We start from the raw sequence: 141,284 nt of genomic DNA, 5'->3' as shown, positions 1-141,284 counted from the left end.
TAACTAGGTATCTCGGTGCCAGATGCAGGGTCAGGTGCTGTGCTTTCTGTTCATGTCACATCCACATCCAGAAGCAACGGGCCTTGCAAGGAGGCACATGGGCATTGCTGTTGGGCACCCCTCACCATGCTGTGTCTGGTGCAGCTGTCCTACTTTCCCCGCTGACATTATTTCCTGGTCTACTTACCTTCCTACTCCCTGTGGATGCCTTCTCCATTACTGTTCATTCCAATGAGGTACTGGGCCACTGGGCATATGAATCGTTGAAGTAGCCAGCATTGGTTGGTTATGTACAAATATTTGTGTATTATTCATGTAGGCATTGGGGCTTTTATCTGGCCTCCTGGCTGCAAATGTGACGATCTTACCAGTTTTGGCCTTTCAGCTTTCACTTCATCTTTATAACCAATACACGACAGGCCCCTTGGCCATTAATGATGATATCTACTCTTCAGTCTGTTTTCAGATAGTTTATTTACATTTTTGTTCAATAAAATGTGAGTAATTTGGGTGTTTTGTTATTTTAGTATGAAGCCTTACTTGCAGATGATGCCTCCATATAAATCAATAAAAAATAACAATACATAATAATAAGTTCCCAATCACTTTTTATTGACAGGGTCAATGGTGCTTTGACAACAGGGATTAATAGTGTAATTGAACCCATTTTATCAGTTGTACTGCTTCTCCACTGACAGCGACCACAAACAGAAAGATAACATGTTTGTTGGAAGTTAATAGAATGGAATGCCAATGAAATGGAGTGAACAAGGATCAGCAACAGATACTGCAAGACGTCTTGGCACACTGGGAATAATAATAGTAATAATAACAGTAAATTAATAATAATAATTGAATAATAAATACTACTAATAGTAAATTGATTAAAATAATAATATAGTGCAATCTTAGTGAATTAAAAAAGAGAAAGTCTCATGGCGTTTACCCTACAGAATTCTCTGGTGTTGTGTAAGTACATTTATGTGGCTGTCAGGATTAATTCTACTTTAATATATTCTGCTATCAAGAATAAAAAAATGATGTGGTTTAACAAGTCTCTAAATCTGTAGGTATACTACACCCAGTGTTTGTGGGTAGGTGCTGTAGACTGTCACATTTGTGGCTTTTAGCAAATTAGCATAACTAAATTAATTTATTGCTGTGCTTTTGTTTTTCTATCAGTGTAATTGTTTTGAAGATGTAGTTAAACGTAATAGACTAAAAGAGGCAGAGGTGGTTCTAGGTTCTAATTTCAAAATGTATACCCCCTCCATTCTTTCCCTTCTCCAAGCTTGTACTGTTACAAAGACTGTCTAAACCAAAGAAGAACAATTAGTAGCTTAACAATAGGTAAGCAGTAGCTTGAAGGGAGGAATAATTGTGGATATCCTGAGAAGAGAAATTTGATATACAGTATATGACCAAAAGTATGTGGACACCCCTCTTAACTATTCAGTTGTGTAAAAAATATTGAGTATATAAAATGAAGTACATAGGCATGCCATTTCCATAGACAGTAGAGTTTTATATGGGGGCAACTCAATATTAATGGCCATGATTTTGAAATGGCATATCCAACATGGTGTGATGAACTGTTGTTCACACACTCTTGGATATGTAGTCTACCATTCCCCATGGTACTGTGTATATAATGCATAATATAAATACATATGCATTAGATATTTAAACAACATATCCTTACATTTTGTGTGTGTGTAGAACTGAAAAGCGTAGGAGCATGGAAAAGTAGAGTAGACTGCCACATTTAAAACATCTTAACGTACTGGGACAAAAACATTGTCATGAGTAGAAATACTTACCTCCCCATCAATACCACAAATTCATAAAGCACGCTGCAAAAGAAACAACGAATCATATATAGCAACTAAATGGCAATATTTAATATAACCCCTAGTGGTGAACACTTGCATACGGGTTTTAGTCATAACACTGCTTCCCTGAGAGAGGTAAGTTGTTGTAGCTTTGATCTTTGTGTCGAGTAATCACTATGACATCACTCGTCAAAAGTAAACAATCTGGTAGTTAATGTGCTTGGTGTTTTATTACTCTACAAAGGTACTTTTAGAATACTTTTTGAGTGACATATACTACTAAGAGAACAGTTGCATTAACTAAATCTATTATCGATTCATTTTATATATTGTTCGCTTTTATGAGCTTAGGAAAATAGACACTTCATTAAAACCATAGCTGAAACATGTAATCATTAAGTGGGTGAATTACTGTCAATCCCAGATTGGTTACTGGCCATGAAGGGTCTGTGCTGGCCCTGAATACTGTATAGTGAATGCAGATTTTCACTGTGTGAAGCATGCCTCATGCAGGGACAACTCTTGGAGGAGATGCTCGTTGAGTTTAGCCTTCAATAATGTATAATAAAGCAAGTGAGTTTAAACCACCTCTGTCCTGCAAACTCACCTGCAAGACCTCACTTTAGTGAATAGACCCGATCAGTGTAAACGTTTAACCAAAGACTGGCTCCTATTTTTAACATGATCTTGCTATGTATTCAGTTATACAGTGCTGGGCATAAACAAAACAACAGTGCACGGTTGCAAGAAGGTCCTGTACAATGACACACACAGCCAAAGTAGTGGTAGTGGATAAGTGGAAGGGACTTTCAGCAGAAGTGGTTAATACAGTGAGGGAATTCACACATGCATGGGAATGACCTAGGGATTTCCTGACAAAGGAGACAAAGCCAAAGACCACGGATATCGTGCACGTGCACACAATTCTCTATTTCTCTGCAAGTTTATTATACTTTATACTCGCGTATAGCTATCTTGCTGTGTGTGATGTACAAAAGAAAAAACAGGACACAAGAACGAAAAGACGTGTTAAGAATCCTTAGTGACGTTTTAATCATAAAAAGAAAATTAAAGCTAAAATACAAAGTACAAGTTGTTGCTATTTAAAACAGCATTATATTCTCCAAAGATCTAGAATCACTTACCAATATAACCGTGAAAAAATTACATATTCATAAAGAGGTCAGCAAGTTGAAACTGCAAGGTTCCTTTAGACCCCTGTTGTAGTGAATAACCCCCCTGAGAATATAGTCACCCTGCTAATAAGATGAAGAACTAGCCCACCATCATGTTGTGATTAACTGCACTCCATTATTCACAGCTCAGATAAATGCAAATATAACTAACCAAATCCCCCAAGGCTATCCATGCTGGAAGATGTGTAAACCCATCAGTTTGGACCACATCTGGCACCCTCTGTGAATAACAGAAAAAGCCATCCATGATATGAGAATTTCCAATATTAATCTTCTAGATTGAAAACTGGTTTAAGAAGTGCCCTCCTTACCTTATGCTTCAGTAAGTCCAAATGGTTATGTTCTGTTTACCCATTATACAGCGCATTGGAATATATTGGTGCTATATAACACAATAAAAAATATTTTGTTGTTTACATATCTCATCCTAGGTCAAGTCCAAACAATACAAAGCATATATACTGTTACATATATTTTTAAATATTGATTAAGAATGAATTCTTTAGTTGTTATATTGATTTTCTTTTGTGGAGAAACGTGCATCAGGACAATATAAATATTTATTACAGCCATATAAAGATTTACAAAACAAGTGATAAAGCCCAAATTGCTAAATCCTTTAATGACAAACCCCGTACATTTAATGACAAAGCCCATTTTCAATGGGTTTTGGCACCGCCCATTGTCCTTAAGGGGTTAAATAGCGTACATTTTGTAGATTGAAATTTTTATCAAATGAGCTAAAATGCTATATTTTATTTTTTTGTAAAAAAAAAATCCTGTAAGTAGTTGCCTTTTCAATCTATAACATTTTAGGATTAAATATTATGATTTATTTTAACTTTTGATCTTTGATACTTTTTTTCCTAAAAACAGACTCTGCTGGAAACAATGTGTTACACATTAGCCATATTTTAGGACCAGCAATACATCTAACACAGAGACTTACTGTTCATAGATCGAAAAGCAGAATCCATTGATCGACCAGTATATGTAGCTGAACATGCGCTTTCTGATCTCATAAAGCAGCTAATAACCCACTTGTGTGAAGTTCATCCTAGCAGGGAAAGTAAGCAGCTAAGTACAACTGGTCAACTAGCACAGTGAACTAAGAGAGCTTTACATTCTGGGATGAAGAATAATGATAAACCATTTGAATCAGATCCATGTACTTGAAACAGAGACCAACAATGAAACATTGTTCACTGTCTGCAGATATTGTGGTATGGTCCATTGCTATTATTCTTTTTTATATATACCAATACCCGTATTCTTTTAATTGATAATCTTTTGAATCGGGGTAAAGTTTATTTTAAAAATAGAGGTCTGTTCAATTTCCGTTTGCGACCCTATCCACCCTATATCTCTGCATCTTCCTCCCCCCACCCCTAACCGAACACTTCTTTTTTCTCCAGTCCTCATTACAGATTCCATATCTATCTTTCAACAGGTAGGGGTGTAGAAGGAAAAAAGCAGTGGTTCTGTGAGCTCCTGAAGAAAACATGGGTCTTTTGCTTTTGCTTAAAGACAGCCCTTCTGTGATTACAGTCAACGCCAACAGATGTCCAGTAATCATTATTCTTCACTCTGCATGTGCTGAAATGGTGTTATGAAGGGTGATCTCCCCACAGCATCAGCTCTATATGGCAATAATAGGTCATGCCCCCCCCCCCTCCCGGCAGTCAGAAATAGGCCACCTCAAATTACAAAGGAACCACTATCATTTGCTGATGAGAAAAGCAACAATAACCAGTGTTCACAAGGCACTGCTTCATTTTCATTATCCTTTCATAGATTGTCAGGGTTATAAGCAAGTCTCATTTTCATTAGTCATGTTGAACAGCTGGAAGGATGGGCAGACTCTCATGGATGAGACCTTGTAGGTGCTGCTTTCTACGTCTGAACTGAGGACAGTTGTTCTTGTCCTTAGAGAAATATCAGGCTTAACAAAAGCTTGTTCAGCTGTACACACAACATCTCTATGTGCCCCAGGGTGCCCTTTTCCCACTTGTAAAACCAGATCTCATCTAAGTAGGGATAGCAACGCACAAGGCAAATGCTTGACAGACAGGTCGCAGACACAACGGGTGCAAGGGTATCTGGCACCCTAGGCAAAGTTCTTTGTGATTATTTCCCAGTAGATGACAAAATTTCTAAATACGCATATACCCATTCATGCACGTGTTAAAATTTTAAAAGCCCATTTCAGTCCATGTTTTGACCTCTATAAACCACAGCCTGTATAAAATACAGTTTTATATTATTTACTATTAATTTGTTTCCTATGTATCAAAATCAAAAAATTACTTTAATATTTTGTTTTTATTATTTTTTACTTTACTCACGTACCTTGTTAATAAATTAACTTGATTAATAAATACTATTTTGTATATATATATCTAGTAACTAATTAGTAACAAAATAACTTCTGTGTAAAGGTTTTCCAAAAACGTTGTAATATTATTATGAATATTATACACATTTTTTAAAATCCGGCTAAGATTTTCTTATGGTATATATTGTTATCTTAGTTTGCCGTGTTGTTTAGTTTGCTTAATGGCTGTGCCAGGTCTGGTAGCTGTGTTTTAATCAGGCTAACACGCTATCCAGGACAGTGTTTGTTATTTCACTGAGCAGAGCAGGCTTATTGTTGGTCACCGCTTCTAGGAGGCACATTCGGGGAGAATTAGCACAGACAGCTGTGAATAGTCAGTAAGAGTTAAGCAGCGCTCACAGAAGGACACATACAGTTCCAAGCACTTTGCAGCCCCCACTTCTGCAGCGTTTCCTCTGTGTTTACAGTCGGACAACATATGCATCTCAGATGTGCAGCACATGTAAAATGAAGAGGCCTGGTGTTATATAGTATAGCGAGCAGGGCCGATCTGCAGCTACACCCTCATATTCAGCTGCTAGATATGAGCCAGATGAACTTAATCAAGACGCTCCCACTTCCAGCTTCAGCATCCCCAGTGAGCACCATCATAAATAAAGATCATATTAGCATTCTGTACACAAATGTTTGCATTGTAGACAATACGTAGGGGGGAAAAAATCTATAAAATAGTTGTTTCAAATCTTGTAATTAACTTTGAGGATTAATATAAATGGATCTCCTTAAATCTTACCTTTTACTAAGGCGATTTCTGCTTAAAAGTTGTACAGAAAGTCACTGATTGAATGCCGATACCCTGTCATTCTGGTGTTTATTTTTCCATGGCAAGGAAAGCCTGTTCAGTTATTAGAGTTAGTGCAGCAGGCCTTCAGTATGGCGACATATCACTAAAGGCTGATGACGGGTAGGGAACAAGTCTCAGCAAATACTAGTCAGTGTTTGTTTTTCTTAATTGAGCATCTGTTTTATTAAATGCAGGTGCACACCGATGTCACATTGTCTAGGGTAAGGCAATTATTTAGAAGTATGAATGTATATATATAAATATATATATATATATATATATATATATATATATATACACGCAGATCTAAATGATTGTCTTACCCTAGTTTACATACATACACACACACACACAGTCTTCTAAATGAACCTCATACAGCTCCAAATGTTTGATTACCACTCCTTTCATTGTTGGTTTTACCGATGGCTGATTGCTTTGTTTCAATTCATTTTAAAGTCCTCTAACCAATCTCTTTAAAACCACTCTGAGTAGTACTTATTCATATTTTTATGTAAACACTTTTGGATAACCCCTAAACCTTGTACCACTGGTGCTTCCCGATAAGTGGTTTACGAAGTGGTTTGAAAAAAAAATGACTCTTCTTATATCACAATTGTGCTGCAACCTGATAAATGGTAGAGTTGCACATATCACACCTGCCAGTCAGGATTAATTATGTATCTGGCACAGCAAGTGTTAACCAGAATTGGAAAGGAGATCACAAAGACACATGGAAATGCATATAGAGAAATGCATAAGTTTTCCTGTATGAAACAAGACAAATGTTTTCTTTATGAGAGTGTCACATTCTAACGGCAGGTGTTTTGCATATAATTTTAATATTGCTTGCCTTATGAATGACTAAAAGCAAGTTACTGCACTTCTCACTATGTATATTGTGATGATCTGCAAAGGTCTCCTGTAGCGAGCACGTTTGTTGTAAATAAATATGATCAAGGAATTATTTTAAGCATGGACACATCATAGTGACAACATAGTTCCCTTTATGGACTGCCTGGTAAGGACTGCAGTCCAATGACATGAGTGTTTACCCTAGCTAGAGGTAGATGTCACATCAATGAGCAAACAGCGCACCTAGTTCTACTCAATGGACAATGATGGCCAAACATAAGGAGACCTTTTTGTTTTGGATTTTCAGTCCTAACTGGCTAAAGAGCATACACTGCTTTTATCCCGTCAGTGCCCAGGGAGACCCAGCATTGTGCGTGGGACCGATAGATGTTTAATTTCCCTATAGAATTTCCCTTTACTCAGAATAACATCTTTTTTCCATCTTACATTCCATAACCCTTTTTAATGTACATGCTTTACAAACAATCTTTTGATGGTCCAACAAGTGAACTGGTTCACTTAAGATAAGTAGTAGATTGTTTTGCGTGATTTAAACACATTAATAGAATCTGTGTTAAAGCACAAAGTAGCAGTGCTTCTTTGACATGTTTGGAAATCTTGAAGCAGTGCGCTATCAGAAATATTCTCCTGTGCAGAATGTGCCTGGAGGAAGTTGGGTAAATTGTGCAATCACTAGCTCTTTTCAGTGCTGCCTTCCCTACCAAATGTAATCTTCAATGAACTGCTTACCAGCTGCTATTACAATTTAAGCAGTGCCAGTACAAATTAAAGTGTGAATAATACCCGTTTTTTTAAATTGATACACTAATATATCTTAGTGAACCCTTTTGGTAGAGAGGGCCAGAAGATCTGGCATAAAAAGCATTAATCCTTGCTCAGAGCAGGTTCCCAGACCCATGCTTCAGAATTGCACATGCGTGTTTGCACTAGCTGCATAACTTTAAATGACAAGGGGCAGCAGTTACACCAATTTTGCTGTAATTTCCTTAATTATCTGTCCCTGTAGCAAAGCATAAAGCAAACACTGTTGAACATTTTTTTTAAGGGACAGTTTAATATCACTGACACCTCATTAACATACCTGGGAGATCTGCGTTTAGCCTGGAGAACTCCGGGAGAAGCACTGCTTCTCCGGTTCAACACCAGAATCCTCAGGATCGTAGGAGTGAAGTCTTGACACAGCCCACTACCCGCCCAATTTCTTCTTTAATTGGGGGTGTTTTTCCACCATGTCATTAAAGTGAGGTAAGAAAACAGTCTACTGGTGTTTGCCTGTAAAGGGTACTGTTCAACCAACTTAGCTGAACTGTAACGTTTTACTTGCAAATTCTGCATTTGAAGCATCATTCTTTGTACTGTTGAATGCCAAAACCCTTCAAAGAAATTATTTTTGCCTTATTCGCCTTGTTTTGCCAGGGTTGCCTAATTATCATGAAACAAAATGACATTAATGATAGCTTGCTGCCACAGAAACTAGAAAATTGCCTTTGGATCAGTATGAATTGCAAATGTACCAAATGACACTCCCCACGAAATGGACAAAAACAAAATAATTTTTGTTCAAAATTTGTGGGCCTTACCTTCTCTGCCTTCCCCTTCTGCCAACCACTTCCTCATCTTCTTCATTTTCTATCTTTTACCCTCTCCCTTCTCTTCTGTCTTCAGTCTTCAATCTGCTATCTTCGTGTGCATCTCTGGAGACATAACCCGGTGGGAACTTCCACCTATATGGCGACACTTGTGGTGAAGTCTTTTCCCCTATCCTCCAATTGGGGGAGAGGATGTTACCGAAAGCGCTGACTCCTATCATTAAATAGCAAGTCAGACACAGATGGTGGTACAGCATGACTCCCAACATTATATAGTGAGCCAGGCACAGAAGGTGATACAGCTTGGTTCCTATCATTATATAGTTTTCCAGATACTCAGGATGGTACAGTATAACTCCTTTCATTGCGTGACATAACAACTAATATTCATATAGCACCTTTTTCCCAGTGGAACTCAAAGAGACAGAATTGGAAGCTAAATAATAGATGTTATTATTACCCAATCAAAGGTACTCTTTTATCGCCCATCAGAAGGATAAAGGGCTGATTCACCCTGTGATTGACATCATGTGGACAGCCTCTCACCTGACTGCAGGAAAAGGACGCGGAAGGCAGAGAAGGAAGGTAGACTCATTCTGGAACAGTACGTTGTCCTGGAATGAAGGTGCCCAGGACCTGGGACATTGCCTCAAAATGCGGGACTGTCCTGGGTGATTTCAGACATGTGGGCGCTCTACATGTGGTAACCCTATGCCTGGCACTCTCCCAGTAGATCTGCACTCTTGGCCGGCACCTAACTTGCCTGTATGTAGCACTGGCCTTAAATATGGGTTATTTGCTAACAGAGGGCTGTTTATTATGTGAATTAAAATAAAAACAAGTTTCACTTCCAAGGAGGGTTGAGTTGGTCCTGTATATTGTATAGTTATTGTGAAGGCGATAAAATTCTTCAGCAAATCGCTGTTATGTTAATAAGCCCCAGAATGTTGCATGACAATATCTATTTTTTCTAAATATGCATTTCATTCTGTCCAGTCTGTTAAATATGGGCCCTCCTGAATTGTTTTCCTTAGCCCTTATTACCCATTGACATACATGTGGCTTGTATAAAAAGACACAATTGGAGCCTGAAATTCACATTAGTGCTTTTCTATTTACAATTCCAATATATATATATACTTGCTAGAAAGGTAGGTTAACAGATTTTTTCTAAACCAGAAGAGCAAGGCACGATGTAATACATCTCTGTGATTGAATGCCCCTATCGTAATTACTTCACCTGTCTTTAAGATACTTTAGTTAAATTACATTTTACAGTGGCTTGGTAAAATGTCACAAAAATGAATGAATCAGTATTTCTCTCTTGCTTATAGCGCAGTTCAAATAATAATTCTTAATGAAATGTATCACTGAGAAAACCATTTGTTTTCAGTGTTTTGTAATAAACTCTTTTGGTAGTTTTACTACATTACCATTAGAGACACGAAAATAAAATTGGTAAACAATGAATGCACCACTACTTGGAGGAATATTTATGAATCCTAGAGTTTATTCATGGATTTAGCAGCTCCCTGACTTCATCATGGCTTATTACATCACCCTAACTTTAATATGCATTGGAAGGGACAGCCCCAATGGTTGTAAAAAGGACTGATCTGACCCTACATAATGCCTAGTTAATGTGGGGAGATTTAATCGCACTGATGTAACCATGCCTTATATGGCCCTCATACCATTTTAAATAAGAACCTTACTAGGGGGGCTTCATTATGCACAGTGAAGAAAGTGGGGGGGTACTACAGTCACATCCAGCAGAGGTTAAATATAGGCCCTGCATTATGCATTTTTTTTTGATCCCTAGTTAAAAGAGCCATCTGGTGGCTTTGTATAAAAAACAGTCGTATCCATATATGGACCATTACTTTTAAAACAAATATTATTATTACGTTGTACTTTTGATACATTTTTGGAAAACACTGAAACGTTAGTTGACTGTTGAGTGTTTTCGAAAGGTCCTAGGGTCTACTGAGTCTGCAGAGATCTCTTACTGTGACCTGTAAGGCTGTGTGTGTCGTTAACAATCTATACATATATCAGGTTACACTGTAGTTTAGTCTGCTGTACCGGTAATATGCATGCAGTACAATACAGAATATTGTTTTGTGAGCAATATGATCTATTAATACGTCCTTTGCTGAAGACCTCAGAAAACAATTAAAGTGAATGAGTTGAACAGAGGACATCAATGTAAGAGCTACATATGAAAGAAATTAACCTGCTGAGGCATTTAATACAGGCCACATGGAACTTTTTGTACTGTGGTGGTAATGCAGTAGACACCCATATAAATAGCTTCTCTGTTCTGAGCAAAAGATTTATAGCCACAGTCAGTAGATTTGAATTACATGTTTGGAAACTCTAATAGCTAAAACTGACACTTCCCAGACTAATGGGTTAAATCACAGAACATTATTTGCTTATTTATTTAAATTATCTCCTTGAATTAAACTAGAGCCAGGACAATCTCCGGTAGTCCAGCTGCTAGACACTACAACTGTCATCATGCTCTGATAACTAGCCAGATACAACAAGCTATTGTCGGCTACTGTGACAACCACTGTGTATGAGGGTTTGTGGGCCAAAATATTAATTTCAGGCCTAATTTAACCCTAATCATAAATGTTTTAGATCTCCTTAGGCGACCACTCGTTGATCAGTTAGAACCTACCATTTAGACTTCAGCATGGGATTAAGAAACACAGGGAACCTACGTAGTTGGGTACCTGAGGGCCACAAAATTGTGAAATTCTTGGCTACAATTGTAATACTGTAGGTATAGTGATATTTGCAGTTTTGCAATATTTTCCATGTGTAGTTTTAAAACAATTCCCATGTTCATTCTAGAATTATGGAGCTGAGGGCCTTCCAGGTTGGTGACAGGAAGGACAGCTTTCTCTGGGTACATATCATTAATCAGTGTCACACTGACAGAGCCACTGTGCTTTTTATAGGATACACAGAAAACGAGGCTTGCAAACAGTCAATTTTTTTGTATTGGGACACCTAGAAACTGTACATCTTAAAAAAAAGCGCATCTTAAAAAAAAAAAATAAAAAAAAAAAAAAGGGCAAAGATGTGGTATTGTTTGGTGAAAGCATACTGCGCTGTTATGTGGCAGGCACTCTATCTGTTCAAAAAATGATTATAAACTTAGAAACTTACCACCTTGGTTTCAAGAGATACAGTGAATACATTTATTGAAATAATGCAAAAACTATAACAAATAATATAAAATGGTGAGAAAGAAAATAAGTCCAGAATCGTTTTACATTCCAGTTAGCTCATCTGAATTCTTGCACAATATATATCATTCACAATCGGTTTGTGTAAGTGTGTTAATGATATCGAAACACAACTCATTCATTTAGTAACGTATTGCTTCAGTGTTCCAATTTTCACCTATTAGCACCAAAGAATGTGTTCAGTCAATATGTGTGAAAAGGTAACGCCAGTATAAAAGAATTATTCCGGAGTGCTCTTCACAGTAATGTTGCCAGAGCTTTCATGTTCAGATATGCAGTCATCATTTCAGTATTACAGGTACCCACATGCTTTGCCGTGCAGCAAACATCATTCTCTTTTACTGAGTTCAAGATCAAGGCTTTCTTGAAATTGGAGATTGTCTAGTTTTATAGGCAGTCTATTAAACCCCTACAGCACAAAGACATGTTTTATGTATGTGTTTTCTGTGTTGTAACCAAGCACTTTACATTTCCCCTGTTGCTACAGATATCACAAATAAAACTTGCTGTCAACTATAAATTGGTAAACATGCTGACTTTTATTTCATAAACTATTTTTTTTAAATAAATTAAAATGACAGGGCTGCTGAAAGAGTGTCCCTAGCCATCGAAAGAAGTTTAGATTTGTCTATAGACCATGCCAATATTTCAAAGGTTTATTTACAACACACCGAGAGAGCCCCATAATTAGACATCCTAAATGGGTTGCTATCTTCTATTAGAAGATATGATAGTCTGTTGCTGGCCCCTTGAGTATTACCGAACAGAAAGCTAATTGCATTCATTGCAACTCAGCAGTAGCAAATTCTAGTTACCAACACTGGAATAGCCAACAGGTGGAATGGGTTAATACTTTAGGGCCACTGGTCTGGTACAGGATTAGTGGGTGATGCCACCAATTTTCCTGAATTTCCAGCTACTTTTAACCCCTTTATGACCGATGTTGCCTAGTGACAGGAGTTTTTTTTTTTCCATTTTGGCATATTTTTGTATACCCAACACAAATAATGTTTTCTTTGTAGCATTAAAATATTTTAAAACGTGGTGAAAAGTAATGAAGTCCTCAGCTGGCCCATGATCCACATGATGCCTTTAAACGCGAGACAGTGCCTGAAAACTGAGACAGTTTTTGGAAACAATTTTTGGCAGATAGGGGACATCCCACCATATTGTTGTGTTTTCATGCATACCAATATTAGTGGATTTAATAGTTTTGTATTGTTTTCTGTTCCAAACTAATGTTAGTTTTATTTAAATGCAATGTTGTGACAGCTGTACATTTGCTTTTCTTAAGTGTGTTAGCTGTGGTAACTTTAATCCGCTTTGTTAATGATCAAGTTGTTGCAATCCTAAAGTTAGTGAGTCAGTTTTTCACGGAGTACAAAGTCATAACTTGACTTCAGACAACAGCTCGGCTCTCCTTAGTCAAACCACCTGACAGTCACAGACAAAGAAAACACAGACATTCATTAGCCGCTAAGATGCTTGTGTCTGAGTTCTACTGGAGATAAAAATGGGTTGGAAGTGCCCAAGGACGCCCTACACTAACACCTGACTCACAGACTGCAGAGGAACATGGAAATCAGCTGTTAAAGCATGCATATGCTGTATTTTAATAGCCAATTAAATTCACCACACATGTAAGTCTAGGCTAGGATCTGAAAGTAGTTGGCGACATTAGGATACATTAGACCTTTACTTACATTGATAGTTTAGCAAACACGATTTGGAGATCTTCACATACCCAGATCATTTCAGGTACTCAAGTAGGAACAGCACTGTTGGGAGTGTTTGGTTCAAGGTGGGGAGAGGAGGGCCAGAGGCGCATTCACCAGCCAGCCTTACCAAAAAAGCCACCTCCAGTTGCTCAGTGTTGCGAGGTGGCCAAATGGCAGCTGCCATGGAGATCTGTGGTGCAATAGCACTGATCTCCATTGATTTTACAGCTCCCTGTGCCGGGCCATGACCCATGATCCCCACTACCTGCAAAAGTAGGACAGTAGGGCAGCTATGTGAGACAGCAGGACAGTACCTGAAAATCAAGACTGTCACACAAAAACTGATTTATGTGTGTAAGTGTGTGAAAGCACTTCTGACATAATGCTGAAACATCAGTGGTAAGAAAGTTCAGTGTTTTATGTGAATAGCTTCAGCTTTTGTTATGATTCATATTTAAAAGTGACTTAATCTTAACCCTAAAGTAATTATCAATGCAAATAATTTTAGTAGAGGATATTTCCATGACCTGTAGTGCACTGAGAAGGAAAGGGGAAAGTGAGTTAGCATGCTTCACATACTTGCATCTGAACACAGATAAGCCACACTGTGACTTATTGAAATTTTCATTTTATGGCATAAAACACAATTCACCATTACCTTTTACTTCATGTACTTCTCCTCAGTATGTCTGGTTGTTTAAAGATAATTACGTAAGTGTTGTCGGCAACATCCCATTATGTAGCACAGAGTGGAAATTATTATATTCATTATTTAATGCAATAACCCAACAAGACCAAGGATTCGAGAATACTGTGGCATACAGGCTTCTTCTAGCTTGTGGGCCTCTACTTTAAAAGCAGTGATTTAGAGCAATGGTGCTCATCTTCAGTACTTAAGAACTTCTCAGAGTAGGATACCCTGAGCTTTCTCTCTTTTGGGTAGTGAAGGCATCTGGCTAGTCACAGGATAGGGTGGTGCTAGTGCCAGACAACCTTTAGTGAGTGGGAAGTGGGCATGACCACTCACCTGGTGAAGTGTGGAAGCAGGACAAAACCCAGAGATTTCCCAGGTATGTCCACTAGTTGGAAATGTACAATTGCTTCAGAAACTTAGTTAGATTGCAAAATACTATCAGTGTGATACAATGTATTTCTTTTGAATTGTGAAGCAGACTATAGGTCAGGGGCGTCCAACATGCGGCCCGCGGGCCAAATGCGGCCCGCGAGACCTCGAGGTGCGGCCCGCGTAAGATCGGCAGCCAGGGCAACCGATCTTACGCGAGCCGCACCTCAAGCCCTGCTACTTACTTGTGGGAGGGACTTCTGGACTGCACACAGAGGAAGCGGAGTTCACGTGACATCCTACTTCCTCTGTGCTTTAGCAGAGAAGGCAGAGGGAGGCCGCGCCCCCTGCTGAAGTCTGTAAGCGGCATCGAGGAGCTGCCTTGCAGGTAAGGAGGTGGGGAGGGTGTTTGAATGAGTGTGTGTGATTGAGGGAATGAATCTGTGAATGAATGATTATATGAATAAATGAGTGTGTGTGTGTGTGTGATAGCATGGATGTGTAAGTGCTGGAACCTAGGCATGATGGGACTGCTGTTAGCAATCACACTCCTATCATGCCAAGTCAGCCAGTACATGCTGAAACCTGGCCAGCTGCCCCCCTTGTGTATTGATGCTGCCAGCAGTATGGGGTCTGCACTTACAGCCACCCTGTACCAGCATGTACTGGCTGACTTGGCATGATAGGAGTGTGATTGCTAACAGCAATCACAGTTCCATAATGCCTAGGTTCCAGTATTTACTGGATGGATGTGTAAGTGCTGGAACCTAGGCATGATGGGACTGTGACTACTGTTAGCAATCACACTCCTATCATGCCAAGTCAGCCAGTACATGCTGAAACCTAGCTAGCTGCCCCCCTTGTGTAGTGATGCTGCCAGCAGTATGGGGTCTGCACATCACTTACAGCCACCCTGTACAAGCATGTACTGGCTGACTTGGCATGATAGGAGTGTGATTGCTAACAGCAATCACAGCGAGCACAGTCCCATCATGCCTAGGTACCAGCATTTACTGGTTGCCTGGGTTGCCAGCATTTACTGGTTGCCAAGTCATATTGCTAATTTTGTCCAATTGTGTGTTACCTACTTTTAATAAAAATGTGAGTTTTTATTATTATTTTTAAAGGTGGGGGTCATTTTCGGTTTTGGCTAAGTGAACCCTGAATGTTTTGGTCCAGAATTTTCATTTTAGTTCATCCCTAGAATAAATCTAGGGAATCCTGAATTTGTAGTCGCAAAACTTTCTAGGCCCAGAAATCAGTAAGAGGAAGAGTAAAGGTTTTGTGTTATTTACTTTATTTTAATCTGCATATTTTATTAAAGGCCATATTTTTTGTCACAGTGAAAAATGAGTGCGGCCCGCGCACGTATACAATTCTGATGAAGTGGCCCACTGCAGAAAAAACTTGGACACCCCTGCTATAGGTTGTACAAAAGCCCTTGGTGGCCCTATTTAACTAACTGTTACAAAACTAACTGTACAAAAACAAAATAAACAACTCAACACAGACAATGCTGAAGTAATCAATTTATGTAATGGAAGAGGTTGGTAGAAATTCTTTCTTTACAAACTGGGCCTCCTTATTAACAGTGATATAAATAGCAGTATAACCATAAACATTTTCACTGAGAACCTTTAGGAGTTGTATTAACATGAGTATCTCTATGATATGAGTAACAGTAAAATATCAGGTATATTACACACCCATGTATAACGTGCATGCTAAATTTAAGAGTAAACTTGCAGTAAAACGTTACATACAGCTGTATATTATTTGGTATACTTGTAAAAAAACACACCCGATGTCTACGTGTTCTAAAATATGAGAAATATGTGGTTTGTAAAGTCATACAACCTTCTAGTATTTAGAAATGGCAAAAAGAACCTTTTTTATTATTATTTTCCGTAGTTTAAAAAGACAAATATTTTGTGGGTTCACTCTCAGGCAAAACAAAAACATCTATTAATGTGATCCTTGCATCAAGAATACTTTAACCAGCTCCAAGAAAGTAAGGTTAGTGACATACAGGACTGGGGTTCTACAATGTTAATTTGAGGCCACTAGCAGAAATTTTATGTGCAGGGGTATAACTAGAAACAGCTTGTGAGTGCCACCTTTGCCCCAAGCAGCTTATTAGTGCCACCCTAACCTCCAGACAGCCTGTCTGTGCTATCTTTGCCCCCAGCTTGCCAGTGCCCCCAAACAGTTGTTCTGTGCCATCATTGCCCAAAACAACTTGTCTGTGCCTTCATTGTCCCTCTCCCATTCAACATACACTCTGGCACACATATGTAAACACACTTACACAAATTACAAACACTTATTCATTCACACACACGTGCACATTAATCCAAACGCATACATTCCCTCACACACCACTCATGCTAACACACACTTCATCTCATGCCACTCGCACATTTATGCTCATACACAAACACTTACACATCCATGTTCACATGCACACAATTACACATCCATGCTCACATACATACATACGGTATATACAAACAAATATACCACCCTCCACGACATCTGCCGCCCACCCCATTACTGACACACTCACTTACACACTTAAACTCTAACACTAACCTTGTCTGGAGTGTGTCTTCATGACAGCTTGCATACTGTGGGAGTTGCAAGGCTATTACTACTATTACTCCTATCTCCACAAACATGCTGACTCAAGATGGACTGGCCCTGTTTAAAAAATTTTACCCAGCCTTATAGGTAGAGATTGACATTGATATTTTCCTTGCGAAGGCATCACGGTTATGTTTCCAAAGAAAGAAAAAAGAGAATTTTAAAAAATGCTAAAATAATGAGTAAGTAATAAATATGAAGGGGTATGATGGGCAAAAGAAGGCATATGTTAAAGATGGGGAGCAAGGTTTCTTAGCATATATTATGGTTTATAGCATAAAAATGGCTTCAACTTACATATGCACATATTCGATATCTTGATGCAGTATATTTTTCCAGTTTACAAAAATTAAAACATGCTATGGACTATTTCCAATATCAATTAATATAACGTTGTTATACTATGTGTGTAAGGACACTGGAGTTCAAAAAAAGAGATCTATTATAAATAATAAGACAAGTGGTAGCGTAACAAAACTACGTGTTATTAACATAATGCAAAAATAATCTTTTCAGTAAGGAAAACAGTGGCAAATAGGAAAAATATTGGTACTATAATGATAAATATTGTTAAAATATTAAATTATGTAATTAAAAGAAATATTAAAATCCTGATCATCTTAGTGGTTCCTTGGAATTATAAATGGTGAAATATGGAATCTGATGGATGAATCTGGGTTTAATGGATGCCAGGAGAACACTACCTACCGGAATGCATAGCGCCTACTGTAAAGTTTGATAGAGAAGGTATACTGGTCTAGGGCTGTTTTTCTGGGTTTGGACTAGGCCCCTTACTTCCAGTGAAGAGTAGTGTTATAGTGGCCTGCACCAAGCCCCTACCTTAATCCCACTCAACATCTTTGGAATAAATTGGAATGCTGATTGCAAGACAGGCCTTCTTGTCTTGTGCCTGGCCTCACAAATGGTCTTTTGGCAGAATGGATGGTCCAGGCTTTCATAGAAGAGTTGAGGCTGCTATATCTGCAAAGAAGGGGCCAACTCGATAACAATACCCATGGTTTTGGAATGGGATGCCCAACAATCTCATATAAGTGTGAAGGTCAGGTTTCTACATACATTTGGTCATGTAGTTTACCTTACTAGAAACACAGTTGTCTGCTGACATACACAATAAACTGCAGACAATGAAAAAATCAATTAGAACAAAATAACACATTTTCAAAATAGCACTTGAATATAAAACATGCTAAATGAAATGGATAGTGGAGACATTTGGGATTTCAAAATGTATCATAACAGTAATGCTAGTTCCTCAAAGTCATCGGTTTGATCATAACAGGAAATGAGTTAACTAACTTAAAATGAGTTTCAATGAACTTGCACAGTGTTCAGAGTTACTTAATTTACACTTGTATAGAACTGCTGTATTTATGCATAGCTTGATTACACGGTTGATGTAGTCTTTTAATAAAATAGGCACTGACAGTTTCAAAGGCATTTGTATATGTCTCCCATCGAAACACCAAATGTACATTTATTAGATGCATGTGAAATTCACAGCAGGTAGAAATTCTACAAACCTGTTTTTAATTTGAACGAGGTTGAAAGAATTTCAGCAGCAGATGGTGACAAAAATAGCTGATCCTGGATTCCACAGATGTGGCCTGTAACCATATTTCAGAGTAAAAGAAACAATACAAAATAATCAAATTAACTTCATCAGAGATATGTCTGCTCGAGTGACCTATTTGGAATATTATTTGAGGCCCCCAAGGTGAGTATTACATCTTGATGTTTTCACACACAATTCTGTCGACTGAATCTCTAAATACTAGTCTGTATTTCTCATTAATGTTGTGAGCTGTTGTAAAGGAAGAACATTACTTTTCTATAAATACTAAAGTACAAATAATTGCCCATTCATTGATTGAACCATATGTCACAGTGCACTCCACTAATAACGGCACCCTTGGTAATTATAAGCAAAGAAGGCTTTATTGGAGAAGACCCAGAGATGTTATCTTGGCAAAGGAAGGTAGCACAAAATACTGACTAAACCTGTGGTGTGTTTGCCAGTTATTTGATTTCTATGAGAGAAGAGTATTTTTGTGTATTTTCTGAAAAAAAGATCAGAGGGTTAAACAATAAAGGCAATTTTCATCCTTCTTTGCTCATATTTACCAAGGTCGCCACTATTAGTGGAGGGCACTGTGTGTACAATAGATAGACAGACAGATATTAGAAAGTTATTACAACTAATATATATATATATTTATTTATTAATTTTTAAGAAGAAAATGGATGACGCATGAGCAAAATGGGTGAAATCACCATAAGCCATCTTGGAAAATCTCGCCCTTCCTGCAATAAGTAGAAGACAATGGAGCCAATGAAAAACTGATCTTTATCGGCCTATTTAAAGGGACACTCAAGGCATAATATACATTTTATGCATACAATAGCCTAATGGTCGCTCTAAATTTTCCTAGTCTTCCTTTTGCAAATGCATACGGGGATGCTACAGAATATGCATTTTCCTTTTCATGCCAAACACATCTCCAGGCACATGATATACTTACTTCCAGTCTGCTCCAAAGTCGGCTTGGGGAATGCTGCAGACAGGGTCTATTAAGACCTCCCTACTCGTGTGGCAAGAGTTCCAATTGATTACAAGGGCAAGAAATGTCTGACCACTGAGGAGGAGGGCAGCTGCTGCGACAGGACTGCAGCTTCTCTTTAAAGTCTTTTAACCCAGATGTTTCGAGTGTTAATTTGGAGAAGCAGCGCTTGTCTCTGAGTTCTCCAGACCAAACCCGGAGAGTTCCCAGGTATGATTATATGTGTGTTTATTAAAAAAATTACCCACATCCAAACATTTCATCTTGTGCAAAACAAAAATACTCCTACTCTCACAAGATGTTTCATCAAAAGGGTATTTATATAGTTTAAGAACAAAAAAAAACAATAGTTAAACATGTTAAGACATTACAGTTCAGCAAGATTTCAAAGAAAAACATTTCCTTGACAAAATCTGTTGGGGTGTAAAGGTGCCGGATGCGGAGCTGCTGCTGTTAGGAATAATGATTTCATATTTTGCATCATTCATCATCCCCTTGCTTTATCTTCTCTGCCCCAACACCTCCACTAACTCCTGCCTTCACTCTCACTCACCACATGTTGCCTCCTGCCCTAACACATTTTTCTTATCACACTCCTTTTGTTATTGCGTATAACTCTTCCTTTTATCCATTGCTCATTATCTTCAGTTTATTGTATCTCTTGTTTTATGGTTAAACTGTTTGAACATGATGAACATACTGAATCCCTTGCAACTTATAGGAACACTCCATCCATGACATGCACTAATGCATGTCATAACTGCGTGGTGTCCCTTTTGGAAATGTATGGGGAGATTCTTTAGAATACCTTTATATGCATTTGAGTCTTTTACCACCCCCAGATAATTTCAGGGCAGTAAATGTGTTTGGTTAACCATGGAGGAGAGGGCATTTGTAGCTGCAGGGCTGCAGTTTTAACCTCAGGTAAGGGCTCCCTCCTGTTTAGGAAGGATCTTTACCAACATACTCAAAGAGTACTTAAATAGTACTTTAATATGCATTTTCTATATATAGGTGGTGTTGGGGATTGTTAACAGTCCCTTTAATGGTGTTAACGTTTCAGAATCTTTAGGCTTTCTATCAATGCTAGTGCTGGGCCCTTCCACAATATTTCTAGGTCTTTCACATGTAGAATTTCTGCTTTAATCTTGCTGGGTCCATCCAATTTACAGTAGTTACAGGACTGAGACTGATATGTCTCTTGTTAATGAATAAAGTCTTATTCAAGAGTTATTGGCACTCTACACGCCACAAGAACCCACACAATGTATCTCAGTGGTTTGTAAAAACACTATTAAAATAGAAGCTGTTCCAGCTGAAGTGTTCCTGCCTAGTTGAGGAATGAGAACTGTTAGCCTTGGCAACCAGTATTTATCAGGGGTTACTACAGTAACCTCCTCACCTTTTTGTTTCTCTAAGGCCAAATTATTATGCGATACACTACTTGTTAAGTCCTGTGTACCCTTTGTACAGTACTACAGTCAACAATGAGCAGATCTATTCTATGGTTTTTTTTAACTAAAAAAAAAATTTCCTTAGAAAAACACTTTACTTTTAGGGTGCGGCCTATATTCGGGTGCGGCCTATAACCGAGCCAATACGGTATATTTAAGGGATATGACAAAACCAGAATTGATAGACTAAGACAAATTGATAAATTAGGTAAGGAGGGCCCTACTCACATATAAAAACATTTGTTGCTCACAGCCCAACAATAGTTAAAGTAATTAAACAAATGTGCCTAATAGAGCATTTTGGGCCTTCAAAATACGAATAAACCTATGCATGTGAGGAATTGCTGTTCTTCAGGGACGTCACTTAACATAAATTAGGTATTTGTTTAGTGGTGGAACCTATCCCATGAAAGAAATCCTAAACCAAATAAAGAAATATGTGTTTGAGTTTTCCGGTTTTCATCTATTTTTTTATATATTAGTACTATCAAATGTTGTTTTTCACATATGAATGTAGTTTTGCACAAAAGTCTGGATTCTCTTGAAGAATAGTGAGAGGAAATAGTGAGAGGGAAATCACAGTTGACAAATCTCTGTCAATGCCAAATCAATTAATCAAGCGTAAAGTGTCTTAACTGTACCCTAAATATCTGCATTTCTATAACGGCTCCTTTTCCTCCGGTATTTACAAATCTCATCAGGGCATTGCTCCAAATAGGTTACATCCAGTATGAGACAATATGCACAGATATTTGAACAGATGATTTTTTTATTGGAAAAGTTCTCTTTCCACATAAATATTTCATATTTTATATTATTTAATACAACCAAAACCATAAGCTATGAATTTTAGTTGTTATAAAACAGTTTTCCTCTATATGTTATAAGAAAGTGGGACAGGGAAGGGACATATACAGCATATACATGGTAAAAACTGGGAGCTAAAATGTTAGGCATTCTATCAAATTTCAGCTATTAATAATTATAATAATATAATAATTATACGATTAAATGTCTTTATTTTTGACTATTAAATAGGTTAAAAAGTTTGGGGGTCTCGCCAAAGCAACCGCTGATGAAGCTGATGAGGTTGAGTGGTGTTTGTAATAATGTGAATTTTCAGCATATAGGGCCAAGTTTCATTTTTTTTGTCTACAAATTTAACAAATGCCCTGTGTACCTTACTTAAATAAATAATATATGTGAATTTGGTGTTTTTTTTTTTTTTAAAAAAAGTCTGTATAATATTACTTTACATTTTATTAATAGACCACCGTCAGCTTTCTCTATCTAGATATTATTAAGCCGTTATCCCCTAGGGTGGAGCTAATGAATGTAACCCAGACACTGTTAATATATTTGAAAATATAATTAAGGGTATACAATGAAACTATGTGTTTGCACTTTTTGAGACATCTTGTCCCATATTTCCTAAGCCTACAAACTCTGTGTGAACTAACTTTTGAAGAACCATGAGAATTCAAAGTTGTCATGTAATTGTAAAGATGCTTCTAAAAGATTTTAGCAGCTGAACAGCAAAATACACTTTTTTTGTATAGTTAAGATCAACATTAACTAGTCAGTGTTTGTCTACATACATTTTCACATGTGCTACAATCTATTTGGATGGTCAGTTTTACTTCTATGACTGGCCAGATATCAGCTAGTTGGCAGTTCTGGATTTCAATGTCACTCCTCACCCCCCCACTGGGTGTTGAATAAAAGACTGATATATAATCCAAAAACATTTATAGTGTAGAAGAGAGCTAACCAAAAGGTTCTTTTTCCTGTAGGATCTTCTGTAGATATTGTGTTACTTTGTGTCTTTTCATACACAACTCCAATCTCTCCTAAGAATGAAGTGAACACACAATTGTGAAAAGGTTTCTCCGAAGCATCTGCTGAAACCTTGAACCTTTTATGTAAAGAAAAAACTTTTTGCTATAAGTCAGTGGTTCAGGGGCTTGTTGGTCATCATATAATTAATATCCCCTTGTCACAGAGGTTTTCCTGATAACTACCATCTGTTTGCACCCAACGACTTCCAACACAATATGTCATTTGAAGCCTTACATGGTAAGCGATGCTTGATGTAGGCACTAGGTAGGCATAATCGGGTAAGACTGTGGCCTGGATGTTGCCACACTCTACACTTTTAGACCATCTGCAAACAGTCTCCCTCATGTTTCTAGCAGACAGATACCTGCACGAGGTTTAATTCGCAACTGAGGTGATTGAGAGATGATATTGAGTGGTGGCAGACTGGGCCTGTGTGCCTGAAAACAAGTCTGGGCAACTGGCAGCAAAGATGTCATGAGCAAACCTTATGCTGGCTTGGGTTTCTTTTACAAGAAGCTGGTGGATTGAGGGAAAAAGAAATGGAGGGAGGTAACATAAAGCTGAGAGTAAAGAGAGAGAGTGGTAGAGTGTTTGATGGGTGATAAAGGGAAAGTGGAGGTCTGATTGTAAGCAAGAGAACAATGCAGGATGCACTGATCACTGATCTTTACTCTATCAGCTACTAGACCAAAGTAGGTCTTTTTCGTAACCTTTTGGGTAAGGGTAAGGGTGATGTGGCTATTTGTATTTGAGTTAGGGGAAGGGGGATTACCTTAATTAAACACAGGGTTTTTTTTGGAACAGAGGATGTATCCGTGTATATATATACCGTATTTCCCCATATATAAGATGCACCTTTTTTAGAAAAATGTGGGGTCTAAAAACTGGGTGTGTCTTGTACAGTGGTGGTAGAATTTTGTATTTTTTTACTGGAAAGGGGACCTGCAGCTTACCTCTGTGTTGTTCAGCAGTGTCTCTTGATCCGTTGCGGCGACACAGGAACAGGAACTGAGCGGAGTCATGTGATGTTATGTATAGTCACGTGACTCCGCTCAGTTCCTGTTCGAGCAAAGCAGAGGGAAACAGCGCCCCCCACGGAAGTCTGCGAGATGCAGCACAAGATCTGCAGTTCAGGTAAGCGTGGGGGAGTAAATGAATGAATATATATATATATATATATATGTGTTTGTGTGTGTGATGGCATGGATGCATGTGTAGGGGGCACATGGAGGCTGAAAGTGATATGCATGTACTGGCTGCCTGAGCATGATAGGAGTGTGATTGCTAACAATTGCTAGCAGCTAACATCAATCACACTCATATCATGCCGAGGCAGCCAGTACAATAACTTTATGTAATTTTTTTTTTCAAATTTCGGGCCCCAAAATTAAGGTGCGTCTTATACATGGGAGAGTCTTATACTTGGGGAAATACGGTATATACTGTATATATATATACACATCTTTTTTGTTTATTTTATTTATTGTTATTCCCTGTTGTCTACAATGGAGCCATACAGCACAACCAAAGAACTCTGAACTCTGTCTATTTGCTAATGTACAACTGAAACCCTTGTGTGTTTTATACCATGAACAACAAACAGTCTTTGTGGCTAATGTGAATTGTAGCAGATGTAGTGTTAAAAAGTAAGAAAAGTGGTTGTGACTTTTAAAATATAGCACTTTTAATACTTATTTTATTTGTTAAGCTTCAATTTGCTAAAACAGGAGCAGAACACTTAGTCTGCAAACACAAGGGATTCCTTAAAGACTAAAACAATTTCAGTGCAACGAGCCTTTGCTGTTCTTTCTTTTCATCCAAATTTTGTACTTTCCTTCTCCGTGAACATGTAATCATGTGTAAATAAACCACATAGCTCACAAAAGTATAATGTTACTTTTACAAGTTGAGATACATGAATGAAATCATTTAGTGTAGCTGCAGCTAAGTTTTTCCAGGACCAAAGGAAGTCTGATTTAACATATTGGATGCTTGGTGTGGGATTACACTTTTCTTCTTCTCTGAATTTAAGCAATTATTAATAAAGTCATAGTGTTTTTTGTTTTTTTTTAAAGCCCCAGTGAAAGAATATCAGACAAGTAATCAGCTTTAACTGTTTTCTATGAAGTATTGGGACATTAATATTTTATAATACAATGAACCTTGAAATTATAGCATAGTCAAGCAAATATTTTATGGCAGCGGGAAAACTCCACTTTCGAAAGAGGTTGATCCTTCTGGTATTAAATCCTGTGTCTCATGTTGAGTTGGGTTAAATTTTCTGGATCTATAAGTTATTGTAAGCTGGCGTAGTTGCAGGTCATCTGTCCTTGCTGATTTTATTGCATAGATTCCATATCAAATGAAAATACCGTGAGTTTCAACACTAAACTAGTAAGAACTTCATGAAAATTCCAGGTATTCAAATATTTGATGTGTAAATACAGGTTCTCAATGTAAGAGGTTAGTTGGGGTTTTCCTGACTTCTTTATGTTTTACTTGGCAGACCAAAGCCCCAAACAAGTACACTGATTGTATTGTTCCATGAGAATTTATTTTACATTGTGTGAAACAATTGCACATGTATTATTTTTGTGTGTTAACTTTGAGGCATTTGTGTTTAAAAATCTCAAGGGTCACAATACACTGTACACTATAGTAAAATAACTAAGAGATTAGTAAGTACTCATTTAGCAAGTGAATCTTTTATCATTCATCAAAATAGCTTTATATTATAACTCATCGTTTGTAAACCACAGTGGCAAAAAATATAGCCCAGTATTTTTGGTCACTCAGTAACTCAATACAAAGTACTGGCATATAACATATTGCATTCTTACTACAAAATACACATTCCTTATCTTCCCTTAAGGGGATTTGCTATGTACTTTACATTTACTCTATCCCAATTTACTTCATTTCTGGATGAAAGCACCCTTTTGTAGGAATAGCATTGCTGACATACAGTTACATACCCAGAAATGAATCAGACTCTGTATGTCTTTTAATAATTAATCTTGATGTCTTTAGATTCCAAAAACCTGTGTCTCAGATACACAGCAAGAAACAATAGTATTTATTGTGTGCTGTATATCAGGACTTGTTTAAGTATTTTATGACAGGAGAGTCTGATTGTAATCATTGAAAAGCATTGCTAATACAGTAGGTAACAGTGTGCAAAAGAAGGACGTATAGTGTCTGGTGATCCACACTATGAATCACACATTGCATTTGAATTTGAGAAACCATATATGTCTTGGATTTTAAGGAAAGACAGGAGGCTTCCTATTTTGCATATTTCCTTTACGCTCACCATCAGCAGCAAAGAAAGAGTTAACATAAACTGGTAACAACCAATGGAAAACAAGAACCAGAGACATATAAGCCCTCAGACATCCCCCTTCTTCCTCTTTCTTTTATGCTCACCATAGCTGCAAGTCAGATAATTTTCATTCTCTATATTTGATTGATTATTATATTGTTTTTTATATATATATTCATGTTTAGTTTTTGCAGCGCTCCTTTGCGTCGAGAGGAGGATCTAGAGGCAGAGGCTCTACCGGTTTTCCCTGGGGACGCTCTGGATTCGGTAAGTCCTCATGTTTCCAGTCTCTCTCCACAGGTTGTGGGCAGGATCTCACGTTTTTTCCACAACTGGGAGTGGATTACGTCAGACCCCTGGATCCTCCAGACGGTCCGGATAGATTTCGTCTCCACGCCTCACCAGATCCTCAGGTCATCCACCAACCAGAGGTTGATGGAGCTAGAGCTCCAGGCCCTTCGGGACAAAGCGGCAATTCAGCGGGCATGGGGGCCTGCTGTCTTCATCAGTTCTATTTTCTAGTCCGGAAACGTTCTGGAGAGTCTACCCGGTAATCAACCTGCGAGTCCTGAACTCATTTGTGGTCTATCGCCACTTCAAGATGGAAGGTATCCATATCCTCTGGGATCTGATGTCAGAGGGCGATTGGTTCACCGGGTTGGACCTTAAAGGCACTTACCTCGCTGTCCCTATCCATCCGGACCACAGGAAGTTTCTTCAATTCCGCTGGGGCAGGCAGGTTTGGCAGTTCAAATCTCTTTCTTTTGGCCTCAGTTCAGCCCCTTGGTGCTTCATGAAGCTCCTAAAGTTGGTGATGGCTTTCTTTCAGTGCCGGGGTATCAGATGCATCACTTAGCTCGACGATATCCTTCTTTTTTCCAGTTGTCAGGAGACCCTCCAAAACCAGACGGACTTTGTGGTTCGGACGCTCCATCAACTGGGTTTTGTCGTCACTATGCTCAAGTCCGAGTTATCCCAGACCCAGCGCATCCTCTTCTTGGTTTTCGAGATAGACTCCAGGGCAGCAATGCTGCATCTCCCGAGGACCAAGATCGTTGCCATTCGGAAGGAGATCCGCGCCCTCCTCTGCAAGAACTCTTGTTCTCTTCGCCTACTCGCACAGTGGGTCTCCTTGGGTCATTTATTCAGGCGATCTTCCCGGATCTGCTGCACTACCGTGCTCTTCAACGCCTTAAGGCTCATCACCTTCGTAAACTTCTGTCATACGATCAACCGGTTCAACTTACCCCAGAGGTGCGTCAGGAGCTCGGGTGGTGGCTTTGTCACATGGAGGCTTGGTACGGTCGCGCAATCTTCGGTTCTCAACCCGATTTTTGTCCTGGAGTACGAAGCCAGTTTGGGTTGGGGTGGAAACTGAATCCCAAACAAAACTGAGATGAGAAATTAGAGACAAAAAAAATAGTCAAACGTACCTTGCTAGTGCCGGGTTGGACCCCCTTTTGTCTTCAGAACTGCCTTCATTCTTCGTGACATACTTTCTACAAGGTGCTGGAAACATTCCTCAGAGATTTTGGCCGATATGGGCATGATGGCAGCATGCAATTGCTGCAGATTTGTCGGCTGCACATCCATGATGCGAATCTCCCGTTCCACCATATCCCAAAGCTGCTCTATTGGATTGAGATCTGGGGACTGTGGAGGCCAATTGAGTACAGTGAACTCATTGTCATGTTCAAGAAACGAGTTTGAGATGATTTGAGCTTTGTGATATGGTCCATTATCCTGCTGGAAGTAGCCATCGGAAGATGGGTACACTGTGATAATAAAGGGATGGACATGGTCAGCAACAATACTCAGGCAGGCTGTAACATTTAAACAATGCTCAATTGGTACTAAGGGGCCCAAAGTGTGTCAAGAAAATATCCCCCACACCATTACACCACCACCAGCATGAACCGCTGATACAAGGCAGAATAGATCCATGCTTTCATTTATTTATGACAAAGTCTGTCCATGCCATCTGAATGTTGCAGCTGAAATCAAGACTCATCAGAACAGGCAACATTCTTCCACTGACCAATTTTGGTGAGCCTGTGCGAATTGTAGCCTCAGTTTCCTGTTCTTAGCTGACAGGAATTGCACCCAGTGTGGTCTTCTGCTGCTGTAGCCCATCTGCTTCAAGGTTTGATGTGCGTTGTGCGTTCAGAGAGGGTATTCTGCATAGCTTGGTTTTAACGAGTAGTTATTTGAGTTACTTTTGCCTTTCTGTCATCTGCCCTTTCTTCTCTGACATCAACAAGGCATTTTCACCCACACAACTGCCGCTCAGTCGATATTTTCTCTTTTTCGGACCATTCTCTGTAAACCCTAGAGATGGCGTGAAAGTCCCAGTAGATCAGAAGTTTCTGAATTACTCAGACCAGCCCATCTGGCACCAACAGTCATGCCACATTCAAAGTCACTTAAAATCCCCTTTCTTCCTCGTTCTGATGCTCAGTTTGAACTTCAGCAAGTTGTCTTGACTAAATCTATATGCCTAAATGCATTGAGTTGCTGCCATGTGATTGGCTGATTAGATATTTGCGTTAACAAGCAATTGAAAAGGTGTACTTAATAAAGTGGCTAGTGAGTGTATATACAATATATATATAGTAACACACGCAACTGCACTCAACACAGGGGCATACTAAGCGGGTGTTAGAGTGACGGTGTGTGTTAGTGTATGGTATTAGAGAGTGTGAATGTTCATTGTGTTAGTATGCACATATGTGTATGTTAATGTATAGTGTTAGCAGGAGTGTGTGTGTCAGGGTATAGTGAGTGTCAGGGCTGAGCCTAGGATTGGTGCTGTGAGGGAGAGGAGGGAGAGAGCATGTGTAGGTGTTAGAGTGAGTGCGTTTTAAAGCAAAATTGAGCTTTAGTATGTGCATGTGTTTTAGTTATGGGCGGGCATTGAAGAAATACTGCACCAAGGTAATACTAACCATATGCTCACATATACAAATGTAGTGTGGCTAAAAAACGTGCAACAGTATTTTAGCCCTCTTAAGCATAAAAAGAGCCATACGTGCAGGGTATTTCTGTACTCAGAGGACATTGCCATAATTAGGAATCGTGTTTAGAAGAGCAGCCAATACTGTGGAAGAAATGTGAAACATCATTGCAAAAAATGGGCTCTCTTTATTCCTAATACATATTTATGAACCAAAGGCCACACTGTCCAGAATAAAATAATACATAATTTGTGTATGTAAACACAGTTGAATAGTAAAAGTGCTGAAAATGCTTTGGTTAAAAAAAAAATATATAAATCAGCCCTGGTCCTTAATGAGTTACACACATAAGCCTGAGATAATTTTTATATTATTAAGAATTGCTCGGTGAATACTATAGCTTTTCTATTGCTATAAATAAATGCTTTATTTACATCATACAATGTACCACGTGAAGACGTAATATAGAAATGGAAAATAAATCAATGGATGCACATTTCCAAGCAGATGTTTAGAATAGGTAATCAGTGTTACTTGTCAGCGAAACAAGTGACATTAAAGCTATGTGCCTCCCATACTATACATTGTGAGAGGCTTGCAGGTACTTACAGCTGGTAAAGACAAACACATCGTGTTTAGAATGCACTGCATTATGCAGAGACAATATGTATGTTAACATGACAACTCCATTCTCAGTTCCACTGCCTATAATATGTGTAAAGGAATCCTATTCTCCGTACACTATAATGTTATATTTACTCAGTTTGCTTTGAATCCAGGGCCAATCATACCTGGTGTTTCATTCAATAGGAACAGTAACATTAACAACCTTTAGCTGTGAAATACTCATAGATTGTATTGTTTGTTAAACAGTCTGATTATTTTAATTTATTTTATATATTTTTATATATATATATTTATATATTTAACATCCTCACAAAGGACTATATTGTCCTCAGGGGCATGTCCCAAACATCATAGGAAAAAAGTGTGAAGCATTTTTGCACCAGCTGGGCCATTTTCCTGGAGGTGCAAGTGATATTAGGCAAACATAAGACATCACTGTTAGCTTGCTCAAGTACCAGTTACTCTTCAATACCAGTAAAACTCCAAACTCTTGTTCAGGCACTCTGGAAAAAATAAAACAGTTCCCAGAGGGTCTATCCAATCAGCAATGAAGGACTTGAGGGTCATGCTTGCTGGTCACTCTGTTATCTGCTGCTGCAGGAAGCAGAAGAAAAAGAAAGAGTCCTCCCCTTAAAAAGGATTTAAAAAAAATAGAAAATACAATAAAAATGATTAATAAATAAGTCACCACTGGTTGCACCACTGAGGTCTATAAACACCCCAACTGTATTTGAAAACAAAACTATATATGACTATACATATAAAAACAGTACTTGTAGAGTGAGTTGCTCTTGTCCGTCATAATATAACTATCTATGGGGTATTTATGGGGTAAGACTTGAATGGGGAAATAAAGTGTTACTGTTTGCAGTTATCTGGACAGTTTAAAAAAACAAAAACCAATGAATTGTCAAGGTTTTTTTAAAATGAGAGAACCCTCCATACCAAAGAAAATGTGCACTGGTGCGTACATCTTTGAATCTGGATTATTTACTAAGGAAAGTGTACCAAGTACAACTGCTGCAGTTTTTTTTTAACATACCATTTCATTTATAGAGCACCAAAATATTTCATTGCAATAGGGAATGGGGAAAAAAATAATCATTAATATTAAAACTGAATATAAAATTAACAACAACATTAACACATGTTAAGACACACTAGTAACGACAAGGGCCTTCTTTTATGAGCTTACAATCTATTGGAAGGCTGATGGGGACAGAAGATGAAGGAGTTTAGATCAAATACTTTTCCAAGGCTATATAGTTGAGTACAATGAGGGTTTGTCCCTGATATTATCTGTAAGAATACATTTGGGGTATTGGTACAGTAAATTTATCAGATTGCACTATCCAGTTAATTGTGTGTCAATAGGACTGCAATGTTGTATTCTGTGATAAAGAGAAGTTTAATTATGCTCTGTTATGCTGTAGCTTCTACACACTTACTTGTGTTTCATGACCATATGCCCGTATGCCATATAAAAGGAGTGAAACCCTACCCTGATCTTTTTATCATCAGGACCAATAAGGAGTTTGGGCAATGAAAGAAGTACATCGTAGAAAAAGTAATGATTTGGGACAATTTGATTCCAAGTAATCTATATAGAATTTTCCAGGTTTATCAAAAACCTATAATATGTCCATAGTCATGAAAGTTGTCTAGGACCACTGGAGTGCACAGAGTGGAAAACAACAAACAAAACATCATCAGTCAGTTTTTATTCATTAGCCCCATTTTGAGAGATATTTAGTTAAAATGTACGGCAATTTCCTACCTAAACATCTCTACTAAGCTGAGGTCTGTAGCAAACGATGGCAACACTTGTGTACATTTCTTTGCCCTTTAAGGCAAACCAGCCTCCACCAATAAATAGAAATCATTTATTTGGAGCAAGTAATTGTGAACCTGAGGCACATAAGATTCTGTTCGCGTGGTATACACTTTCGTTACTCTGAAAAGAACATTACGTAGATTTATTTCGTTTTGGAACTGCAAAATGTATGATATGTAAAAAGTGACACATCCACTTTAAAACTAATTATGTGTAGTAGCTTTATGACACTGACAATAAAATAATGTCAGGCCTTGTTTAAAAATGCAGCGGCAAATTATTTTAAGGTAGTACACAACAGAAACATTTTGACACTGTTAAAAAATGCTTAAAGTAGCAAGTTGTGTGGCTTTCCGTTTCCAGTTGTGGAAAATACTCCAGCTCACAGTAAAAAAATAAGGGGATAGAAAAGGTCTACTTTACTTTGCAATTTTCATATGTGTATTCATTTATTGTCCAATAATACCGGAAAATACAATAGCACCGAAGAGCAATATGAGATACCACATATTTTGCATGCAATATATTTGGCACATTGATATCTAAATTCATCATAGTATATGATATACATTTCTAGGAACTTCCCAGGTTTCTCCCAAACCCCAGCTCTCGCTCTTCTGCTCTTTATAGGAGGAAGGAAGGGGATTGGTAAGGATTTGGAAGGATGTAGGACCACCATGAACAGGGGTGGGGCTGTGGTAGACCTAAGATATTCCCAAATTCCATTAACACATATAACACAGGGATCATAGACTTTTAGACACAAAAAGTTTGAACAGTACAATAATTTAATTGTTAACGAGACTAGTCCCAGACTGGCCCTTTAGCAAACTTGACAAATGCTTCATAATTACCAAATCTGCAACTCTGGCGGCAGTCCTGAAACAAACTGCAATTCAATCAAAACAGATTTAAACCTAGTAGTGTTGGTGAAAAATAGCGCAGGAAATAATTTCTGCGGCCACCTTTGACAGTGATTGGTGGCCAAATAGCTGCATGAAGAAAGCATGAAGCATGGGTTGTCTGCTTTACAGAAATAAATACTTTATAAAATAGGTATTTCTGAAATCAGGACACCTGAATTGATAAACTTGGAGGGGATTTCCCGTCACTGTACCTCATTTTGTGAGGATTCAGAGGGAAAATATATATATATATATATATATATATATATATATATATAAATTAGTTTCTTTTCAAATTTTTGCTAGTTTTTACTAAATTTCTCATCCTTCATTTTCAGCTAATTATCTAACTATGGTATCAAAAGAAAAGAACCATATGTAGTTGACATGGGTACACTATTCGCAGCAAAACTGGCAAAATTGCTTCTGGACTACCAAAAACCCCTGGGACTGAAGGGGTTAATTTTTACGATACTGTGGGTTCAGGATGTGTAAGGATGTTTGACACCATTTGCCTTAGAAATATTTAAGCAACTATGTTGCATGTTACATCACATGTGACGCAATCGGTGCATTGTTCTGATCTCGAAAAGGCTTTCAAGTCTTGAGAACTACATGTACCAATAGAAACATAGAGATAATTTAGAAAGTTACTATTTATGAAACTTTTTTGTGACATATAATACATATAGTACATATTCCTTACAACCACAGGACAACAACAAAAGTATATAAACATATAATGGGAATTCCTCGTTAACAACTGGTTATTCTTGCAGCAAACAAAATGGTTTATTCAAAAGGTAAAGCAAAAACATATCTTTTATGGACATGTAAGTTAGGCCATTTCATGGAAATTATTTTTTTTTTTCCGAAACAAACAAAACTTATTTGGTTTATTTGTTTAAAATTAGAGTTGCAATCCCATCACACCTAATGTCAAAATTCCACGACTTTGTAAAGAATAATGTACACCTTATAGTATGTTCCCTATAAGTGCTGGGAAAGTAAGGAAATTCTATATATAAAATAGGTATTTCTGAAATCAGGACACCTGAATTGATAAACTTGGAGGGGATTTTCCATCACTTTACCTAATTGTGTCAGGATCCAGAGGGCAAAACATATTAAAATTCGTTTTTCGATTATATTACAATATTTCATGGAAATTAATTTTTTTTTCAAAACAAACAAAACTTAAAAAAATAAAAGACGCCCCATGGTGACAGCTTGATTGTGTTTCCTTATAGGGAATAAAGTGCGCTTGAGCAGAATTCGAATCCAGACATCATCTGTTTAGACACCAGTGATACATCTGATCCAATATGTTTTATTCATCTTTTTCTCAGGGCTTCAGAGGGTTTGCGGCTGTTTTGTCAGTGGAAAACATAGTAGATTTAAGAAAAGGCGTGGAAAACATTAGTGTCATCTCAAGGCTACTTTGATCTGATTTGTTTAATATATCAGCTATGTGAGGACAAGGTCAATAAATACTTCAAATGGGGGTCAAAGAGGACCTTTAAATGGAAAACATTGCCTTGTGAGATCTAAAGTGTAAAATTCCACAAAGCGGTGACTTTAATTCACAGAAAATTCAAAAACAACATGATGTGTTGACACCTTAAAGCCCAAAGAAAATGTCTTGTGTAGATTTTGTGCATGGATAAGGTGCAGATTGGGGTGAAGCATTTGGAGAGCAGGAAGGGCCATTTTGGCATTGGTACAGGTGCTGCACATTTAGACCCTTGAAGCCTCACAATCAAGAAGACTGTTGGGGGGAAAGGTTGAGGAGTCCCCAGGCAAGGAAATGGCTTTATTTATTTTACTTATATGATTTTGTTTTTGGGTTTTTTCTGTGCACCTGTGTATGTGTACATTATACGGTATATAACTTTATTTTAATGTATGTAAATAGATAAAGAACATTAAAAAATCATTGCAGTCCAGCTATACTATACTGCATATACTACTACAGTGCAGAGAAGTAGGATGCTGTTGATATATCTTTATCAACATGTTTGAACCTGGAAGACTAATTTAATTTCTTAATTAGCGATGGTATGAATATTGGATTACAAAATTTAACATACTGTGTAAATAAACTGAATATTACGATATATATTCATATCTTACCAAGCCTCTTTGTGTTATATAGACAAGGTTGGAAAACCAAGTCATTTTGATGTGTTTATTATTACTAGACTAAAAAAGAAAAAAGTGCAAGCATAATACCACTTAAAATATAAAGTCTCATATTTTATCATTAGGCGCAGAGGTGTATCAGAGGCCTAAGCTAGGACACTGCCACCAGCTGCCCCCTCCACGCTGCCTTCCTTACTGCTTATAGTGTTAGTGGGACAGTAGGGAGGCCAGTGATCTCCCTTTAACAGGGCCGCTAAAATATAGTGCTGATCTCCCAAGAGGGCACTAGGCTACCTGTTTTGCGGCAGAGGGGCTACTGCCGCATAACAGGCCTAGTCTGTGTGGACCAGTCTAGCAGCTGTTGAAGAAGCTACTTGGCCTCTCTTACTGGCATACTAGCATGTTCAGCACTCTAGTACACAATTGGGTCATGGCAGCTTAATCCTGCACAAGCACTTAGTGGAACTGGTAATGCCAAAAGGCAGGATACACATACCAAGAAAGTAACGAGAGGCGTGAAGAACTGCTAATCTTGGAACATTAGTGAACAAATGTATGCATATGTATACAGTGTGTGCTTATAGTGATGAGTGCAAATATGGCAAACATGCATGATCTTTAATGGTAAATACCTATGTACTTACACTAAAAATTAGTTAATTGATTAGTTTCTAATCAATTAACTGAATATTTACATTCTTAAAATATCGTTTAACAATCAGTATAAAAATTTTCCTAAAAAACTACTGTAGACATTAGTGGTAGATTACAAGTAATCGGTGTTATTATAGACTATAGTATAGGCTAATTGTGCATACATGACCTAATGTGCTCTATGGCATTTTAATGAGTACTCTCAAATGTTACGCTCATTACATAACTTCCATCCTCCCATTGCCTTTCAAGAAATGATCTCATAAAGTAAAGCTGCTAGTAGTACGAAGGAAAATGCTCATCGCATTATTAAAATAATAAAGGCTACTTAAGGACCAGGATAGTCAGTGGTAATGAAGTAAATTACACGGTAAACTCTAGGGAGGGTTCTTTTACTTCTAGGGAAAAACCATGACTTAGGCAAGTCCAAGTATCCTTCCCTTATCAGTAAAGAACGACACAGGACAATTTAATTTGGATTGAGAAGGCCACAGCTTTTATTAACATGAATTATGAAATAAGTTAACATAAGTGGATAAATAACCGTACACCATAAATGGAGGGAAAAGACTCTGGCAAACCTATCACTCACGGCCAAACCAGCCCTAAAACACATGTTCCTTTAACCCCCTAGCCGCCGATCACCAGCTCAGAGGGCCCACTGTACAAACCACTTAAGTACCAACACCTGCTGGATAGCCGTTGAAGTGACCCCATTACCAACGCAACCAAATATTAACCAGGCCCGAGTCCCCCCCCCTTTATTTATCCACCCCTTCACCGCCAGAACACAGCTGTGACAGGATCCCCCAAAAACCCCCACCAAGTAACAGGGCGGGCGGGCGGGCGCGTCTGACACAAATTCGGCAGTTTAGTGAGAGAAAGAGGCTGATCCACTAAGGTCTTGCCCATTTATACCCTTAGCAACACCAAAAAAAACCCAGTGACCTTTCATTCACCCCCTGCCATCCTGATTATCACCTGCTGCTTAAAGTTTAACCCTGCCTTGGTCAGGCTGTACTGCCCCAGTCATGCAGCCCTTTTAACTATTCGTCTTCAGGGCTTCCATGACTTAGGCAAGTCCAAGTATCCTTCCCTTATCAGTAAAGAACGACACAGGACAATTTAATTTGGATTGAGAAGGCCACAGCTTTTATTAACATGAATTATGAAATAAGTTAACATAAGTGGATAAATAACCGTACACCATAAATGGAGGGAAAAGACTCTGGCAAACCTATCACTCACGGCCAAACCAGCCCTAAAACACATGTTCCTTTAACCCCCTAGCCGCCGATCACCAGCTCAGAGGGCCCACTGTACAAACCACTTAAGTACCAACACCTGCTGGATAGCCGTTGAAGTGACCCCATTACCAACGCAACCAAATATTAACCAGGCCCGAGTCCCCCCCCCTTTATTTATCCACCCCTTCACCGCCAAGGAGGACAGTTGCGAAACCTCAAACTGACCGACTCCCCCAAACCAGTAAGGCCTTCTCAATACCATCCTGAAAATCCGCGCACAGAATATCCAACCCGATATCAGTAAGATGAACCCCATCTTCCCTCAACAACCCCGAAATATCACCCTCGAGGGAGTGATGACGAATCACCACACCCCCATTACGGGCTACGAACCGAGACATTGCCTTATTCACCTTTACGCGAGCCTTGTTCAAGGCCGCCGGGGACCTAGCCATCCGCCAAGACGTACGCTGAACTATGTCGGACCAAATAATGATTAAACCTGGAAAACGTGACCACAACCGCAACAAATCCGACTTCATATCCTTGATTAAACACCGAATCGGAACCAAACCCAAGTCGTTACCCCCCACGTGAACCAAAAGAATGCCGGGATGACCGTCCCAGCGGGACCTCCGCATCACCTCAGACAGAACGCCAAACCACACCATACCACGGACTCCAATCCAGTGCAGCAAAGCCCGTGACCGCGGAAAGCCGAGTTGCCTCCCGCTGGGACGAACATCCGATCTCCTGGACGCCCAGTAAATAAACGAGTGTCCCAGAATCCAAACAGACACGGCAGGACCTAAGCAAAGAGAACAGAACCAACAGAGGGGGTAAGTTACAACAAATGAGGGCGAACATAAGAGCGAAAACGACGAGACTCCCACCTCCCGATTTTTTTAATAACATCCTCAGGAAGGCCCCAACGAGACGCCTCCGTCGCGGCCCCAATCCGAAAAGAATGCGAGCTGTACCGCCTACCCGACAAACCCAGAACCCCCAAAGATTTACGGAAAACTGAAATAAATTGAAACCTTGAAAGAGAGGACCCATCCTCATGAATCAGAAGAGGGGCATCCAGATCCGACGCAGGACGGACCCTCAAAAACTCCCAAAAACACGCCACAGGGCACATAAAAGACCCAGCCAGGCTACCAAGGGCAACCTTAAAGCCCCTGCCAGCCCTATCCGTCTTCGTCCCCCACAACCAGAACTCCACCGAGCCATCAAAACCGGTAACGTCACCCAGTAACACACCACCCCGGCGAGTCCTGCTAGGACTCACCAACTCCCCGATCCTACAGGCCCCAAAAAACGCCCAAGAAAAAGCCAACCGGAACAAGGAAGATTCATAAGAAGACATACATACTGACGACAAAACCCCCCCCAGAGCAAGTAACAATGACAAGGACACCGGTACCCGGTTATCCCGCCGAAGAAAACCCCTGCGAAAACCTTTTAACGCTTGCTTCACCTTAAAGGACTTCGTAACATCAGGAAAGTTGAAATACTTAAAACAAAACGCCAAACCTGCCATTTTCCTGGAAATAGAAGAGAAAGATGCCCTGCGAACAAAAGCCAGGCTAATAAACCAGAGAAGCGCGTCCTCGTCAGGAGGGCCCGAAGCGCTCATACCTGCCGAAACCAAAAACCGGACCCACTCCTCCCATACCGCAGAATAAGCAGACCACGTGCCCGGAGCCACAGATCTCCGGATCAGCTCGTCAGCCCACTGAAGACCAAATCCCACATCCTGGACGGGAAAGGAGTCCCTTGACGGTCCGCCGTCGGAGCCAACATTCGGAAACGGTCCCACTGGAAACGAGATAACGCATCGGCAATCTCATTAGTGACACCAGGAACATGACGCATCCGCAAAGAGACGTTAAGACGCAAACAACGCAAAACCAAATGGCGAACCAAAGCAATGACAGGAGGAGAGGAAGAGGTTAAGTTGGTAATAACCTGCACAACGGACATATTGTCGCAGAAAAACAAAACTTGCCTACCAGCCAACCTATCCCCCCACAACTCCAGTGCCACCACGATAGGAAAAAGTTCCAACAGCGTAAGATTTTTAGTCAAGCCAGCCCGGACCCATGACTCCGGCCAGGCAGCCGAACACCAACTACCCGCAAAGAACACACCAAATCCATGACTACCCGCCGCATCCGTAAACAATTCCAAATCAGCATGAAACTCCTCCGATCCTAACCACACGGAACGCCCATTAAACCCTAACAAAAAGGAATGCCACACCTGCAAGTCGTCTTTTAAAGACCGCGTAACCCTGATAAAATGATGAGGAGCCCGAACACCACACGTTGCCATGGCCAAACGCCTACAAAAAATACGACCCATGGGCATTATGCGGCAGGCAAAATTAAGCTTTCCCAGAAGGGACTGCATCTGTCGCAAGGTCACCTTCACCGCGGACTGCACTTGAATAACATGCTCCAGCAGATCAGCCAACTTATCCAGAGGCAAACGAAAAACCATATCCATCGTATCAATCTCAATTCCCAGAAATTTCAACACCGTACACGGGCCCTCAGTCTTGTCCGGCGCCAATGGAATGCCGAAAGCAGCAGCCCTGACCTGCAACGTAGCCAATAAAACCCCACAAACATCAGACCCCGGAGGCCCTACACACAGGAAATCATCCAAATAGTGCAAAAGCGACAGAATCCCCGATTCAGTACGAACCACCCACTCCACAAATGAGCTAAAAGTTTCAAACAAAGAACAGGAAATAGAACACCCCATCGGAAGGCACTTGTCAACAAAATAACCCTCACCCCAGAAACAGCCCAACAGGTGAAAACAGGAAGGATGAACAGGCAACAGACGAAAAGCCGCTTCAACGTCCACCTTAGCCAAAAGAGCCCCGCGACCAAATTTCCGAACCCAGGCCAAAGCCTCATCAAACGACGTATAAGACACCCTGCAAAGCTCAGGATCAATGCCATCATTCACGGAATCACCTTTTGGATAGGAGAGATGGTGAATAAGCCGGAATTTACCCGGCTCCTTTTTGGGGACTACACCCAAAGGAGAAACACGCAGATTAGGCAAAGGCAATTCCACAAACGGGCCGGCCATACGACCCAGCTCAACCTCTTTAGCCAGCTTAACAGTGACCACATCAGGGTGCTCCCAAGCAGATTTCAAATTTTTAACACCCGAAAACCCAACCGCATCAGAAAAAGGAATACGAAAACCATCCGAAAAACCAGCAAACAACAATGCCGCCTCAGCCAACTTAGGATAGATACGAAGCCACGGACCCATACTCTCCACGCTCACCGGCGTTCTCCCCTTATTTTGTAGGTTCGGATGCCTTGGAGGAAGACTTAGTTTTCCGAAAACAACGGGTAACCGGGTGGGAGCCATTGCACGTGGAACATTCGTGGCGAAATTTGCACGTCGACCCCCACCTACACTGCCCCTCATTATACTGCCAACAAACACCCTTTTTACCGGAACCCGAGGTAGGTCCCGTACTGGCCGACCCACCCGTGCCCTGAAAGGACGACCCCGGACGCACAGCAGGAGCAGACACCCGCAACCATAAAGCTATTTCTTTGTGATCCCATCGCATCCCGGGACGAACGGCCATCCTCTGGCGAAACTGTTCATCATAACGAAGCCACCCCTGACCCCCATAGACCCGATAAGCCTCACCAATACTGTCCAAGTAACAGAAAAGGCCAGAACACGATTCAGGGTGCTTCTCACCCACAACACTAGCTAAAATCGCGAAGGCTTGCAACCAATTAGAGAACGTCCGAGGGATAAGCCGATACCGATGCTTTTCCTCATCCTCCTTTTTGGAGTCATCAGACTTACTAGCCTTATCCAAGTGAAAACGCTCCAGTGGGAGCAGAGAAAAAATGTCTACGTACTCCCCCTTCCAAATTTTTTCCCGTACATCCGCCTTGAGATGTGCCCCTAAAGGACCCTCGAAACACACGTATACATCACCCTTAGCTGCATCGTCCAACGACGCAGTACTAACCACCGCCGCTGAACTAACAACCGCCGCCGCGGGAGGTGAAACCGTAGGCCCCGCAGCCTGAGAAACCGCAGCAGAAACCGCCCCGTCCTGACCAGCGGAACCTGGAACCACCGCAACAGGCGCTGCCGGAGCCGCAGGCGGCCCCGAACCCGACTGCGAAGCAGGCACCCAGGGGCCCAAGGGAGACAAACCCCCTTGTGCAGTAACGCCGGCGGGAGAACTGAACAACGGCAATATCCATGGTAACATACCCGAGGAAACATTCCCACCCACAGACCCACCATACAGGAAAGGGTTAAACTGTGGAAACGAGGAAAGAGGAGGAGGAAAGGGACCCAGCGGCCACTCACCCCTTGACTGCGCCACGCCAGCCTGGCCAGCCGCAGGTCCAGCTTCTGAAGACAGTCGGCTGGGCAACACACCCCCCAACGCTCCATCCTCCTGCACCGACTGTGCAGAGGGTGCATCCACCGCTGTGTCGCCAGGACCAGGAGCGCCAGATGCCCCAGGGTGTGCACCAGAAGGACCCCGAGACGCCCTCCGAGAACCACCAGCCACAGGGCCCCCCCCGGAAACACCTGCAGACACCGGGCCTCCCGAGGAAAGTTCCGCAACCGGCGACAGTCTCCCAGCCCGGCCTTGCCTCTGCGTCCGCGCCGCCACCCGGGCCGACCTGCCCGGCGGGTTAACCGGCCGAGTAGAGCCATGGCGTCGGTCCCTGGAATCCCTCCGCGCCAAACCACCAGTCCGCGACGAAACGCCGTCCCGCTCAGCTGGAGTCGCTGCCCTGGCAGAAGACGAGGTCCGCCGACGTCTGGGCAACGCCGGACCAGTGGAAACTCCTTTAGAAACAGCTCCACCCCTCCGCAACGGAGGTGAGCACTGCCGCTCCCAACTCCCGCGAGAGCTGGAACGGGAACGAGACCGGGACTGCGAAAGCACAGCCACGTCACGTGAGAGCTCGGCATCAGGGGACGAGCCAAACAAGGAAATGGCAGGCGACGCACAAGGGGACAGTCCTGCGGCGGAATCCTCCTGCCCACCGGAAACATCCAGGCCCCGTGAGCAGCAGGGGGCAGGACTGGAACGCCTCGTGGCTGAAGAAACGCCAACAGCCGGCCTCCTCGTAGAAGCAGCGGCCGAAAGACTGAGGCGCTCAGGAGGTCTGGAAACTCTCCCACTGGAGGCCCGACGAGGCCGTGGAACCGGCAAAGAGACAGCAGTCGGGGCAGCCCTCAGCAAGGAGTCAACCTGGAGCTCCAACCATTCGGCACCTTGAACGGACGCCGCGGCCCGCAATTTCGCCAGAGCTTGCTCCATTCCAAGGAACACAGGTAAGGGCGTCCGCGTCTGACACAAATTCGGCAGTTTAGTGAGAGAAAGAGGCTGATCCACTAAGGTCTTGCCCATTTATACCCTTAGCAACACCAAAAAAAACCCAGTGACCTTTCATTCACCCCCTGCCATCCTGATTATCACGTGCTGCTTAAAGTTTAACCCTGCCTTGGTCAGGCTGTACTGCCCCAGTCATGCAGCCCTTTTAACTATTCGTCTTCAGGGCTTCCACACAATTTATTTGCAACTTATACAAGATATTTATTTCATCAAGATTGGAAATTACAAGCAAAGCTATGGAAGTGGACCTCTCCACTTAAGGTAACTTTACGTTAATAACTCTTATTATTATTAATCATCTTTTATTGATATAGCTCCAACAAATTACTCAGTGCGTCTTACAGTACATGTAAAGAGTATGACAAAACTGCAAATGACAGCCTAAGACAAACCGATACATTAGGTAAAGAGCGCGCTGCTCGCAAGCTTACACTCTAAAGATAGAAACTAATGAATGAATTACTCCTGCTGAATGGACCATTCCATTAGTTGCTATGCTGAGAAGACCACTTTTCAAGCTGTGCACCTGTAACGCTTCCCCATGCGCTGGCTGGACTTGTTTATACTTTGCCTTATTTATTTCCTGTTTCCAGCCACTAGTGGCCGCCCTTGCTATTCAGAGCCTCTCAGACTAATTATCAGGTCCAGCTGCAGTTGATCTCATGATCAAATCAGCCTTTATAAACCTGCCCAGCCCTGCAGTCTGGGCCTTGACTGTAATGTTTGAGGACTACCTGTTTGGTTCCTGATTTGTTCCAGTACCTTGCCGTGTTCCAGTACCTTGCCGTGTTCCAGTACCTTGCCGTGTTCCAGTACCTTGCCGTGTTCCAGTACCTTGCCGTGTTCCAGTACCTTGCCGTGCTCCAGTACCTTGCCGTGCTCCAGTACCTTGCCGTGCTCCAGTACCTTGCCGTGCTCCAGTACCTTGCCGTGCTCCAGTACCTTGCCGTGCTCCAGTACCTTGCCGTGCTCCAGTACCTTGCCGTGCTCCAGTACCTTGCCGTGCTCCAGTACCTTGCCGTGCTCCAGTACCTTGCCTTGCTCCAGTACCTTGCCTTGCTCCAGTACCTTGCCTTGCTCCAGTACCTTGCCTTGTTCCTGAGTTGCGGCCTGCGCCCCACTAAGTGGACTCCCAAGAGGAGTGCCCTGCATCGCGACTCCCAGGATGACTGCCAACTAGCGGACTACCCTGGTTGAGTGCCCTGCAAGTGGGCAACCTGCCGTGTGCCCTGCAAGTAGGCAACCTGCCGTGTTCCTGAGTTGCGGCCTGCGCCCCACTAAGTGGACTCCCAAGTAGAGTACCCTGCAAGTGGGCAACCTGCCGTGTGCCCTGCAAGTGGGCAACCTGCCGTGTGCCCTGCAAGTGGGCAACCTGCCGTGTGCCCTGCAAGTGGGCAACCTGCCGTGTGCCCTGCAAGTGGGCAACCTGCCGTGTGCCCTGCAAGTGGGCAACCTGCCGTGTGCCCTGCAAGTGGGCAACCTGCCGTGTGCCCTGCAAGTGGGCAACCTGCCATGTTCCTGAGTTGCGGCCAGCGCCCCAGTAAGTGGACTCCAAAGTCGAGTACCCTGTAAGTGGGCAACCTGCCGTGTGCCCTGCAAGTGGGCAACCTGCCATGTTCCTGAGTTGCGGCCAGCGCCCCAGTAAGTGGACTCCAAAGTCGAGTACCCTGTAAGTGGGCAACCTGCCGTGTGCCCTGCAAGTGGGCAACCTGCCATGTTCCTGAGTTGCGGCCTGCGCCCCACTAGTGGACTCCCAAGAGGAGTGCCCTGCATCGCGACTCCCAGGATGACTGCCACTGGCGGACTACCCTGGTTGAGTGCCCTGCGAGTGGGCAACCTGCCGTGTGCCCTGCAAGTGGGCAACCTGCCGTGTGCCCTGGAAGAGGGCTTCTAGTCGTGTGCCCCGCAAGTGGGCTTATCTGCCGTGTGCCCCGCAAGTGGGCTTATCTGCCGTGTGCCCCGCAAGTGGGCTTATCTGCCGTGTGCCCCGCAAGTGGGCTTATCTGCCGTGTGCCCCGCAAGTGGGCTTATCTGCCGTGTGCCCCGCAAGTGGGCTTATCTGCCGTGTGCCCCGCAAGAGGGCTTATCTTCCGTGTGCCCCGCAAGAGGGCTTATCTTCCGTGTGCCCCGCAAGAGGGCTTATCTTCCGTGTGCCCCGCAAGAGGGCTTATCTGCCGTGTGCCCCGCAAGAGGGCTTCCAGCCAAGAGACATTCCTTGCTTAAGTTCTGCTTCCCTTGTTGGGTTTGCCCCATCCGTGTGTTCTGTTTGTCTCAGTCTGTAGTCCAAAGGTATGTCTCTGTGTTATGTGTTTTGATTACATGTCTGGTTTGTTCAGTATCTATGTCTTGCAGGGATTAGCGTTAGGACCCACCGTCATTGGAGTACTTTGGCGTAGTGGTGGGCTAAGCATACTATGGCCATAAGATGTGACGGAATCTCCAATAATTATCAATAGTCCTAGGCTAGTTTCTGTATAGTGTGTCCTGTCTTGTTCATGTCTGTTGTATGTTGTATCCCCTGCACCTGGGCTCCTTATCTATCTGTGTCCTCAGCTCGTGACAGAATGTCAAGGCCAATACGAGGAGTCCGCGGGGATGCCTGCAGTACTGGAATTAGTGGTGAACACGAAGACCCAGTCACAAAGAGACCACAGGTCCCTAAGCATCCGGGGGCTGCTCCTTGCGGTGGGGGTATGTAACGCTTCCCCATGCGCTGGCTGGACTTGTTTATACTTTGCCTTATTTATTTCCTGTTTCCAGCCACTAGTGGCCGCCCTTGCTATTCAGAGCCTCTCAGACTAATTATCAGGTCCAGCTGCAGTTGATCTCATGATCAAATCAGCCTTTATAAACCTGCCCAGCCCTGCAGTCTGGGCCTTGACTGTAATGTTTGAGGACTACCTGTTTGGTTCCTGATTTGTTCCAGTACCTTGCCGTGTTCCAGTACCTTGCCGTGTTCCAGTACCTTGCCGTGTTCCAGTACCTTGCCGTGCTCCAGTACCTTGCCGTGCTCCAGTACCTTGCCGTGCTCCAGTACCTTGCCGTGCTCCAGTACCTTGCCGTGCTCCAGTACCTTGCCGTGCTCCAGTACCTTGCCGTGCTCCAGTACCTTGCCGTGCTCCAGTACCTTGCCGTGCTCCAGTACCTTGCCGTGCTCCAGTACCTTGCCTTGCTCCAGTACCTTGCCTTGCTCCAGTACCTTGCCTTGCTCCAGTACCTTGCCTTGCTCCAGTACCTTGCCTTGCTCCAGTACCTTGCCTTGCTCCTGAGTTGCGGCCTGCGCCCCACTAAGTGGACTCCCAAGAGGAGTGCCCTGCATCGCGACTCCCAGGATGACTGCCAACTAGCGGACTACCCTGGTTGAGTGCCCTGCAAGTGGGCAACCTGCCGTGTGCCCTGCAAGTAGGCAACCTGCCGTGTTCCTGAGTTGCGGCCTGCGCCCCACTAAGTGGACTCCCAAGTAGAGTACCCTGCAAGTGGGCAACCTGCCGTGTGCCCTGCAAGTGGGCAACCTGCCGTGTGCCCTGCAAGTGGGCAACCTGCCGTGTGCCCTGCAAGTGGGCAACCTGCCGTGTGCCCTGCAAGTGGGCAACCTGCCATGTTCCTGAGTTGCGGCCAGCGCCCCAGTAAGTGGACTCCAAAGTCGAGTACCCTGTAAGTGGGCAACCTGCCGTGTGCCCTGCAAGTGGGCAACCTGCCATGTTCCTGAGTTGCGGCCAGCGCCCCAGTAAGTGGACTCCAAAGTCGAGTACCCTGTAAGTGGGCAACCTGCCGTGTGCCCTGCAAGTGGGCAACCTGCCATGTTCCTGAGTTGCGGCCTGCGCCCCACTAGTGGACTCCCAAGAGGAGTGCCCTGCATCGCGACTCCCAGGATGACTGCCACTGGCGGACTACCCTGGTTGAGTGCCCTGCGAGTGGGCAACCTGCCGTGTGCCCTGCAAGTGGGCAACCTGCCGTGTGCCCTGGAAGAGGGCTTCTAGTCGTGTGCCCCGCAAGTGGGCTTATCTGCCGTGTGCCCCGCAAGTGGGCTTATCTGCCGTGTGCCCCGCAAGTGGGCTTATCTGCCGTGTGCCCCGCAAGTGGGCTTATCTGCCGTGTGCCCCGCAAGAGGGCTTATCTTCCGTGTGCCCCGCAAGAGGGCTTATCTTCCGTGTGCCCCGCAAGAGGGCTTATCTTCCGTGTGCCCCGCAAGAGGGCTTATCTGCCGTGTGCCCCGCAAGAGGGCTTCCAGCCAAGAGACATTCCTTGCTTAAGTTCTGCTTCCCTTGTTGGGTTTGCCCCATCCGTGTGTTCTGTTTGTCTCAGTCTGTAGTCCAAAGGTATGTCTCTGTGTTATGTGTTTTGATTACATGTCTGGTTTGTTCAGTATCTATGTCTTGCAGGGATTAGCGTTAGGACCCACCGTCATTGGAGTACTTTGGCGTAGTGGTGGGCTAAGCATACTATGGCCATAAGATGTGACGGAATCTCCAATAATTATCAATAGTCCTAGGCTAGTTTCTGTATAGTGTGTCCTGTCTTGTTCATGTCTGTTGTATGTTGTATCCCCTGCACCTGGGCTCCTTATCTATCTGTGTCCTCAGCTCGTGACAGCACCAGAATCACTTTCTTACATCTATAGTGTACATACTGTGTAAATCATATACAGTATATAAAAAAACATTGTTAAAGTTGTTAACCTAGCAGAGTTTAATGCTTCAAAAACATGTTTTTAATATAGTACATTAGATCTGCTTAAAGCAGCCAATCATTGGCTTGAAAGTACTCCCATTAAAATCAATGGAAGCGATTTTCATGCATGCACATGGAGGGTCTGAAAATGTCTATAGCGTTCACTAAGTCAGTGCTGGATCGGATTGCATGGAAAGTATCTGGGGGGGGGGTGAGGAGAGGGATGAATGCTTATGATTCTGTAAAATCCCCCCATGCATTTACAAGAGGGATATCAGGAAAATGTATTCATGTATGAATTTCAGCAGTTCTGCTATGTCTTTAACTGTAATTTCTAGGCTTGTGCATTAAATTTGTACAAATTGTGTATAGAATATGATGGCACTATATCAAACAAATAATAAAAAAAAAATTGTCTGAAATGTCTGAAAATGAGGCAGGGCCCCGACAAAACAAATGAAAAGGGAGCAGAGAGCTGTTACAGGCAAGAAAACCAGAGAAATACTAAAGCAAGGGAAGTTAGCTTTTATGGTTTATTTGCTGAATGGTAGTATGCATCATTTGAAATGAACAAAAGGTATACATTTTTCATAACTGCACAATAGGTAATGTTGTATTTTGTATTACAGTCAACTTTTTTTTTTTTATATAATGTTTTAGTTAGTTGGCCATAAAATAAGAAGGATACTTCCTGTATATTTCCTTCAGGGTGCAAAGCTCCTTAATCTTGCCTTGGCACTACATTAAGCTGGCGTATGCCACCTCACTGTCCTTGTTAACGCACCTAAGTTTATTGTTTCAGGTTTTGGTGTGACAATGACTCTTATAAATCCATTTGGCTGTGGCCTTTTCTTATCCATATTCAATGGTGTGTGGTGTCGTTATTGGGGTTAATGGGGAGTGAAGCCTAGCCCGGAAAATCGAAGCTACAACAGTCATCCCTTTGACACTTGGTGTGGTTACTAACACAAAGTTAGGAGCCTCTGCCACCAGTGGTGTCTTTTACAGAGACAGACCCTGCAATCCCCTCTCCTCTTAACATGAAAAAACATACAAATCCTACAGCAATACAAACTAGTAGGAAGGGGTAACACATACAGGAGGTTCAACATATACATGCATTTAGACATTATGCATCTATTGCATGCATCTGTGATACACCAACATTTTGTGAAATCTGAGTATAGCATTTGCTTAGGATGCGTTTATGTGATTGCCCATCACACAAAATGTAATCATATGTGGCCTAACAACAGAGGAATTCTCAGAACCCCATGAGGTTTAAAGATGGCCCTTTGAAAACCTCGCCATTAGGATCTCATAAATTAATGACCGTCCACTTGATGAGTGACATGTGAGCTAAACTACATGGAGTGATGATTACCTCCATAAAGGAGGCAGAGGTGGTTATTCAGACTATTCTTTAGGGAAGCTGTGAAAGCCAGTTTGAGTATTAGAAGTGCCAATTTCTTTCAGAATTTTTGCTTTTACAAACTGAATCAAATTTTACCCAAAGAAATCCCTGGATAGCATAACACCCTGCCAAAACAGAAGCTTTCACGGCAGAAACCTTCTGGATTTCAACCTCTAATGTGCTGAAAAGCCTGCAGGAACAGATTAAGGTAAATTATGCAATTCTCTGAAGTACTCATAGGAGGCTACCGAATGCCATCTGATGATGGCCACTTCTTCGTATACCAGAGTATGTCACAGTTTCTACCAAAACTTAATCCATTAATTAAAACCACTTGTAGTTTGTACACTCCAGCCATCATATTAACTTTAATGTTCAGACCCAGCATGCACTCGTTGATTCCTGCCACGATTTGTCTACTTGAAGTGACAAAAATATTTTGACCATGGAGCAGGAGAGCAGCTGCTGCAGCAGGGCTGCCTCTTCTGTGTTAGATAAGTGCTTTTTCATTTTGAAACAATGCACATTAAAGTACTATGTATGTACTTTCATATACATTTTTCTATACTGGGGGTGACAGGGGCATTACACTCTTTAATAGGAAATATTTTATGTTATGGAACATGACTTCTGTGTCAAACAATGACACAACTAGCATTATGCAATGAATTTCCTGTCCTGGAGTTATTTCCTTCTCCTCGCTCAGCATTGCAATGCTGCCTGAACCACAACAACAATCAGCCACAAATGGGTAGATAATGGGTAAGATAATCAGGCAGATTGTATTAGGTTAAATATTGTAACGATAACATTTAAAATATATTACGAAAAAATAATAAATATAATTAAGTAAATCTACCAGGCCATTAGAATGAAAAGGGTTGGGACCTAGTTTCGTAATCTACTCGGGAAAAAAAAGAAAACTTATTGGCATGCAGACACATGCAGGAGGGTGGAACATAATCCATGTTATAAAAGGAACAGAATGCTGGCCGTAAACAAGGACGGCTCTAAACACTCTATGATAATCAGGTATCCATCATATTACTACATGAACAGTGTACTGTGAATGATTACATTTTATTTATGGAGTGGCAGCGGATTATGTAGTGCTATAATCATGGTTAAAACTGCCCTAGTACATGATAGTTCCTTCAATTTTTAAAAGGTTGGCACTTCACTGTATATTTTTAAATTGCTGATTTTGTGTTTTACTATTGTGTAATGGAATAGACAAAAAAACATAATTTACCCCCCAAATAATATAAAAAGCTATCAGAACAAATAGCAAGGAGAGAATATATTCTTCATACGATGGCAAAATATATTTAATTAAGACATCATATTAACATTTTGTAACGTCACTGTTATACCTGCTAGCTACCTGGTGAGAGATTCTTCTTTCTCTGGGCAGGGAAATGGAGTTTAGCCAGACCTACTCCCCATCCACCTTCTGCCTACTATATATGTACTCCCTCCCGCTGGGGAGTAGGGAGGAATATGTTCCCAAGTCTGATCACCATACTTTAAACCAGAGGTGGGGATCCTTTTTTTCTGCCAAGGGCCACTTGGATATTTATAACATCATTTGCGGGCTATCCTAAATTATCAACTTAAAAATTAGCCCCACATGTATATTTATCCCACTAGACAACCCTCTCTTTAGCATTGATTTATGTGATGTCCCCCAGCCAGCCCCCTTGTGAGTTAATGCCCCATTGCCCCATACCCTTGGCAATGCCCCCAGCTAGCTCCACATTGTATATTTATCCCACCACCCAGCCCTTTAGTATTGATTTATGTGATGCCCCCAGCCAGCATCCCATTGTGATTTAATTACCCCACACCTTTGCATATTGCCCTAGCCAGCTCCACATTGTGTATTTATGCCACCCAGCAATCCTTTAGTATCATGTCAGTCCTGTAGGTCACCCAGATTGCATCCACAGGACCTCCCTAGCAACCAGACTGGAAGCATAGGACTTGTTATTTTTGCCTCCTTGTGCAATCCTTGCCTCAAACAGCCTCCCCGTGCCATGCTTCCCCTCCACTTACACATCCATGCTATCACACAACTATTCATTCACTTATTTACAAATATTAATTCACTGATTCAGAGATGCTCATTCATTCCCTCATCTACAGATACTCTGATTTTCCCTCATTCAAACCAGTTTCTCTTCTGGTTTCCCAAAACTGTTCTCAGTGAAGTCCTGGGAAAACAATTTTATATTCTGACCTATGTAATGGTATATTCTGATCTGTGCACTGTTATCTTATTCTACATTTTGCTATAGAGGTATTATTATCTTTTATTTATATAGTGCCAACAATTTACGCTTCACTTCTAACAATATATATATTTAGGGTATATGACAAGACTAGAAATGACAGACTAAGACAAACCAATACATTGGTCTCCTTGCCCCCTTAAAATCGATCATGAATGCCTTTGCTAGGTTATCTTCCTTATAATAATTACCCATCGCTCTGTTAGTCTCTTCACAGCCTGCCTGTATGCTTAAGAATTATTATTTTTTTACAACTTCACTTTTATTCAAGATTATATGCAACCATAGGGAATCATAATAAACAGGTAATCATTTGCTGAACTGGTAAGTATGCTGCTATATGGAAGACAAACATTAACCTTTTTTTAAATTTGTTGATTAACAGGTAGAAAACATGAGGACTAGCAGGAATCGACCACCCAAGTCAAGGTCAACCTTCTGACCCGGACCTCCTACAGTTATAATATATATGAAACATTTAGACTTTAAATTAATGTATAGAATGCCATCTATACAGCTCTAATTTCAACTCTTTGGGTATGTATACAATACTTCTCAAAGGCTGCCATTATCCTTTGCAATACCCTACCCTGGCTGATCCAACTCTCCCCTAGTCTTAAGTCCTTCACAAAAATCTCTTTAGAACCACTTCTTCAGGAACCTAGCCTTACTCCTGCTGTTGTTAGTTATTATTCGTTATTATTTATTGATCAGTACTTACAATAAGATCAGTAGTGTGTCTATAGGTGGGAGTGGTGAGGCTGCCCTGGGCGCACAAAGCAGGGGGCACGGGCACGGTGCCAGAGCAGATACCAGGAGCAAGTGTGTGTGTATGGGCAAGCATTCATGTGTATGTATTGGGTATAGGCAGACATTTGTAAGGGCAGTACATAAGTGTGCGTATGTCTTTTTGTTTGTATATGGGTAGTGCATATGTGTACGTAAGGACAGTGTATATGTGTATGGGCAGGCATGTGTAAGGGTACTGTACATGTGTGTGTGTAAAGTTAGTGTATATGTGTGTTTATGGAAAGGTGTGTGTAAGGGCAGTGAATATGTGTGTATATGAGCAGTGCATATGTGTCTTAATGGGCTGTGTGTATATAGGCATGTGTAATGGCGGTGTATATGTGTGTGTGTATGGGCAGGCGTGTATAAAATTTTATTCTGCGCTGGTTATGCTGGTCCACATCATACGTTAGCAATACTGTGTTACATATCCCCATCTCCTTCTAGATTGTAAACTCATTTGATTTGGTAATAAAGCAGCCCAAAATATATTTGCGAAACAATACTCTCAATGTGCATGTAATCCAATCTCCATTAAAATAAATACATTGACTAAGAATGCATAGAAAACCTGCTAAGGGCACACACAACGGATCCAGTTCTTGTGCAGACTAAATTATTATTCAATACTATATTGCGACTGTGTGTGGATCTGCAATTCAACCACATAAAAAGGTTTCAGGAGCCTGAGTAGTTTTTACAAAATAATGACTCCTTTAATTTTATCATTTGAAATTGGAAAGGAATGCCAAATGCAATTTTCTACATTTTATTCCATTTAAGGCTGCTTGGCTTTTCTTTCACTTTCAGCCTTGAGAACTGAATGCATTCATTAATATCCAAGAAATAAAGTTATCATCAACGCTTTACAATATGCAATCTCTGCCTGCCTCTGGTTTATTATCATTAAGGAACATGAGTTGTCATAAAGACCTCTAGAGTCATCTTTTAAATATTAAAATTGCGGGTGTTTATCTGAGAGTATTTTGTTAAAGAATTTCAGGTCACTTCCACCTAATCTCAAAACATCTAAAGTGCCTAGGACATTTTCATTAAGTAGCTCATCATTAATCATGCAATGTGAAATCAAATTTCTTAGAGAACGTATTTCATTAGTTAGTGCATATTACTCAACATCATATAGAATGAATGGATCATTTAGGGCTACTATCAATTGTGCAATGTTTAAAAGCAAGTATTTGTACAAAGTCATATTTGAATTGTACTCTACTAGAGTAATTTCAGTTAACTATGTACTCTGTACCGGGGTGTTATTGAGTTTTATTTGTATACTGTCTCTGGAAGCCTCCCTCACACATTCCATTTCTTTAGTCAAGAGGATAATGGCTAGAACCTCGGCAGGATTATTTACACAATCAAGTTGTATGCAGAACTCCCAGAACTAAACGAATGAGCCCATAAGATGTTTATACATTTCAATTTTTTCGGTATTAGAGTCATCAAAAAAATTTCATTAAAACTTGACATGAGTTCATAACTTTGTAGAAACCAAAAATAGAGACACTCGATTCAACTAAAACTTAATCGGCCTCAACGGTGTAAAAAAACAAAGTTAAGCAATTCACCATCCTGATTTAACTTCATAGAATGACGGTACATTCGTCGGTAGGAACGCACAAAAAATGCTGCATGGAAACTATAGAAAACCCTGTGCTTAAAAAGTGTGTAGGAACACCTAAAATGGATACGTTTTTGTCTGGATTTAAGACCATGACATCTTTCACCTAGACCGGACTAAACTAAATTTCTTTCCAGAGCCTGATTAAAGGTGCTGCTCATACCCTGCTGAATTTAACACTTTTAAAATGAAAACATCACCTGTAGTATTATTGAATGACCAAACTTGAGACATAAAATACAGTCACCATTTTTTTTCTAAAAGTTTCTATTTTGTGTTTATGTAATTAAATCTTCAGAAGAAATCTGCTAAAGTTTATTTTCTTATAGGTGTGGTTCTGCAAAACAATATTGTAGTGCCTATTATTGTGTAACATGACAATTAAGTGTTCCCTGTAAAAAATATAAATAAGACAAATTATTGGCTAATTGACGAAGAAAAAGTTGGACATTCAACAGTTCTAGGAATAGTGTTTCCTGTGGAACAACATCTGTAAGATTCTGCCAGACCCTATTGCAGTAACTAGTGTTACAGTAGACTAGTAAGAAACAATCTACCTAGCTACATGACGGCTAGCCCTGCATTAAATATAATTGTATACTTATAATTAAGAAAAAGAAAGAAAAAAAATTGTTTCATTAAATAGTATGTCCTAAGCTTTTCATTTTAGTGTATCATAAACATGTAATTCCAAAGAATTACTCATGATCCTTGCAGCCCTCGTGTGGCAATTCTTTATTCCCCTGTATACTTGAGATACGGTATGTACTATTGAAAGTGTGTTTTTACAGAAATCTCTATGGAATCCAGCACAGAGTACTTTATCACCATGACTTATTTACTAGTGGGAAAGGACCACATGTGCTTAATATCAATTTAGCTTTCCTGATCCAAAAGTATTATGCAATTATCACTTCAGGTTATGACAATGAGCAGTTATAAATAAGTGTAATGATTACATTAGACTATTTTTATTCATTGTATTTTTTTTTCTGGAAGCCCACATTTACATAAAAACTATGGTGGCATCCTTCCCCAATGACATGTTTTATTTTTTAATCACCAACAAATATATATATATAATATATTTCTAACACCAACTACTCGTCCTCTCTAGAATGTCAGCTCAATGGTTTTGGTTTATGCCACCATATGATCTTTTAGTGTCCGGTCTCAGTTCTAAGGGATTCAGGTTACTCTGTTGGGGATGACATACACGTATAGAACAATTTTGCTACTGGATTCTTCCTATTTTCACAAAGATACATACAGCACAGTCTAACAGCCTGACCTCTCTCACTCCTGAACCAGACCTCATTAAGCACTAGATCTTCCTTTGGTGCATCAGTACCAGTTATGCTCCAGTCGTACACAGCATCAAGGAATTGATAGCTAGGGGGAACACATCAGAAATTAAAGAGACGCACTTCCCTCTCCGCTGTTAAAATCCAGAGATAATAAGATAGTAGATTGGGTGTAGGGTTGTCTTCTCATGCACTCCCTCGGCAATTAAATGTATAGCCGTACTAAAAAAAATAATGTACTTTTTATAAATGTGCTTTTAATATGCATTCTTTAAATATTAAAATGTACCTTAAGGAGGAGCTGCCCTCCCTCCTCCGCGGCCTAATGATTGCACAATGCAACATGCAATTTCAAGGGGAACACCATGTACTTTTAAACAAGTCTCTTACCTATGATGGCTAGAGTGTAAAATAAGACTTGCTATTATAAGAGTAATAATGCACAATGCAAAATAACCTATGAAATAGCTATAATAAACATCTGCAGTCCTGCAGTTGAAAACAAAGCAAAACATATGGGTATATATATAAACCGATGCAGATTTTTAAATTCACAGTAAACCCGAGCTGGGCTGGACTGGGTATAACATGGTGGCCCTGGAACTTTAAGGTCGGAGGCCACCTAATGAATATGACAGGCCGCATGTTACATTTTTATGCTTATGTTGCGTGTGGCCAGGCATATCCAGTGTCCTAGATGGCCGGTCTGGGCCAGAACCAGACCTTATTTTGCTGGTAGCTTTTTACTTAAACGTTTTATTTCACTTAATACCGTATTGGCTCGGATATAGGCCGCCCCCGTATATAGGCCGCACCCTAAAAGTTTGGTGCTTTTTTAAAGAAAAAGTTTTTTTTCTTTAAAAAAGCACCAAAAAAAACATGCTGCCACTCTGTCCCCCCCCCCGAGATATGCTGCCACTGTCCTCCCTCCCCGAGATATGCTGCCACTGTCCTCCCTCCCCGAGATCCGCTGCCGCTGTCCTCCCTCCCCGAGATACGCTGCCGCTGTCCCCCCTCCCCGAGATCCGCTGCCGCTGTCCTCCTTCCCCGAGATCCGCTGCCGCTGTCCTCCCTCCCCGAGATCCGCTGCCGCTGTCCTCCCTCCCCGCGATACGCTGCCGCTGTCCTCCCTCCCCGCGATACGCTGCCGCTGTCCTCCTCTGCCCCCCCCTCCTCGACTTACCGGAGCAGACTCCCGGGTGTCTTCAGGGCCGGCGAGGGACATCTACGCAATACGCGTATGCAACTTCCGGTACCGGAAGTTGCATGCGCGTATTGCGTAAATGTCTCCCGCCGGCCCCGCAAGACACCCGGGAGTCTGCTCCGGTAAGTCGGGGGTGGGCAGAAGTAAAACGCTTAGATAACCTCCCGTGCCGGCACCCCCCCCCGTGGGAAGTGCTGGCAGGGGAGGCTGTCTGAGCGTATCGGGGAGAAGGATGCAGGTCCCCTGCACCGCTGCGGGGGATCTGTATCTTAACCCCGCTGCCTGCCCGGCGCCCGGGACTGCATGTCCCGGGCGTCGGGCGCTAGAGCCCGAATATAGGCCGCACCCCCACTTTAAAAACTTAAAGTGGGGGAAAAAAGTGCGGCCTATATTCGAGCCAATACGGTATATATATTTTACTTAGGGTACAGCATGGTTGCCACAGAAGCCTCCGAACACATAGTTTTAAGAAACATGCAGATGCTTGTCGACTGTCTCTGGACATCTTTTCTTTGAGATATGGAAGGCTGAAGCTTGGAAGACTGCAGAAATAACATTTCATGGAATGAAGTGTGAAACATCATCGCATGAACACAGAGGCCACAAATAGTATCTGACATCCCATATGGAAGCTGACTGTGTTAGTGTAAACGGGTATGGGTTTGTGAGTATCTGTCAGTGTGACGGTTGTATCTGTGCATCTAAGCTGATTTTTGTGCAGATGTGGAAGTGCGTGCCCGGTGGCCTAACAACGGTCCTGATTCGTAATTATTTAATTGTATAAAATTATGCGTTTCATTTTGTTACTTTGCAGATGCTGCACAATCATTTTTATGTAGAGAAGCCCAGTTCTGTTTTCTGGAGAATGAACATTAAAAACAAGAGACAACTTTTAGTATGAAATTGGTTGCATGCCATGGAAATAATCCTTATATGTAGTTCTCGGTGAATTAGGCATTATTTATTGAATGTCTTGTTAAGACTTCTTAACCCCTTAAGGACAATGGGCGGTCCCTAAACCCATTGAAAACAATGCATTTTGAGCCCGTACATGTACGGGCTTTGTCATTAAGGGGTTAAGGAGAAACATAAACCATACAACTGCGTAGCAGTAAGGAAACAACCAGCACAAACAAAAGCAAAAAATCCTTATAGATTTTTATACCAGAATCATGGTATATTTAAGCAGATGAGACATCACATGATTGTGTTTATCATTAAACGGATGCTCCAATAATCATTTGAATTTCAATGCATATGATAGCTAAAAGGCCCCTTAACATTTACATGGTGACCCCCTTGCTAATGCATTCTGCAGAATGCAACCATATGCATTTGTCCCTTTCTCCAAACTTTCGCTACTTTCTCTGCAGGTTACAACAAACAAAACTTCTGACACGTGGTTAACTTACTGCCACTCAATTCCCACGCTGGTTCGGAGATTGTCACGGGGACCTAATATAATCCTTGTGCACATTTGGGGAAAACCCTCCCATTTAGTACATTTTTAGCACTTTTCTGCCACAGATTGGCAGATACCTATTGACTATACCTTATATCTTTCATGACAGTGGGTCAGTAATTATGTTTCTTTTCTAGCTATTATTTACTTGTGAACAAGGGACTGCCTTATGGATCTTTATTTGGATGAACATCCATTTTCCCTCACCACAAGTCTAGACGCCTTCACATCAAAGGCATTAACAAAAGTCCCCTTTCTTTTGGTCCAGTCCTCCTAAAACAGCAACATTGCAAACCACTTTTGGACCAGCCCACTATGAGACGTTGATGTTCCTCCTGGTACAACTATACTCTTTGACAGGATTTATTCCATTTCTAAAGCAAAACACACATTTAAAGTACTATATAGAACTATATAGATATGTTTTTAAATGTTGTTTTTTATCCATGTCACCTGCATGAGCCAGTTATTTTTTGTTAAGAAGAAACAGGATAAGCCCTGTATTATTATCTATAAAGTGGGAGAAGTTGGCCCTAAAATATATTAGCCCATCTGTCTTGAAATTGCTTGGTGCATTTGTCCCTGTGTTTGTTTCCTGCTAAAAGCTTCATCCTGTATTCCGTGTCAATTTTGAAACCATTGTTTTCTGGTAACCCTCGTCTTCATCAATCCTTCCACCGTTTCTGGTTTGGCTGATGTTACTGATGAATTGGAAATTTAGGGTATTTTGAATTCCTAGGTTCAAAGGGATATGGACGCAAAGAGCAATCATGGTAGCCTGTTTCCAATTGCCATTGGTATTGGTCCATGCCTTCCATCCATCCCACCCCTCAAAGACCGCCCATATGCATTCCCAGGGGCTTCTTAGGGAGACTCATCCCTGCAGTGTGTCTCAATTGTTCCCTTGAGGACAGATGAGTAACACAAAATGTCACCCCCCCCTTCAAGCTGTGTTAAGAGGTCTCACTCTCCTTGTATCTATACTATTGTTCATATTTATACCTAGCTCTCAGAATATGTCATTCCGCATGCATTAAATTCTAACTAAATTACTTGCAGTTATATTATGAAGCTAATGAATACTTGGTATCCATTTACAAACACCTTGTATATGCAGTAAATTATACAATTCATGAGCAGCTGATATAATTAATGCCATCATCAAAGTATCCACTTATCCACCATGAGCCCTTTGGCTCATGGTGAATAGTAAATAACCTTTGATGACCTCTGTATTGGTGAAATACGTATTACGTATTACTGAAAAAATACGTATTACTGAAAATAGTTGTATGGACGTTGTGAAAGTAAGAGTAAGGAAGGAAGTGCTGTGGATGCACCAAAAATGCAGGTCCAATACATCATAATTATTGTGCTGGTAAATTAACGGTTAGTTTTGACCCTTGCATCATCTGGTATTGTAGGATTATAAGGTCAAAATAGAAAAGCCCTCTTTTGCTTGTGTATAAGTATTTCTTATGTTTGCTCATGTCATTGGTAACTCTGTAGATTCATTTCAATGGTTTTGCGTGTTGTCTCCCTGATTACGATAGTGCTACAGAATCTGTTGGCTCATTCTATAAATAAAATATGATAATATACACTTATAGTAGACAAAATATTTTCAGAAGCAATCTTACATCTGATGTTGTGGTTCATGAACTTGTTGCATGCTTTGACAAATTATGTGTCTGAGTCATCTGGACACTGGAAAATATTTTGCCCAGTCTGAAATAAGAAAACATAGCATACTTTCAGTATAGGTGGATGAAAACATTCTACAAAATCCAAACATTCAGTTAACCTCAAGCATGAATATAATGCAAGAATATGTAAATAGACTAAAGTGCAGACATGGAACAGAAAGAATGCATGTTTTTGCCATAAAATGGCTACACTGTTGATTTTGTGTTTGGTTTTAGTTTACACGTCGACTTTTTAATCCTTAATACTAAAATCTGTTGTTTATTAAAGCTTTCACGATTCTCAGTAGTAGACTATATTAAAGGGTTCAAAGGGGATCCGCAGTTTTGTGACACCTTTATTAGGGCCTAGGGGGAGGAAGATACAGTTGTGTAAAAAAGAAAGTACACCCTCTTTGAATTTCATGGTTTTACATAGGAGGGAATAATAATAATCATCTGTTCCTTAGCAGGTCTAAAAATTAGGTACATGCAACCTCAGATAAACAACAACACATGACATATTACTCCATGTTCGTGATTTAACAAAAACAAATCCAAAATGGAGAAACCATGTGTGCAAAACACACTCTTACTGCTTCCATAGGAATAAAGATGCTAAGTAGGAGACAAGTACTGATAATCAAATGATTAACTGATCATCAGCAAGTGTGACCACTGCTATAAAAGCCAAAGTTTTAGCAGTTTGCTGGTCTGGAGCATTGAGGTGTGTGTTAACACAATGCTAAGGAGGAAATACATGACCAATGATCTTAGAGAAACAATTGTTGCTGCCCCTCCATCTGGAGGGATCATAAGGCCATTTCCAAACAATTTAAAGTCTATCATTCTACAGTGAGAAAGATTATTTAAAGGTGGAAAACATTCAAGACAGTTGCCAATCTTCTCAGGAGTGGACATCACAGCAAATTCAGACTGTGCAATGCTCAGAGAAATTGAAAAAAAAAACAAGAGTTACATCAGACTCTACAGTCCTCAGCATGTTAAATGTTAAAGTTCATGACAACACAGCGCCACTTTTGCGAAAACCAAACAAGTTGTCAACTGTCAAGCACAATTGTAGATGGGTGATGATTTGGCCTTGTTTTGCAGCCATGGGAAGTATGAAACTTGCAATCATTGAGTTGACCATGAACTCCTCTGTATACCAAAGTCAAATGTGAGGCCATCTTTCCAACAGCTAATGCTTGGCTGAAATTGGGTAATGCAACAGGACAATGATCCGAAGCACACACCAGCATATCTACAACAGAATGGCTGAAAAAGAAAAGAATAAAGGTGTTGCAATGGCCCAGTCAAAGTCCAGACTTCAACCCGATTGAAACAGTGTGCAGGACCTTAAGCGATCTGTGCATAAACAATTACCTGCAAACCTCAATTAACTCAAGCAATGTTGTCATGAAAAGTGGGCCAAAGTTCCTCTCCATTGATGTGAGAGACTGATAAAAGTCATACAGAAAGTTATTCCTGCTAAAAGTGGTTCTACAAGCTATTAAATCATAAGGTGTACTTTTTTTCACACATGGTCTGCTCAATTTTAGCTTTATTTTTGTTAAATAAATAATGACACATTGTAGTATGTCATGTGGTGTTGTTCATCTAAGGTTGTATTTACCTAATTTTTTGACCTGATTTTGACTTTCTTTTTTACACAACTGTAATTGCCCCCAGTGAGATCTGAAAGTTCATTATAATGAATATGGTTGGTCCACCTACTATATGATTGTTTGTTTTGGACTCTTGTTCAGAATACCTTCTGCGCCAGCTAATTTCTCATCAGCTACTGATTCTCGGCAGCCACTGGCTGGCAAAAAGTTATATAGGGTATTAACATAGGTGGAATGAGATTCTGGGGGTTTGTGTGTGGTAGCCAGGACTGGAGCTAGGCACTTAAACTGCAAAGTGACTTTCGCTTGGTTAGCCCTCAGTTTAATAGTGTGATGTCTATAGCGAGCCCATGATACATACCGGATTACTGGGTATGAAAACTCTGCATTGAGAGGTTAAACCAACTCCATTATACAACTGTCCTTACCCTTTCATTTAGAGGGTCAGGACAGTCTTCACACCTTAAAACAAAAAAGGTAAGAATAAATATAATTCTAAAGAAAATGATGTTAACTGCCATGGTTTACTACAAAGTTATATGAGCATATCTTCTTTCTGTATTTCTGCCCAGTAAAGCATTAACTGCTTCAACTAAAGTTTTTTTTATGGTTTTCTGTCCAGGTGCACAGATTTAAGCAAAATGGTGCTGTGGTTGTCACTTTCTGGTCAATAGTTGGGTCAGTAATGTTATTTGTCTTAATAATGTTTTTGCTTTTTATGAAATTGCCTTGTATATTTTTTCTTGAAACCCTGGTCAGTGACTATACTGTATATTGTTCTTTGTTGCTTACTGCGTGCCATCACCTGAAGACTGTTTATTAGCTTTGATTTGTATTTCCCTCCAGTGGGCCTTGTACCTTTCATGGAAATAGCCTGGGGTGTCTTGTTTTCAAATTTTATGGTTTCGGTTAATGAAAGTGTTCGGCTTCAAATATGTCCCAAATAGGACGTCAAATAGGATGTAAAAATTCCAAATCGAAAATTGCACACCTCCCAAATGCGGTCTTTTAGTCCCGAAACAACCTGTCAACCCTATGCATCAGCGGTATCACTGTATTCAGGAGATGTTGCTGAATATGTGTTGGGGTGTTGTTTGACAGTGACATATACCAAGAGCTGAAAAATTAATACCTGTGTGAAAAAAATACACAAAAATACAACCACAAAAATTGACTGGCTGGTGGTAGAATTAGTGCATGGAAAGTGTAAAAATACTAGCATTTAAAATACCCTGGGTTGTTTTCAAACATATATAGTTTGATACGGTAAACTGAAATGACCGGCTTCAAAGATGTCCCAAATAGGACATTGGCACAGTATGACCAGATTTGAAAAACTAGTTTTGAAGTAGCAATATGCTACTTGTACTTGGAGATTGGGGATCAGAATCTTTTTATCAGTTTTTTTCCATTAGATTTTGTGGATAAGTAAAAGATTTAATTTTTCACCATATTTTTTTTATATAATTTAGATTGTAAATAAGATATCATCAAAATAATGCTAAAGAAAGCCCTTCTTGTTCTGAAAAAAAATATAATCAACTTATTCAATACAGGTATTCTTCTAAAAATTAAGCATAGCTAAAGTGTGAGAAAAACATATATTTCAGTGTAAACTGTATCACATGCTATTCACATGCTATTTTAATGTTGTTGCACATGATTTTTCTTTCTTAGCATTTTACCATACCATAGAGCTAGGCAACATATTCCACTCTGTTCAGTCCCTAGTTTAACTGGATTCTTAATTTTCCTTTATGCAGAACTACTTAGTGTTCTGAAGGTCACTCTCCTTTTTCTCCTGTGCAGGGGAGCAGTGTTTAGCTATGATCACTTAAGCCCTGCCCATTTCTCCTCCCACTACCAACACTTTTAATGCTATTTTGAGTTAACCCCACCCATGTCTGTGGCTAGTCCCGATTGCACTGCTAACCTAGCCCATCGCACATGTAGCCCCGCTCTTATTTGTGGCTAGCTCCATCCTCTTGCAAAGCCACTCCCTCAAAGAAGGTTGCATTCCGTGGTAAGATCCCAAATATAAATATTACCACTAACCCCATTAAACATATCTGTACTTTCAACTATCCTATTTAACAGCATATTACATTTATTAACAAAACAGCTGAATGTTTCTTATCAAATAACTATGGCATAGCTGCTGCTACTGTGTCTGTAAAGTTGGAAAACTCTCATAAAAAAATAAAAGGGTTATTAAGAGGTTAATAAAGGCACTGTATTCATTGAATAACCAAAATGTATGAAAGTTGTTATTTTATGTAAAAACACTACTGGCAACAGAGATTACAATTATCTAGAAGAGATTTTCCAACTGCCTAAACATGCAGACTAGTACTCATTTTCCACATTAGAGCTACATTAAGCACTCATGACACGTAAAGTTCCCTGCCAGCAGCTCTCTACTGCTTCCTGGCTTCACATATTGTATTATACTTCAGTCATGGTTTATAGTGCGCCACTTGCTGGTAGGCCTGACATGTTTTCATTAATAGTTTCATTTATGACTTGGATATTCTGGAAGGAATGCAGTATTGCTATGTATTTATGTCTCAGAGACAAGTCAGAGGTATCTGTTTATAGTAATAGACCATCTGTGAATGCAGTGAGAGCTAGATGTGTTTTAAACGTCAGTGTGAAATCTGTACAAAATTTCAAATCACAAAAACATATATTTAGAAAATAAACGGAAGCATTGTTTCAAAACAGTATATTAAGCACTTTATATACTACCACAGGGTAGTACGTTTCCATTGAGGAAAAAACAGAGCAATAACAAAATGGGAGCTCTTATTGGAGCAAATGTCGATGCTTCATTTAGAATGGCATCAAGCTTTTTAGTGATGCCACTCCACTGCATAATAAAAGTGGAGGACATGTATGTATATGTGTACATATATTTTGTATTTTATAGTATATTTTTGCTTATTTGTCATATTTATATGTTTTAGATCATTCAACTAATTTTGATACAAGACAAAGGCAACATGAGCAAACACAAAATTGCCCCTCTAAACCTGATTGTGCCATCCTCGATGACAGCAACTGCAACCAAACATTTGCAATAACTTGCAGGGAGTCTTTTACATTGCATTTTTTAAAGGTCATGCTACAGCATCTTAATCAGACTTAATCATTTTGTCTCTCTTGAGCCAGTCAGAGGTAGACTTGTGTACATCGGATCATTGTCCTGCTGCATAACCGAACTGCGCTTAAGCTTTATGTTATGAACTAAGGGCAAGACATTCTCCTTTTATTAGAGAGCAGAATTCATGGTTCCATCAATGTTGGCAAGTTTCCTGTGTCCTGGAGCAGCAAAGCAGCTCCATGCCATCACACAACCAAGACAATGCTTGGTTGTTGTTATGATGCTGTTATTGTGGTATGCTTTGTTAGCTTTATGCCAGATGTAACAGGACCCATGTCCTCCCAAAAGTTCCAGATTTTACTCACCAGTTCACAGATTATCCCAAAAGTTCTGGGTACTGTTTATTTGGCAAATGTGATACAAGCCCCTATGTTCTTTTTGGCCTGTAGTGGTTTTCACCTTGCAACTCTCACATAGATGCCATTTTGGCTAAGTCTCTTTATATTTTGGAATCATGAATACTGACCTTAACTAAGGTAAGTGAAACCTGTAGTTCTGTTAGTCTGCATGTTTTGTGACTTCCTGGATGGGTGAGAAAGCCCTAGAAATGGCCTTGTAACCCTTTCCATCAAAATTACTTTTTTCAGTTTCTCATTTGTTTTTTAGTTTCTTTAGATTGCGGAATTATGTGCTGCTTTTTGAGACCTTTCAGCCTACTTCACTTTGCAAGACAAATTCTATTTAATTGATGCTTAGATTTAACAGGGCTGGCAAAAATCATGCCCAGGTGTGTCAAGTGAAGTTAACTCAATTATCAATTACATGTTGTTAATCGGGTCAAGTAGTAACTAAGGGCGCAATTACTTTTTCACATATGGCCAGGTAGGGTTCGATAGCTTTTCTCCTTTTATACATAAAATCATCATTTATAAACTTCAATTTTGTGTTTACTTTGTGTAATATTACAATTAGTTTCATTGTCTGAAGCATTTAAATGTGACACATATACAAAAATAGATGAAACTGTGAAGGGTCAAATACCTTTTCACAGCACTGTATATATATTAACATAGTAATATAGTAATTTAGGTTAAAAAAACATACCCAAAATTCCTTGCAGCACTACAAGATTTCTGAGGGAATGACAAGTGTTTTGGCTCATCTGGTTGGTACAGACCAGTGTTTAATTTTATAGCAAGACAGGAGGCTTCGTATTTTGCATTAAACCTTCTTTACTGTTAACCTCCAGCAGCAAAACAGTTAACAGAGAAACATTAAAAAACAACCAATAGGAACACATGAACAGTCTATAAATGTCAGCACATCCAGAAACTCCTCCTCTTTCTTTGCTGCTTAACCTCCAGGTGAGAACATTCCTTTTTACATGTGGATATTCTTATATCCATTATTATATTTTATGTGAATTATTTTTCTGATTTGGTGTATATTTCTGTGTTTTTGGTGCTTTTTTCGGTACCTTCCTATCGGATTTACTTTGTTTTTAGTTTCCTTCCCCTTTACTTGCTACCACCTAGTGTCTTTTGGCCTTTACTTTATTTTACCTTATTTTACCTTGACTCCGCTGTTTCAGCGTTTCCTCCGTTGCTATCTCTGCCTGCGGGTGTTCCTCCTACTCGTTTCGGTCCTCCGCTCCGAGGCCACGTGCTGCCTCGCGGTTCTGCTATTCCCTTCATTGCCTCACGCGCCGGCTTTCGGCCGGCCGCGTGTGTTTTTTCTCCGGTCTCCCGGTCACTCGTTTCGGTGCCGCTTTGCGGTTTTTCGGTCCGGGGTCGTTTCTGCTTCCCCGTCCTCGGCCCGCGGCGCGGTGATTTCGGCGGGCTTGTGCCGCGGCCGTTTATTTTGGCCGTGACGCACTTGTCAGTTTTCACCGCGCTGCGCGCCATTTTGTCACGTTGTCACACATATCGGCATATATATATATCTGTATTGTTTTGTGTAGGTTTATTTGACTCTGCTATTTTTCCTGCCTTGCCATTAGTGGCATTTTGTCTTGATTTTCAGGTTTTGTAGCAGGTGTTTTATTTTTAGGTCCACATCTCTGCCTATTAAAGTGGTATTACCTCAGGGATCTACTTACTGGACTTCCACTACTGCCTATCTTTAAGATGGACCCCTGCTGCCTCTACCTGGGGTGAACCCCTGCTGCCTCTGCTTGGGGTGACCCCCACTGTTATTGGAATTTGATCCTAGCCTTCCCTGGCTTTGGAATTTGATATTTGCTTTACAGGTGCTTGCCACCTTGCTTTAGGGGTGACCCCCTTCCATTACACCTGACCTTTGTGGGCGAACCCCATTCTCCCACGGGCGAACCCCGTGTTTTGTTCCAGCCATATGATTATGATTATTTCCACTCACCGCCTGTGTTTGTGTTATCTAGGGCTGCAACAACTAATCGATAAAATCGATAATAATCGATAATGAAATTCGTTGGCAACGAATTTCATTATCGATTAGTTGAATCGATTATTATCGATTATAAAATGAGGGTTTTTTCAGAGCAAACGCTCTGAAAAATCCCCCTCATTATATAATCCGTTTAGTCTGACTCACCGTCTCACAGCAGCAGCTCCTACTTACTCCCCCTCCCTGTAATCACTGTGACAACTGGCCCCGCCCCTTCCTTCTCCAGGCCAGAACCACATGGCTGTGACACTCATCTAACTGTAAGTATATGTACAGCTATGGTTAGTGGAGTGTTTAGGGTTAATTTAGGGGCAGTTATGGTTAATTGGGTGTTTAGGGTTAATTTAGGGGCAGTTATGTTAATAGGGTGTTTAGGGTTAATTTAGGAGCAGCTGTGGTTAATGGGGTGTTTGGGGTTAATTTGAGGCAGTTGTGGTTAATGGTGTGTTTAGGGTTAATTTAGGGGATGCTGTGGTTGATGGGGTCTTTAGGGTTAATTTAGGGGATGCTGTGGTTAAGGGGGTGTTAAGGGTTAATTTAGGGGCAGTTATGGTTAATGGGGAGTTTAGGGTTAATTTAGGGGAATCTAAATCCTGGGGGCAGTGAAGTGACATTTCTGGGGGTATAAGGCATATACAGTATATAAGGCATATGTGGGGAGGGCAGTGTGGCATGTCTGGGGAGGACGGAGTGGTGTATCAGGGTGTATAAGGCATATCTGGGGGTAGAGTGGCATATCTGGGGGTAGAGAAGTGGCATGTCTGGGAGGCAGGGTGGCATGTCTGGGGAGGATGGAGTGGGGTATCAGGGGATATAAGGCGTATCAGGCACAGTGGCAGATGTGGGAGGCAGCGTGGAGTGGCAGATGTGGGAGGCAGCGTGGAGTGGCAGATGTGGGAGGCAGCGTGGCATATGTGGGAGGCATTGTGGAGTGGCAGATGTGGGAGGCAGCATGGCGTGGCATATGTGGGGAGGGCAGTGTGGCATGTCTGGGGAGGACGGAGTGGTGTATCAGGGTGTATAAGGCATATCTGGGGGTAGAATGGCATATCTGGGGGTAGAGAAGTGGCATGTCTGGGAGGCAGGGTGGCATGTCTGGGGAGGATGGAGTGGGGTATCAGGCACAGTGGCAGATGTGGGAGGCAGCGTGGAGTGGCAGATGTGGGAGGCAGCGTGGAGTGGCAGATGTGGGAGGCAGCGTGGCATATGTGGGAGGCATTGTGGAGTGGCAGATGTGGGAGGCAGCATGGCGTGGCATATGTGGGGAGGGCAGGGTGGCATGTCTGGGGAGGATGGAGTGGTGTTTCAGGGGGTATAAGGCGTATCAGGCACAGTGGCATGTGGGGGGTAGAGTGGAGTGGCAGATGTGGGAGGCAGCGTGGCGTGGCAGATGTGGGAGGCAGCGTGGAGTGCTATGGTAGGCAGCGTGGCAAATGTGGGGGGGGGCAGCATGGCATGTCTGGGAGGCAGCGTAGCAAGCCTGGGCTCAAATGTGCATATATTGGGGGGCTGGTTGGGAAATAAAGACAAGAAATTTATTATCAAAGTTTTTTTTATTCTGCTGTTTCTATTTAACATCATTTGTTTAGTAAATTATTTTAAATAAATGAAAAATTTACATTCATTTTTTTATCCGATTAATCGATTAATCGAAAAAATAATCGGCCAACTAATCGATTATTAAAATAATCGTTAGTTGCAGCCCTAGTGTTATCCATAGAGTCACACCTGGGTGTAAAATGGCTGATGATTCCCAAGCTCAGATTCCGGCCGCGGTCCAGGCCTGGCTCCGCTCTGCACTGGCTGTATCTTTTCCTGACCACGCTGAGGAGCTCCAGTCTCGCTCCATCCAACCTCCTCCTTCCCCTACGGACGTGGAAGATGCGGAAGCTGGCGGCTCCGCTTCATCGGTTGTTGCCAGGTCTTCTCTCAAACGCTCCTGGACTGATGCCCCCTCTACATCTGGCAAGGGGAAGGCTCCGCTCAAGAAGTCTGGCGGCGCCATTCTCCCTATCGTCTCTCCAACTGAGGATCTCACAGAGTATGAGATATTGGACGAGTACAGTGCGGGCTCCTCAGGTCCGACCTCGCCTGCTCGGGCTCAGGGCCTAGTGCCTGACCTCCCTAAGACCCGGCACACCCCGTTCAACGCACCAGACCAACCTTTTGAGGTGACAGACGATTGTGGCACTCCACTTTTCGACCCCAGGGCCCTGCGCCACCCACGCTCCTCTGAATGGACACCTTCGGCCCATATTGCCGAGTTTCTAAGATTTTGGATCCGTCGTCCTCTTGACAAGGAGGTTCGTCAACGGTTACGTTCCGAGTGCCCTCGTCCCACCATTCAGGACAAGGTGTTACACACACCGGAGTTTGATCAACCGTTTGTTACATTCCTCACCAAGAACGGCAAAGACCCTCGTAAGGGCATTGAATTGGGGCTACGTTCCGCCCAGGACAAACTTTTGGATGTTTCTGGCCCTTTAACTCAGGTGTTCCAAATGGCAGATGAAGCCATAGCTGACGGCTCCTCCTTTGGATCCCCATTTGGTCCGTGACTGGACCCAGAGGGCCCTATGTCTATTGGGCAATGCAAACTGTGCAATCTCCACGGAGCGGCGCAAGGCAGCCTTGTTTAAGTTGGATGCCAAACTGGCAGACCTCGCACCCAAGGAACTCGGTGCGGACGCTAAGGGCTTACTCTTTGGTGAGAAATTTATTAAGGATCTTAGTCAGCATGTTAACGTTTTTACGTCACTCACCAAGGCCCAGAGCAACATGAGGCGAGTCTTCAACACGGGGAACCGTTTTTCCTCCAGAGCTGGTCGGCAGAGGGGTCGTGCCACCAGCAGATCGGCCTCGTATGGCGCAAGACCCCGATTCCCGGAAGCCTCCACTGCTTACCGCTCACAGTACCGGCTCCCTTTCCCCAGAGGTGGATCCAGAGGCAGGAGCTACTCATCCAACAGAGGAAGATCAGCCTCAGGTAAGACTCACCTCTTTTCTTCCTCATATTCCTATCGCTGGTCGTCTCGCCCATTTTTCCCATGTCTGGTCCCGGCTCACGTCGGATCCTTGGGTTCTGCAGACCGTAGAGGGTTTCCGTCTAGACTTCCTCTCTCCTCCCCGTCAGGATTTTGTCCCTCGGTTTCCCAGGTTGTCTCGCGCGGCGGCGTCCCTGGTTCATTCCGAGCTTTCGTCCCTTTTGGTGAAAGGAGCCATAGAAAGAGCCGAGTCTCCGCCCCGGTTCCTCAGTCACGTCTTTCTGGTGCGCAAGAAGTCGGGGGATTTTCGCCCCGTCATCAACCTCCGGTCCCTCAACCGGTACGTTGTGTATCGACATTTCAAGATGGAGGGGATCCATCTCCTCCACGACCTTCTCAGGGAGAACGATTGGTTCTCCCGTCTCGACCTCAAGGACGCTTACCTGACGGTTCCCGTTCATCGTGACGATCGAGGTTTCCTGCAGTTCCGCTGGCAGGGCCGCCTTTGGCAGTTCACTTGCCTCCCTTTCGGACTCAGCTCGGCGCCATGGTGCTTCACAAAGCTCATGAAGCCGGTCATGGAGTTCCTCCGGGCGCGCGGTATCCGCTCCATCATTTACCTGGACGACATCCTTCTCATGGCCCAGGATGTCGATTCACTTCGGCGAGATACTTCCCTCGCGGTTCATCTTCTGCAGGACTTGGGTTTCGTTATCAACGAGACCAAGTCGGTCTTGACCCCGACGCAGACCATACAATTCCTCGGTTTCTCGGTAGATTCGGTGGCGGCGGTGCTCCGACTTCCTCGCGAGAAGGTCCTGGGCATAAAGAAGGAGATTCGCAGGCTCCTTCGTGGCGGCCTGGTTTCACTTCGAAATCTCGCCAGGGTGATCGGCCTCCTCTCGGCCTCGATTCAGGCCATTTTCCCGGGACCGCTCCACTACCGGGCCCTTCAGCGGTTGAAGACGCGGCATCTTCGCGTATCAGCTTCCTACGATGCGATGATCTCCTTGTCAGACGAGGCTCGCTTGGAGCTCCATTGGTGGTTGGTCCACATGGACGCGTGGAACGGCCGTGCCATTTTCGGGTCAAGCCCGGATTTTGTCCTGGAATCGGACGCAAGCCTGTCTGGCTGGGGGGCTGTTTGCGGCGACGTGGCTACCGGGGGTCCGTGGACTTCCGAGGAACGCGACCTTCACATCAATTGCCTGGAGCTCATCGCTGGCTCTTTCGCGGTTCGCAGTTTCCTGAAGGATGTCACTCATTGTTCGTTGGTGCTGCGCATGGACAACCTCTCGGCCGTCCGCTACATCAACAGGTTGGGTGGCTCGAGGTCCAGGCTTCTCACGGAGCTCACCAAGGAGCTCTATCAGTTCTGCCTGGACAACCATCTGTCCATTCGCACGGAATACCTGCCTGGCAAGGAGAATCTCGTGGCCGACTGGTTTTCTCGCCATTGGAGAGACGTGAGCGACTGGCGTCTTCGTCCGGATGTGTTTCACTCTCTCCACCTTTGTCGCGGTCCACTCCATCTAGACCTGTTCGCGTCCAGGGCAAATCGTCAGACCGACGCCTTTTTCAGTTGGCTTCCGGATCCGTTGTCTTCAGCGGTGGATGCCTTCCTGCAGTCGTGGCCACTCCAGGGAGCTTATGCTTTTCCCCCGTTCAACATGATCCTGCGGGTTCTCCATTCCGTCAGTCGTCAGGGTGTTTCGATCCTCCTGATAGCGCCCCTGTGGAGGACACAGCCGTGGTTCCCTCTACTTCTGGAGCTCTCGTGTGCGGATCCACTGATCCTTCCTTCATCCTGGGATCTGCTTCAGGATCCGGGGGGGAACCCTCATCCTCTCATCCTCCAGAATCGTTTGATTCTGGTGGCTTGGACTGTTTCCGGGGATCCTGGCATGTGCCAGGCTTATCGGAGTCAGCTCGAGAGCTGCTCTGGGGATCCTGGGCCCCGGGCACCAGGAAATCTTCCCTCCAGGCTTGGCACGCCTGGGGTAGCTGGTGTTTGGTTCGACACCTTGATCCCCTTACGGCACCTGTGACGGCGGTCCTTAATTTTTTGGCCCATCTTTTTTCCCTCGGCAGGTCCTACCGCACTATTAACTTGTTTCGCTCGGCCATTTCGGCGGCTCATGTTCCGGTTCAGGGACTGGGCGTTGGTAAGGATCCTGCAGTTTGTCGCCTTCTTCGGGGTGTTCGCCTCTCCAGGCCCCCTAGGGCTCGTTACGACTCCTTCTGGGATGTCTCCCGTGTACTCCGTTTTTTGGAGGATTGGCCGGATAACGATGGGTTGTCGTTCCGTCAGCTTTCCGCCAAGACCGCTCTTCTTTTGTGCCTCGTTTCGTTTCGACGGGTATCTGATGTTCGTGCTTTTGATGTTTCCTCGTTTGTGTTTTCTCCCGAGGGTGTTTCGGTTTCCGTCTTTAGGCGGACGAAATCTAACTCTACGTCGGTTTCTTACCCTTATTTCCCCGACCGTCCTCGTCTTTGTGTTGCTCGGTGCGTTCAATCTTACCTGGCCAGGTCGGCGGAGTTTCGCTCTTCTCGGTCAGGTCCGTTTTTCATCTCTTATGTGCGTCCCTTTCGCCCTGTCTCGGTTCCCACGCTTTTCAGGTGGATCCGTTGGCTTCTTATGCTGGCTGGCATTGAGGGTTCCTTCGGGGCGCATTCGGTTCGTGGTGCGGCCGCCTCCGCGGCATTGTCGGCTGGCTGCTCCCTCTCGGATCTTTTGTCGGCGGCGGATTGGTCCAGGGAGTCTACTTTCCGGACCTTTTATTTCCGGGCCCCATCGCATGCTGCTTTGGCTTTGATTTAGGGGCGTTAAAACTGCAAAATACGAAGCCTCCTGTCTTGCTATAAAATTAGGGATTAATCTAGCCTTGGTGCAGTATTAATCTAAATTTTATTAAAGACAGGAGGCGAGTATTTTCCCTCCCTTCAGATTGTTTTTTCCCTCCCTTCTTCTTGACTTCGGTCTCGCTGGTTTGGGGGGGTTAGTAGTGGGATGTTGATTTGTTTATATTGATGTACCTGTTATTTTTATGTCATGCTCGACATTTTATTGCTTGGTACTGTCACGGTCTCTGTCTTTTCAGGTCGTCCTCCAGTTGTTTGAGGTGTGGGAGCGTTGGTTTCCATGTGCGGCTCCGCTCCTGGGTTCCTGAGTTCGTCTGCTGGGATGTTGTTGCTGTCGTTGCAGTTTCTTCGCAAAGAAAGAGGAGGAGTTTCTGGATGTGCTGACATTTATAGACTGTTCATGTGTTCCTATTGGTTGTTTTTTAATGTTTCTCTGTTAACTGTTTTGCTGCTGGAGGTTAACAGTAAAGAAGGTTTAATGCAAAATACTCGCCTCCTGTCTTTAATAAAATTTAGATTAATACTGCACCAAGGCTAGATTAATCCCTAATTATGCCTCTTGTAGCTTAAAGGAGAGATTTACAAGAAGAATGTTTCTTTTAGCCATTTGTAACACATAGTATGCTACCCTTCTCAGTTTCATATCAAGCCATATTTTCCTACCATAAATAACTGGGAAAAATGTAACCTTTTATAACTGAGATCACAAAGGATACTTTGAGCTGTATTTTTCTTATTCCTTAATCAAATAAAAGAGTTCATCCATGTATGATGATATGGGACACTCCAAAGACAAAAATCAACTCAACGTTAAATAAAAAGGAATAAAACACGGTTTGCTGAGCTGTGTCCTGGACGCTGTTTGAGAGGTTTCACCTGGAAGTGTGGTGTGATTAGCAATGTGGCCATGGGTGTTATTTTATTTGTGACAGTTAAAGTGTTTTGCTTAGTTTGAAAAAGAAGAGGAGTAAGACAGGAAAGACAAGAAATACAATGGGAGACAAGTGAGAAAGAAGAAGAGAAAGAGGAGAAAATGGAACAGTGAGAACAAAGAGAAAGGTGGAAGAATAAATAAGAGAGAAAGGATAGCAAGAACAGAGAAGCAGGCAGGAAATGAGAGCAAGAATAGAAAAGAAAGCAGTGAAGAAAAATTAAGGGAGAAAAAAAGGAAATTGATATAAATAGAGAAAGGATAAAATAAAGGAGGAGATGAGAGGTAAAACAACCACACCAGATAAAAGGGAAGAGAAGATAGAAAAGAGAGGAGAGAGAAAAAGAAAGAGAGAAGGGATAAAAGAAAGAAAGGAGATATGAAAGAATGGAAATAGAAAAGTTATGGAGAGGAGAAAAAAAGAGGCAAAATCTTCTCACAGTTTTAGTGCTCTAGACAGTGACAGACACCCTCTTCTTTCACAGAACCCATACTCCAGACTTTTGTGAATAGTCAGCATTAGTGATGCATTTAGGTTTTGTGCTGCCATAGGCCTGACTAAACTCACTTATCCCCTACTCTTAATAAGATCCACCCCTTCCTATCCAGACCACACCTCTTCCATGAAAAACTGCACTTTTCCTATTTTGGTCCCTCTTAAGGCTCCACCCTTTCCTCTTTGAGCTCCACCTCTTTCTCTTTATATATTAAGTATGTATACCGAGTACCTACTTTGTTGTTTTATGCACCATTTATCTATTTTGGTAGGAAAAAACAAACAATCTCTAATTCAGCCATTTTGATGTAGCTCAGTCATCTAGTCAAATATACTAGAAAAATCACAGATACTCTAAATGGTTGAGCATTGTGTATGTAACAGCAACCTCTATTACTGTACATTCACACACCATTTGGCCAAATATACAGTGCTATCTTTGTGCCCAATAATCTTAACGTTGCCATCCTTATTCCCAAACAGATTAATAGTGCCAATTTTGTCCCCAAAGATGGCACTGACATATTTGCCCCACAAACAACACTGCCATATTTGTGCTCAAGTGGCTTAAAAGTACCACCCTGTGCCAAAACAGCTTAAAAGTGCCATATTTGTCCCCAAAATGCTTAACAGTGCCATCTTTGCCATCCAACAGCATCCTAGTGCTATCTCTGTCCCCAGACAGCTTGTCTCTGCCATGTTTATCCTCAAACAGCTTAACAGTACCAACCTAGTCCATGCTCATACACTTATACATACATATTCATGCTAACACATACATACATGCTAACTTACACTTATACACTCTAACGTAGATGCAGTCATGCGTGCATACTCCCTCACTTTCCCTCTACCTCCTTCCCTTACTCACCACCCTTATCTCAACTGCCGCTTTCCCTCTGGCTGTGAGCAGCTTCGCGGTAACCAGCCAGGTGAACAATTTCGGACTAGCGCCATTGTTGGGGGGAAGCCACCCCAAGTGGAAGAACAGCTTAAAGGAATGGGGAGAGGCTGTCTCTGTGGTTCCCCCTTTTTGCAGACGTGCACAGAGCGGCCAGTAAGGCAGATAGATTTGTTGAGAAAGAGAGATGCAGAAACGCATCTACTAGGAATTAACCCCAAGGACCTATGTAAGGGCCAGGTCTGGGTAGGGGCGGCTTTTTATGGTGCCCCCAGTAAAGTGCCACCCTTGCCCAAGATAAAGCCCTAAGGCTATACCATTGCTTCCAGGGCTCCTTGTTTTTCTTTACGCTGAAAATAGTTCTTTGTGACTTTGGCTGGAGAATAAATTTTGGGCCAATTAGATGCATCATGATGTTATAACATGATGGATAAGTATTTGCCATTAACTCTGACAGAATCCCCAATATTTATGCCTTAGGTGTTTTTTAATTCTTGCTTTGCTTTGTGTACTTATTGGTCATTATTATTCTAGTAGCAACACAGGATTCAGATTTTTTTTAAAAAAAGCTTTTTAAGTTGTGTGCTTCTTAATCTTTGTATAATTTGTGTGCTATGCATATATATGATACATACACAACCTAAAAAGCACAACCAGGAACAGGTAACCTCTAATACTCCAGCTGCTGGAGTCTGCAAACTCCCCTCCCCACATTCAGTGAGGGCAAAACAACTATGCAACTACCCCTAATGAATATGGTGGGAGATGTCGCTCAAGCTGACACTGAGCAGCACTATCCATATGCTTGAACACATTCTGCCAAAGGGGCTTTACTTCATATTAAAGCATTAATGGGTCAACAAAACCTTTCACTAAATGTTAGGCAGACGCAATGAACTGAAAACCAATTTTCCTCCCCCCTGTACTGTTATTTTTGAAAGGGAACTGTTATGAAGGCTTTTACTGGAGTATGGCATGCATTTCTGAGTCTCGTGGTATGCGCAAACAAAGGAACCTGTCAATAGAAATTCTGAAGGCTTTGCATCTTATGGATATGTGTAAACAGACTATATGTAACAGAAGACTACTTCTTCTTGTTCCCAGTTTGCGATGAGATGGGCTAAAGTATTGGCAGTGAGAAGGTTAAATAAGTTTAGTATCTATTATTTACAACATAGGACATTTATTTTTTCATCAGAAAAGGTAGTTTTATGTCGTATCTCCTTCATAGCATCACATAAATCTGTTAATCCTTAAATACAAAAAACATTTCAATAAACATACATTTTTTCTTGTTGTCCGAAGCTAGCAACATAACAGGTGACAATAGAGAGAAGGGAAGATACCTCTGTAACAGAAAATGCTCCTTAATGGTAACTTTTCTACTTGGTGTATTTCCGCAAATTCAAAAAATATATATTAGCATGACATTTGGGACCAAAGGCAGTCAATTGTTAATGGCTTTTGTAATTATTTATTACTAGACATGGGCAAGGTTCTTCTATATGACTTGCTCGCTTTTGGGCACACCTTGCACCTTGTGTTCATTTGCTCCATGATATAACCATCATTGGTGTAAAAGGCAAAGGCACTTTGCCTGACTGTGAGAACACAAGGTTAATTGGTAACTGCTAAAAAAAATTTGTGAAGTTTTATAAAATGCAGTGTCATATTATTTCCATACACATATACAGTATGTATGAATTTATGCTGTAGAGGTGATTACATGTGCTTAAGGGACAGCCTTGCCTAGAATTATATTTCCGGGACCAGAGGAACAATCAATGATTGTCAGCTAGATAAATGGCTCAGGAATACTGCTGTTCCACTTTCCCCTGCTACTGGTGTCTGCATCCTGGCTGACAGCACTGCTGCATGCATAGGTATTTGGAGCACCTAATGCAATGCTACCAACGCAATCTCCATTAGCGTTAAAGTTCATGATAAAACCTTGCTAGTATCTACCTAACACAATAGCATGACAACTTTTTAAAAATTTCTTTCCCATTGTGGTGATTTAATACAATGTACATATAAGTTCTTCACAGAATTCATCTAATCCTTTGTATACAAAGCTGGTGTGATGCATCCTGCAACAATGCACTAGGCCTTCCGAAACCCTTAACATAAGGGCCCTCTTTGCACCTAATGGGGCTAGGGGCAAGCTTCTCGTATGTGGCCCCCTTTAGCCCAGTCATACCTGAATGTGATACCCCATATCCCCTAGTATGGCTTGCAGGAAGATATGGAAGCATCTGTCCTCCTGAACGGTTTGGCCCTCCAAATAAGAATGTTAAGGGCATCCCTTTCCAGCAGCATGTCTGCAGCCCAAATACCACTTTGTTTTTCTGTGCATTTAGTAACCAGCTGCCCAATCCTAACCACCCCACAAAAAAGCTAATGAATATGCCAAGGGAAACAGTCAATGCTTATACATAAAACATAGTTGCCATTATTTGAAGAAAAAAAATTCCTGGGACACTTTGCAGCACAGGATGAATATTTGCCATACTTCCTGCCCCAAAGCTCTTCCTTCTTTGCTCAACCAATATAATCAGCACAATTTAGCTCTTATTATGGAACAGATTATATCACCAAGTTCCCACCAACGTTACCATACATCCTTGGTATGTGGTAGATACATTTGCAGCTGTATATTGGTGCTACAGAGAATTAGAAAAAAATATAGTAAAACAAATTATGTCATACCCAGTGATTTATTCACATTTTGTGCTGGTCGGGGCCTGAGCAAGTGTTTTGGATGTGCTTAATAGTATATTAGGGACAATGGGACAGTAAAGTAACCAGAGTTTTACAGCATAACTCCCATCACTATATAGTGAGCCAGGCACTGATGGTGGTACACCATAACTCCCTTTACTATATACTGAGCCAGACACAGATGGTGGTACAGTTCACTCACACTTTTCTTACATTATAACACTCTCAATCATGTTCTCTCTCACTCACACTTTCTCACATTCTGATTTACACTCCCACTTCCTCAAAAGTATGAAAGAGTGTGTTTGCTGACGCTCCACCCCTTTGAGGAAACACTTCAGAAGGCATAACCAGGAGAAAGAAGGCACGCATGCACTTTGCAGATAGATTGATTGAGCCCTGGACTCTTAATAAAGTTTGTCAGACGGCCACCCTCAATCTCTTCAGCTGCGCCGGTTTTCCCACAAGCTGTACTGAGCCTCTGCAGCTCAGTAAATAGGTGTGAGAGAAACATATGCCAGGACACCTGCAGGGACAACATTTTGCCAGGACAGTGCCTCAAAAATCAGGACTGTTCTGGCAAAATTGGGACAGTTGGCAAGTAAACATAAAACTACAGACCAGATATAACCTTGGAAATAGCTGGAATAGGAGCAACTGTGTAGCAATGGTTCCAAGGTTGGTAGCCCCATCTGTATCTCCCATGTCACGAGGTCATATATACAATTACACGTTTATTGAAAAAATATGAAGGTGGCAAGATTTGACAACATAGGGAAAAGTGTGGCCTCATAAACAACTACAACCAATTAAACAGACCAGTCAGAGGGGGTAATTACTGTTATAACACTATTTTTCAAGTTGTCAAGTTTACACACTTAACCTCCTAAGGTTTCTAATGCAGTATTTAATTATGAAGGTGTTAAATACTTGCAATCATAAAGAGCAACACAATTCAAAATTGATTGAGATCTTGTTGATTTGAGACAGGGCAGAATATATAAATAGGAATTGTTCTTTTTGCCTACAGCAAGAATCCATTGCTTCTCTCAAATATGTCAGTATATAAACCTGCTATTTTGTATATGAAATGGTTTGATTTGATTTTTTTAGTTTTATATTTTTTTATTACTAATAAAAAGTTAAGACTATAAGGATAAGAATCATATCTGTGTTTCTTCGTATGTTTATTATGCATATTTTAAAAATAGTATTGACTATGTGAACCACTGAAATAATGAATTTGCATACATATGCCTGAAGGGTCACACAGGCCCTGACAAACCACAGTATACACAAATCCTGCAAAGTAAATTGAACATACTAAAAATGTGCGTATGAAAAAATGTAGACTTTGTTATTTACTTTGAGATATAAAAGGAAATAGGTCAGCGACTTTGTTTCCATGGCAACTATTGTTGAAAAAAAGATATTGACACCTTTGCTTATTTCTTTCTATAGTAAACATCATCCTGTAAATTCCATTATGTCAAAGCAGCTAGTGCAAACAACTGCATCTACTGGCAGTTATTACAAAATCATTAGCTGGTGTGTACTCATAAGAAAGTGAAAAAGGTCTGTGTTATATTATTAAGGGGTAGGCAAGCTCTGAACAGCAACAGTGTTTCTCTTAAAAAGATGGATACCCTAGTGATGTCACACACACAATGTCTGTTTTTTTAAAAAAAGGGCCATTAAGAGCAGCCATCTTTACTATATAGGTGTAATAGGTGTAATTCATTTAACCACTACAATCAATATTCCTTCACGTGTCGAAGGGCTTCCATATGCGGGAGAAATTCTCAGAGAGCCGTCCTATTCTTCCTATGCCTCCATTTCCCAAGATGGGGACACTGGGACACGGTATGTGTCATGGTCCCTTCAATGAAGAAAGAGGAAAAATATATGAGTTCAACAAAGGGCAACAACTAGTCATGCAGGTTTTACATCATGTGCAAGTAAGCTCTGCTCTGGTGAGTTAAAATAGCCAAACCTTGAAAACAAAAACCCTTACAACAACTACACATCGTGGGAAGATAAAAAGCAATGGCAATGAAACCTAGTATGTGTGTAAAGTGAAATGTTCAATTTAAATGGACACTTTTACAAAAATTACACCAAATGATGACAACATTTGTATGGGCAATGTTTTATTTCTGAGGTTTTTCTAACTAGTTCAATTACTTACACTTAGATGTGATGCACTGTTTGCCATAACACACACTATCTTTTGGAGTTGCTTAGCTGTTCATGAAAAACAAGGAAATTTGTAGCTGTGCTGACATAACTCCAAAAGGGTTTTCTAATGATCAGTTAGGCTTTTAAACTTAAACTTGGATTGGCCAACACAACGTGCCATTGGAACACAGGAGTGATGATTTCTGATGAAGGGCCTCTGTATGCCTATTACATAAAGAATCAGCTGTTTCCAGCTATAATAGTCATTTACAACATGAAAAATATCTACTCTGTGTTTCTGATCCATTTGATGTTATTTTAGTGGACAAGTTTTGCTTTTCTTTAAAAATAAAAAGGGCAGTGCAGTACTGTGCAAAGGTTATAGGAAAGTATGAAAAAACACTGAAAAGCAAGAATGCGTTCAAAAACAGTAAAACATTGTATTTATCATTTAACAAAATGAGTGAAGTGAACAGAAGGAACATCTAAATCACATCAATATTTGGTGTGACCACCCTTTGTTGATTCTCAATTCTTCTAGGTACACTTGCACAGTAAGTCAGGCATATAGTTAGATGTATGATTAAACAGTTATACCAAACAGGTGCTAATGATCATCAATTTAACCCCTTAATGACAATTGACATTCCTGACATGTTATGGGGTTAAACAAGTGTAGAAAGCTATCAACAATGCATGTAAAAAGAAAACACAAAAGAAACTACTACCACAAAGTTTGACAAAGGCTGGTGGTACAATAAGCGCAAGGAAAGAGTTAAAATACTAGCATTTGAAATACCCTGGGTGTCTAGTTTTCAAAGATATATGTTTTGATGGGGTAAATTGAACTGACCAGCTACAAAGATGTCCCAAATAGGACATTGGCGAAGTATGACCAGATTTGAAAAATGTGGTTTGGAAATAGCAATATGCGTCTTGTACATAGTGCATTATAACTCTTAAAAAAAAAAATATATATAAAAGAACACTGGATTTTCAGGACAAATATTAGACTCTATTTAGTAGTTTTTTTCATTAGCTTTTGTAGATGAGATAAATATTTTTTTCTAAAGATGATATGATAAAAATAATAGTATCTGAAGAAAGCACTTGTGAAAAAAAATATAATTTGTGTGGATACACTACATGAGGGAGAAAATTACAGCTAAACAGCAACACTGCAAAAATGTTCAAACACTCATTGTCATGAAGGATACAAAAATAATAAAAGCTCTATCCTTAAGAGGTTAATATGTAGGTTGAAGCACCATAATTGCCTATCATACCCAGGCAACCAGTAAATGCTGGAACCTAGGCATGCTGTTAGCAATCACACTCCTATCATGCCAAGTCAGCCAGCACATGCTGAAACCTGGCTAGCTGTGCCCCCCTTGTGTATTGATGCTGCCAGCAGTATGGGGTCTGCACATCACTTACACCCACCCTGTACCATGCCCCCCCCCCACTTACACATCCATGCTATCACACACACTCATTCATATACTCATTAATTCACAGATTCATTCCCTCAATCATGCATACTCATTCAAACAGCCTCCCCCACCCGCTTACCTGCACTGCAGCTCTCTCAATGCCGCTCACAGACTTCAGCAGGGGCCGCGGCCTCCCTCTGCGTTCTATTGTACTGCACTTCTATTGTGCTGCACAGAGGAAGCAGGAATGGAGCAGAGTCATGTGATGTCACGTACATTCACGTGACTCTGCTGGGTTCCGCTTCTTCTGTGCAGTATAAAAGACCATCCCACAGGTAAGCAGCAGGGCCCTTGTGATCCCGGTTGCCCTGGCTGCCGATCTCACGCGGGCCACACCTCGAGGTCCCGCGGGCCGCATGTTGGATGCCCCTGGCCTAAGTCATTAAGAACTACAGATGGACAAGGAGCCCTGGAAGAGATGGTATGGACCCACACCGTCACAAAAACGAGAGGCTAGACTTTGCTACATTTCAAACATGGCGAATAGTTATTAGGTGTGGAGTCTGCACTGAAAACCATGCCTAGAAGTAAGATCATTATAAAGATGGGCAACAGTTACAGAAAATAAGATGCGCAACAGTTACCGTAAATTTTCATTATTTGTGAACTCACAGCAAAATCACTACTCAGGATGCAATCATCGCCATTTGCAGACATATACAGCAGTGCATGCACATCACCGGCTGAAACCGCTAAACAGAGGCCCCATAGCCTAGAAATCAGTGCCACCAAGCCCCTTTCCCCTGGGCCACATACCAGCAGGCTGTGCTCACTTGCTCTCCTCACACCGAGTCTGAGCGTGGAGATTTGATGTAATTCTGGTGCTCAGACGCAATCATCATGTGAGGGCAGAGAGGATGCAGGAGAGCTAGGGACTTCACCTTCACATGCAAACAAAATCAGAGGTATCAAAAAATGAAGTGTTAGTGTGTGTCTGTATCGCAGGGCTCGACAAATCCCAGGCGCCAGGTCGCCATGGCGACAGAGAATTTTGTCCTGGCGCCTAGGTTTTGTCAGCCTCTTACATCCATAAAAAACTGTGGATGTAAGAGGCTGAGTAACCACACGGGGGCGCTGCTGTCTGCCCAGGAGTCTGGGCAGACAGCACAGCCACTCCGAGCCCGCCCCCGAGCCTGAGATCACTCCCACGGAGTGATCCTGTAGGCTCTAGGCTGAAAACGCGATTGCTGCAAAACCAGTAATCGTGTTTTCAGCTACCACAGGCAGCTTCAGGGAAGGGGGTTGTGTGTTGATTGGGTCCCCACACAAGTGTGGGGACCTGACCCAACACCCCCCTGCTGCCTGATCGCTCCATGAGAGCGACAGTGCAGCGTTAACCCCTTCAATGCCGCGATCGCGGCATTTAGGGGTTAATTCCCGTTTTGTACAGGGCTCTGCTGCTGGTGGTCTGCCTGGAAGCCCAGGCAGACCAGCAACAGCAAAAACGAGCCCCCAGAAGCCCTTTGATGATTCCTGTAGGCATGGAAGCCTACAGCAGTCATCAGAGACTCCCCTCCCTGCAATGGCTGGTCTATAGACCAGCAATTGAGTCCCAGCTGCCAGAGGCAGCTTCAGGGACAGGGGAGAGGGTTCTTCGGTCTCCACATGAGTGTGGAGACCTGACACAACACCCCACTGCTGCCTGATGGCTCCATGAGAGCGACAGTGCAGCGTTAACCCCTTCAATGCCACACTTGTGTATGACACATTCATGGCATTGCAGGGGTTAACATCAGTTAATGCTGTGCTCCAATGGAACATCAGCATCGAAAGAGTTAAAAAAAATGAATAATAAAAAAAAAACCAGCACTGACCTGAAAGTCCAGGGTGCTTCCAGGTCAAGCGCTGTGAGTTTAGTAAGTGGGCTGATGATGATCAGATCCCTCCTGACCAACTGTTAGTTTAAAAAAATCCTGGCTCCTAACTTTTTTACCTGGCGCCTAGATTCACAACAAATTTGTCAAGCCCTGCTGTATCGTACTGTATATTAGTGTGTGTTAGTATGTGTGTCTGTGTTATGGCGGTCTTTAAATAGCAACACACATAAATACATGGTTATATATTGATCAGCTGACAAAAAAATTTGAGACCAGAGGCACTCAGAAACCCTATATTTCCCCTTGGTCAGTCAGTATTCACTGCAACTTTATAGAACATAACTGCAGTAAATAACAATAAAATACTGTATTCATTTCATTTGAAATAAAATATATTACAGTCTATTGAAAAATGTGTAATTATATCAGTTAGCCTTGACACAAAATGCATTTAAAAGCAGGAAATATGATTAGCTTATTTGTTTCTGATATTACCTAAAACCATGTAACATGTAAAACCCATGAATGCTTAATGCTCTGTATTGTGTCAGTTTACCTTCCAGCTATTTAGGGTGAAATTACCTGGTCAAATAGCACTGTGTGGCATTCAAACAACAGAATAACATGGGAATTGACAGAAAGGAATACGTGCACAATGACAAATAGTACAATGTGGTTACAAACCTGTTTATCACGCTGACACTGTTTCTAGGCTATTTTCATGCTGATTTGGTGTATTATACTGATGTATCAATAATAACTGATTACTAGATCTGTATATATACCGAAAAGGAAAATTTTGAGGGCAAACCCAAGAGGTGTAAGAACGATCAGTGTTTATTCAATTGATAATGCAAGGTGTGTGGTGTATTTAAGCTGAGGGCCATCTTAGGCTTGATTCAGAAGCCTCCACCACTCACCACTGAGCGCTGGGATGTGATGTAATTTAAGGACACCCGGCACTGATACCACATTCAATGGTATGGTGTTTAAATGGGATAGTTACAAGGGGGATATCTGATCTCCTCAACAGGTTCCTTAGTTAAGTGGTGCACCAAGGAGTCTGATTGCCCAGTAGGGGAATCATCCTACATTTTTGTGTCAAAATGACTGCTGCCTCCCAGACTTACCACCCTAAAGGCACATTGGGCTTAGTCCAGAATACCCCAACGTCTTAGCTGTTAAAGCACACATTACCTAAAAGCATTCCAGGGAACTTACAGGCTCCGGTTCCCCGGAACCCTCCCACCTCAATAACGCCTGTAGGGTGGAAGATGACGTTATGTACCAGGCCACTTTATATCCGTATGGGTGGGAAGGGGGAAATGGTCATGGGAAGGTGTGGGGCATGTCTAAACGGTATTCCCGGGACCCCTGCATTTTGGGCCATCACACAGAAACCTGGAGCAGTGCTTCACCTGGAGTCTCCAGGTGAAACCCAGAGAGTTATCAATTATGTTTAATGGAAACTTTGACATTACTGGGAACAGGATTAAATACATGCCTATTTCATCAACAGAATCCATCCATGGGCATTTGCCATTTATGCATCAAATGTCAGAGGTCATCAAGTAAAATGTCAATATGGCAGTCAAGTTCCTGGCATATCTAGGAGTATGAAAGTGTTCTTTAAATACACTTAATTTTCCTGCAGAGCTGTTTTTAGCCAAGAATATGTCACATTCAACAGGAATAATGTCCAGACCTTTGATACTAACTGTGTGTGGAAAACTGTGTATTATGGTGACCTCTTGTGGGCCTCATGCATTGAAATCATTATTATATCATAGCAGAAGCTATTTTTCAACCTAAAATGAGAACTAAAGTCTTGGCAATATTGTTGTCATGCAGCTGCATAATATGCATCATTAATGTCCTACTTTCGACAAACAGGATATAAATCCCCTTTATCGATCCCTAAGGTGACATAATAAAACTGTCAAACTATAAAGTGCATTTATTAAAAATGCATACTGTTTAGGCAGTTTTTTTAAGACAAAGACTGTAAAGTTGCTATGTTTTTTAAGTTAGTATTATTTTATTTATTTCATTTGCTGATGCCCCTTGCAGTTAATAATGCGACACTGTACAGATCAGGAGAGAAATGGAAAATGGATGTGGATCCATTTTTAAAACTTGTAGCTCGGCTATATTTGGTTAGAATAATAAAGATAAACATTTACATTACATGAGAGTGGGAGAGAAACAGAGAAGGAAAGACTAAAACGAAAGATAAATTCTGTTTAAAGTTTGCAGATGAGGTGACACATTTAAAAGTACCGATTTTACTATTATAGTGCAGGGCCAACACCAGTGAGTTACCTCTGCAAGAAGTGCGGGCCTTAGCCCTGCCCAATGCTCGTCTTGCCAGTTTTACTATAGAAAGGTAAGAACTATTCGGCTCATCAAGTCTGCAATTCTCAGTCCTCATTTACCCCTTGGTCTCGTCTTAAGTTCTGGATAGCTTTACAGTCCCTGTATAGGTCAAACCAGTGAAAGGTCAAACCATGGTGTAAATGGATCACAGCATCAGCTGTCCCTGCATTTCCAGCTGCAGACGGTGTCCTCTATGATGAGCCCCAGGATATGACTTCATAACCAAGCACTCTCACATATGGCACTTGGTGGTGTTGCTATGGACACTCTGCAAGCTTGACGCACTCTTACTAGGTGGTTTACATGGAAGATCCCAGCCCATGGAGTAGCGGCATGCCGAAGAGTTTGCTCACCTTATTGCGTGAATTGTGCTTGGGTATACGGCATACGGGCTATCACTGCCCTAATTCAAAACACTCCACAGCTTACACCTATACCCCCATGTTTAAATTCCTTTAATGTATTTAGCTTATTTAACACCAACTACACAAAGTGAAGTAAAACTTGACATTTAATTTTAAACTATGTATGATGTACGGCAAGCATCCTTCCATACCTGCAGAACCAGAGGCTGTCTTTTGTAGGCAGCCAGGCAATGTTTTTAAGATATACTGTACACACACACTCCCTGGTGGGAGTACAATGGGGTCACATAACACGATGTTAAAAATGTGGCTAGTCGCACAGTGTGCCATCATAGCAGTGTGCCAGCTATAAGAAAAAGCTGCAGACAAGGTTTGTGGTGTGATTGAAAGAGTGGGTATGATGGCGTATGTTTTAGTGTACATAGATTACTTGGGGGTCAAGGGGCCACTACGCTATACCTGCTCAATGGGCCAAAAGGTGCTAACCCTCCTCTGACAACACAGGAAGCCCTGTATAATGTACCAATCAATCAGTGGGGTAGCAAAGACAATTCAGTAGTGTAATTAGACATTTGATCCCCTATATGTTCAAAAGCAGGTAGGTTTACCCAACAGACCAATCAGTACCTTCTCTAATAATAAAAAGTTATTCAAAAGTAATATGACTGCTTGCTACCACAGTTTTTAAAAAGTAGAAAAAAAAAATGCTGGCCAGTTCTAAAATGTTGACACATCACGTTTTCCTATACTGATTAACTGGACAGTCTCACCAAAGAATATAAATTATTTAAGAGGCAAATCAAAGTAGCAGAACATGTCTGACTGGCGCTACCTTTGAATAAATCTTGTATATTTTTCCATAGATTACGAGTTTATTTACTAAGGTGTGAATTAAGATGAGTAGTTAATTTGGTAATGTATATACGACCGCAACAGCTAAAACAGACCTGATCCCTCATCTTTTTGGCTCTGCAAACTTCATTGACAAATCTACCATCTATTACCTGAACTACAAATGTGAAGGCTTCCCCTAAGTTTGAACATTGAGAAGGCTACCTATTCAAGTAATCTTGGTGATTTAATTACACAGGGGGCGCATTGACCCTTCGAATTTCATTTGAAGCTAAAGAGCTAAAGAGGGACAGTTTTAGGTGGTGTGGTTAGAGGCACGGCTAGGAGGTAGGGCTTTACTTGGCACCTTGTATCGGAATTATTGCTGTATTGGAAGTTTTGCTGTAATTTTAGGGCTTTAGAACATTGTGAGATGCGTACCCCAATAAATATTCCGAGCTTTCTGAGGGACATCAGGTGAGCAAAGAAGAACAGATAGATTAAGGTTCCAAAAAGGGACACTTGGGATGTAGGGAATTTCACAGGGGCTGGTCTTTTAAAATGAAGAAGGTGAATTTAAAGTTTTCATTCTCCTGCACGGTTCCAGTTTAGTGAATAAACCCTATATAAGCAAGCAACATGAAAGAACTGGAGTTGCCACCCTTCTCTCTAACAATAAAAATGGACATTGCTATATCACACCAAGAGAACATGGATTCTTTAATTGATGCATTTTAATGGGTCAACACAGAAAAGTTTTAAAGCTACACAAGCTTTTTTTTGGGTGGGGGTGGGGGGACTGGTATGGCAGATTTTTTTCACTCTCAATGCCTCCTTACCTTCTAAGCCAAACACTTCCATGTCTCTTTTCCTTCATCTCCCTTCCGTCTTTGTTCACTTCTCCTGGGTATCATCTCTGTTGACAGGCCTTCTGAAGCAATTCCTCAAAAAGGCGCAGCTTCCATGCACACCCTCTCCATCATTTGAAGAAACAGCGGCATGGCTCAGTCCTTTTGTGGAACTACTTCAAGCGGCAGACATTTTTGTGTAGAAAGAGAGCTGTAGAAACCTGTCTCTAAGAATCTGTCCGAATTATTCTGGTTCTTGGAGTTCCTCAAAACAAGGAAGCACAGCGCGCACCACATAAAGAGCCTCTCTCCCGTTCCTTCAACCCCTTTGAGGAAGCACTCAGGAAAGCCTGGTCAAAGGAGTGGATACAGGGGAGAAGCAGACACAAATATTGAAAAAGAAGAGGCAAGAGAAGTGGAACTGCTGAAAAAGAAAGATGGAAGTGGTCCCCCAACATCCCTGGCGTATTCACTAAAGGGAAAGTTGTGGTTTCAACTCCCTCACTTCCCAACTCTCCTTTTAGTGAATAGACACAATTAAGTATTATTATCTTTTATTTATATAGCACCAACAGTTTACGCAGCGCTTAATACAATACATATATTCAAGGGGTATGACGAGGCGAGAATTGACAGACTAAGACAAACCCATACATTAGGTGGAGAGAGCCCTGCTTGCAAGCTTACAATCTTGTATTATTACATACTTACCTTGATTCTTAACTCTGCACGGGTTTGTGGGGATTTTGAATAAACCCAAGTATGCTGTATTTTAAGCACACTACATTCGAACGCATTTATGAGGGAATACCACAAAAATCAATAGGATGCTTTATTGTACCAATGAGAACGACACAAATCCATTTATTTGTATTATTTTTATTGCATTTTGAGACTAAATTCAAAATAACAGAATCATAAAGGACAAGTAATCATAAAACAACCCACCACATCTCCATTATAAACCATATCGCCTGAACCATATAACGGCAACTCATAGATGGCCAGGGCACAGAACACCTGGCGTCTACTTCATGGTCAGATCAAGAATCAAAGTTTACGTTAGGCAGAAATTAACAAATCCACTTATTTTAACAAGCCACGGATTCCGTTATTTGCCAGTACTCTGGAGTTGGTACTGCCAGGAATTAGCATGGCCGCCGCGAGCGTCATCGTTAATACACAAACGATTCTCGAGTTGCATACATCTATTGCTGTTTTGCGATGTAGCTGATCTGTAATAACGACCATCAACCAAGCGGTGTGCAGGTTGGAAATATTAAATCGTTACCGGCACACCGAACTGTACAACTCCATACATGACGTCACTGTCTGAGTCCCGCCCCTATCTCTCCCTCCGCCGCGGACGCGTCTTCCTCCCCCCTCCTCCCTTCAAGCCAATGCTGCTGCTTCCGCCGCCGTTGCGGAAAATAGAGGAAGAAGCAATATTAACCCGAAAGAAAAAATAATCCGAGCCCAATGCCTCGGGGCCGACCTCCGAAATCGCGCGGTGTGAACGCACCACATCCAGGTGAAAAAGCATCTTTGGGCACTGGGAGAGTGTAACTGGGGAAAAAGAGGGCGCGAGGGGCGGGCGTGTGTGGATAGTTTTGTTGTCGTTAAGATCATATAGTCCCCGGATGTGGTGGAGAGGCCGCGCTTTGAGTGTGATTTAGACTCGCCCGGAGATAGGGCGGAATGATACGGGTGGGGGGGACGTAGCACCCGGACTAGAGGCTACAATAGGGGAAGATGAGAGAGCAGGCTTGGTTGAGCTGGTATCGGGGGCAAAGTAAAGGATGGTGTCTGATTAAAGGGAGCATCGTTACGGATGGATTCCATGTCTTTGTTGTGTAACACTGCGCCAGACCCTAAACTCTCTAAAGTATAATTTGGCTCAGCGAAGTGACTTGCCAATGACATGTAACCCTTTCACTGTATGCGTGGATTGGCACTCACAGGGTTAAAAGTTAGTCAAAAGATAATGGCGCCTTTAATACACGTGTGTTATATGTGTTGCCTGCAATGTAAACGTCCGTGTCCAGAGTATTGTGCACCTGACCTTCTAATTAGGCATTGTTATTCAGTCTACCATTAGAATTGTAATGTCAGCAGATGGATGCCTATTTATATCAAATCGCTAATCCGCATATTTACTGAAAAAAAGAGTGAAAAGACCTTGAAAACAAGGAAAACCTTGGTGGATACCTTATTTAGCTGTATTTTATTCCTCGGCTATGGCTTGAGCCTGGTTGCTGTGTCACTTAATCTTTACAATAAAATTATATATAATATATACTCACACACAAACACACTGATGCAGCATAATAAAAGGAACACGCTCTCAATGTCTGGTTTTACTTATTTGGTTTGTTGAAAAGTAAGGATTTTTTTCAGTCAAATTAACTGTTCAGACATATACACCGATCAGCCATAACATTGTGACACCTGCGTAATATTGTGTAGGCCCCCCTTTTGCTGCCAAAACTGCCCTGACCCAACAAAGCATGGACTCCACTAGACCTCTGAAGGTGTGCTGTGGTATCTGGTGCTAAGACTTTAGCAGTGGATCCTTTAAGTCCTGTAAGATACGAGGTGGGGCCTCCATGGATGCATCCTGGTGCCATGTGTTGTCCAGGTAATCAACGCACCTGGCCATCTACGTGATGTAAAAGAAAACGTGATTCATCAGACCAGGCCACCTTTTTCCATTGCTCCGTGGTCCAGTTCTTATGCTCATGTGCCCATTGTAGGTGCTCTCGGCAGTGGGCAGGGGTCAGCTTGTTTGTTGGATTTGACCACATGGGCCAGCCTTCCCCCCATGTGCATTAATGACCTTGTTGCCGGTTCACTGCGTTTTCTTTGACCACTTTTAAAAGATAATGACCATTGGGGACACCTCAGAAGAGCTGCAGTTTTGGAGATGTCATCTAGCCATTTCAATTTGGTCCTTGTCAAAGTTGCTCAGATCCCTATGCTTGCCCATTTTTCTTGCTTCTAACACATCAACTTTGAGGATGAAATGTTCACTTGCTTCCTAATCTATCCCATCCACTGACAGGTGCCATGATTACAAGATTATCAATGTTTTTCACTTCACCTGTCAGTGGTCACAATGTTATGGCTGATCGGTGTATATACTAACGGTAGAATTTTTGCAAAGTTTGGGATGAATTAAAACTACAAATTTACATCAAAGCTGGCAAAAGCCTTTGCTTTTCCCCCCCAAACATTTATTTAAAATATGAGAGGGAATAGGTTTTAGTATCTCTAGAGTATCTAACATCATTGGAAAAACTAAATAATGTTTGTGTTTTGTATTCTTTTCAGAGATATAATAAATTTATTATTTATTGGAATAGCGCCAGCAATTAACGTCTTGCTTTAGACTGTACATGACAACCTCAACTCTGCATACTGCAGAGATGTTAAAAAATATAAATAAAAAAATTAAATGAGGCTCCAACAGCATACAAGCTAAGGGCCTCAGCCAGGAGACATATTGAGGTTTTCTGTACGCATTTAATGTTAAAATCGACATGCACCACTAAATAGTTATGAATTACACTTTATTTCTAGGGTAAGTACCGTATTTGCTCGATTATAAGACGAGGTTTTTTTCAGAGCAAATGCTCTGAAAAATACCCCTCGTCTTATAATCGAGGTCGTCTTCTAATTAGACCTCAAAAAAATGTCTGCTGGGGCCAGGCTGTTTACTGGTGCTTTGGTCCCGAGCAGCGTCTCTTCTATTAGCAGCAGGAAGCTAGCAGAGTGTCACATAATTCTGCCTCCCCCTCCTTCCTCTGGGGGCGGGGCCAGAGAAGTTGCTCGCACAGCCGGGCCCCTGCAGCTGTCTGCGAGTGGGAGACCTGCAGTTCAGGTAAGGGGGTGGGGGGTTTGAGTGTGTGTGTGTATGTGTGATTAATGGAATGAATGAGTATTTAAATGTTTGTGAATGAGTGTGTGGTAGCATGGATGTGTAAGGGGGGGGTGGTAGCATGGCATAGGGAGGCTGTACTCAAACTCCTATCATCCCCAGGTTCCAGCATGTACTGGCTGCATTGGCTTGATAGGAGTTTGATTGCTGTTAGCAGTTATATAATATACCTCCAGAAATGCCTTTTAACCCCCTATATGCCACTGTGGCATATAGGAGGGCATAAGACATTTCTGGAGGCAGAGTGGCATATAGAGGGTTAAAAGGCACATCATGGGGCAGAGTGGCAAATAAAGGGGGATTAAGGCATTTCTGGGGGCAGAGTGGCAACCTTGGGGGCAGATGTTCATAACTGGGGGGGCAGGTTGGCAAATAAAAGGAAATAAAAAAAATATATATTTTTCTCAATCATAGCTTTTATTAAATATGAAAAAATTGTTTACATGAATTAATATTTACTAGTAAAACTTTTTTTCCTACAGGGTAGTCTTATATTCAGGCTTTTTGTTTTTTTCCTAAATTAATATTTAGATTTTGGGGGGTCGTCTTATAATCGAGCAAATACGGTATTTGAGAAATAATATTGCAATAGTGTTTAAAAAAAAAAAAAAAAATGGAGTGACCCAACCCTATTGAACCAACGCAATACAAAGAAGCTTGCGTGACGGCTTATGAACACACAAACTCAAACAAAAGGTAGTTGTGATAAAAATGTTTAAAACATGGTAAAGGAGACGCAGAGGCAAGGCAAGGGCTCAGGACTAGTGGTATTTTTCCATGGCTACAGAGAAGGGCCCTCCTCACCTGTTGTCTCTGTAAGTCGAATTGTTATGTTACATACTACTTGTTTTGTCCTGTCCACCCATTGTACAGCGCTACGGAATTTGATGGCGCTATATAAAACAATAAATAATAATAAGGGATCTCATGCTGGGAGATAAAAAAAAAAGGTAGGCACCAATGTTCCATCTAATTTTTCTTAGTTGGCGTACGCAGAAAATGTATCTTGTGCAAAAATTTTCACAGAGCAGAAATTTTGTGCGCACAATATCCGCGCCGCATAAAGTTTCAATAAAATTATAATTTTTTTCTGTTTTTGGGAAAAACTGTTGTGCGCACAATTTTTGGAAGTGTGTGCTCTCTATAAAAGCTATGTGCGTGCGCACAAGCGCACAGCTTAGAGGGAACACTGGTAGGCACTGTCTTCTTTTGTACACCTCCAGGTGCGACAGAAACACCTTCTTCTTCTTACCTGAGAATCTCTTTACCTTTTAAATTCTTTGATAGCGCTTTTTTGACTATCCCACTTAATATATATTTTATTATTAGAATGTCTTTCCTTTTATATTCAGTGTAGCCATTTTGGATGACGCTGGGAAACTAGAGAAAGGTCTTCTACTATTTCTAACCTACCTTGATATACCTCCAGGTACTACCAGGGAATGGGCAAGGAAAAATAAATTCTCAGGTTAGATTTCTTTCTTTTCGTACTAAATGATGGATCAAATAAATAAATATATATGGTACCTGAAGAACGCCATTTCTGTCCTGAGGAGACTGGGTATAATTTGAATGTGTGCATTAAATGATGAAGAGGGCTTTTGAAACACAGTAGAAATGGTCAAATTATTGTCGATGAAATTTGTCCAAAAGCATGGTGACAGTTTCTCTACTCATTAGAGCAAAAATACAGATTCTAATACTTCAGTTGATTAATAGATGAGAGCATGATTCTTCATTTTAAAACAAAAATAAAAACTAAACATACCTATTTTTTCCTCTTTCTGTAGATTTTTCAGAAGGTGCAGAGACATTAAATGCTGAGAATAATAATGTATATCATGGAACAACTCACAAGTGTGGCATCTGCTTACTTACCTTCCCGAAAGAGTCTCAATACCAGAGGCATATGCGTGATCATGAGAAAAATGATAAGGTGAGGAAATTATACGTTATATGTTTGTGGATACTATTAATAAATCATATTTTATATTCTTATTTGTGTTTGTTTTTTTTTTGAGAGAAGGAGCTTGCCTAATGAGTTTTTTTCTGCTTTTCAGCCTCATAGGTGTGACCAGTGTCCAATGTCGTTTAATATTGACTTCAACCTGACACTTCATAAATCTACACATAATGTGACTGACCCCACGTGTCCTGCATGCAACAAGAAATTCTCGCGTGTGGCCAGTCTTAAAGCTCATATTATGCTTCACGAAAAAGAGGAGGTAATTAAAGTGAACGTTCTTGTTTTCTTTTGTGATTCCCCTGCCATCTTGATTACCTCTTCTCAACTGGTGAGCAGATATCAGTCTCATGTGGACACCTAGGTAGATGGTGTTATCCACTATCCAACATCTCTGTTGTAGCTGTTTGGTGGCATCAGTTATTATTATTATTTATTGTTTTATATAGCGCCATCAAATTCCGTAGTGCTGTACAATGGGTAGACAGGACATAACAAGTAGTATGTAACATAACAAATTGACTAACAGAGACAACAGGTGAGGAGGGCCCTGCTCAAACGAGCTTACAGCGATACTAAGAAAGGAGCTAATATACTTCTCTCAATAATGTTATGATTGCATGTGGTTCAAGGTCTGGACAGTGGTTCTTCCACTACAGTCCAGCTGTGAAACAGGGTTCAGTTTGTCCCCAATTACATTTTTACACCTTAGTAGCAAGGTATATATATGGATGCAGATTTTTCTTTTCAATGTTACAAGAAATCTATTTGAGTGCCTTGATGGAGAACGTCTCCAGAGTTATGGTACTAATTTTTCTCTTACTGTACGAGTTCTCAGTTAACTACAACAGAAGCAGAAAATGTCACCATCCACTGGATCACAGCATATGGACTTAGAACGAGGCGTCTCCTCCCAGACTCGGGTATACAGGCGAGGGGAAAGGAACAAATATAGTGTAACTCTGTATGATAGTTAAAAATCTGATCGCAGTTTATTTAAATAAATAATACTAATTAAGTAAAAGGTGCACCGAGAACCAGCTCATGTGCAATAAACGCTATGGATGTGGGTTACCAGTCACTGGCGATGTTACACAGATATAGTGGGTCAGCTTCGTCCAGGTTGATATAATAAGACACAGCAACCTCTGGCCAGGAAAGCCACAAAGTAATAGCTTCAAAAGCAAACCAAATCCTGGAACCAGCATCCACAATAACATAAATAAAATAAATTAATCTATGCCACCTGCACCCTATGCATTTCATCTGAGTACTCCTGACTTCCTCAAGGGATAAGCATTATATGTGTGAGTATATTTTAACCCCTTAAGGACAATGGGCGGTACATGTACGGGCTTTGTCATTAAGGGGTTAATAAATTGAGATTATATTTTAACTTTCACACGCAGCAATGCTATGTTTGTTCCTTTCCCCCCTCACATGTATACCTGTGATCCAGTGGATGTTTTATACTGCGATTATTGACACTGAGGAGTCCTTGCGGAGTTCACCTTTATAGGAGAGTGTATTCATTTGCTGTTTTTGTCTGTTAACTAATACTTGCTAGGGTACACCAATCACAACAGCAGATCAAAATGATCAACCCTGCTAAGAATCACATTTTCATGAAGGTATAAAGCTGGCATCTATTTCTCTTTCACAGACCCTTATCTGTTCAGAATGTGGAGATGAGTTCACACTACAAAGCCACCTGTCTCTGCATATGGAAGAACATCGCCAGGAGCTTTCCGGGAGCAAGACCTTCAGTTGCAAGTCATGCAAAAAGACATTTGACACAGCACCACAACTCAAGGATCACATGAAAACGCACTTTAAAATTAGGTAGGAACAACTAAAAATTCATTTATTTTTTTCTACTAATAATTTTAGTAAGGAAAAATGTTCTGCTTTTATCGTTATTAATTGATGGCCAAATTTTATTAGAACTCCTAAAAATATGTTAAAACTACACCTGTCCCCAAGAAGTTGATATAATTTAAAATGGTATTGATTCATGGAGTATGCGATCAGAAGCAATAGTGGCAAACTCTGTGTGTGCATTATGCATGACCTGTTATGTCTGTCTAGTTGAATAAACACACTCAGGTTGGTCCACCCTGTTCCGCAAGGACATCATTAGACAAGAACACACCATATATCTGAAGTATTTGGGTTTATTTATAGGACTCTAGTAAATATTGTACCTCTATTACAATAACCTTTACAATGACAATATACAAAATTGCCAGTAACATTAACCGTGATGATTAAGACACACTGATACAGAAGGGGAAGAAGATGGCCCTGCTCTTGCAAGCCAACAATCAATTTTGTAGCTTGTGCAGGATACGGTCAATGAATGGGTCAATGGCAACATGGCCATAGCATAGTGACTTCCACTACATATATGATAAAATTACAAAAACTAGCTAACTTGCACAAATATTTCCTTTTTTTTTTCACTTTCTCTAACCATTGGTATAATTCAGGCTTATGCAAACGTTGCGGCCCTTAATTATTCACGGTGAACTATGTGATTTGTAGTGTTAACTCCTCGGCAATGTCCCAGCTTTGCAAATTAACCTCGGTTTTTGAAGTGATAAATAGTGTTCTCTTGGTAACGGCTCACATCCTTTCTGTTTTTTTTTCCCCCAGAGTTGCAAGCACTAGGTCTTATAATCGAAACATTGATAGAAGTGGTTTTTCCTATTCTTGTCCACATTGCGGTAAAACATTTCAAAAGCCAAGTCAGTTAACTCGTCACATACGAATACACACAGGTAAGCGTCTTCTTGGATAAGTCTTTTTAGTGAAGCATTTGTAAACTAACCTACTAAGACAAAACATCAGAGACTTCCAGTGCCTGTGCTGGGTACAAGCAGTCAGACTACTTGAATTAGTAGGTCAAGGATAGCCCAATCTATTTTGCGGTTTAGTACACTAAATCAGCTAGTTTAACTGTATTTAATACATTTATTAGAAACTCTCTCTGCCACTGGGAGTCATAATCCTGACTTGCCCTTGACAGAATTTGGATGATTATTCCTTCTTTTAAGTTATTTCTGGGTATCCATTTGGTGTCAGTTTCTGACTGTCTTGTAAAATTTCAGAGAAGACTAAAACTGAAATGAATTGATATGCTAATTCCGCCACCTCTAGCCGCAGATATAAGCTCCAATAAGGCAAATTTATGCTTTACTTTTAAACTGCGTATTTCTAGAGAGTTATTCTAGTTAACATGAAAACAAGCTAAAGGTAGTTGCAATAGGTAAGTGCTAAATCCTGTGCTGAACAACTCAACATTAATCTTGGTGGTCACAAGAGCTAAGGAAAATTATAACAAAAATATTTGCGATGTTGCTTACCCCAAACTATGAAGGTATGCCGTTTTTTAATTGCTGTACACCTATAATTTTTTTGAGGTTCCAATAATTATATTATTTACCCTACTGTCACCACTGTCACGTGAACTAGCATAAAGACAAAAATGTACTTTTATGTCAAATGTTTCCAAATCAAGAAACTGCAATAAACACAGGAGGTTTCTGATTGTTCCAATGTGTATATAGTGACAATTTGCGTCAATTTTCATTACTCGTATGACACCGGCTAATAATTTCACTTTTGCCTATTTTTGTGCTGTAGCATCCTAGATTTTATTGCTGTGGTATGGATGGTGGACTAAGTCCAAAAATGCCATGAGCTGATAAATCCGGTAGCCGTCTACCTGCTACCCAATCTATCCTCACAGTATGTTCTTTAAAACCATTATCGCTGTAATGATTGGCAGAATTTTTTATTATCGCCGCAGCAGCTGAAGCAGCATGTGCCCTTTCTTTACACTGAAAGTGTGCAGAGAGGATATTTTAAGTGAGAAAATCAATTATTGTGGCATTGGTTCACTCAAATTCTGGAACTGTAATTTCCTATTTTGTTTTCCTTGGTATGAAAGGAAAATGTTTTTTGTTTTTTTTTTAAAGCTAGACACTGCTGGTTTGGAAAATAGCGTGAATATCTTCACAATGATGGATACCTACATGTTTTTTTCATTCATGTAATGTTAAGGTATGACATTATTAGAGATGTCATGAAATGATATCATCCAATATTTGATGCTGGGCCAATTGGAGCGTATTTAGCAAGATGTCTTTGATCGTACTTGTGTAACAACTAACTGCACTTTGAGTTTGTTCTCTTTGGTTGGATAGATTTAATCCAGAATCACAGAAATTCACTTTTGTTACAGAATTGTCTCTAGCGCAAGCTTGCGTATCAGAATAGTAGTCAGGCTGTCGGGAAATGGCAAGCATACCCACTGAAGTTATAAGCAAAGCACACTAGATGTCACCCTTCTCCCAAGAAAACATGCGATCACAGTCTTGTTTTTATTCAGTATTTTCAGCAAGTAGTATACTTGTTAATTTTAAAGTCACATCACATGTCACCAAAGTGCACTCCTGCCATTGATGTTAAAAGAAGATGTAATAAAAAATTGACCCAAGTGCTGCCATCTCACAGTGATCTTTGATGACCCGTCACACTCATCTCTCTGGTACAGCCTTGAAACATAACCCATGGCTGTAAGTTTTTGCTGACTTTTACTCCAAGAATAAAAGGAAAAAAACTATTAAGGCACAAAGGTATTTGCAATGATGTTTTGGGACACCTTTGGGGAATTAATGTTGTGGACAAATTTGTACTCGATGTCAAATCCACTTTGGGTTCTAGGCTGTAAGAGTTATTTCTTCAAATGATGGGTTCAATGAGTAAACACGGGATAAAAACTTGCGCCTTGCGCACCAAATAACACTTCCACCTTATTTTACCCAGCTGAATGAAGACAGGGATTCCCATGCAAAGTTTGAAAATTAGTCTTGTCACTGTTAAAACCAATTTAAGATTCCTGCTTAATGGCCCAATCCATTGGTTACTATGGCAATAAGATCACTTCTTGCATCACAAATCCTTTTTATACCTCCAATGGGCCATGTTTATATAAAAGATGAGTGTTACTGTAGAAACCAGTATAATGTTTTTGCAGATTGTTATATATCTATACATAATCTCATTGAATAAGATATTAGTCTGTATGTGTTGAGGGCAATCAAAATAGGGACAATCGCAATCAAAGCCAACATATTTTCCCATTGCTTTGCTCACACTAAATAAGGTACGATATGTTTCTACTTGAACTCCACTTGGAAAGTAACAGTTTAACACAGATCTATTTTTTTTTATAAATGTCGTATGTTTGTAAGGTCTAGAGAGTTGGTTGGGTTGGGTTGGGTCAAAAATTGCCCTATCGTGATGATGGCTTAAAAGGGCCAACACTGTCTCTACAAGGGAATCATGTTAAAGTTTCTTTGTGCCTTGGACTCTACTTGGTCCCAGAAGAACTCAAACCAGAGTTTACACAAGGTTTCTACTTTGTGGAAAATGCAAATATATTTTGAGTATTTTTAGTAAATTCTGAGCTCTGGGCTTGCTGAATAAACCCCTGTGAGATTTGCGTATCGCAGATGAAATGTATTTCATTAATGCATTGCATTATGAAAGTGCTGGGTAAAATCGTTAAGTGTGATATCGGCACGATACCACTCATGTTCATCTGGACAGATTAGAAATCATGGTGGTTTTCATAAAGACTTTTATTTTTATATGGGAATTCAAACCGCGTTTCGGTACATGCCACTCCTAAATGATTGATTTGTGTCTTGATTTTACATTTTGTTTTGGAAGCTTATATATGAAATGCACTGTAGCGAGCAGTGGGGATGATCGATATTGCTTTTGTTGGCCCTTCAGGGATCCTCCACAGATGTTGATCGCAAGATGAGTTTCGCAAACCCACTAGGACATGTAGCCACCATCTAGATTTCTGTACATTTATGATTTGTGTTTGTGGAATCCTCAGATGTTAAAAAAAATGATAGCAGCCAAAAACGAATTTCTGCAAAAAGTATGTAAACGATATAATTTGAAGTGCGGGCATTTTTTCGTATGTAATATGATTATGTTCATGCCAATGGAACTATGGATTATGGTCCTGCAAATCTTTAAATTTGGACAGATTTAAACCTCAAATGTAATCAGGAGACAAAAATTCTAATCGGATATAAAAAATAATTTCCATAAATATTCCCCCCCCAGATGTAGGGACTTGTTATGGGTTCCTGACAAAATATGTCAATAACAAATATACTTCTATATCTAACAATTAGGGTTTTTTTTTTTTAATAATAATTTTGATTTTCTTGTTTTAGGTGAAAGACCCTTCAAATGCAACCAATGTGGGAAAGCTTTTAACCAGAAGGGGGCACTGGCAACTCATCTGGTGAAACACACAGGGGAAAAGCCCTATGCTTGTTCGTTTTGTCCAGCAGCCTTTTCTCAGAAAGGCAATCTGCAGTCCCATATACAGCGTGTTCATTCAGAGGTAAATAATCAACCACTTACAGGGCATTTTTATTACATTGTCTGTAAAATCCATCATACTACGTTCTTTGTTTACTCTGTTCCACCATATTACACATGCAAATTTAATTGCGCCTCTGTGTGCGTGTCTGTGTATATGTATGTATGTATGTATTATGTATATATAATATATATATGTATGTATATATATATATATATATATTTATATTATATACAGCTCAATGTTATTACGCATAATGTACAGCCAGATAATTATTGGCTGGAAATGTACAAAGCAGACAATGTTGAAATCTGAATCCCTATATCAATATACCTTTGTTACGCATCATTTATTTGGCAGTGGAAACTGTACAGTCTTGCTTTGGTTCTATGGTGTCTATTCACCAAGTCATAAGTTGTGGAGAGCTGAAATATTGCAAAGTACTGACTTCATGGCCCATTTTGAAGGGTTAAGGTGAGTGCTGCATAATGCATAAGTAACAAAGTGAAAAAAAAAGCTTACACTTTAATAAATAGACTTCATCTTCTTAAGGCAAAAGTGTGCTTTAAAAATCACGATAGTTTACAACACCGTCCTTAATATTTAACCATACCTTCTGCTCTTCTGAGCTCATTTTCTATATATTTCATATGGTTGATTGATGAGTGGAGTCTTGGAGACTATAGTGTTCCTTGGCTGTAGTACAAAAAAACTACCATTTTGAAACTACCATGTTGAGCCAAGCTACCTAAGTTTGTTTTCAAATGTAAATATACCCAGTGTCCACAATTCTCTTCTGTAAGTAATTTTGAATTTCTATGCCTTCTTCAGGATAAGGATGCTTACCAATGATTAGACTACACGTAGGAGAGAGATGAGAGTTAACACTAACACTTGATCTTAGTTGCTGGTAGTTTACGATGTTGGCTGGATGATATTAATCACATTTCTCTCTCTGAAGGTGAAGAATGGTGTTACGTATCACTGCACTGACTGCAGCTGTGTGTTTAAAAGCCTTGGCAGTCTCAATACTCATATTAGCAAGATGCATGTGGTAGGATCCCAAGCTACGTCAGCACCGTCTCTGCGACCGTCTCTCACGGTAAATCTCAAGCAGCTTTCTGCTTGCGTTGTATTCTGTTCCTGCTGCAGGACATCAAAGTTAAAAATTGTTTTATAGTGAGAAAACTTTGAAGTAGCTAAATACACTGTTTACATTGTGAACACTTATTTGGTGGTGGTGTAGCTTCCTTTGCTGACAAGAACAATTTGCTTCAAGCACAGAGGAACTTACTAATTTTTCATCACACCTTTTTCTTATTTTTATATAATATATATTGTGACAAACTCTATAGCATGAGGGCCATACATGTCACTTTTAGGGGTCCTAAGCACAGTCCTCTAGGGCAATCAGAGTCAGCAACAGCAGCTTTGAAAAAAACAGCGCTTTATTTTAACCGCTTCAACCCCAAAAACCAAATCGTAAAATGAAAACCTAGCTCCCAATTGGAGCCCTCTCTAACTGAACTATGCTGGTCCAGACTGACCAACCTAATCACCCACTAACTCAACCTCCCAGCCAGACCCAGCTACGCCACACTCTGGAAAACCTCCCCCAGACTGCACACACAGGTAGGTGATGCCTTACTTGGCTCAGGGATGGTCTTCTTGTTCAGGTCCTCTCCTTGCCCTGGGAGCACAGGGAACCTCCTCTTCCCCCAACAGTCTCTCTGAGTATCAAGCTCCAGGGGGTTTTAATGTCCAGCACCTGTGCCTGATGCTGGCCCCATAGGAATTCCGGACCGGATCCTGCAGATTTCTTGCCTCCTGGAAAACCCGGCATGGAATTTCCACAGCATGGGGAAACGGAGCATTGGCCCACCCTGCTCTCCAATTGCTCCACCCCAGGGACCCATATTTACGATCTGGATAGCACCTGTACCCAAATGCCACACTAAGCATCTCCCTGGGGTTTACACTGTCACATTATATATATATATATATATATATATATATATATATTAATTTTTTTTAAACAGTGCCTGGTAAAACATGTCCTGCAATTTTAAACTGCATTTAAAAACCAGTCAAATGGCATAAGCCATAGTTAGAATCTTAAAAATAGTGATTCTCCCTGCTGTCTTAAGCCTGACCCTTTCATAAGTAAAAATGACTTTTTGAACGTGATCCATATTGTTTTAGATTCCCAACCTGCTCGGGAACAATACTTTTAATCACATCGAATTTTGTTTCATTTATACATTTTTTATAGTTAATTTTTTAGTTAATATTTGTGTAATTGGAACTGCACCTTCAAAATGTGGAAACATATATAAGTGCAGTGTGTTCGTGTTTATAATATATCGTATATGATATACGCTAATTTTTTTCAGATGTGTACAAAACAGATATGTTAGGAAATCCTATACAAAAAACGTACAACTTAAGTGTTCAGCTGTGCCTAGAAACGTGTTTCTCATATATAATATAATTACAAACAAACAGTGCAATCCATGGCAATACAAGGAATCGCGGTAGCCTAGTAGAAATAAATAGAAAAATACAGGGTCGTTCATAACAGTATAAGGAAGATGAGGCTTCATAATTTAAGGGGCAGCAATGTCTTTCTCCAGACGTAAGCAAAGCAGCAGGTAGTGTTACGTTGCACCGTGCCTCTGCACTCCTTGATTAGGTTAAGTACATCTGTGAGCACAAAATAAATAATAATATAAATGCACACAAGTACAAAAAACACTAGTTTCTGTTGTCTGACTTTGGTCCACATACAACGTTTCCTGAAACGTTTCAAACATGATTTCACAATCAATCATGTAATGTATACATCATCGCAGTGCTCATGATATGATGTTGATGGATTATCTTATGTTCAACTAGGTTTTTATTCCTGTTAGAGTTCCTCCGGGGTGCTATTTTTTTTAACCCATTTTTGGACAACTCTAGTTACAAGTTGAGCACAGAATCAAACCAATTATACCACAATAATATAAAAGTGTTAAGATATAAGGAACTCATCATTCATTTTCTGCACAGAACAGGAGACAATGGATTAAGCTTTATCGGTGGATTCTGCTTGCACAACATTTTTCTTTATACAGATAAGAATGAATGAGTGAGTGGTGGTGGGGGTCTATCTTTCCTAATTATTTGCAAACAATAATATGAGTAATGCAATCAATTCTATCTAAATGAAACATACAGTGCCACCGATAAAGAATGCGCGTTAAGGTACTTTGTGAGTACTTTAATATTCATTCTTTACCTGTAAGTTATTGTTTGCATTAAAATACATATGGTGGGGTTCCTGTAAGGCTGTGCTACATACAATAGAAAACTAACAATATTGACAAATTACAGAAGAAATTCTTCACTGTATCAGTTTTCTCACATGTGAGACGAAGGCCTTTGTTTTGTAAAGTGCAATTTCACATATGCTAGGTTAGGTTTGCAGTAGCTTTTAAAGTCTAACAGGCAAAATCTTTACCTACGTATACAGTAAAAATAAGTGAAAATATGGCTAAATTTCCTTTTCTTCGTTTTTATTTGCTAGGATGTCCCACAGGCACTTCCCATTTCCGATACAACCCTTGAACAGCAGGTACGTGACGAAGAGTGGATGAATGTAAGAAACGTGTCCAGAGTTTAGTAAACCCTATAATACAAATACCTGTATATGCATTTTTTTAACCTTGTCTTTGTGGTTTTGTCTTTTAACACCTCTCCAGTTCATACATTTGTCACGACTAAGCAAGATGAGAATTTAGGAACTCAGCCGCTATACAGACTCCTGTGCCTTAGTGTGTTAAAAACGCGCTACAATTCTTTCCCCGTAAATGGAAAGAAGTTGTGGTGCAATGATGGGGGGTATATGAAAAAGTGACATAGTGAGTCAAATGTTGGGGGGAGCCCTCATTAAAATGATACACTCTAAATGGGTGGTGGATACTGGACATATCGAAGGGAATTAACCCAGTGATATTGTTGAGCATGAGAAAGTTTGACAGCCAGAGTTGTTTTGGGGTAAGAGGTTTACTTTATTGAGGTTAGTGACAATTAGCACGTTTCATCCGTACTTGGATGCTTGTAGACTATTTGGGGAAAATTGTAGACTGGAGCATTGGACTTTTTCCAGTAGTCAAGGCCCATGATGACGAGTTCTTTAATTTGCCTTCTTGTGCCTTATGTTAGAAAAGTTTGAATCTGATTCATATTTCCAAGGACAGAGCAGTACAAAACTTTTGTCACCAATGCTTGGATTGCTAAATTGTTCAGTTTAAAAATAAAAAGATTTCAATGTGATTAAACATTTGCTGCTATTACAATCAATCACTAGCATATTCTGTTCTTTTTGGGGGCATTAAGCTGTGATCATACTCATGCAAAATACTGGCATGAAATAGCTCTTTGTCAAGTGTTCTCTTTGTCTGCCCATTTAATTGTATCTGATATCTCATCTTTAATATGGCATCATTTGTAGAGAATAGATGATGTCTTATACATTTTGTTCTAAACTTCTTAATTCCAAAGTACCATGTAAAATCATCATTTATTAAGTGTTATAACATACAATGGTTTGCTATAAATGGTAACTTATCCAGTTATTGAGCTATTAGCCTTACATGTTTTGCAAGTGAAGGGGAAATTTAAATTTAAAGAGTTACCATTTAAAGAGTTAAATTTAAAGAATTTATTATTATATTATAGTATTACATAAAGGTCCTGGGCTGTAAGCATTAAAGTATTGCTGTGGCAGTTGTATAATAAATCTATTATCAATAATGTACTTACTACAATTTCTTCTCTAGTAAAAAGAAATTCTTTGCAGAAATATCTTTAAATTATTTGATCTTATTTACGTTAAAAAAAAACCCCAACAATATTTTATAACAATTCATCTGTTAAAATTCTTAAAATACAGCAACTGTATTCATCTGTATTCAACTTTGATTCTTCCTTTTTTTTTTTTTTTTTTTTTTTTTTTTTACTACTTCCTACGTTTATATCACATTTTTTAATTTTACAGTTATAATACAGTTTTATTCCTTGTTTCTTGCGTTTGTCTTGGTTTATGCCGTTAGCAAAGCAAAGGGAATTGGGAATAAATTACTTCTTTATAGCACAGTTAGTAGACACACAGAAGTCTTCCTGCAGCCCGACTAAAAGGATTAAATGTAATTTGTTAGACATAAAAGGAGGGGGAAGAATCACACAGAGATCAATTGGAACTAATGTTCAAGGGAAATGGGCAGCATGTGTGAACCGAATGGCAGCTGAACCCAATTTCTGCTCTTTTGCACGTGTACACGTCAGCTTTTAGTTAACCTAATTTTCACTCCTTTTTTTTGTACCCTTTAATCCCCCCCCCCCAGTTTTTATAAGCTTTGTATTTGATTAACTGTTTGAAGGACAATTCCGAAAGCAGTGTTCTTAATGTGTGCAAAGTCAGCAATGTCCTTTACTTATTTGTATGTGTGTGTGTCTTCCACCAGACGGTAGTTTTCCGATCTGTGCCAGCTCCGACGGACGCCACCGGCTCTACAGCTTCTGGGCAGCAAGGACAGCAGCCGGCTGTGACAGATGTCATCCAGCAGCTCCTAGAGCTGTCTGAGCCGGTGTCTGTAGAAAGCCATCAGAATCAACAATCAGGGCAGCAACTTAACATTGCCATGGGGATTAATAGAGATATTTTGCAGGTGAGTATGGGGTGCTGCATACCCTTTTAACTGCAGGAATGCTGGCCTTAGCCCATCAAAGTAGCCCGGCCCAGGAAAGCGAAGACGATGATGAATGTTTAAATGGGAACACTCCCGTTTTTTATTAAAAATACGTTTTCAAAAATGTATTTAAAACAGTTCCACTTTTTTGCGTAATATAATGTATTCAGCTGCATATTAGCCATGTGTGTGTTTTCGCCCAATTGGCAAACACCCAAACTCCTTATCGTATTCCTGTAGTAAACAATAGAATTGCTCAGTGTCGATCACCCAACTGGACACACTGACTAATTAAAGTCTATGGCGGAACGGACTTCATTAGCACTGCTGTAAAGAATCAGCTCAGTGTGGTGTTTGCCTTAAGGTTGCCAGATAAAGGAAGTTTGGAACAAATTGAGATAAAATGAGGTCTCTATATTGTAATAAAAAATATAATGATAATAATATATAATAAACTATATGACTATATAATTATATATATATATAAAGTAATTTTAATTGTATTATTAAACGCTAGTGCAAGTTGGATATTGACCCATTTTGTCGCTGCCATCCTAGCAAGCACTGGAAAATAGTGGGCTCTCATCGATACCCGTTGCCACACTTCCCAGTGACACCAGCCAGACCAAGCCAGCTCTGCAAGAACTAGAATGTCTTTCAAATCAGCAACTGGATTGCAATGATCAGGAGCATGGCTTAGACCAAGACGATCAGGACAAAGGAGACAAGACTGAGAAGAGGATAATAAAGAAGAAGTCAACTTTTACTGCAGGTGCAGATGCTACTGGCAGCCGCTGAGTGCCATTCATTTTAAAGGGAGTTTCCTAATGTTTTGGCAGATTAATGCTTTTTAATTGTTTGTGGATTCCATGTCAAAGGGGAAACCCAGACTGGGATATTATATTATATATGTGTATATGTGTATACTGGAAGGCACTCAGATTTATGAGCATAGTCTATAAATGGGGAGCCCTAGATATGGAGAAGAGTGCAGTAAAACCGTCCTCGTTATTACTGAAACACTAACACATATTAGCATTTCCAGCAGATAAGGTTTGTGGTCAGTGTAGTTTATTGTTCTGCTTTCCATAAAGCAACAATGACAATGTATATTTAGTGTATTTTTGGCTACATAAAGCAACTTTGTCTGAACATCTTTAGTAATTGAGAAATGCCAAGCTGTGGTCTGCGTTCCTCCCCTGTTCCTCCAACTCTGTCTTCTAAGTTCTAAACTCCTACGTGTTTCCCACAGGCGAGAAAATAATCACTTTACCTAATATTTCTGGGGTTTATTCACCAAAGGGAGAGTTGCCAGTCATAGTTTTAACTCCCTCACTTCAATATTCATTATGAGGGGCTAACACTGACAGGCTTCTACAGCAAGAAGGCCTGAGCTGGCCCCGTATATAATGCATAATTCGATGGATGAGGAGACATTGAAGAAATCTCACTTAATTAACTATACTTTATACAGGGCCACCCAAGGTCTCCCTGCACAGAATTGTAGCGGAATTGGCCCTTCATGATGAAGAGTGAAGTCAAGGAGTTGGAACCAATTCTTTTTAATCATAAAAAAACCTCTCTAACATCCATGTGTGTTATGGTAAAACCTCAGTATGTTTCCCCTACAGGAAGGGCTGAGTTGGCCTTGCGTAATGAAAGTTTTACTTTACTGAGAGGGTGGTAGATAGGCGGACCCGCTCCCAGCATAAGTGGTAGAGGCCAAAACAGTAGGGAAATGAAAAATGCATGAGACTGGCACAACGCTGTACTGAATCTAAGATGAGATTGATTTAGGTGTGAGTCTTTACATCAGGAAACATGGCCGCACTAGATGAGCCGAATGGTTCTTATCTCTTGTCAAATCCCATGTTTCTTATAAATCAGATATTCCTAGCAATAGATGTGAGCTACCTTCGGCATAGATGATGCACTCCCAATTAACTGTTCTTAACCCAAAAGTACAGTTTGTCTCCTTTTATTCTTCTAAAGCATGATCAGGATTTGAATAATAGAAAAAATAATGAGTAACGAGTCAGGTTGGTTTGGAAGTGCATTGGTAATGCAGATTGCTAATTGTAGAAAAGGGTCAGTAGTTTTATGAAACCGCAATCAGTAAAACATAATTAAGAGTAACTTTAAAACCTGTGAGCCATATTAAAATATTACAGCATAATACAGACTTATAGCTCATGGTTATTCTGCGTTGCATAAAACAGTTATTTGAAGCAGTACGTTTCTTCTAAAAGCAAAGTTATGCTTATTCCTTTTCTGAATATTCTCTCTACGGTATTGTTAACTTGAATAGCAGGATTCAAACCTTGCAGTTATGTAGATACGGTAAGTTAAAACCCAAGAGGAATCTGATGCAAATTGGTAAAGTGGGGCAATAACTATGGTATTCAATGGAATTTCTCTGCTCATTGCTCCGCTATTACCACTCTGTACCGAAACGTATAGATGATCCCTATAAAATTTGATGGCAGGCAGGAATTAAACTGGTTCATGGATTGCAGGATAAAATTTATCAGGGAACATGAAAGGATCTTAACATATATAGTCTGGAAGAAAGACGTGACAGGGGGGATATAATTTCGAATTCAGATTAGATAGGCCAGATAGTGTTACCTTGTTTAATTCAATAACTCTCAACTAAAACACCCCAAACAAGGCTTGTGTTTTTTTCCAAATATCACCCCAGATACTGTATTTTTCACTCTGTGTGGCCCGTCTAAATTTTGCCTACAAATAGCCCTGTCTTCGGTACTCTGCGCTGTACACAGGCTTTGATTCTGGTGGCAGAGCAACAGTGAGTATGTTAAACTATACAAAACTGAAATCTCTCAGCAATTCCTTAACCAAAGGCCTGATTGCTTTCAGGTTCTGTCCGTGAAGAGAGCGGAGTGCGGTGGCACGTCTGTACGTACTGCACGAAAGAGTTTAAGAAACCGAGTGACTTGGTTCGGCACATTCGCATTCACACGCATGAGAAGCCGTTCAAGTGTATGCAGTGCTTTCGGGCTTTTGCTGTGAAAAGCACCCTCACCGCTCACATAAAGACGCACACCGGCATTAAGGCATTCAAGTGCGATTTCTGTATGAAATGCTTTTCCACCTCCGGCAGTCTGAAGGTTCACATTCGCCTACACACAGGTAAGTACGCCAACCTTATCATTTACGTTTTTTTCTTTTTAGGAGACGGCAATCCCTGAATTAAGTACCAAGTTTGCCCAAATATAGGGCCTACAGGCCATTAGACACGGGAATTCCAAAGCCTTGACTCCGGATTCCGGCGTTTTCTTTTATTAAGATTAAACTTTAGGTTTGTTTCCTTTGAATGGGGTTGCCTTACGCCCAAGCAAATGGAATAGGTATAGATGGGAGATACAGTGCTGGTAGAAATGGTATACATTTACTCATGAATTTGCTGGGGATATAGCGGTGGAGGTTTAAGGTGACAGTATCAAAAATGATATTTATTCTTTTTAGGTAGAAAGAGAGCACGCTAGATGAGTTAGGTCTCTCCTATTGTCAAAATACATGTAATTATGATCACCAAGATTGGTGGTCTACTAGCAACTTTTTGAGAAACAATAAATTGAAACCATCATCATTTGGATTCACAATAATATCTGGAATTCATGTGTTTAATAGTGTGATCTAGATATTTTTTCAATGTCCATATACAGGCCAACTTTAGCCCAGGAAGATCAGTCCAGAAGGGTAGGATTGCTTAATTCACGTGTGTGCAATCAAGAATATGCATCATTCTTAGGTTCTTTGTGTCCATTGATGCCTTGTGACCCTGATCACTATTGTTAACTACTGTTACATGTCCTGTTATTGGTACCTTCTCTTTAGATATTCATTCTCAGTTGATCTCTAGGAAATCTAAATTTTTGTGCGGTTAAAAGACAAGTTTAAATGGCAGACAGATATTATCCAAAAGTAAAAAGTCCTCAAGGCCTTAACCTGATCAGACGATTTACAAATGCAGATCTCCGCATTTGGTTACTTTAAATACCTTGTATCTCATGTCCTCGGGATACATTGGTGTTGCATAACGCATTGCCACTTATGCCAGCTTTACGTTGCTTTCTGTCTATTTGAACAGAAGTATTTTTCTTGGATTTAATACATTTCTAGAGTACATAGTCTACTCTACCTTTAACTAATTGGTAAGTACATCACTGCTTTAATCTTTACCCTTTTTCCGCCTGAGTACAAAATAGCTGCAATGGTGTGCACTGAGCCTGAAAGCTCTAAAAGTCAGGAAATTGCATACGATCCCAAAAAAGTCATTTTGTTTTCCTGCGGGTTACTTTAGAATATTGCCACCGGCTTTGTTTAAACTTGACACGATAATAGATCCTATTATTGCTGTCTGGGTCAGTAACACCTCCCAACTGGTGGAGATCAAGGTGCTTTATTATCTTTCGCAAAGTGCCAAAGGTACGCGACGTCCGTCAATCATTGCTTTTTGTCACCTCAATCAGCGCTCTGGATTAAATCAGGGTGTTCATTGTTTTTATCGCTTCTTGCAGGGAGCATCCATACGCTAAATAGACATTGGCTCTGTATTGTATAGCATAAACGTATGATATCTTTACCATTAAGTGTTGGACTGTGCTTCTTATGGCTATACAAATATAGAATGCTGGCACTCCTTAAAGGTGAGTTGGCCAAGCAATATAATATCAAAATCATGTAATAATTCCTTTATTAGAGATTGTAGTCCCGTAATAAAAATATATAATATCAAGTGTTGAGCAAAAAACATACCAGCCGCAAGAACAGAGAACCTCAGTATTTATCTTGTGATAAAGTGCCTTTGGTGTGAAACGCCTTAAGCAGGTTCTCTGTTCTAGCGGCTGGTGTGTTTTTTGTTCAACACTTGATACTATAAATTTTTATTATGGGACTACGATCTCTAATAACGGAATTATTTCATGATTTTAAAAATATACATTACATTTTAGGTTTGTAACTAATTGTGAGCGGCAACAGAGTCAACTCCAAGCTACTTTTATCTCTAAAATGTCTCTTGACGTGTATATATTATACATATATAATTATATTTAGCAGTAGTTCCACAATCTTGTATAGTTCCTCGCAGAAAGAATATAGTTTCTAATGTTAAGGGCCATTTTATAACCTTGGATAAAGTTATAGGGTAGCAGAGAATCATCTTTTTAAGTGTTTTTTTTCTTCTTTTCTTTTTGTAGGTGTTAGACCTTTTGCTTGTCCACATTGTGACAAAAAGTTCCGCACTTCTGGACACAGAAAGACTCACATTGCGTCGCACTTTAAACAGTGCGAGCTGAGAAAACTGCGTCAGCAGCGTAAACCCGGCAAAGCTCGTACTGGGAAAACAAATCTTCCGGTATCAGAGATCCCTTTACAAGAACCTATTCTCATCACAGATCTTGGTAAGCAAAACAGTCTCTGGTGCAAAGTGGATATAAGTGTATACTTTAAATATCATAGAGGCCTGCCTTTACAGTGGATTTTCCACTTTATTCACAATGCTACTGTTCTTTGTTCTGGGATCATTGAAAATAACTCTTATAGTATGTTATAAACTAGTTTACTTGAAATGTGTCTCTGTGTTTGTTTTCCCGATTACTGGAATCGATTGCCTGCACAGAGCGCTGGCTTTTGGATTAATAGGCTGGTGTTCGTGTCTCCTTTCTTGGTAATGAAAGCCATGGCTGAACAAGCACTTCCCAGAAATAATGCTTTAATCATGTAGAATTTTGTCTCGCTCATATTTTGTGCTGGGAACACTTAATTGTCATGTGCATCAGAAGCAGGCACTGATAAGTTGTTGCCATATGAACGGAAAACTCTTCTTAATGGTTCTGTGTCCTTTTCTTGTCATTAACCATAATAGAGAGTGCAAATAATGTTTTGTCTGTGCCATATCAGTGTGTGGTGCTGGCCTGGGCCAAGCCATGGTAGAGCAACAAGCCTCTCCCTCTGTGCTGCCATGCTTCTGAGCGTCTGGGCATGGTGGAACTCCATCTTTTAAGGACACGCAGCACCAGGCAGAAGAAAACCATGAAAGCCTTGCCTCGGCACGGTTCTCCGTAGTTTTAATCGGTCGGTCAGGGAGATGAGTGATCTCCGTTTAAGAGAGCCATTGAGCAGAGGCACTATAGGGAGCCGAGTCAGTTGGGTTCCCTGTTGCCCCTTGAACCTGTCCACCTAGACCAGCCACTGGCATCTTAGGTCTCTGCTTGAGTTTGAAGGTTCTTTACCTATCTACGGGTAAGGCATTTACAAAGGTATTTTAGAAAGTTTGTTAGCCCAAAGAGTATTGAGGAAATACTTGGATAAGGTAGAAAAAGGAGGTGTTCATCATTGAAGAAATATCACCTTTTAAGGTGTACCCAGGCTTAGTTTGTGTTATTTTGCCTAAAGTATTGAGGTTCCTTTTTTGACATAAATGATTGATTATTCCTCCCAAAACCTTGCAAGACACATTTGCGTTACAGATGCAGATTGCCTTAGAATTTCTTTAATCTTGCCTTTGATAAATAGCTCCCTGCTTTATCTTCATAATCGAGCTTACTGGGAACATTAAAGGAGATTTGGAATCGGAGGCTTTGGTCCTTATAGATAAAGGACAGTGTCACAGAGCCGTACGATTTTCTCACGGTGACTTTAATACAGCAAAGACCTTGTACTCTGAGACAAAATGTGTCATAGAAATATGTCAAACTGCTGTTTATTCATCATTTTCTTTATTTTGCGGTAACTTTTCGCTGTTCAATGGAACTGAAGACTTAATGTTTATGCACAACAGAATCCCTTGTTTCTCTTGCTATGTAGCCGCTATAGACATCTAATTTATCAAGATGACAAGAAATTTAGTTAGGGATTTGACTGCAGCACAAATGTATTTCCTTGCTTCATGTTTGTTTCTTGCCTTTAGGAGAAACCTCAGCTATGAAGCCCCCTTTTTGGCCACTACTGGCTGCTTAAAAGCAACGCTGTTCAATTTAACGGCAGCACTTTGTGCATGAGTGTTTGGGGAAGGGGGTCTCATTAGATCCCCTTTAAACATTTAATTTTGGGGGTTTTAAAATATATATGATTGCGCCTAGGTGTTTTCTCTGCTAACTGCTGGCATGAAGGGTTTGACTTAAAGGAAAATGAGTAAATGTGTCCTTTGCCCCTGGATGTCTAATTCACTATAGGGGTTGGAAAAAGAGTGGGCTTTGGACCTGGTGGGCAGGCATATGGATGGGAGTAAGGAAAAGAGACCAGTGAGTTTCCAGGACAGGTTTTATTAAGTTTATTCCATGCCAGGCATAAACAAGCCACCTAAATTATGGAGCCAACAGCTGGAACGTGATCCAAGTTGGCAAATTCAGGACTGCTGGCATGTATGAATAAATTCTGTGGGAGCATACAAGTACATACATGGCAGTCATCATTAGTAAGCTTAGCCCACATGTTCAAATGAATGATATGACCATAGAATGTGTGTCTGAAGCAGCTATTGATTGTGTGTAGACTGAGATAAGTGTTACACGTCCACCAAACTGAAGTAAGGTGATTTCACAGTATTAACATCAAATCCTCTTTTATTTTTGCAAAACCATCTGATAAAACTTGCTGTTCCTGAATATAAAAGTGATAACAGCTTCTTTTTTATAATCTGTACCCTTTAAGCCATCAAGGCTCAAGTGTCCTTTGGAGGGTATGTTGAGTCGTTCTAAATAACACGACACAGAATGGTGTATAGATGTGCAGTCGTCAGATGGCGCAACAGGGGGAAATAAGAAGTATTTGTGTTATGATGTTTACAAAAAACATTTGGTTCATGTAATCCTCATACGACCTGTCATAAAGACTGCAAATGTTAAAAAAGAAGAAGCCAGCGCATAAGAAGAACTTTGCTGCCAGGCAACTAGAGGTGCTGGGAAAGCGACACGAGAAGTAGCAGGGAGAATAAGATGAAACAATTTAAAATTGGGATATGTTACGGTAGGGGACTGAATGTGTGATAAACCTTATAAGATAGAAGGATAATGACCGAGGAAAGGCTTACTGGAACAAGAGATGAAAGCGAGACGTGAGCCAACTTTATAAAAATAATAGGAGAACTAGAAGATAGTGATATGATGACTTTGGAGATTTTATGCTATATTCTACAACTTGTAAGACCAGAAAACATGCAATATTGAATTATTATTGTATGCGTTAAGATATGATATGTACTACTATAAAATCCAGGAAGGGGTTTTTGGATCTTGACAATTACTGAAGTCGAGTTCTGTATAGGTACATAGGTGCAGAATATCCCAAGACAGTTGCACTGCCAAATGTTACACTTTTTGGGACTCAAGGCAATTTTTGCATAGAACACTCCCAGATTGGGCACCTTTCATGTGAAAATGAAACCGAGACTGAGTTCCGTGGACAGCACACCATATGAGATTGTGACAATGTCCACGTGACGTGGACAGCCTGTGATATAATGTCAGTGGACCTACCTGTGACTTAATGTGCAACTGAGTATACTGACATGTTGAGCTTGATGTGTAAAACACAATGTTATTGATATACCCTGCTTGTCGAGGCACAAACCTAGTGTAGTTACGTTACATTGTTTTCTTTCGCCAGTGGGAAGCCTACACACACATTCATGATCTTATGCACTAAAGGCAGCCCTGTAATATGCATACGTATAATTCATATCTGTATGTCAGTAACCTACTCGTAGTATCTATAATCTTTGGTCTAGAAAAATTGTTCCCACATGAAGTTTGTTCCAGTTGTATATGTCAGAATTCTCATTCCTCGGGTGGCACATGGTCCTTGTCTCATGAAAGGTATATTTTGAGTAATCCTAATTACCAATATTAACACATTTTAAAGTGTCAGATAAATTGCGAAAAGTATATAAAACCACCTAAAATGTATTAAACACCACACTAAACACTGATAATGGCACAATTAAATGGGGGCTGGCCATCCCTAAGTTGTCAGATGCATCACATGTGGATTCAAGTCTTGTTTTAAAGATAATGAAACTAATGTTTTTAAAGCTTGTATCGTTTGTTTATAGTAAGTACTGTTTTCTGGGTTAGGTTTCCAAATCTATTTATGTGACAGTGTCATGCATTAACCTTTTGTGCTGGTTTTGTTTTTGAAACACAGGTCTAATCCAGCCGATTCCTCGGAATAGTCAATTTTTCCAAAGCTATTTTATAAACAGTTACGGGCATGAAGTTGACAGACCGTACAAGTGTTATTATTGTCACCGAGCGTATAAGAAATCCTGCCACCTCAAACAGCATATCAGGTATTAAATGGAAGCAGTCACGATGTAGAGTTATGTTATTAAAATCTATTCAAAAATTAAATAATAACCTTTCAGTGCAAAAGAATAATACAGAGAGCTGATGACATGGTGTAAGTCAAGGAAAACACTTGCTGTACACAGAACAACGTAATATGCCGGGGTGAGCTTAGATCTGGTAGTGCCAGAGTGCAGTATTTCCCTCCCAACCCAGTAAGTAACACACATACTAACACGCAAACTTGTCCTAACACTGCTCACGCTAACGCCATGCACTAACACCATACAGTTACACATACAAACACTCTCTTAGGGGCACATTCCAACACTAACACCATACACTGACACACATACTCATGTTGCAACCGTGCAACTCGCTTATGCCAACACCCACTCATGCGGACATCCACTCATGCTAACACAATACAGTTACAGACATACTATACTTAGGCCTCCACTATTATTTTTTTTAAATTGTAGCTTATTGCCAACTTTTTAATGAAGACAGTAAAGTAATTAACAATGTAGAGGTCACATCAAAAAAGGTGTTGACCACAATTCCATTTACATACTTCCCGATAAGTTACTGGGAAGAAGTGACAAAACCATTACATCGCAAAGAGAAACGGAGAAGGTCACCTCACTTGGTTGTGTCCTGTCCACTAATATTTCTAACAATTTCCTTGTTTCCTTATTCCCGGATTCTCTACATCTCTATCAAACAGCCACCCTATTATTTTATACTGCAAATTGTATTAAGAAATAAACAATCTGTATAATCTAAACGATATGTTCTTGGATATAAAATGTACACTTGCTGTTTATTTTCTTTTTCTAAAGGTCCCATACCGGAGAAAAGCCCTTTAAATGTATGCAGTGTGGAAGAGGCTTTGCATCCTCCGGAGTACTCAAAGCACATGTTCGGACACATACTGGTCTAAGAGCTTACAAGTGTCTTATATGTAACGGAGCTTTTACTACGGGGGGAAGTCTCCGGCGTCACATGGGTATCCATAATGATTTGCGACCGTATATGTGCCCTTATTGTCAGAAAACATTTAAAACCTCTCTAAATTGCAAAAAGCACATGAAAACTCACAGGCAAGTATATATAACCGTATTCGTTTGTGATATGTTTCTGTATACACATTGTGGCACTTTAAAGCCCCGGATGTTATATACACAGATAATGTGCAGCCCTTGTGTATGGGTCCCTGGGTGCAGCATTTGGGGAGCCAGAAGGGCCAATGCTAGGTTTTTGCAAGAGACTGGATGATCCAGTCCAGGATTTTAAAGGAAGCCTGGAACAGGTGGAGGAAATGGACATTTAAGCTCCCTCAGACCACAGACTCAGAGAGACTGTTGAGGGGAGAGGAAGTTCCTTGGTGCTCCCAGGGCAAGAAGAGGCCTTGAAAAGAGGATCCCGAGCCAAGTGTGGGATTACCTGCTTGGACCTGTGTGTGTGTTGTCTGGGGAGGGTTTCCAGAGCCTGGCTTAGCTGGGTCTGGCCAACAGGTATAGTTAGTGGATAGTTGGGTTAGCCAGTCAGGGTCAGCAAAATGTAGCCAGAGCAGGCTCTAATTGGGAGCGAGGCTTTATATGATTTTGTTTTTGGGTGTTTCTTATTTTCACTTGCAAGTAAAAGACATAGTTCATGATAATATTGCTGTTTCTGAGCCTTTAACCTCACTCTCCACCATATGTGACAAAACCCTGTTAGTGGAGGGTCACCAAGTTACTTTTTGAATTTAAAGCACAGTCACCAAGGGCAATAAGGTTTAGAAACGGCAATATTCTTGTGAACTCCGACTATTGAATGCCAGGGACAAAGATATAGCAAAAGTCTATTAGGAAGTTGCTGGGAATGAGACAGAACATGAGTGACTGCTTGGGCGAGGATGATTTTAACGTACAGAAGGTCATATACAGCTCTTATCACAGAGCAATCTCAGAAGCTCTGTTACTCATTCTTACGTAATTACAAGACTTACTGAAGGATAGAAAAAGAAGCAGACCCGGGCTTATCATTATCTTTATTTATACAAGAAAAAAATAATCTGATCCTCTTGCATTGACGTGGCTGGAATGTCCTGATTTCTAAGCATTGGTTGTTGCTGTTACATGTCTTTTTTCGTCATCAACGTAGTTTCTGTAAATCAAAGTCATGTTCGTTACTCAAGGCAAACAAAAGTGTCATTGCTCTCAACTTACATTCTGTGTGCTCCTCGTGGACAGTTAAGGAGTTTGTTTCATTATTATTAATAGGAAAGATAAAACATAATAAGTGTTTTTGTCCAGATGTGTCTGTGGGATATAGATGAGGGAGACCTACATATCTAAAAACATATTGATTTAGCTGGAACTCCAAGGTCCATAATCCCCATTTAAAACTACTTATAAACTACTATACATACCCCATTTACTCAGAAAGCAAAATGTGTGGGTGTAGATTTCTCAGTTCGGACATACTACTTTGTACATTGTTGTCCTCGTCTAATTGTTCCATCAAATCATGTAGACCATGACTTATTCCAAATATATGTCCTAATGTTTTATTATTTAAACCCTTTACTATGTGATTTCCTGATGTGTGTGTATATATATATATATATATATATATATATACTGTATATTTATTTGTACTAGATGTATAGAAATTGTACAGTACATTTCATGGATTACCTTTCCTTATGTCAGGTATGAAGTGGCCCACCAGCTCCAGCAGCATCAGCCCGCAGCATCAGAAGAAACAACAGTAGACCAGATCCACGTATCTAATCAGATACAGGTGGAGATTGAGGGTGATGGACTCCATCAGTCAAGCAATGTTGTCTCACAACAGGAAGCCATTTTACAGCTAAGTCCTCAACCAGTTCTGGATACTGTTTCACCTGCATTGGGCCAGACTCTGTCTGACCAGCCTCTGGAAACTGATGAAGGTAAACGAAATTGAATGACATGAGATCCTTGGATTAATTTGTAATATTTGACACTGAGCATAGGATGACTATGTATTTAAGGGGACATTTTTTGCATGAACCCCAATGCATTATATTGCATGGAAACTGGTGCAGATATTATTCAGCTACTGGAGCGAGGAAATTCTACTTCTGTCCTTTTCTCCTCCCTTATCTTCCTCTACTGAAATCACAAAGTATTGCCAGTAAGCATGCTTAAGTACGCTTCTTGTACATGCTCTAGGTCATTGAAGTCAATATGAGTAGCGACAGCCAATCGGATGTATGCTAGTAGAATACCAGCCAAGGCTGCTACTACTACATGGTCATCTACATACTCCATACATGGTGGCACTCTGTCTTCCTTTTCTGTGGGTAATGGGACTTACAACAGATGTCTTGCATGTATAACGCTACATGTAAAAGTCTTACATCTGAAGTTAAATAAATAAATGTACAATCAAACTCTCATTCTGCCTTCATGGCTGTATGTCTGTTGTCTATTTTATTGAAAATGCAGTTTACACTAAAAACACTGCGCTGAGGAACATCTTGTACTTTAAAGCATAATGTTTTCAAACAGTAAAGTAGTCAAAACTTTTTGCAATATCTTCTCAATGTATTGAATTCCGTGTATGCATGCCGACATCATTGAACACACTGAACATTTTCAGTCTGGTTCCCTAGTAAAAAATGTTTTATGTTTTAGACAGGTATGTTACTTCCCAACATGCTCTGCAGGAAAACATCACCCAATATGACTCCCAGGGATTACAGCCTCAGTCTTTTGACCAGCAGGGTCTTCCACAAGGTATATTTTTCTAATTAGACTCTGTCAACCTCTCCAGCTACGTTTTATTTTGTCAGATATTTAAGTTATTTTTAGCAGAATAACATTTTTGGGGATAATTGGAGCAAATGCAAGCAGCATTTCAGTGTAAAAACTCAACTATTTATCCAGCAGCCATGGTCTGATGTTACAGGCTGAGACATTTCTCCTTCCTGGCTTCAGCTTGGAAGGCTTAGACTAGCTAGGGTACTGACATCATCATCATCATTATACATTTGTTTTCATGGTTAATCTCCAGAAAACTGTTATAATAACCTTTCCAAAAATTGGCATGCTGAGTTAACATCCTTGAAAAATGAAAACTTTTTTCCTCTTGTTAATATTAAGAGGAAAATTGTGGTGGAACAATAGAACAGCGAATATTTCACCCCCTCTCCAAAAACTAAAATGCCAATTAGCGAGAGGACCCACTGAAATGTCTTTAGCAGTCTATTCATTGAGCTTCTTTCATATCGTATCCTTTGGAATAGAGTGTTCATATATTAGTGTAATAGAGATCATTACGTAACCCATGAAGAGATCCAGGCATAGAAATATTCCTTTTCTTTTCCTAACAGTGCCTCCCAATGTGTATGTCAGTTACACAAAATAAAAGAAAGAGCACATCGCGTACTCTAAAAATTATCATTTCTGCTTTTTGTTAAATTCTAGATGTATGGCTTGTAAATATCCTATATACATGATAATAAGCGAATGAATGGATACAATACATTGTAGCCCGTTATTGGTATGAATGATAAGCTATAGTGTATGATACTTAGGCAGGTAGGAGGTTATAATATTATTATCAATCCTTTTATTGCATTATTAAGACAATAGATGTTTTCACCAATATGAGTGATGTCTGGTAACCTATACTTTGGTAACCTATAAGCTTCCAACCCAATTCTCAGTAGGCTTTTCTGTAACCGACGGGTTCAGTCACCAAGCCCAGTTCCCAGCTGTGCAGCAGTTGCAGGACTCGAGCACATTGGAGTCTCAAGCATTGTCAACCAGCTACCAACAGCCAGCTCTTCTGGAAGTCCCTACCTCCGACACCATTAATGTAGTGAGTGATATTTTACATTTTCCTCCCTATCCCCCTTTCCTCTTTTCTTTTCCTTTTTTATTTTGTTACATAGTGTGTTTGCTTTTTCATGACCAATATGTTTGCTGTTTTTATAAGGATAGTGGATGTAGCCGTATCAGAGTCCTTAGTCAAAGATAATACCTTTTTACATGCTGGCTTTAATTAAAACCCATTAATTCCATGACATGAGTATTGGGGCGGATATTTGAGTTTGTAATCCAAGCAGTTAGTGCATTTTCTAAATAACCTGACATGGTAAGTAAGATTGTGACCTTCCTACCCCCAGAGACCATGTTAGTGTGAGATGTGAAAATACAGGGCTAGGAAAACCTGGCTGCCAGGAATCTTGAGCTCCTAAAATATTGTGTAACTTTTTTTTTTGGTTAGTATTTTTGATATAACGATCAATGGATGTGCCTTTTCCCTGGAACCTAAAAAGTAAGTTTTGCTCCTGAATATGGATCCATCGTCTAGACTTGAGAAACATGTGCAAGTATTTTGCTAACGTCAGTTAACCGGCTCTAATTGTGTTCTAAGCATTGGGTGTCTTGTCAGCCAAATTATGGTTACATGGCTATTCATTGATGAGGTTCCCTGAGATATTTGCATGTAGACATGAGGCTAAAGGCCTATTGTAACTCCTTTTTAATTATTTAATTTTTTTTGTGCGTTGAGGCATTTGTTCTCCAAGGTTAATGCTTATATGCAATGTGTAAATTCAATATACACTTAACAGCATAATATGTCTTTGCTATTAGGCCGCACAGCTAATACAAGAGGAGACTCATGAAGGAATTGAACTGCAGAACCAGCGCACGCAATTTTTAGAATCCACGGATGATCAAAGCAGACGTGCCTACAGGTTAGTAACTGTTCCAAAAGGCATAACAATCTTGCGAGGACTAAAAGCAAAGAGAGACATACTAGAAATGTTCAAATGCAGGGAAGTTTGCCGTGAAAGTTAGTGATTTCTTTGATGTATGGCTATGTTTGCTACAGGTGTGAATATTGCAATAAAGGGTTTAAGAAGTCCAGCCATTTGAAGCAACACGTTCGTTCTCATACCGGAGAAAAGCCCTATAAATGCACAATGTGCGGCCGGGGCTTTGTTTCATCAGGCGTCCTTAAGTCACACGAGAAGACACACACAGGTAAGCTACTCGAAAAAGAAAATATCCAAGTGAAAATATCCAGGTGTATTCTTACTACAGACTTTGTCTGCCCATTTGTTAAAAAATGGGGAATCTGGATCATATATATTGAAAGTTTCCTAAAATATCTAAAATAGGATATTTAGGCTAATGTAACAAAGCCCTGCTTAATTGTAAAGTCTAGGTAAATGTCTGTATAAATGCGATGTTCTGATTGCAACAGTTCTGCCTTTCTAAGTATGCTGTTGTCTGTCTCTTCTGTTGAAGGAGTTAAAGCATACAGCTGTACCATATGTAATGCAGCATTCACTACTAATGGGAGCCTAACTCGCCATATGTCAACGCATATAAGCATGAAACCTTATAAATGCCCATTTTGTGAAGAAACCTTCAGGACCATGGTGCACTGTAAAAAACACATGAAAAAGCATCAAAATATTCCTGCTGCTCTTGTTTCTGATAGCGAAGGAACAACAAGGGAAGAAGGTACGAAAGTAGCTCAGCAACCCCGTTGCGCTATGCTTTGTACAATCTCTAATGGTAAATCTAGTGAATTACAGTACTGTGATATGAGTGCCATGGAATCGTGTGTTGCTAGCTGAGCTGTAAGCTTCTAGTCTTTGTCGTGGTTAATTTGGAATATGGGCACCCTGGAGTCATTCAAGATAAACAACACATGCAGGTGGTATGACAGACTGGAAAAGTCTTACCAACATCTGTTCATTCCACTTATTTGTTCTCATATAGTTAGGGACAGATCTTTATACTTCCTTGAGGCTACCTTGAAATGCCAATAGCGTTTCAACGGCCTCAACACCCACAATCCTCCGGTGTTTCCTGACGACAACAGCACACCAATAGATCCGCCAAGGGTACCAGTGCCGAAGACCCACGGCGCCTCCACAAAGCACCCCCAACTCATAAGCTCTAATTTGAAATGGCGTTCAGTTTTTAAGACAAGAAAATAATATGCCTAAGAGTTGGGGGGGGGTCTATTCAGAGTTTTTCCTGAGAGTTTCGGTTTCAACTCCCTTACTTCACTAGCTTTAAAAAGCCACCCCCGATAGACTTCTGCTACAGGGAGAGTTAGTATAGTCCTGTATAATTTATAGTTAAATCTGTGAGATTTCTTCAAAGCCTCCTCAACTATTTAAATATGTATAATGGTGGCCAGCTCAACCCTTCCTGCTGAAGAAGTTCTCTGAGGAATTGTAACACATTTATAATAGTTATGTTATGAACAATGGAGGGGTTATAAGGTTGGGGGAATAAAGGACTTGAAGTTAATAAAAATCTATCCAGTATATGGAGAGCTGATTTCATGTACACAAGAGGAAAAAACACTAATTTAATCTAACCTATTGCTCATGAAACTTAAAGCAGGTGTTAAATGTAAATAGGAAAAATTAACACTCATGTTAGAATAGAAAAAATACAATTCTACGCATATGTGAAGAAAGTCATTCCTGCTTTGAATGCTTAAGAAACAAGCGTGACACTGGATTTACAGGGAGTTCTTCAATTAACCATGAATGCCAAACACACACACATGCGAACACACACTCTGACCAACTTCTTTAACATTGTTTCTTCGATTGGCAGGAGATGTTTGTCTTGAAGAAGAGGATGAAAACGCGGACAGATCAGCTTCCAGGAAATCCCGACATGGAGTAATAACCTTCACCGAAGAGGAAACTGCGGAGCTCGCGAAGATTCACCCTCCTGAGGGGGCCACCATTTCTGAAAAGGTCCTGGTTCAGTCAGCAGCAGAGAAAGACCGCATTAGTGAGATAAAGGACAAACAGGCGGAGATGGAAACTGAGCCCAAGTTTGCCAACTGTTGTACATACTGCCCCAAAAGCTTCAAAAAGCCCAGTGACCTAATCAGGTACATGTTGCTTTTTTTTTTATTGTATTTTATAAAGCAAACCAGCCTCATGAGTATCTGCATATAGTGCGGTTCCCTTCACCTTGCATTTGAGTTTCTGGCTGATAAATAGTGTTTGGGAGATCTTCAGGTTTCTTATGTGTTCTTCGCACTTACCATACTTGACTCTACTTGCAGTGCTTGTCTCCGATGTATGTATGTTTGGGGGAGTATGTTTGTCTCTTTAAATATACTGTCCCAATTTTTGGGACCAACTCACTAAAAGGAGAGTTGTGGTTTCAACGCCCTTACTTGGATATTCATTATGAAGGGACCAACTCCAAGGCCGGACTTGGCACTGTAAGGCCAATGACCACCAAACAGGGCCAGACTGGGTATGATGAGATGGCCCCGGCTTGCAACCGGACATATTCAGCTGGCAGCTGCACATTGGTGCATCCAATCTAGAAGTATCGGATGGCCAGTATAAATTTCTCCACAAATTCAGCTGGCAGACACTTACGGCAGCACCTGGTCTGCTGCTGGAGCAATGGATACTGTTGGACAGTGGAAATGACTGATCTGGCCCTGTATAATATAACATTCAAAGGGTGAGCAGATTTTATGCATTATACAGGGCCGACCAAGCTCCTCCTGCAGCAGAGGGTTGAACCTTTATAATGTACAGTGAAGACAAGGAGGCAACTATCCTGTCAATCCTCCCATTAGTGAATAGTCTCCTTTTGTTCTTCTGTGTCTCTGACCATGTAGAAGTGAGACATCATTCCATTATATTTATACCGTGTCAGCAGATTCCTTAGAACTATTACAATGGGGAGAGTGAAAATTAACAGTGAAAGTAAAACTGACAATATACAAAATGAATGAGATGAACACATGTTAAGAGAAGAGAGCTCTGTCCTTTTGAGTTTAGGTTGAAATTAAATGAGACTAAAGGTGGGACTGCTTGGATGATGATAATTTGATTGTATTGAATCAATTAAGAATTTATTCATCTAGTTGTGTGGTTTTTATGTAGCAAAGTCACTCCCTCTTCAATTAATCATTTGTTGGCGTTACGAATAAGCAGTGTTTCTTGTATGAAATGGCAAAAATGTATGATCTAGTAACCAATGCAGCGTTCCTGCTGATTTTTTGAATTTTGTTGCAGAATTGCCATTAGAGATGCCTTTCCACTTAACCACAATATAAATTGAACTTATGTCTAGTGCACTAGTAAAATACTCTGCAATTTGAAAAGTTTATGGGCCAGGTTGAGAAATTGTGTCACTGTCTGAAATAGTGCCTAGTACAAGGTAGGATCTACAGTTTCTTAAAACATAATGTGGAGAAAGCAGTTACAGGAGAAATTAACATTTTATTGGGTCTCAATTTATATCCCTGTCAGGACATTTTATTTCTTCACAACTCAACTGTGTAGAGGTTATTCAGGAAGAAAATGGGATCATGAAATTATTTTGGGAATGCATCCAGGTCTGATTCAATCTGTTAGACTGCTGATAGAGGACAAAAAGAATGAGCCTCCTCTGAAGAATGACACACACACACACACACATATATATATATATATATATATATATATATATATATATATATATATATATATATATATATATATACACACCAATTAGCCAAAACATCAAAACATTATGACCCCTGACAGGTGAAGTGCATAACACTGATAATCTTGTTATTGTGTCAAGTGGGTGGGATATATGAAGCAGCATGTAAACATTTCAGCCTCAAAGTTGATGTGTTAGAAACAGGAAAAATGTGTAAGGATATGAGCAACTTTGACAAGGGCCAAATATGTTGACTAGACTAGGACAGAGTATCTCCAAAACTGCTCCTCTTGTGGGGTGTTCCTGGTCAAAAGTGGTCCAGTGAAGAAAAAGCGGTGAATGGAAGCGCAATAGAAGAAAATGTGGCCTGGTCGGATGAATCACGTTTTCTTTTACATGATGTAGATGGCTGGGTGCGTTGCTTTCTTGGAGAACACATGGCATCAGGATGAATCCATAGAGGTCCCACCTCGCAACTCGTCGGGTCTGGGCTCTTTTGGCGGCAAAAGGGGGACCTACACCTATTAGGCAGGTGGCCATAATGTTATGGCTGATCGGTGTATATGTGTGTTTGTTCATGTATATAAAATGCATTAGAGTCAGTGTGTGTGTGCGCATCTGTATTAGATTGTGGTGCTGGTATGCATGAGCATATGGCGTTGTTTGTCACTTTATGGCATTAAGGTGAGTGTGTGTTAGCATATGATATTTGAGTGTGTGTGTGTCAGTGTATGGTGTTGAAGTGTCAGGGGTGACCCAAGGGTTAGTGGTGCCTGGGAGAGGGAGAGGAGTGTGTATGTGTAAGAGTGCAGTGTGGGTGTTAAAGCGAGTTTGCATGCTAGTTATCCTAGGTTTTTGTACCGTGGAGGGTCAGGGACACTGACAGATGACCGCGTAAAGGACTTCATTAACATTAGGAGGCAGGAGAAGCTCAGAGGCGTGGTAATTTGTAATGACATTGACAAATACGTGTAGTGGTACCTTTCAGTCGATTGGAATGATTGTGGTTAATACGTCCAGCCTTAAAGGGGGCCAGGGTAGGTGCACCTTGTTACTCAATGCTATTCTAACATCAAGCATATTTTATGCGCCAAACGTTACATCAAGGTGGGAATTTATATTTTATTTTCTAGCTACATGGACGCCCGCCTAATTACAGAATATATATCACTGAGTTCATGAGTTACAGAAAGAAGGGGGGTGTTATTTAGAGGTGACAAACGGTCGATATTTACGAAAACATTTCATACAAACATTGCATATTATTGAAGGGTATTTATGTAAAATAATTTGCTGAGCTATTTTGTAACTGACAATTCCTGATTGCATCTTCACGTTATGTGATTACTGCCACCGTGCAAATAACACTCGCTCTACCGCTTCTCTTGATGATAGGATTTGCTCCGGAATGATGAGGCTTTAATTGCAAATGATGTGGTTATCTCTGATACATTTTTCCTTTTTCTGTTGAGCAGCAGGTAAATTATTAAGGTGTAAATTAGAGTATAAATAAAAAGTTTTTGGTTTTTTTTCACGAGACGTTGAAAACTTTGCATGATCCCTACTGGCTGGCTCAGATCGATACGACACATTAAATAGACTAAATGCGTTGGAAGAAACAAATTAAATGGATAACGCTGGCAATTTTTTATTTGCTTTGTAATTGAAATTGGCGTCTTCATACTGCAGCTACAAAACATGCTTTGTGTTGTAATGATTGGCTGGGGATGTGCACACTTTATATTGTGTTTAGTTTAGCTGGAGTTATATATTAGAAATGTGTGATTTGGTTGCTAACAGAGTGAAAATAAGATAATTGCATTATTATATTCACAAAATGTGGGTTGGAAAGTTGCACTAGTTCACTTAAGCCATAACAAGTAAAAAAAAAAAAATTAGCAGACAAAAATGAAATAGAGTATATGCTTAACGGGTAGAAGTAGGGGAGAGACATCTTGTATTGTCCGGTTTATTCATAACTTTCTGTTGAACTGTCTAAAGATAAAAGGAAAAGTGTTTTTTTCGTTTTTGTTTTTTTTTTTTGGAATGTTGACCTTAAAATGTCATTGTATCTATGGTTTAATTAAATATGATTTGTCCTTTTTTTAAATTTTATTTTGCCATTTTACAATTTTTTTAACGATAGGCTTTCGGTTCGTTTCAGGCACATACGTATCCACACTGGGGAGAAACCATATAAGTGCGATGAATGCGGAAAGACTTTTACCGTTAAGTCAACGTTGGATTCTCATGTGAAAACACATGCAGGTGGGTTTGGATGGGAAAGAGAGATGGATTATGGGTTTTGTAGGTTTCTACTGCAAAACCAATGTGTACTTCTGACAGCTGGTGTCACAGACAATAATAGCAAAGAACACATGCCCGTCTTACCTCTCTGGTGTTTAATTATACTCGCATACATGATAGGGTTATTCAACTTGAAGAACATGCTATGTGAGTTCTGGGTTTTAGAAAAGTTAACTTTATGGCATCTCTGTGCAACACGAAAGTGCCTAGAGTCTGATCTAGAGTGGAATCAGTAGCCAGAGTGTGGGTTAAAGGCATATCAGGGAGGTAGAGTGGCAAGACTGTGGGCAGATGTGCATAACTGGGGGGCAGGTTGGAAAATAAAAGGAAATAAAAACAAAACAAATATTTTTCTCAATCATAGTTTTTATTAACCCTTAATGACAAAGCCCGTACATGTACAGGCTCAAAATGCATTGTTCTCAATGGGTTTAGGGACCGCCCATTGTCCTTAAGGGGTTAAATATGAAAAAATAGGTTACATGAATTAATATTTACTAGTAAAACTTCTTTCCTATAGGGTCGTCTAATGTTCAGGCTTTTTCTTTTTTTCCAAAATTAATATTCAGCTTTTTGGGGTCGTCTTATAATTAGGGTCATCTTATAATCGAGCAAATACGGTAATAGTTACTTATGACTTAGATGTAGATCAGATCACATTTAATGAACACTTATTGCAGAAAACCAAGTAATTCCAAACGGTTCCTTTTCTTTTTCTTGACGCTGTATTTACTGAACAAGTGTATCATTCTGTTTCAAAATGCAGGAATCATGTTTGGTTCAATTCTCCTTCCATGGTCAGGTTGTTTCCAAAATATTAATCATTCAAAAGATCAGTACGTACGTTGAGAGGATGAGAAGCTTTGAATAAAAAAGTCTGCCACTGTTGACTTTACACAATACAAATTTCATGTCGCGTAGGAACAAAGGGGAAGCTCATAATGTTTGCTGAATTCTAACAACCAGAGCCTTGGGGCACTCTCCTTGATACTTTTTATGACATTTAGTACATTAAAATCAAAACAAAATTTGAGCACTTTGCGTCATTCAGTCGATTTATTTAATCCTTCTAAAAACGCATCCAGAAACATATAAATTGACCCCATTCTTTAAACAAAAATGTATGTTCACGTATATGTGTGTGTTGTAATGGGCAATAATTATATATATTAAAAAAACACCTTTATTCTTCACCTACGGCTCGAAGAATTGGCCCAGGTGTAACCTCAGAGTGGTTTAAATCCTCGAATGGAACAAGACAGGGATGTCCCGTATCTCCACTTTATGTATTAACAATTGAACCACTAGCTAGAGAGAGAAGAAAAAGACATGGAATATAAACTTCACATGTATGCACATGATATCTTAATCGCTTTAAGTAATCCAAAACACTCTTAGTCTTAGAATTAATGATTGTCCTAGAAAATTCTGGAATAATATCAAATTATTCCAGCAAAAATGGACAGCGCTAAATAAATATACATATATCATACATATATGTGTGAAGAAACAATAATATAAAGTAAAAAATACAAACACTGAATTAGGAAAAATATATGTATGTATTGATTAATTAAACAAATTAAATATAAGGAAATAATACAAAGACAAGCAACATATATGTTAGGTATATTTCAAGAAAATTTTTTCTTTAATATCAAATTAATTAAATATAAAAAAACTATTGCCATACCTATCTTTTTGGGTTTAGAAGGTATTTCTATGTTTTATTTATTTTATACAAGCCTTGTCTTTCTATTAGTAACTTGCCTTGTCTCTCTGTTGTCCATCCTTCAACTCTCCTTGCTACTTAATGACATTAGCCTTTTTGCTCTGAAACACACAAATATGCCAACGCAGTCTGGGTTGTTTTTTTATCTGTCTGTATTGGTTTTTTTTTACACTTCTTGCAATTGGTCATCACATTCGATACACGTAAGTCCGCATTGTTTATAATTAACGCTAGACCACTAGCAAATGGTTATTTTCCATGTAGAAGAACTTTGCTGTGGATGCAAAGTATACCAGTGTTACCGAGAACTGGTGATTTTGTGTGTCGGTTCGTTTTCATTAGCTGATTATATTTCCTCTCATATTGAAATGAACAGCGCAATTTTCCCTGGAGACCTATAATGTCGTATAACTCTGAATAACATTTAGGAATAGAGCTGATTATCTTCTTCTTAGTTGATAACCATTTTACATCAGTCTGAATTTGCCAACTTATGTAAGAACCAGTGACCGATGAAGTGACATGCAAGAATCTGCAGAGTATGTATTTACCCCTTTCCCAGCTTTGCCCCTTTTTCTTCTACATGTCTTTTTGAGACATTGATATGAGCAGAGTCCGAGGTTGGAATTCCTTGAACCTGAGTGTCCCACCTGCACCATTGGCCTGAGACATCTACAGTATATAACTACATGTGTTTAGAAATTGCTGTCCTCTTTTACCGAAATACTTTTTATTTATTTGCAGGTCAGAAGCTCTTTAATTGTCACGTTTGCACCAATTCATTTTCAACCAAAGGAAGCCTTAAAGTACATATGCGCCTCCACACGGGAGCAAAGCCCTTCAAGTGCCCACATTGCGATATGCGCTTCCGCACATCTGGACGCAGGAAGACTCACATACAATGTCATTACAAAGCAGATTCCAAAAAGATCAGGAAACCCGTGGCACGCAGACATCTTTCCCAAGCTGCCGCTTCAGTCTCCAGTACCACTTCCACCACTGCTGAGCCGCTTCAGTCAATCAACCTACTTAACACTACTGCAACAGACCCAAGCGTCTACATCGCCAACAGTTCTGTACTTTCCAGTCAGTTTGATCAAAGCTTACTTCCGCAGGGACTGGTGGGACAAGCCATTCTGCCAGCTTCTGTATCAGGTGAGCGGTTTGGTTTTTTACTCCCTTTAAAGGTGACTTTTAACGAGGACATTTTTTTTCGCTAATCAGACAGAATGGACAAGAAAAATTAATATTTTTAATACCACACATTTTTATTTGATTGTTGGGAAATTATATTTAGGTATTTTGGGAACACATCTGAACAACCACCGATTTGCAACATTTTATAGAACTGGCAGATCTGATGGCACTTTTTTTTTTTTATGTAAACTTTAGCAACAAGCTTCCTTCTTTGGCAGCTGTTACTATCTGCCCTCGTAATCACATGTGATATGGAGTCTCTGCTAATTTGGATGATACAGCTGAAAGCAAAACCTATGTTTATGTGAGTAGATCAGGTAAAAGTCATCAGACTTGAAAACCTGTGACTTAGTCTGCAAATCAGATTACTTTTGTTTCTGAGCCAAAAAATACAAAGTGTTCAATATTAAAGAGAATTCTATCCAAAGAGAACAATCGTGTTGATATGGTAGGATGTTTTTTTAGTCAGACAGGGCTGTTGCTGACCACAAGGGACAGCTCAAAGTTTACTCAAAACTATTTATTTCTGCTCTCTATTACTATATTTTCAGTATGTTTACAGCTCAGTACACTTTTTATTTTACTTTTATTTTTTTCCTCTCTAATTTGCAGCCGGCGGGGATTTAACAGTGTCACTCTCAGATGGCAGCTTGGCCACCCTGGAAGGAATCCAATTACAGCTTGCTGCCAATCTTGTTGGCCAGAATGTCCAAATTTCTGGAATAGATGCTACAAGTATAAACAACATAACACTACAGGTAACGAAAAGTGTAATGAGATGGACCAGATTAGACGAAAAGCACACTTTTCAAATTTTTTTCCTAACCCCTCTGTTTTGTTAGATTGATCCCAGCCTTCTGCAGCAGACTCTGCAGCACAGCAGCATTATCCCTCAGCAGCTCCCTGGAGATCACACCTCTGCCCAGACAGCTGGCAGCCTGCAGACAAGCGACGGTCCAGTAGCAGCTAATGTAGTCATTCAGCCCATAGCAAGCCTGTCTCTGCAGCCCACCACCACATCCACCTCTAATCTCACCATTGGGTCTATGGCCGAGCAAGACGGCGTACTAACCTCCACTACAACATGTAAGTTTCAGCCATACGTAACAGAGAGAGGTGCCATAAATGTCATTTTGGGTCACTACTTATCTGTCTGGTGTCTCCCTTGTTTTTTTTTCTAATTCGTTAATTCGTTTGCTTTTGGGCAATATTTTGCCCTTGAATTTTCATCACAGGCCATTGTCATTTGATTTATCTGTTGTTATAGTAGTGCATAGCACAGTGCCATAATATCAGATTGAACATGGTCTTTTGGAACAGAGTAAGACTTGCATGTATTATTGTTAAACATAGTATTTTTTCATGTTAAAATTCCATCACTGTATTAGCCTCTACCACTTCTGTTGATATGCCAGTGCTTGGATTACTCTCCATTCATCTCTTGGTTTGCCCGTTGTGCTAAATAAGTAATATTTCTTCCTACTTAGCTGGCCAGGAACTTTCTCAGGTGATGACGTCCCAAGGTTTGGTCTCTACCTCAAACGGACAGCATGAGATTACACTGACCATTAATAACTCTAGTCTCAGCCATGTCTTGGCTCATGCTACTGGAACCACACCGACCTCAGCAACTGGCTCGCCACAGGAGATAACGCTCACCATATCTGGTTAGTTCAATTAATTGCCTTTTGTCTTTTATATTAATGTGGCCTGTTGTCGTTCAGTCTGTCTAGCTGTTTGTCTAGATCACTTTCTATCTATCCATCTGTTCTGAACATAGTAGGCAGAATTTTAAGTACTGTTATTTCTGTACCATTCTTGGCGAAAAAGATGTCCAAAAACACCTTGTGAACACTTTTCCCATTCTCGCATATCTTACATTAATACACATTTTAAATTCCAAAAATAGTTTCACATAGCATTTTGACTGCAAATCAGAAAAAAATACTTGCAGAACATAATAGGGGAAAAGTAGCCCTGTTTGAGTTCTCTCCTCTCTGCCCTGATTCCAAAACAAACTATATTTGTTTTTTTGCTTGTTTTCTGCTGTTTTCTCTTAGTCTCTTAGGCTTTTATGGTTCTTTGTGTTTTTATTAGGTCAAGATATTGTGGGGCTTGGCTCTTCAGGAAGCAGCGATCTAAATGGGAACTTGCGACTTAACACACCTACAATTAGCACCCAGTCAACTGAGAGTGCCCTGTCGCTTAGCAGTGATCACATTTTATCACAAAGCACGGCATTAACTACCACTTCAGGTACTGCTGCAGGCGCTGGGCACTTTAATTCTTAGTAACATTTTCAGTAACTGCAAAACTTTTTTTGTAAGGGTAAGGGCTCACTAAAGCTCTCTAATGAAATGCTTCAAATTAAGTTCATAGGCATAGAGTGCAGAGAATAAAGGGTTGGGATATTCCTCATTGCTTTCCTTTTATTTTCCCTTTTTTCATATTAGGTTTTTTTTTTTTTTTTTTTAACCAAAAAAGAAAGCACATTGTAAGTACTTTAATAGTCATTCATTAAACCAGCAAAAATCAATAGGAGCGTTTTCAGCTCATGCACCCAGGGGTCTCTAGATCATGTGGCAGGAGATGGGTTCAGCTGGATGGGTAAATTTGTTATGGGGGGTTGCATGTGATATAGCCACAATATTTGTAGTAAAACAGTTTAAAACCAAGAGAAAAATGATAACTATAATTATTATTATTATTGTTTGTATATATACCATATTTCCCCATGTATAAGACGCCCGAAATTTAAAAAAATAATTGTTTTTTCAATTACATAAAGTTATCGAACTCAAGTTTTATTCATCATAAAATTCATCCTCATCATCCTCATCACTCCCATTAACTGCCCAAAATTAACCCTAAAGACCCCATCAACCATAACTGCCCCTAGATTAACCCTAAACACCCCATTAACCATAACTTCTCCTAGATTAACCCTCACCTCCCCTAACTTTCAGCAGCCAAAAATATTAGGTTTATACTTAGTTGAGTTGCTGAGCAGTGTGGACGCTATAAGGAAAGGGGCCAACCATCAGTGGGACTGCAGGGAGGGACTGGGATGCAGAAATGGGCGGGGCCAATCATCAGTGTGACTGCAGGGGGGGGCTGGAAAGTAGTAAATGCTGTGGGGGCGTTTGAAATGTGCCGCCCCTCTATAATCTACAACCACTGTATAAGACGCAACCAGTTGTTAGACCCCAAATTTTTCTAAAAAAGATGCGTCTTATACATGGGGAAATATGGTAGTGCCAACAATTTATGCAGCGCTTCTTACATTACATATATATTCAAGGAGTATGTCAAAACTAGAATTTATAGACTAAGACAAACCGGTACAAAAAAGAGCAATTATAACAAATCCTAATTATTACTTCTATTCATAATTTTTTAAAAATATTTTTATTTTATTATGTGCAAATAAAAAAAACAATCTTTATAGAGGAACCATGAAGATTATTATTTTTTTATCTTAGGAGATCGGTTTGTTAAAATCTTGCAGGTAGAGGACAGGGAATCTTCGCTGATATCTTACTTGGGCTCAATAGATGGTAACACATTATTTTGATATGCTTATTTATGTAGAGTTGACAACATCTGCTGGCAGCCTTCCTTGTACCACTTCAATAGCTCAAGCCCCTGTATCCACTCAGAATTTGGTAGTGTCATCAGGAGTAGGTGGGGATGGGACTGTAACGCTAACCCTGGCTGACACTCAGAGCATGCTGTCTGGAGGCCTTGACACCGTCACCTTAAATATCACTTCGCAGGTATGGATAAAACAAAATACACATCGTTAGATGCCGGCATAATGCTGACTATAAACACGGTCTACGCAAGACTAATGTGCTTGTGTTATAACACTTTTTTAGCGTGTTATGCAGACATTGCTAGGCATGTGATAGCTGGGACATTGTTGGCATAAGCTTAAACTAATAAGTGATGTTCTAGCAAAAGAGTGACTGGACATAAATGAATTGTTACGTGTGTCACGGGAAATAACAGTAGCGAGGAGCTGTTAATTGGCACTGCTTGTAAGGTTTCGTTTCTAGAAGCCCAATTGAAGTGAAAACCGAGTCTCTGAACTGCTGAAGACATTAACTCTAATTCAAAGAGGCTTCTGGGTGTAAAGAGTTTCATCAGGCTGTCATTTTGCCTTGTATCTAGGAAATATAATTCAAGGCTGCAGAACACAATACCAGAAAATATAACTGGTGAATGGCACCTGGTATCCACACGTGAAATAAACACTAATAATATTACATAGTAGGGAGAGTATCATTTGCTTTTGAATCCCTTTCATCTGGTTGGAACATTGCTAACCCATGGTGTATTTCACTCCAGATGGCTTTATTCAGAATACCTAAATTAAAATAGTTTTGTTTTTTAGGAAAGGCTATAGAACAAGTAGTCTATCTGTCATTTAGCTATTCATAACCTGTATTAAAGCCATGTTTGTTTCCCATTAGAGTCAGCCGTTCCCTGGCATCCTTTCAGATAGCAGTTTATCTGGACAAAATGGCACTGGTTCCCAACAGGTCATTCTGGTGAGCCATGCATCTCAACCCACCACCAACACCAGTGAGCTCAGCTACCAGGTACAACACCAGTTTATAGTGTGTCTGTGTGTGTGTGTGTGTGTGTCCCAAGGAAGAAGTGCAGCTAAAGTATACCTTTTGACTTTTTCTAGTAAACCCATATTTCTCAAGTTCTGGAGATCCCATCTCCTGAAGGATATTAACGTTTTGATTTTATTATTAGATGACACTAAAGGATCTCAATATGTATAGCTTGGAGAAAAGGAGAGATATGTGGCGTTTAAATACGTAAATGGATTTAGCAAGCTACACAATGGAAACTTATTTCAAAGGAAGAGAAATGTTAGCACAAGAGGTCACAATCTAAAACTAGGGTCAGACGCTTACCTGTAATGTAAGGAAGTTTTACTTTACTGAGAGGCTGGTGGATAAGTGGAATATGCTCCCAGCAAAAATTTTATGGGATAGGCATATGGCAATCCTGAGTCTAAAATGAGACCAATGACCAATTAAGGTCTGAGTCTTTACTTCAGGAAAAACGGTCAGACTAGATGGGTCGAATGGTTGCCATGAAATTCTACCTTATGTATTAGGAAGAAATCTGTCGGAAGTAAAAGGTCAGAAATCTTAGGAAAGCCTCAAACTTGCATACCTTTAGTGTAATAGAATTTAAAGTTACTTAACTAAAAAGTACAATTTCCAATAATTTTCTTTTTAAGGGACAAAGCATTAGTAACTGGAGCCGTACGGATAAAAATATGAAGGTTCCATCTCATGTGAATTAGAAGATCAACTTACAATGTCAAGCTGAATGTGCCTTTAAACTTATTATTTGTATGTTTTGTGTTACCACTTCCAGTTAGACAGGCATCATAGCGGCCAACGGAAGTTTCCATATTGGAAAAGTGACAATATGTATATATGTGTGTGTGTGTGTGTGTGTGTGTATATGTGTATATATATATATATATATATATATATATATATATATATATATATATATATATACCCACATTTTAGAAAAATAAAACGTCTTTATTATTATTTGTGAATTGTTGAAAAATGGAGCCCTTAAATGATCTTCTGTTCTTCTTATCACCAATATCCAGTGTTTAATGTTTACTATTAAACAGTGCGCGAGGCAAAACACATGCCTTGGATCACTACCTTTTTTGTTTTTCAGAGACGGTGTAGCCAATTGTTGCAGAATTTGCAGCATGATAGAGCCTTTTATTTTATTTAAGTATAGAAATTCCACTTTGAATGGCAGCCTTTTCTGAGAGCACACTGGAAAGCTTTAGTATAAAAATAGAGATATATAGGACCTTATTTTTAATAGATATTAAAGGTATTACTGTTATTTTTCTAATGTTTGAAACCTATGTGAGAATGGTTATTGAATGGCTGTGATTTATCCCTGGGAATTGAATCAAGCCCGTTGACTACAAAGTACCTAAAACTCTTCTGGCTCGATGTCATGTCCAGTACTATTACATTATCGGGATTGTGATAATCATTTTTATAAAGCATGGAGTGCAGTAAATAAGAAATAAAAAAAGTACTAGGCCTATGAGCTTTATCTCTGTTGAACATGTTTCTGATATGTTACTTCTGATAATAGGTTTCTGATGATGCCCACATGGAAAAGAACAGTCAGGCTGAGAAAGATGGCAGACTACATCAGTGTTTTGAGTGCAATCATTACTTTCCTTCAGCCTCCATATTGGCAGAACACAACAAAGAAGCTCACGGCAAAGAAAGAATTCATGTCTGCCACCTGTGCAATAAAGCGTTCAAGAGAGCGTCTCACTTAAAAGTAATAATGAAAAATGACTTGACCTTTAATGCCTTTCCACCATCAAGCCATATGCCTGCCTTATGTTAGTATAATGAAAAATAGGAATTACAGGGAATAGTTGCAATAAGAGACAGTGTCACCAGGAGAAGCTCTACACCCCCTGCCGGCCCACCCATTACTGGAGATCCGGTTTGAGTAGAGAGACTTTTCTTATCGTCGCGTGTCTCTAGACACATTATTGTACCAAATGCATATTAAGAGTAATACCAAGAGCTCTTTCACTTATTCTGCAATAGAGGTAGGAGAGAAAGGTTCTTTATAGTCTTTCAGTAGGACTATTTCGGACTCACCTCTGTCCATATACCCTTTTTTTAACAAGGGGGGGGATTCTGTAATTAGGCTTGAATCACGTTCCTCTATGTTTCAACACTGCCTAACATAACCACTTTAACTATTGTATGCGTTCTTGTATATTAATATGTGGTGTCTATAATTCCAACAGGAGCATATGCAGACACACCAGCCCGGTCCTTCACGGAGTTCCCAATTGCCGAAATTATTTAAATGTGACACATGCGATAAAGCGTTTGCCAAGCCAAGCCAGCTGGAAAGACACAGTCGTATTCATACAGGTAATGTCCGCTGAGTCCATGACACAAAGACTGTGCTGGTTCTGTTAGTTTCCAGTTCACTTAACCGCACATTGTGATTGAGAACTGGAGTTACAAAGAACCAGCTTTGTTCATGTGGTTTATCAATGCATCCTTTTGTGCCAATATTGTTTATGAATCCTGCTGGTTGATCGGGTGTACTTTTACATCTTGATATGTATGCTGCATTTTTAAGCAAGATCCTGAAGTGCTTAGCTAATAGAGTGTTTTGTATAAATATCAATCAATGCTCGTCTTCTTTGACTCTAGCGTGGAAACCCTGTTTAAAAAGTCTGTTGTCTTAAAAGTATTTTTAAAGCATCGCAGGATTATGCTGAATGTGCCAATTATTTCAGAAGGCCTTATGACAAACAGGCTATTCAGGGAAAATTCAAGTATCCATTTTGCTGTGCAATCAGGAGAAATTACCTTCCCTTCTTCATTAAAGGAGAATTTTCCAGAGTGCGCACGAATTGCATTCTACTGTTCTTGAAGAACATCTAAGAAACGTTGATTATAATTTAATTATATGAGTACATCTGCACGCTTTATATCATATCAATTCCCACAAGCTTTCATCTTCTTAATAAATATAATTAAACTGAAAAACAAAAATGTTTTCAGCATTCTGTGAGAGCTAGTTTATGTATGCTGTATTATGTTAGATGTAGATAATTCTCACATAATTGCCACATAATATGAGAAGCCAAAGAAGAAATCTCCCGTACTTAAAAATAAGCAAGTGATTTAGCTGTATGCCTAGCTGTATATGAAATTCAATTAATCTGAGATACTGCCATATTGGGACAGTATTACATTAGGTATTATTACGCAATGAACAAAAAGCATAAGGTGAATAACAAATAAAATGAATTGGCATTTCTAAAATTCTCACTCTCCTGCAGATGCGTAGCAAAAAACATTACAATTTGACCACTTTTATTTTTCTTGTAAAGTTTTCAGAGCTCCTGAGTTAACTACTTTCAAGTAAAATGCTTCACCATGCTCCTGCTTTACTCATTTTTCTAAAAATGATACTGCTGAAATCATAAGTTTTCCCTAAAAGTAAAAGTGTTTGAAAAACTCCTACAAACAGACCTTTCTTAAATACCAGCAAAACACAGATAAAATATATTAATTAAAAATAAAAAAAGATATTTTGGTCACGGACCTCCTAAAAGCGCACACAACCTTACATCTTGGCACTACAACAAGTGAGTGGAAATTGCTAGTTGATTTTGCCTCTGATACTGTTTAAGATCAATTAGCAGAACTGTTAACACTGTTCATAAGCTTCTGAAAAGCATCTTCAAAAAGATCCTCACTATGTAGTTATGCCTTCATGATTAATTAGCACCTGACCTCGTTTTAAATTGAAATGATATACTGTAGCCTAAAAGATTATTTCTTCTAAGAACATTTCTGCTGATTAAATATCATTCAGTAGTAAAGTTCAACATGAAATAATATTTCTTCCATGTAACTAAAGCTGTATCAGGTTTTCATTTCAGTCATGTTTTACATTGTAGATCCTCTTTATTACATTATCTATGTTAGGTTGGATGTAGTTAACTTAGTATCATTGTAACTTTCAAAACACCTGCCAAGCTTTATAAAAGCAAAATGTCCCAAGGGATAGTTGTGTTTGAGCAAAAAAATATTGTTTAAAACCTGTGTCATGTACCTGGAAAGCGAATTACGCACCATGGACGACACCCCTGGTTTTCTGTGCAGACTTTGCAATGACACCTAGGTGGGAGAGTCCGTGGTTGGTCATGGGTGCATCAGGCACATGTGGCCAAACTTTAAACAATGCTCAGGAGTTGGTAATTGACAGGCTTTCAATCTCCGGTGTCAGTACTTACATGGTTTAAGCATAAAAACCTCTCCCAGTGACCTCAGAATAAACTGTTTCAGCAATTGGAGCTACAGTAGCTCGTCTATTGGATTTGACCATATGAGCCAGCTTTTGCCCGCACATGCATCAATGAGCCTTGGCCGCCAGTGACTCTGTCGCCGGTTCACTGCTTTTCCTTCCTTGGACCACTTGGTCCCTCAGATTCTTACACTTGCCCACTTTTTGTGCTTCTAACACATCAACTGTGAGGATGAAATGTTCACTTGCTGCCTAATATATCCCACCTACTGACAGGTGCCATGATAACAAGATTATCAGTGTTATTCACTTCACCTCTCAGTGGTTATAATGGTATGGCTGATAAGTGTATATTCCTTTTATCAGTGGTTTCTACCGTAATTCCCCATGTATAAGACGGTCCCATGTATAAGACGCACCGTAATTTTGGGACCCGAAAATTACACTTCATGCCCAGGTTCCAGGATGAGTGTGATGTTAGCTGTGCTGGAATCTGGTAATGCCTGGGCATGATAGGAATGTGATTGCCGTTAGCAATCACACTCCTATCATGCACAAGCAGCCAACACATGCACATCACTTTCAGCCTCCCTGTACCCTGTCCCCCCTACTTACACATCCATGCTATCACACACAAATATTCATTCCCTCATTCACGCAGACTCATACACCCTCCCCCACCCTTACCTGAACTGCAGATCTTCCAGTGCCGCTCGCAGACTTTGTTTCCCTCTGCGTTGCTCGAACTCTGAGTGAACTTCTCTTGTCCTGCCCAGGGGAGCAGGAATGAAGCAGAGTCATGTAATGTGATGTACATTCATGTGACGCCACTGGATTCCTGTGTCTCCTCGACGGAACAAGAGACGCTGCTGAGCAACACAGAGGTAAGCGGAAAAAAACATCTACAACCACTGTATAAGACGTACCCTGCTTTTACACTCCAAATTTTTCGAAATGTCTTATACATGGGGAAATACGGTACTGTCTAGCAGTACCCTGCATATACCTACTAGACCGAAGACTCCCTACCCTTAAACTGGTAGATGGTGTTCCATCAAATCTGGACCTGTGATGACAGAGGCAACTGATCTACTAATGTTCATTGGTGATGTGCATCAAGAAACCATTAACTTTTACTTTGTTCATTCTCTTTCATTGTTTCATTCTACTTCATTCTGGTTTCTTTCGACTGCCATTTGATTACCTGGTTCCACTTTAGCTTGGTCCTAACACCACCATTTCCTGAATTTGGCCTCATTTTTGGCCTCTTTTTGTTTCTGACTACTCTCATTCCGGTCTCCTGTGAGATGGTTAAGTAGGTACTGTTAGTGCCCTTATCCTTACCCTGCAATTGTATTCTACATATTAAATAAACTACTGACCATCTGTCTCACATTTGCTCCCAACAAGTAACGTCTCGGGAAGTGAATAAGCAATTGCAAATATCTGAGTTTTGTTATGACAGGTAATAAGTACAAATGTTTTATATCACTTAGTATTTATATTTCTGTGAAAACTGCATATGGTGTTTTTTGTATGTTACTGTAATGCAAGTACATGATGTGCTTACAGGAGAGCGTCCATTTCAGTGCACACTTTGTGAGAAAGCTTTCAACCAAAAGAGTGCCCTACAGGTGCATATGAAGAAGCACACGGGGGAGAAGCCTTACAAATGTGATTACTGCTCAATGACCTTCTCACAGAAATGTAATATGAAGCTTCACATGAAGCGCACCCATGCCTACCCTGGTACGTATGTAGCTGTGCTGGGGATTACTGAGGATAATTTATTTTAACTACTGGAAGCGTAATTATCAGGAGAGATTGTAATGGATCAGTGTAATACTGCCTGGTTAATTCAGAAAGGCAAAGACATCTGTTCAGTCCTTCAGAAAAACAAATGCTAAATGATTCTAGTGTGTTATACAATGTAATCTTCATTAATGTTGTTTATGTCTTTAGCAGCAAGTGCCACAAACATCACAATACAGTCACCTAATACTTACTAAATTATCTGTATCTTTATATGTAATACATATAAAAAAGCAACTCAAAAAACTTAAATCTTATTCTTCACAGTAAGGTACTGCTTTTTTTCTTAGTACAATGTTATCCAAATCCAGCTCGTAAGGGCCAGTGGTGGTCTTGTTTAAAAAAAATAATTAACTTTTCACAAACTGCCAAAGTTATCTGTTTTCTTAGTTGAGTCTTAGAACTCTCCAAGCATCATGGTGTTTGATTTCTGGGTTGAACATTTTCATTAGTAAAACAAAGTTGAGTGCATTGTTTCCTCTTCTAGATCTTATAGAAGAGGTCTCCATGCAGCCAGATGAAGGTGAAGGTGAAGACATCAGCCAAGCATTAGATTTGGAAGAAGTTGTCCAGGAGTCGTCTGGAGATTGGCAATGTGGAATAACAAATGTTTTCCGATAGTTTATGCAGAGTCTTAATTCCTGACAACCTGCACAAAATTAAAATATAAAAGTTTCATCCAACTTTTGCTATTGGATGAAACTAGTGCTGATTCCAATTTAAATCTAAAGCTGAAAATAGTGGAGTGCAGTAACTGAATTCTTGTGCGCGCGGTATTGCGTTTTCCTGCAGATACTCAGGTACCACTGACAAACGTCATTTGCCACTCACAGCTTGTTAACATTTTGAAATCTGTGCAGCACGCTGTCCTGACTATACCATTCATGGCATTTTATGTGTCACAGATATAGCAAGGTTTACTGCATTTGATAAGAAAAGTAATGAAAACACTAACCGAGGAGTCACCAATCTGACAACTGAACTCATAGACGACAGCTGAGTATTTTGATCTAAGTATATTTCTACTTAATGATCTTCTCTTTCCATCCTTCTCTTCTCAGCATAACACACAAATGAACAGCGGTGCTGATAGGGGATCATGACGCTGGATGTGTGTGCCAGCATGCAGTTGGTTTGTAGCGTACTAAATTATAAAGTTATGGGTAGATAAACCTATCATGAAAGCACATCATTTGAATGTGTGTCAAAGATGTCAAGAAGAGTGATCTAAAATGTGTTAATCACACAATCACGAGAATTTTGTTTCCTGTTCCAGTGGTGAGTGAAATGTTTATTTTAATGCAATAAACTAGGCTATATCTGTTAGACTGATTATTTTTAACATTTTTTTTGTAAATGTAATAAAGTGAAACCAATGTCTTAAACCAAAAATGCAAAAATAGAGGGATACTTGGTGTCACATGAACACTGCTGGCTTTCGTTTTGAGCAATGTATGGTAGGGTGTGAGGACTTAATGTTACTTAGCCGGGAGAGAGGTGGCTGGGCCATCTTCCTATGTTAATTAGTAGAGTGAAAAGTTCATAGAGTTCCTTTATAGATGTCTGAGACGTCGTACAATTCTATAATTTTAATAAAATTAGTACTTTCCATTGAACATTTCCTCTTGAGCTCTAGTGATATTTTTATTATATGGTTGTTTTTCATAATGCCTGGTTATAATATGAAGTAAGTTGTACAGCAACAATTTTTGAAACAGATTACTAATATCCTGTAAATATATATTGTTTACAAAATGTGAATCCATTGTTCTTTCACAGTACAAA

General features: G+C 40.4%; 1 protein-coding gene across 1 annotated transcript; it reads left to right on the top strand.

Moving 5' to 3' along the window:
- Positions 1-87,909: 87,909 nt before the first annotated feature.
- ZNF236 (zinc finger protein 236) lies at positions 87,910-140,210 on the top strand. Its single transcript, XM_053468307.1, has 33 exons — positions 87,910-88,277; positions 92,474-92,619; positions 92,744-92,908; positions 94,310-94,488; positions 95,302-95,426; positions 98,910-99,082; positions 100,023-100,163; positions 102,630-102,701; positions 104,569-104,772; positions 105,352-105,565; positions 107,674-107,946; positions 110,019-110,222; positions 113,965-114,109; positions 114,947-115,207; positions 116,804-117,045; positions 117,773-117,874; positions 118,807-118,961; positions 119,741-119,844; positions 119,982-120,133; positions 120,401-120,619; positions 121,736-122,021; positions 125,748-125,851; positions 128,367-128,777; positions 129,432-129,577; positions 129,662-129,905; positions 130,307-130,486; positions 130,917-131,075; positions 132,411-132,595; positions 133,295-133,423; positions 134,985-135,179; positions 135,664-135,793; positions 139,260-139,436; positions 139,987-140,210. The coding sequence occupies exons 1-33, from the start codon at positions 88,226-88,228 to the stop codon at positions 140,118-140,120; spliced, it is 5,808 nt and encodes a 1,935-aa protein (XP_053324282.1). The 5' UTR covers positions 87,910-88,225; the 3' UTR covers positions 140,121-140,210.
- Positions 140,211-141,284: the final 1,074 nt, after the last annotated feature.

Source organism: Spea bombifrons, chromosome 5, assembly GCF_027358695.1.
Source record: "Spea bombifrons isolate aSpeBom1 chromosome 5, aSpeBom1.2.pri, whole genome shotgun sequence".
NCBI lineage: Eukaryota > Metazoa > Chordata > Amphibia > Anura > Pelobatidae > Spea > Spea bombifrons.
This window is presented reverse-complemented; position numbering and strand designations above follow the sequence as displayed.

Excerpts from the sequence above, each read along its gene's own strand:
- ZNF236 (XM_053468307.1), top strand. The coding sequence starts at position 88,226 with ATGCCTCGGGGCCGACCTCCGAAATCGCGCGGTGTGAACGCACCACAT. Across the intron at positions 107,947-110,018 it reads TCACATTCGCCTACACACAG|GTGTTAGACCTTTTGCTTGT; the intron begins GTAAGTACGCCA and ends TTCTTTTTGTAG. Across the intron at positions 119,845-119,981 it reads CAAAGCAGACGTGCCTACAG|GTGTGAATATTGCAATAAAG; the intron begins GTTAGTAACTGT and ends TGTTTGCTACAG.